Genomic DNA, 133494 nt, shown 5'->3' with positions numbered 1-133494 from the left:
GCGCCTTCAGACGGTAACTGGGAGAGAGGGTGGCAGGGGAGAAGGGATCCTCATTTTCCTAACACCTAGGCTTTCAGGTATGTGATGTCACCCAGTCCTCACGACCAGCAGGGCAGCAAGGTTTATGGTTCCATTCCGAGAGGTCAGGTGACTGGCCCAATATCACACAGCCAGCAGTGGCACTAGTCAAGCCTGGAAGCAGTGTCTTTTGATCCCTGACCAGAGCTTTCACTTCCTGCATAGATCACCATGCTAGGCAGTGGGGGCACCCAGGGATGACTGAGACATAGTCCCTGCCCCTCAGGAGCTCACAGCCTAATTACTAAGAAGGGCGCAGTACGGTTAAGTCTACCAGGGAAGCAGCACAACATAGTGATTAAATGCAAGGCTTCCAGAATTGGGTAGTCTTGGTTTAAATTCTGCTCCACTAGCAGAGCCAAGTAGCTCTGGAACCACAGGCAAGACACTGAACCTCTCTAGGTCTCAGTTTACCATTTTTAAAACACCTATTTTACAGAGCTGCTTTGAAGACTGAATGAGATATTGCATGTAAATCCCTCAGCCTGGTGCAGGCACGCTGTAAAAACCCAGCTGTTATCATACTCCAGGGTGGATTATCACAACTGTTAAAAGAAAGGCTTGAGGCAGCCCAAAGGTGGGAGGAGAGAGACCTAACATCCATGTTTGGTGCCAGGCCCTGTGGGAACAAGCAATTCTTCAAGGCTGCAGAAGGGGAGAGGCAGGGGGGTGGGGGGCCTGTGGAGAAAGGGTTTCAGGTTGGGGAGTGCAGATGGGACCAGAAGACCTGAAGGTAAGAGGGCAGGTTTTTAATAACAGTATAGTTGCTAAGTCTGTAAAATGCTGAGGAATTCACAGGATCCTTTCCCGTATCTCATCTCAAATCCTCCTCCAAACAACTCAGCAATCCCATTTTGCAGCTGGGGACACTGAGGCTCCCGGAGGTCACAAGTAAGAGGTTGAGCCTGGGCACACACTGGGCCTTTTGTTTCCAAAGCTGGTTTCCCCTGCTCCAAGGCTCATGGAGAGTAGCTTCTGGGTTAGCGGCATGGTGTGACAGAGCGGGGGGCTTCCCAGCAGCAGCGTGTGCCTGAGCGCAGCCCCACCACCAGGATAAAGGCAGGGAAATGTAGAAACATTCTCCCTTGTTCTCTTCAGAAAGAGAAGAAGAATGGAATTGGGCCAAGGTGAAGAGGGAGTCAGGCTTTTAAAACATACTTACAGGAATTTTGCTACCGGCCATGTGCAGGGCATGATGCAAGGCTCTTTGAGAGATCCAAATAGCAGACCCCATTCTCAAGGTGTGTCTTTGCCTTTTACATACACAAATGCCTTTTACTTACCGAGCAGTGGGCAGCTTGCTTAATCTGCAAAGTGCTTCTCCTTGGTAGGTACTACCATTCAGTCCATTGTTATAGAGGAGTTAATGGGGGCTCAGAAAAGGCCCAGAGAGGTTAGGTAAATTGCTCAGAATCACGCTGGTAGGAAGGGATTCAAGCATGTCCCCACAACCACTATGCCCTCAGCAGCAGGCAGCATGAGGCTGTGCAGTGCTGGCTGTGAGCACCCGGCAAAAACAGAGCAGGAGCCCAAGCAAAGATGAGGCCATTGTGGAGGGAGTTCATGGGGCAAGCTTCCCAGGGACGGGGACAGGGGTGCACGCTAGGCTTCCAAGGATGAATGTGCTGGGGTGTGGGGAGGGAAGGGGAAAAGGAAGGGACTTTCTAAAAGGAGAAAGGTAAAAGTAAAGGTCCAGAGCTGAGGCTGTTCATAGTAAATAGTGGAAAATGAGCCCTCCTTGGGGTCAAGCCTTCTCTGCCCCTCCATTTTCCCATCTGTAAAATGAGAATAGTAAAATTACCCAGCTCATGAGATGGCTGAGAATCAAAGAAGATCATAATTGTGAAAATACTTTGTTGAAGAGCAGACTATGTTATGAATCTGACAGTCATTTCCATTAAAATATTATATCGACAGGCATGAACGTTGCCTTCATGTTTGTGGACATAATGGGGTACACAGAATACACGGAGTGTGAGCAGGAAAGGATAGTGCAAGTACAGAAAGAGAAAGAGGGATACTCCAGACACTGGGCTGCAACCCTGGGACCCAACCCCCCCCCCAACAGCTCAGGACATCCTCCAGCCTCTGGCACACAGCCTTCATGTCAGAGCCCAGGGGACCCTACATGGGAAACAGGGCCGATCACGCCGCTTTGAATGTCTGCTCCATCGCTTCTGAGGCACCTCACTCCTTATCATAAAGTGAGGATAACGACAGCCAGCTTGCAGAGTTGTCATGAGGGTTACGTGGGTGGCGTGGCGTGCACCACTCATGTGGTGGCAGCTCAGTATGCTGTGAGTTTCCCAGGTCTAATTCTGCCTCCCAAAGCTGATAGGAAAGTGTCAGGACAAGAAGCCAAGGGACTGGGACTTAGGCTCCAGAAGGCACATCTTTCCAAGGACAGGCTGCACAGGCACTCTGGAGATGCCCACCTCTCCCCCACGGCACCCAGTTCAATCGTTCCACTCCAACCCACGGTCCTGGCTGGGTGCCTGCCCGCAGCAACTCACAGCCCCCCCAACAGGCCACTGGGTGTGTCTGCTGCCACCTGCAGGCCCCATGTGGCACTGCTCCCTCCTGCCCAGCCTTGAGAGGGGCACTCCCAGCCTTCCTCTCCTTAGAGGGGAAGTCAGTGCTGTTTCCTCCTCTGTCTCCTGGCCTGCTGGAGCTCCTTGAAGGCAGTGATGATCTTTATATCTCTAGTATCCAGCACGGTGCAGGCACAGAGTAGGGGTTCAACCAGTGATTACGGAATGAGTGAACGAACAGATGGCCTTGCAGTGATACGGATCAAAATTAGACAACAGGAGGAGTGAGTTGAGGGTTATTTAATACCAGCATAAGTGACCATGGAGCTTTGTAAATTCTCCTTTAGAGGCCTAAGGGCTCAAGAGTGATTCTAAGGTGCCTGGGCTAAGGTTAGGGGTAGTTGTATCAGAAGCTTCCGGAACTCTACTATTATTATGGGGCAGGACAGAGCCCTTCTACTTTTTCTTACTCCGTCATGGGCCAGGATCTTCCTCAAGAAAATGCCCTCCATCTGGGAAAGCCTGAAGGAGAGAGGCGTGGATGTGGCCAGGCTGGGCGCTGAGTGGAGCCAGCTCACCAAGACACACTCCTTTGGCAACCGCACCTCCCCTGTGGTGCTCACCAACTACCTGGATGTGAGTGCCCAGCTGGGTCCCTTGGCCCCCACCACCTGCCCTCTCCTTTTTCTCTTGGGCCTAAGGCTTTCTTTGCCCTTTTTGAGCACCTCACAAAATTCCCATTTCACAGCAGGAAAGCCTGAGGCACAGAAGGCAGGAAGGAGCCCAGAGGCAGGGTCAGGTTTGGAACTCAGGAATCCAGGCTCTGGGCCCCAAGCCCAGGTGTCAGGGGTGGGCAGGAGGGCTGTATGACCTCAGATGCAGGTTTCTGTGACCAGGCTCAGTGCAGCTTGACTACTTACTGCATCAGTGGTTCCTTAAGGCTTGGGGCACCTTCCTGCTTCATCTGCAGTACTTTTATTTTGCCCTCTTGTCTCACCAAGCCTCCCACTTCCTGGGAAGTCATAAGACAGTGCTAAGCCTCCCACCCCATCCCTGCTGGAAAATGGAAGCCCAGAGAGGCTGCATGATCTGCCTCATCTGGCCCCAAGTGCCAAAGGGGGTATCAGGAAAGACCCCAAGGCCCAAGGCTCCCCGAGCCCCTCAAGACACCTCTTTCGTTTCATCCCTGCAGACCCAGTACTATGGTGAGATCGGCATTGGCACCCCACCACAGACCTTCAAAGTCATCTTTGACACGGGCTCAGCCAACCTCTGGGTGCCCTCCACAAAGTGCAGCCCTCTCTACATGGCCTGTGGTGAGACCCGGGACCTGGGGTGCCTCCTCAAAGCCCCTGCCCTGTCATGCTTGGGCAGCCCCACCTCACACCCAGTTAAATCCCTCCTGCTACCACTTGAGCTGCTTCCTCTCCATCTCTGCTCCCACTGCCTCTGAGAAGAGAGAAGAAAATGTCCTCCATTTTTCTTATATGGCCACCAAGGTAAAAAAAAAAAAAAAAAAAAAAGCAGGCTCCAGGAGCCCCCAGCCCACCCACAAAGCCATTTCTCACTCCTCCTGAGACTGGGAGAGGACTGAATTCTCAGACCTATCCCAGGCTCCTGGGCTCTGCTGTCCTTACCCTCAGTGAACTTACTGAATGCTTACTGTGACCAGAATCTTCTCCCCACCCTAGTGTTAGCAATTACTTTAAAATACTTCATTTGAGACAAAATTCTCAGAGACATGAGCACATTACAGGGGCCCAAGGTACACAGTCCTTGATGGATGAAACACATTTTCCACGCCTCCAAGCTCAGGACCACCCTGTCTCTGCACTCAGGCCTCAACACATGGGCCATACCCAGCGCCTGCCCCCCAGCCCCCTGCCTGGGCCTCCCCTGGCCCTGAGCCTATGTCTCCCTGCCAGAGATTCACAGCCTCTACGACTCCTCGGAATCCTCCAGCTATGTGGAGAATGGGACGGAATTCACCATCCACTATGGATCTGGGAAGGTCAAAGGCTTCCTGAGCCAGGACCTGGTGACTGTAAGTGAGGCCATCCCAGGTCATCTGACCTCCTGCCCTTCTTGTCCCTAGACGTCTCCTGCCACCCTAGGGCCTGTGGTTGGGGAAGGTGCAGGCCAGTCCACCTTGGAGCCCGGGGAGCTGAAGAGCACCCTCCTCTGCTACTTCCCTCCAGAGCTGCAAAGCACCTGGGGCAGAGCAGACCTGAGCTCCTGGCTCAACCTGGGTAATCTGTGGAGGCCTTTCCATCTAATGCACTCATAGGGTTTGTCCTGAGCCCCACAGCCTGCAGTCAAGTAACCTGCCCGAGGTCACCCAGCTCTGACTGGGCTCTTAACTAGATCCTAGACTGAAATCCAGAGTCAGAGTGGGGGTCAGGGGTCAGAAGTATTGTCATGCTTATGGTCAGCGTCACTTTTGGAGTCAGGCTTAGGTTTTCAGGTCATAGTTGAGTTCAGAGTTTGGGATTAAGGTCAGTCCTGGTTTTCATTGTCACTTGGCCTGTGTCTTGACCCTCCTCCATCTCTGGGTTTCTCCAGCTACTGCTCTGACAGAATTAGGGGAAGGGTACATATGGAACTGAGAGGAAATCAGTGTGAGCCCTTACTCCCCCTTGTCCGTGAAATTAGGGAAAAAGGATCATGAAGGGCAGGCCTGGCTGTGCTGGAGAAATCCTCGGCCCATCATGGGGGTAGGGGACCAAAACCCAGTCCTGCCGATGGGAAAGCTGGGCCACTGGGGAGCTCCTGGCATCTTCTCTTCTACTACTATTGCTTGGCAATACCACCTTCTCAGCCTCTGCCCCTCCAGTCCCTCTGGGATCTGCCACCTACATGTTTATTAGGACAGGTGATATGCATGTGGTGTTGATGAAATGGTCTTACCCCAGATTGTCACACCCTGGGGCCTGGGTGTGCCCAGGAGCCCCAGTGTGGAAGCCTAGACCAGACCCTGGCCAGGGTACAGGCCGTGGGCTTGGTCTCCTCTGGTCCTTCCTCCAACAGGTGGGTGGAATCACAGTCACACAGACGTTTGGAGAGGTCACGGAGCTGCCCCTGATACCTTTCATGCTGGCCAAGTTTGATGGTGTTCTGGGCATGGGCTTCCCTGCACAGGCCATTGAGGGGGTCACCCCCGTCTTTGACCACATCCTCTCCCAAAGGGTGCTGAAGGAGGATGTCTTCTCTGTCTACTACAGCAGGTAGGCCTGGACTCCAGGGGCAGAGGTGGGGAGAGGGAAGGAGGCAGGAGAGCTGGGAGAGTAGGAAGAGAGTTCTGGGCCAGGATTTTGATGTATTCAGGATCAGGTGGTATTCAATCCATATCTAGAGCTATACCATCCAATATGGAAGCCAATGCTTAAATTAAAATTAATTAAAATTAGGCATTCAAATCCTTAGTCACACTACATATTTCAAGTACTCAGCAGCCACAGTGACTAGTGGCTACCACTTTGGATAGTACAGGTGTAGCACATTTCCATCTTTGTGGAAAGTTCTTTTACTTTCTGTTCAGTTCAGCACTGCTCTAGAACAAGAGGAGAATGCAGGGCGGGGGTGATGGGAAGTAAGGCATTGCCGTGACTGGTGGACCTCCCTGGCTTCTCTCACATAGACAACTGACTTCATTCATTCATAAATCCCTTCATTTATCTGCTCATTCACTGATTCAACAAATATTGGGCACTGATATGACAAACATTGTGCGAGGCTCTGGGGGTACAGCCATGAACACAGTGTACAAGACAGAGTCCCTGCCCTCACAGAGCTTACAGTCCGGCAGGGAAGACAAGATACATTACAACGTGATGGGCAACAACAGGGGACGTGAGGCTGAAACCCCATGCTTTCAACTCTAGGCTGAGCTTATGTGCAGTTCAGCCAATCTTGGGGAAGCTGCTATCAGCTGTTGAGCAGAAATGTGATCTGCTCTCAGCTGTTGGGTATGAGCTGGAGACAAGAGATCATAAGGGTGAGAACAGGAGGCCAGTCGCAGCGAGGACAGAGGGGAGGGTCAGTGTCCAGAGAAATCACAGAGATGAAATGAAAAGGAGTGTCTGGTTTGATGAGAGAAAGGGAGGGATTGAGAAAAGGCCACCAATTGGCTGTGAGGGGCAGTCTTGGGAAGAGGTGTTTTAGAGGCCAGGCAAGGGCAGATGGCAAGCAGTGAAGAGGTGGACGTGTGTCAGGAAGGCAAAGGCAGATGTAGGCTGCCCTGAGAAATTTGTCAGGGGAGGGAATGCCGGGTGGGGTGCAGACAGAGATGCACAGAGAAGCAGGGAAAAGAAAGGTGGGTGTTTTTAAATGCTGGAGGATGCCTGAGTATGCTTGCAGGTGGAGGAAGAAGCCAGTGGAAAGTGAGAGGTTGAAAATGTGGGAAAAAAGAGGAGATAACTGAGGGTATAGGAGCCTGGAGGCCATGGAAGGGAGTAGGATCCCAGCAAACGGGAGGAAGGCGGGCCTTGTTGAGGAGGGGGCCTGCCTCTTCCTTTACACTGGGATGAGAAGGAGGGAACATCCAGAGAGATCTTGAAGTTTGGGGAGAGAGGCAGAGACAAACTGTGCGAGCACATATGCATATGTACTGGATTTATAAAAATGCAATTAATTGCACTTGCACCAATAATGTGCAACCTACACGCTGTGCACCCATGTGCATGCACACTTGCCTTCTACTATGAATGCTGGAAAATCCCCTCTCTCTCTCTCTCTTTGTCTCTCTGTCTCTGTCTCTCTCTCTCACACACACACATAGAGGAAACCAGCCCTAAGGTAGGCCCTCAGCTTTGGGAGGCATCATGCCACCTGGAGGAGAGGAAAGCAAGGGGCATCAGCTTCGGACTGGGCACCAGGAGCCCTGGCTCCAGTCCCCCACTCAGGCAAGTGACTTCACCTCCTGGTGACTCCATTGCCTGTAGGGTAAAAAGAGTGCGTAATACCCACCCTGCCAAACAACAGGCTGGCGGGGCTCACCTGAAACAAAGTCTTCCTTTCTGCTGTGTCTCTTTCTCTGCAGAAATTCCAAGTAAGGAGGCGGAAACCCCCCCACTTGGCCCTGACCCTCCAGAGCACTTGGCCCAGAATCACACATGCCACCTGCCCAAAACTCACCTCAGCAGACCCAGGCTCTGCTGGAGGCCCAAGCTCTCCGCTCCACCTTCCCGCTCTCCTCATGTCCCTGCCCACCCCCACCCGACAGCTCCCAGAGGCCCATCCCACGTCCCATGCACCTGCGCAGCACACAGCTACCCGAACCCAAGTGAGGGTGGGGCTGATTTGTGTCTTGTTTGCATTCTACTCACTGTCCGTGTGCCTTTTCCTTCTCTGTGACCTCTCTGGGGGTGCTTTATTGGGCGCAGCCGGACCATCCTGGAACCACCTCTGACTGGGCTTGGGGAGGGGCAAGAAAGGTGGAGAAGCGGCATGCTCTGCAGCTCCCTAGCCTTGCCGTCCGCCCCGCCTTCCTCTGCCCCACCCTGCACCTGTGTCCAACTTCCCTTGTTGCTGGGGTTACTGAGTCTAGAGGTTGTGGGTCTCCAAGAGCCTCTGATCTTCTCTCTAGGAATTCCCATTTGCTGGGGGGAGAGATCGTGCTGGGAGGCAGCGACCCCCAGTATTACCAAGAGAATTTCCACTACGTGAGCGTCAGCAAGACTGGCTCCTGGCAGATCAGAATGAAAGGGTCAGGAATCCTCAACCCTCCTCACTCTCTAAAAATGCTGCTGCTGCTGTGGGTGGGGTCTGGAAAGGGCAGGGTTACCATCCTGCTCTCTCTCCTAATGCAGCCGTTTCTTAAGGTCTGGCCAACACTTGCTCTCTGCCTGCTTTGTCCAGGGATGGGGAACACTGAGATATAGGGTTCAGAGGGGAGGGGGCCTACTGAGAGGAAGCGGAGGGTCACTAAGCCACATGCCGAGGGAGGGGGCAGCACCTTTCTTCTTCCAGCTCACGCATTACCCCTCCTTCACTGCATCACTGGACCACCAGCACTCCCACCCATCGTCTGCCCTCACTCAGGAAAGCCATGCAGCCTGGTGGTGCCCCATCAGCCTGCTGTCCATCTGTCTGTCTGACTGTGTGGCCTCCCCCAGGGTGTCTGTGAGGTCGACCACTTTGCTCTGTGAGGAGGGCTGCATGGTAGTGGTGGATACCGGTGCATCTTACATTTCGGGTCCCACCAGCTCCTTAAGGCTGCTCATGGAGACCCTGGGGGCCAAGGAGCTGAGCACAGATGAAGTAAGGAGCTGGCGGGGAGGGTGCTAAGGATGGGGGGAGCACCACCCGGTCCAGGCCCCCAAATGACCCTAGGAAACATTCGGTCCCAAATGAGACCATTTCAGGCCTTCCTCTCCTGCCTCTCACACTCTTCCCATGTGTGGCTTGGTCCCTGGGAGAGGGGATTGGGGACTTGGGGACTGTGCGCAGCCCTGTCCAGGAGAAGGGCCAGGCCACAAGCACAGGGCTGTGTCTGCTGGGGGGGAACTCCCACACTCAAAGGGGCTCCCTTGACCCTCCCCACCGCCAGTATGTCGTGAACTGTAACCAAGTGCCCACACTCCCTGACATCTCCTTCCACCTCGGAGGCAGAGCCTACACGCTCACCAGTGCGGACTATGTATTACAGGTGAGACTCTAGTCTGCCCCTCGGCAACAGGGAGGGAGGGTGGGCAGGGGCCCTCAAAAAGAGACAAGTCATTATGCACAGATTACCTGCTAGACCAGTTGTTCTCAAACTTGGCTGCACATTAGGGTCACCTGGGAGCTTTTAAAAATCCCAGTAATAAGCCACATCCCATACCTATTGATACCTCTGGGGGTGGTACCTGGGCGTCAATATTTTCAAACCTCCCCAGGTGATTCCAACTTGGATCCAAATTTGAGGATCACTGGGCTCATCTCCTGATCTCCATTCTCATCAAATGCCCCCAGTAATGTTATGCTCCTATACTCTTACCTGCTTTTTATATTCAGTGGGTTTAGAGGTGTTAAATACCTTGTCTAGGACCAGAAGCTCTGCCAGACTGTAAGCTCCTGAAGGCAGTGCTGTGCCTGATGCATTGTTAGCAGCATCCAGCTTAGTGACTGCATCTCGGAGGGGTGCGATCCATGATGGTTCAAAGGGCCAGGGTGTGATAGAGGCCCGGTGTGGATGGGGGACTGGTGGGGGGATGTTGCTGAGGATGGCTGCTGGAGTCAGGCAACGTGGTTATCAGCTGGGCAGTGTGGAAACCCTCTTGCTTCCTGCCAGGACCCCTACAATAGTGATGATCTGTGTACACTGGCCCTCCATGGTCTGGACGTCCCACCGCCCACGGGGCCAGTCTGGGTCCTGGGTGCCAGTTTCATCCGCAAGTTCTACACGGAGTTTGATCGGCGTAACAATCGCATTGGCTTTGCCCTGGCCCGCTGAGGCCCTCTGCTGCCCTGCAGGTCCTGCCCTCAGCTCTAGCCCAGAGCTAGAGCACTCTCTGGGACTCTCCTACCCCTGCCTGTGCTTGTGCCCTCACTCAGGGGCATGGAGCACCTCCTGGATGTGCGCCCTGCCCCCAGCACCAGCTCTTCCCTACTTTGAGGACAAACAGAATAAAGACTTCATGTTCACAACCCCACTGTACCTGGGTTCACTAGGGTTTGAAACAGAGGGAAGCACAACCAAGAGATCATGTGCAGACAGGAACATGACAGAATGACAAACTATACGTTCACTCACAAGCACAGGTTCCTGCGTGCAGGGCTGATGCCATCCATCTGACATCAGCGGGGTTCGAGTGGAGTTGAAGGTTTACACAACCTTGGGTGGGAAGTTTGCAGAGAGCCAGCCCCTTGAGGACCAGGGCTAACACTGTCGCAGTGGACTGTGGGCCAGAAAGATGGTCCCAGCTCATGGAAGCCAGCCTCAAGCTCAGGCTCTGCGCTCAGGCACTGCAACCCCCCACCCCACATAGCCATTTACCCATGCAGTCTAAGGCACCAACACCTAAAAACGTGGAACACCAGAGATCCGACCGATGCTCCCTTTTTACATGTGGAGAAACTGAGGCTCAGAGAATGAAAGCATTTGGCCAAGAGTGCTCAGTGAAGTGTGAAAAATCAAGACTAGAAGGCTGCCCGTCTGACTCAGGTCTGGGGGCTTCCCACCTTACCACATACAGTTGTACCTTCACAGGTTCAGAGCTTCACCCACCCTGGTATGGGGCCAGGTGCACAAGCACACAGATGTATGCACTGCTGTCTTCCATCTCACAAGACTTAGGACTCAGGCTGATGTCTTCTCCCACTCTGACCCCTTGGACGATCTGCAGGAGATGTGTAGCTTGGGGAATGAGAGGCAGCATCTACCTGAATGAAGCAACTGACACTGTCCCTCTTCATGGCAGCTGCTCACCCTTCTTTTGACTGAAAAAGGTGAGGCACTGAGTGGCCCACCCAGGCCCCAGCAAAGCTCATACCTCTAGAATTACAGGCTCTTGGAATTGTATAGAACACCAGGGCCTCTCTAGGGCAGCATTCCCACATCTTCCAGCATCCCAGTGCAGAGCCAAGAGCACAATTCTCTGAGTTTTCTTGCCTGCTTAGCTTTATCTCCTCACTGTTTGCAGGAAGGGTTGGAGTCAGTGTCATTTCCAGCTCAACATACTGGGGCTCCATGACCTTAAGTAGGCAGGCCCCCCAATCATCTCCTACCCTGTTCAATAAGACAGCCATATATGGCTATTTACATTAAACATAAAATTAAATTAAATGTCACACTAGCCACATTTCAGTTGCTGGATAGTCACATGTGGCTGGTGGCCACTGCACTGGACAGAACAGATATAGGACATGTCCATCATCGCAGAAGTTCCACTGGTCAGAGCTGGATTCTGGACAGCAGTCAGGACAGGAAGCTTGTGGTTGAGAGGTTCCTGAATAGGTGAAAGGGTCAACCTGGGGAAATAGGCACTTTTCTGGGTGGTGCAGTGAGAGCTCTTCCACACGGCCAGGTGGCTAGTGAGGTCCCCATTGGCACACCCACCCCCAAAATGCATCCCCCAAAGTCCCCTCGCCATCGGAAAAGGCCTTTTCCCACTGAGCCTCTTCCAGGAGTCCAGGGATTGGGGGCAGGAAGCTGGGGGACAGGTGGTCTAGCCTAAGCTGACCTCTTGGGAGCAGCGGAATCTACACACTCCAGGACGCAGTGGGGGACAGGAAGACGCTTCCCCCAGCCCTGCCCCAGGTTACACAGGGAGAGCGGCCCCAGCCGAGGTGGGAAGGAGGAGGCCACTTCGCTGCCACGGAAGCGGGGAGAGTGAACCGGGGTCTACCGGGCCTGAGACCCGGGCGGGCCCACCCGGGTGGGGGCGGGCCCACCCCGGCCCCGACCCGACCCCGCCCCCTGCGTCACGGCCTCTCCGGGGGCGTCACCCCGCCAGGCTCTCCAGGTAACTGTGGCCGCAGCCGCCCGCGGTGGCAGGCAGCGCACCCCCCTACCCCGGCCAGCGGGCCGGGGCGGGGTGGGGTGGGAGCGTTCCCGCGGCCCCCGCCCCGCGGCCCGTGATGTCACAATCGCGGCGGGCCCCGGCGTTCCCGGGTCGGCTTCGGCTTCGGGCGCCCGGCTGCGAGGCGGCGATTGAAGCGGGCCGCTGGCTCCTGAGTCATGGACTTCCCCTGGCCCCTCCTCTACCACTCCCACTCCCGCGCCGGGCCCCCCCGCGGGGGCTAGCGTCCGCGCGGCGGCTCCGAGGGGGTGGGGCTGCAGGGAATGGCTGTACCCCCTTCGGCTCCCCTGCCGTGCTCGCCCTTTTACCTGAGGAGGCAGGCGCCTTGCCCGCAGTGCTCATGGGGCATGGAGGAGAAGGCTGCGGCCGGCGCGGGCTGCCGGGAACCGCCGGGCCCCCCGAGGGCCGCCGCCGTCCCGTGCTTCGGCATATCCGTGGACCAGGACGACATCCTCCCCGGAGCCCTGCGCCTCATCCGGGAGCTGCGGCCGCATTGGAAGCCCCAGCAAGTTCGGACCAAGGTAGCAGAGCGGGCGCGGGGCAGGGGATGGGGCCCCGCCGGGGCTGGAACGGGGATGCGTGGACGTGTGTTCGTGCATCCTTCCGGGTGTCGGTCCCAGGGGTGCGCGGCTGCTGCCCAGAAGAGGGTTGAAATGGTGGTTTGCGTATGTATTTCTTTCTCCATCTATTTTGGTCCCTAAGCAAAGCTAGGCTCCCGCCTCCCTCGGCCCTCCACACACACCCCTCCTCCTGGGGCTCTCGGGCACGCGGGAGATCCACCTGCCCACTGTCAGCACGTTGTGCGTGCGGGCCCCACCCCCCTGTCGCTGTGCGCCGGTGCCCCTCGCTGCCCAGAAGCAAGTAGCCATCCGGCTCTGAAACCTGCGGAGGCAGGAACTTTTAAGGGCACCCCCCACACTCACACACCCCATAGTGGGAGCAAAGCCTCCGGGCTCCGAGCTGTTACTGCTGGTCCCAGGAGCCACCCTGAGGAATTCCAGCTAGCCCCGAGCCCTGAGCTGCGTGGAAAGCCTCACCATCGCCCCTAGCTCTGCCTCAGCTCCCCCTACACAGGGCACCTCCTCGCTCTGCTGGGCACATTGGCAGGGACACAGACGTGGGCAGAGGCTCCCCCTGAGGAGCCTCAGGCCGACTTCCCAGCAGACCTGCCTCCTCTGTAAAGAGTCTTCAGCTGTCCCATTCCCTCTGGGAGCTGCCTGTGGAGGATGCTGCCCTGAGTGGGCACCTGCAGCTTGTGCTGGAGTGGTAGGGACTCCATGCTGGTGGGCCTTCTGGGTGGGGAAAGGTGAGGTTCAGGACTATGTGTGAAGGTTGACAGACCCCTTTTGGGGGAGGGGTGAGTGGGTAACATTTTCAAAATAAAAGACAACTTTGGTGTAAAACCGTCAGGGCATCAAGCAGGCCTGAGATTAATTCCAGCACTGGCCTAATATGCTGTCTTCCAGTCCCTCCCCTCTCTGGGCCTCAGTTTCCCCACCTTTTATTACTTCGAGTGTCCCTAAGGCCCCTTGCAGCTCTTTCACTGTGCCCCATAAATTCCATGGTTCATTCCACCTTGTCGCCCTACCCAGAGAACCTGCCCAGGATCTACTGTCTCTGACTCTTCTGGCCCTAAGGAGCTCTGACCACCTGGCCCTGGGGTGGGTGCCAACCTCAGTACCCTCCTGTACCTCTGCCGCTGCATGGGGCAAGAGGGACAGCAAGGAGCCCTCTGCCTGGCAGGTGGTGAGAGGCAAGTTGGGTCAGGCTGTACCCGTCCTAGGTGACTCCCCTCCCTCTGCCACATCCTGGTCCATGGAGGTTTCTTTCAGGGCCCGATGGGAGAGTGAAAAGTGGGGGGGAGGGGTAAGTGGTGTGAAAATTCCTCCACCGCCAAATCCCATCCACTAGAGGCAGACCCAGGAGAAGCATGCCTGGGCTGAACCCAAGCTGCCATTTTTTTCTTGAACTCTCTGGTCTACCTCAAGCATTGGGAGAGGGTGGAGGGTTCGGAGCGGTGCTGAGCTCTTTAGTAAGTGAGAGGGCTAAAGGACTGGGGTTCTATGTGATTGTGCTCAGCATTCAAACGAGCACCCTGTGCTGGAGCTGGGTCACCACGGGGCAAGAGCAGAGTCCCTGCCCCACACATCCCTGCGCTGCCCTCTCCCCCATGCCAGCGCTTCACTGATGGCATTACCAACAAGCTGGTGGCCTGCTACGTGGAGGAAGACATGCAGGACTGTGTGCTGGTCCGGGTGTACGGGGAGCGGACGGAGCTGCTGGTGGACCGGGAGAATGAGGTCAGGAACTTCCAGCTGCTGCGAGCACATGGCTGTGCCCCCAAACTCTACTGCACCTTCCAGAATGGGCTGTGCTACGAGTACATGAGGGGCATGGCCCTGGGGCCAGAGCACATCCGTGAGCCCCGGCTCTTCAGGTGAGGAGGGTGCCCAGTGTATCATTCACCTCCATGATTCCACAGGCCTTGGGCTTTGAAATCGTTGGCCAGCTTCCCTGGTGGAGTGGCGTCCATGAAAGAGACTCTTAAGATCTGTGAACTCCCTGAAATGGCATGAAAAATGTGTGTGTGTTTATGTGCCTTGCTCTGCAGAAAGGAGCTATAGTTTTGTGTAGATTTTCAGTCGGGTCTGCTAAAAGGATGTGTTCTTGGGGAGGCAAGTGAGAATTTTGGTGAACATGGGACCAAAGGGGCATCTGCTTCCTGGCCCATGCCTCAGTCCTCCACCCATCCCAAGTCTGACCTGGAAACATATCGGAGCCTTGTAAGTGAAATCCCCAGAGTGCTCAGGGTTTCCTGTGCCTCCCCTCCTGCCGAGGGCTCAGGCATTCCTGGAAAATGGGCCTTATCCAGGGTGAGTGTGGTTGTACCAACCCAGAGAGATGCATCCGCACCCCAGCCTGAGCTCCTTCTGGGCTTCCTGACAAGGTAGGAGCCCAGGTTTGGGGAACCACTGAGGCTTCCTTCCAGAGGCTCACAAGGACCCATGGCCCCCAGGGAGCTGCTCCTATTAAACGCCTGGATGTGTAGGACCCAGGAACTGGACTTAACCTTTAAGCCCTGTGGATGCCACTGCTGGGGGTCTGGAAGGGGGAGAACCAAAGAAGAGCCCATATTATGCTCTCCTCTGACCATGCTGAGCAGGGATGTCAGGCAGGATCCTTCTTCCTCCCCACAATGCCACGCCCATGTGCAGGGCCCTCAGACTGTAGTGAGGCTTGAGGCAAACCGAAATTTACCCCTGACACTGGGAACAACAGCATGGGGGTCTGCTTGAGGCCCTTGGGATCTGTCCTGTCCCACCTAAGGGGAAGGGGCCTTTCAAATCTTGAAGGGAAACAGGAAAGCCCACGCAGGGAGTAGACCACGAAGCTTCTTAGCTGTCACCTGCTACCCAGCTGACCTCAAGCTAGTGCGCCTGGCCCTATTTGCAGTGAACCCCTAGCAGGCCCTCTAGGGACTTAGAAGAAGGAAATCTGAGAGCACTGCCTCTCGGGCTGGTTGAGCCTCAGGATATTCATGTGGGGTTGTATGTTGTAGCTGTAGGTGTGTGTATCTGGGGTGGGGGTGGGACATGCAGCCCTGTGCGAGGGTCTTAGGCTCCAGGTGGTAGTTCAGAATGCACCCAGCTAGAGATGTGAGGTCAGAGCGGGCCGGGGGAACTCTGTCCTGACTTCTCCCACAGTACCCCTCCCAGCTCTCCCTCAGTCTCGTGCAAAAAAGCTCAGATATTGTCAGGTCCGCACCACTCCCAGTCTCCCGCCACCTCTGGGAATCTGATGCTGACACTCAGTCTTTCATGGAAACAATTACCATTGTCGGGAAGATTGAAGATGGATTTAGGTTTGATAATAAGAAGAACTTTACATTTGGGGGAGAGCCAGAAATTGGGATAAGTATGGGAGGTAGACCCTTCCTTGATGGTTTTCCCAGGATAGACCATTATCCTTCTGGGATGAAGGTGGATCTCTGAGGGAAAGGCGGGGAGGACGAGGCCTCAGGAGCCACCTCCCCAGCTTCCCCTGAACCTCACCTCCCGACCTCCGCCTCCTGCCGAGGCTTTGCAGCATAAAAACGCTGACTGTTGAGGTTACTTTCATTGCTATTCCAGACAACAGCCCTATTGATATTCAAGGAAACACTCTGTTTAGGCTCTTTTCGGAATCTTCCTTTGGGTAGGGGAACCCCGGGTGTCAGGGGCTGCTCCTCTGCCTTGCCCAAGCCCTGGCGGGCTCCCTCCTGCCCCAGGGCCTCTCGCCTCTGAAAGCACAGCCTTCATCTCTCACCCACTCGGTCGCTGCCACGCCCCCTGCCCCCTCCACTCTTTAGGAGGTGGGAGCCTTGGGGGCTTCTGGAGGAGCCCCTAGTCTGCCCTGCTGTCCTGTTGGGCGATGGCTGTCCCTTCCAAGGACCTGGCCAGGGGAGGGGGTGTCCCTGGAACAGCTGGGTAACAAGGTTTCAGACAGCCAATGCCTTTGTTGTCTTTCCCAGTGATTATTATTCGAGCAACAGGCAGAGGCGAAGGAAGCTTGAATGCTGGAGGCTTGGCAGCTGAGTGGGGGGTGGGGCTCCAGAAGGGAGAGCAGGCAGAGGACTGGGGGAGCCCAGCTGGGACACAGGGCCTCAGACGCTGGGGTCCTTATCAAGGCCTTCCCTCTCTGCCCGGTCAGTCCTGTATCCACCCCCGCCCTCTCCCAGCAACCTTCCCCAGCTCTGCTTTCTCCTCTCCCCACCGCCCCCTCCTTCTCTCCGGGGACCTTGGATAATGTCCACAGGAGAACTTGAAAATAGAACGCTGGTTTGTTTTGCGTCCTTGGCACCCAGCCGCCAGCATCAACTCCCTGCCGCAGAGGAAGGGGCTGCCCTGGGCCAGGCTGCTTCCCTCCCCACCTTGGCCAGGCTGATAAGAGACAAGCGTTTCTTCCCTGCGTGGCATTACCACCCCCTGATTCCTTGGTGCCCTGCGTTTACCTCCCCCTGAGGGCGTGGGTCTGAGTCCAAGGGGGCGGGGCGGGGGTGGGGGGGTGGGAGGGGTCCCGCCCCCTCCCCAGGTGACCCCTCTGTCCTCAGGGGTTGCTGTAGGCACTCAACCTTGGGGTGGGGCAGGGTCACTGACGTGTGGCCAACGGCCCACTGCTTTGCCCTTTCAGTCCCTGAAGCTCCCCCGGCTCTGGTTCTGGAAGGGGAGCTGCTGAGCTGAAGGCCTTATCTCATTTTCACGCCTTCTGCTGAGACCTTGCTTCTGCAGGACCAAGAGCTCCTAAGAGATTTGTAATAGTCCTACACTTGGCCCCAGTGGACCTTGTAGGGCCATTTCTTTATGCTCAGGAGTGGCTGAGCTGGGGAGGGCCTGTCCCACACTCATACTCTACTCTTCCTGTTTTCTGCTGTAGGCTAATTGCCTTAGAAATGGCAAAGATTCACACCATCCACGCCAACAGCAGCCTGCCCAAGCCCATCCTCTGGCACAAGATGCACAATTACTTCACCCTTGTGAAGAACGAGATCAACCCCAGGTACAAAGATCTGAGAGGGTTCAAGGCTACCGCTGTCTCTGCTGCCTTAATATGACCTCCCTTCCCCAGCCCGCCCCGACAGAAGGTTTAGTGGCTTCAGTCCTGATTCCTGAGCCTCTGTCTCCAAGCAGAGTTGGGCTAATTGACGAAATCTCAGGAACTTGTTTCTGCAGTTTTATACCTATGTGCTTATTTCTCCCTCAGTTTTCTGGTTGTGGCGGGAACTAGGGTCAGCCTCTCCCCATTTCACTTGAAGGATACTGAACTCAGAGACTTAAGCTTTGCCCAGTGTCACAGGACTAGTCAGAGGCAGGGCTTCTGTTTCCACACAGGGCCCTTTCTACCTGAGCTGGCTTCTGAGCAATGAGAAGGGAGGGACCGGCCTTCTTGAAAATGGGGTGGGGCTGAGTTCAGAGTCAGTCAGAAGAACTCAGCTCATCAGCTGACAAGCCCTTGGACTTCAAGATTCCTGCTACTTGCCTGGGCACCTCGTGTCCCCACATGGCTCTGGGGCCCCGGTTCCTCACCTTGTTCAAACTGACAGCTCGCTGCTTTCTCACCGCTCTTCCCGGGGAGGGGCGCACTCTACCCATCCTGACATTGCCTTTCCCCAGGTAAGACGCAGTTCCCTGGACCTATCCTTATGCTCTCACCAGCACCCTGAGAGTCCTCTGGCCTTCAGATGCCTGACTCCCCAGCATAGCCTTGAGTGCTGAGAAAAGGATGGTGGCATGGAGAAAAGATTGAGGTCATCATCCCTGCCCCCCCAAAAAAGGCCATAGTGGGTCTCTGATCCCTCCATGATCCCCACTGGGGCTGAACATCACTCTTCTCCAAATGTTCGTGGGAGCAGGGCACAGAAGAGGTTTGGAGGAAGGGTATCGCCTCCTCCCTCTAAGATGGTAATAATTAACCATAGCGATCGTGTGTCTCTGTCACATGCATGCACACATGACTTTATCTAGATCCTCCCTCTCAGAGATTATTAAGCACCGCTTTGGGACTACTTGTCTAGGACGGCCTATGTTCAGACCTTCTATGTCAAATGGCTCTGGGACAAGGACTGCTTTCCCCCTTAGGACTAGAACAGCACATGGAGAGCAAGACCCTCTGATCATCCAGCCCACCACTTTCGTTTGACAGATGGAAAAACGGAGGCCCAGAGGAAAGATGGGACTTGCCCAAGGTTCTACCGAACCGTGGCAAATCAAGGACTAGAGTCCAGGCCTGATGCTCGGGCATGACCCTTGTTCCTGCAGCTTCTTTTGACTGTACTGTCACTGTGTAACCTCGGGGGACGTGACCTTGTTGGGAGGGGAGTGTGCCCTGAGGAAGAGCTGGCCAACTTCCTTTTCTCTTGTCTCACCTTTGACCTAAGGCAAATCAATTTGCTTAAATTGAGCCTCTTGAGGGAATGATGCCTGCCCTAAACTGTCTAACCTGCCGCAAGCAGGGCAGCGATGAGCCATCACTCGGATGGGGTGAAGCACTTGAGCTCCAGTCGTTGCCTAATAACCCTGATTTAGTCAGTCCTTCCATCTGTGTAAATAGGACCTAGCTATGCAGTGTGTGTGATGTATGCAGGGGCGGGGGCACCAGGGAAAGTCTTCTTGGCAGAGGTAGTATGGCAGAGATGAAAAGGGAAGCCTCCGGCTGGAGGAGACAGCATGAGCACAGCTTGCTTGTGGATGCTGAGTAGATGAGGGCCTGGCTGGAGCAGATCTTCAGGAGGGATTGGGGATGGGTCGTGGGAGATGGGGCTGCAGAGGTGAGTTGGAGCTAGACTGTGAGGGGCCCTCAGTGCCAGGTTAAGGAGCCCAGATTAATTTATCAGGCACTGGAGAGTCAATGTGAGGGTGTTGGAGCTAGGGGTTCATTGTAAATGACAGATTTGGGTGGGAGTTGGGGGCTTCGAGGCAGGGAGGCCAGCTGGGGGAGTCTTGTAATTCAGGGTTCCCAAATTGGAGCATGAGATTCCCCTGGGTGCTTTGTTAAGTACAGATTCCGAGCCTAACCCTGGAGATTGATTGGGAGGTCTTGCATTAGACCCTAGGGATCTGCATTTTGACTGGCTCCCCAGGTGATTCTGAGGCAGGTGATCAAGGAACCATGCTCTGAGGAACATTGCCCTAGGGAAGCTTCATGGAGGGATGGAGAATAGGGGGATGAGTCAGACCTTGTGGAAACAGATTTGATAGTCTTGGTGTTGGGTGGGACATGGAGGAACCCAGCGTGGCTGGGGAAGGTGGGGTTGATAACTGCTTAAGGGGCATGAAGAGGAGCTTCGGATGGGCTGATTGGTATGAGGGCAGAGGTGATGAGTCAGTAAGTTTGAACACTTAGCAAGTCCTTTCCCTGTGGGGAGAAGGTACTTCCTCCCGCTCCCCCGCCCAGATCCTGAAGGCCGAGTGGACACTTTCCAGGCAGCAGTCCCTTCAGGGGAACCCCCAGGCTTCCCTGAGGAGGGCCCCCAGCCCCTTCACCCCCTCCTACTCCTCTGAGGGACAGAGCTGTTCTGCCTGGGATGTGGAAGTTTCTGTGATGCAGTGATGGGTACTTTTCTGCCATCCCCACAGCCTTGCGAGAGTCGAGTGATGTCAGGGCTGAAGGTAGCAAAGCTGGTGACGTTTCAAGTGCTGGGGAGGGAAGCTGGGCTGCACAGGGAGGTAGAAGGCCTGGACTGTTCCCACAGTAACCAGCTGTGTGGCCTTGGGGTGGGTAGGGTAGGGGTCAGACAGAGGTCAGGGCCTGGGCAGCAGGCATCTTGGATGTCAAAGACATGTTTTTCAGGCTAAGACCTGGGCAAACCAAAGGAAGCCTCCTAATTCTTATCTTTGGATGGTCTCAGTCCAAGGGGGGGAAAAAGAATCTTAAAGGAAAAGGTAGCTTCTTAAGAAAAGCCCAGATTAAAATGTATCTTATGCAGACCTGTCAACACAGATAAATTCCAGTGAGGGTGAGGGGAGGCCTCCCCCATCCCACCCCTAATAGACCCCTAGACTCAGAGTGGCCTGTGCAGAGCCCCTGAGGGGCACTGAGGCCCCCTCAGTTCAGAGGCTCAGCTTGATCTTGGATCCTTGGATAGGCTGAGGACCGCTTTCCTTAGGTGAGGGAGTAGGGTGTCCAGCTGTGTGAGACGCATCTGGAGGCGGGAGGAAGTCTCTGCCCTCCCCTGCGCCTCAGATTCCCCGTGGGGTTAGACGGGAGACCTAAGATCCTCTTTAGCGTTGACCTTCTCAGAGCCTGGAGGGAGCCTGCTGCTCACCCTTTTCCAGGGGAACATGGGGATGCCTTAGTCGCTGACTACTCTTCCCTGTATTCTGGCTTCTGGGCTGGGTGAGGGGCAATGGGGCGTCCTGGGGGAGGGTCAGAGAAGACGTGTCTCATTCACATCCTCCCGCGTGTAGCCTCACTGCCCTGGACAAGAAAGCAAACAGGAGTCATGTGAATGGAGATAAAACCCTGGAAGCACCAATAGGTGGAGGGGAGGAGGCTAGGGTTTTAAGGGCTCTGCTAACTATTTGGTTTTTCAGTATACACAGAACTGTGTGCTTCCTGGGAGCAAAGTTCAGAGCCTCGGAGCACAGTGCACCCCCACCAACTTCCCCATGACCTCTGAGAACAGCATTGACTGACCTGTTCATTCATTCCTCAACATGTACTTTTAGCAGAAATGCCTGCCGTGGGCCACAGGATGGGGTGGGCTGAGGGACAGGTGGCCTTCATGCATCTTTGTTCCTACACAAGCAGGGGGCCGGGGCAGGGAAACACACCCATAGCTCAAGGGGGAAGAGGTGAGTTATTGAGCCGCAACAGAGCAAGTGCTTTTCAATTGAAAGGCCCTAGTATCCCCTTGACCTTGTAGGAGTGGGCCCAAGAAGCAATTTTTTTTGCTTTCTTCTGTAGACCTGAGTGGTCTCGCTGTGCGATGGGAAGCTAGTCTAGATGATCTCTAGTCCTTTCCAACCATGACGCCAGCCACCAGAGCAGGAGGGAGACTCACAGGAACGTCTCTCTGTCTCCTCAAGAGGGTGCCAGTGCTGCCGCCACTCCCAGGGCACTGTCTGGCTCACGGGCCCAGCCGCTCCGTGGCATGTGGGATCTTCCCGGTCTGGGGCACGAACCCGTGTCCCCTGCATCGGCAGGCGGACTCTCAACCACTGCGCCACCAGGGAAGCCCTATGCCCATGTTTTAATCAGCTTCTTAGAATAACCACAGGAAGTCAGAAGGACAAGAAAGGTTAGTGCCATTTTACAAGTGACAAAAGTGAGGGTCTGAAAGGTCAGCCATTTGTCCAAGGTCCCTCTGTAATAAGAGGTAGTGATGGGGCCAGAGCCCAGGGCTTTTGAGGCCAAGCATGTGCCTGTCTGCTATCAGCCCTCCCTCCACCGGCCACCTTTCTTGCCACTGTCCAGCCTTTCTGCAGATGTCCCTAAGGTCGAGGTGTTGGAACAGGAGCTGGCGTGGCTGAAGGAGCACCTGCCTCAGCTGGAATCCCCTGTGGTGTTTTGCCACAATGATCTGCTCTGCAAGAACATCATCTACGACAGCACCAAAGGTATAGCTTCCCTGGCCCTGGCCAGGCAGCAGCAGGGCTCAGGCTGCTTGATCAGCTGGCGTTGGGGTCTACTCCTCAGGCTGGTACTTGGACAAGCAAAGTGAGACCTTCTGGTGTAGGTCTCAAGTTAATCTGTAGGAGAGAAATGAAAAAGAAACAAATTCCTACTTAGAAAAATCTTTGCCAAGAAAGAGCTCAGAATCGTGGTTTGTGGAGCCATTCCCTTGATAACAAGGACGTCTTGGCTGCCCTGAGCCTTCCCTGTGTTCCTGATGATAGCTTCACCCCCATGGAGTACTTGCTTTTATTTTCTGGTCCTCAGCTATGCTGAGGACAGATGTCTTTAGTTGGGGAGAGTCTGAGGACCCAGCTGTGTGAGAGGGACAGCTGGAGCTGGGGAAAGGGCAGACAGACAGATGGAAAGATGGAAGGAAGCAACTTAGAAGAAAGTTGCCACTGAGAAGTTGGGTGAGGCTGGGTTGCTGCAGAGGCCAGTGAGAGTCAGTGGGTGCATTCCTGAGGTCTGTGAAATCTTGACCAAGCCCTATATCCAGATCTGGGGCCAACCCTCACTGCCTTTCCTCTACCTCACAGGTCATGTACGGTTCATTGACTATGAATATGCCGGCTATAACTACCAAGCTTTTGACATTGGCAACCATTTCAATGAGTTTGCAGGTGAGAGGGGCATTACTCTTTGGCCCGTATCCTCCTTGTGATGGAGGGCCAGGTCCAGGGGAAGTGTTGGAGGGGGTTCTGTGCATGGGGAATGGAGGCTGGACAGCCCTGTCCTCAAGATATCACAGCTTGAGGGAGGGGCCAGGCACAGCCTGCCTTGAGAAAGCTCCAGGTCTCATGGGCAGGGGTGGGGTGGGGGGCGGTGCAGGGCAGACCCACATACACAGAGCAAGCCCCTGCTAGCCTATATGGCACTTTGGTACAAATTAGGAAAATGTGCCCTCTGTAGGATCCCTGAGGACATTCAGCTTGGCATGTGAATTCTAAAGAGACCCCTTCCTTCCTCTGGGCAGACACAGCCCACGCCAGCTGGCCCAGCTCAGCTTGATGTCAGCCTCCACTCACCCCCTGTCCAAGCTCCTTTATGCCCAGTCAACCCGTGCAGTCATAAATAGGGGCCCTGCAGGCAGATAAGGGGCAGAACAAGCTGCAAGTAGCTATTTGCCTGGTGACCTGATGAGATTAATCATGGTGGAACTAGTTAAAAGTGTGTACTTTGCAACTTGACTCCCCTACTTCACATCCTGGCTTTATTGCTTACTAGCTGCATGACACTTGGGGCAGGTTACTCACCTTCTCTGTGCCTCTGTAAAATGGAGATGATAATAGTGCCTACTTCACAGTATTGATATGCAGTACACACACCAGTGTGGCACATACTAAGCTCCATGTTGGTATTTGCTGCTGATGTCAGGCAGGGTAGCTTTTCTGCCTCCGAGGGAGGCTGGAGCGGCCATGGAAGAGGTTGGATTTGGGGTGTGTCCTGAAAGAGGTTGGATTTGGAGTGTGTCCTGGTGTAGGCCGTCCTTCCATAAAGGTAGGTGTGTACAATAGAATCATTTGTGTAAAGGAAGCAGGGCAGGTTTTTCCAGCTCGAGGGTTTAATTGTTAAACAATTCGATGGGGCTAAAGAGGCAACTGGTGGATGGAGGTGGACACTGGGGCTGGAGGGACATCCCCAGGCTAGCAGTGCGGGGTGCTCAGCGTGATGTGGCTAGTCCCTATGGCTTAGGATAGGTGAGGCACGCCCAGGCCAACTGTAGAGCTGGCACCTGGGCCAGCCTGAGGCACTCCCCAGGCCAATACAGGCCAATCCTGCCCCTTCTGGAACCCCAGGTGACCAGGGCTGTCAAGCACTGCTTGTACCTGAAGGTATGACTCCCCAGGGTGGCCACCAGCTAGCTGCATCTAGGCACCCAAGGGACAGATGGGGCTTCAGCTGGGCAGAGCAGCTGAGCTGTGGGGTGTGGCCTGGAGCAGAGGCTGGCACCCGCACGGCACGGGGCCTGTGACTGCTCAGCTGACAGACCCACTGGCCTTTCCAAAAGGGATAATTTTTAAGCATTTTAAGTCCTTCTCACCCAGCGCTTGGAGCAAAGTCCAGCTGGAATTTCTCCAAGGGGGCAGATTGCATCCTGCTTCCAAGTTGAGAATGAAGGAGGAGGAACCTAGCGTGGGGGAAGGAGGAGGGCAGTAGAGGAGAGAGGCATCTCCTGTGTTCTCAGGAGCAGGGTGACCCAGTGCTGGGAGCTAAGAACCAGCCTCTAACTGGCTGTGTGACCTTGAACAGCTTTCTTCTACCTGGGCCTTAGTGTCTACATCTGTGCCAGGACCTTCTTCCCCAGCCATACTCTTGGGGGCCCAGAAGACTGAGTGTGTTTCTCCAGGGTTATAAGGGAAGCTTGGGAAAGATAGGAAGAAAAGAAGAGGGAGGAAGAGACCAGACAAGGTGGCCCAGTCCTGGTCCTGTCTTTAATAAACTGTTTCTTTCTGTACCAGCTCTGAATCTAGGCTCTCTGCCATCATGCCCAAGACGTGGCTGGTGCGTACTGGGCTGGCAGTTTGAGGACTCAAGGAAGGGTGGGACTAGAAGGAGTCCAGGCCATTTAGCTTAGGGGTTCCAAGCCTGGCTGTGTTTCCGAATCATCTGGAGAGTTGGACATGGGTGGGTGCCTGGCAATCTGTATTTTCGCGAAGCACTCCAGGCGATGTTTTTAGGTTAACCAGCTCAACACTGGTTCAGGAAGCCGTATTTGAGGTGCATTACGTCCAGCCCTTGCTTTACAAATGAGATTTTGGCCAGTGAAAGGAAAGGGCTTGCCCGAAGTTAACTGGAGGTTAGCATCAGATCTAAGACAACTAGGCTCCTGATTCAGGGCTTTGACCCAGCGCCTCCAGTGTGCCGTGGTTTTGTGAAGGGCTCAGGGATACAGTGGTGCTGTCTTAGGGGGTCCCCATCACTTCCAGGACTGTGCCTTGCCCCTCAACGAGTCTGCCTCTCTCTGTGCTTTCCTCCAGCTCAGCCCACTGAAAGCACTGCCCCCAGCTGGGATGGGGGTCGACCCTCCACACATTAGAGTTTGGTGGTCAAAGAAGCTGCATTCTTTGCACAGCCCCACAGGACACTGGAGATGGAGGTTTTGAGGGGATCAGGGAACACCTACTGAGCTGGAGGAGACCCCCAGGTGGGCCCGTCTCCCAGCAACTTCTGTGCGGCTGCCTCCCCATCAGGTGTGAATGAGGTCGATTACTGCTGGTACCCAGCGCGGGAGACCCAGCTGCAGTGGCTGCGCTACTACCTGCAGGCACAGAAGGGGATGGCTGTGACCCCCAGGGAGGTGGAGAGGCTCTATGTGCAAGTCAACAAGTTTGCCCTGGTGAGTGCTTGTGACTGGAAGGGGTGGGGGAAGGAGAGCTGGGAGGAGGGACTCAGGGCCCACCCCCAGCTCCTACCTTCTCACAGCCTTGTGGTGGAGGAGGAAGCAGAGCCCAGGGTCAGGGGTGAGGTCCTGGGGGAGTCCCATCATATGCTCCTGAACCCCAGCCTAGAGGGGGGTTCTGGGAAGAGCCATCTTGGGCATCCTCTTAATACTGACACCCTATTCCCTGCTTTCCTCCCATTCCATCAAGTCCAGGTTCTCTCCTTCCTAGAGAACTACTTCCAAGAAAGAGCCCAGCTTCCTATTTTAGCAATTCTCTCATTTGGACAAGTTCTTTCTAGTGTCTAACCTTAGCCTTTCATGCCACAGTTAAATATATCCCTTAAGTTTTGTGGGGTTTTTTTTTTTGTCTTTGGAGAAGATAGAGAATGTCAGTTCTAATCCTCCTTGTTGACTGTCTCCACTGACTCACTCAGAACTCTATGTAAGCCTTTCCCATCAGGCTCTTTCTTCTCAAATTACCGAGCTGTCCGTTCTCGATTTTGAGTGCTCATTATCCAAGGTACGTGGTTCATGCCAGGTCTCCACTGGAATGCACCAAGGGGATTGCTAACTAGTCTTACTAATGTCAGCAAGAAGACAAGTCAGCTGCCCTGAATTTCACAATATATCAGAGAACTTAAATAAAATCTTTAATTACCTGTATTTTAAATTGCCTATTCTATTTTCCTCATTGGTGTAAAACTGATTCTTATCAGGTTCTTCCTTTTTTAAAAAAAATTTATTGAAGTATAGTTGATTTACAATGTTATGTTAATTTCTGCTGTACAACCAAGTGATTCTTTTTCAGGTTCTTCCTCTTAACTGTTCCACCTATGCCTTCATCTTGCTAAATTTTTAGTAACCACTCCCATTTGCTAATTGATCTCTGCCCCTTTTAAGTCGTGAAAAGGGAATCAAATGGGGGGAGGTACTATAGAGCCGACTCTAGAGTGAGCAGGACTTGGGGTGAGGCAGGAGAGCCACAGAAGTGGGGGCCCTGGCCTGGGGTCGCTGGAGCAGCAGGAACCACGGCACTCTAGTTTCTTGAGCCTAGGGTGGCCTGGGCCCCGGGGGGGTTCTGGGGAGGCAGTTGAACCCTTGGTCAGCAGCCCGGCTCATGTCTACACTCACTGTCTAACCTCACCCACCTTGTGATAGAAGAGAGGGTAAGGGGTGAAAGAAGTCACTTTAGAGGTCTTCCAGCGACTGGACCTCTGATGCCCATGTGGCCAGGGCACTGCAGATGGGGTGCCACCCCCTCCACTGGCAACCAGGCCTGAGCTCTGCCTTAGGGATTTCTCTTGTCCTGGATACCTTGGGCTTGAAGATTCTCCTGGGTAGGGGAGCGGCCAGGGCTGGAGTTCAGGTCTGCCTTAGGCTGGGGAACAAGCTGAAAGTCTGCTTAAGCCTGAGGGCAGTAGAACCTATTCTGCTTGCCTTTTTTCTAGGAGTGGAGTCCCCAAATACCATCCAGTGACTTGACCTCTGGAATATCCCCCACCTGTGCTGGGGAGACCCCACTGTGTCTCTGCCAGTGTCTTAGTTCTGTGTCTTCTACAGTGCCTGTGTCCCTCCAGCTATGGGGGTCCATGACAGGTTTGGGGGGCTCACTACACTGATCTTCTCTGATGTGTTTTCAGGCGTCTCACTTCTTCTGGGCACTCTGGGCCCTCATCCAGAGCCAGTTCTCCACCATCGACTTTAATTTCCTCAGGTGAGTGCAGGGAGCAAGTTGAAAGTCAGTGGGGGTGGGGGGCATGGAGGAAAGCAAGAGCCTTGAGCCCAGTACGTGGGGGTAAAGGACACCCCAAACAGAATGTCCAGGTCCATTCCTCTTCTCTGCTCACCATCCCCATTCCAGCCAGCCCAGACGAGGCGGGTCGCTGCTCCAGGGATGCTTGGGGAAGCACGTGTGCCCAGAATCCCTCTCTGGAAGTGGTCGGAAGCCCTTGCGCCCTGCCTCCTGGTTCCTCTTTCCCTATAATAGCCTGCCGTCTGCGTCACTGCCCGGCTCTTCTGCCGGTGCTCTTCCCCACAGAGCCCGGTGCTGAAGGGAATGGCTGGAAATTAGTCTGAAAGACCCTGAGTCCAAACCTCGTTTTGTAGCAGAGGGACCAGAGTTCCAGAGGGGTGGATGACTGGCTGAGGTCCCTTGGTGGTTTAGCTGACTATGCTGCTTCCCTGCATGGGGTATCAGACCCAACTGCTCCTTTAGTGGCCCCTAGTGATATACTAGGGGCTGTATCGAGACTGTACTTGAGTATTGACTACTTAGGCGGCCCTGTCGTGCGAGATACACATGTCGCTAAAACCAGGAATCATTTTGTCTTCCATTCTGGTCCAGTCTCTTTGTCTTTGTCCTGCCCACCCACCCTCAGCTGAAAAGGAATCACTATGCTGGCTTTAAAGTGTTCACAAAAATTAGAGAAATGCAAGTCCAACCCACAATCGCATCTGCCTCACCCCCATTAGGATGGCTACTTTTGAATAAACAAAATAACAAGCGTTGGTGAGGAGGTGGAGAAATGGGAACCCTTGCGCACTGCTGTTGGGAATGTGAAATGGTGTAACTTCTGTGGGAAACAATACGGTGCTTCCTCAAAGAGTTAACATAGAATGACTGTATCATCCAGCAATCTCACTGCTGGGTATATACCCAAAAGAATTGAAAGCAGGGTCTCAAGTTGGTTGTGCAATGGAATTTGCACAACCATATTCATAGTAGCATTATTCACAGTAGCCAAGAGGTGGAGGCAACCCAAGTGTTCATTGATGGGTGAATGGATAAACAAAATGTGGTCTATACACACAAGGGAATGTTATTCCTTTGAAAAGGAAGGAAATTATGTCACATGCTACAACACGGATGAACCTTAAGGACATTGCACTGAGTGAAATAAGCCAGTCACAAAAAGACAAATACTATATGATCCCACTTAGATAAGGTAACTAAAGTAGTCAAATCCATAGAAACAGAAAGTAGGATAATGGGTGCTGGGGGCTGGGCAGTTGCTGTGTGGGGGAGATAAGAGTCCAGTTGTACAGAATGAAAACGTCCTGGAGATCTGTTGCTCAACAAGGTGAACGTACTGACCACACTGAGCTGTAAAGACTCAACAAACAAACCGATATGTTTGGGGAGGGGTTGCTCCAGTCTAATCTAAGAAGAAAAATAAAATTATAGTTGAAGTGAAAACAAAATAAAACAAAAAACCCCAGCCTGGGCTAGGGTCCATTTGCCCAGACCTAGATGGGCTGAGCTGGTGAGACTCATGGTGTGAGTGCCCCCAGCAGGGCTCACCTGGCTACCCTTCTCACCCCCATTTCCCTTCCCTGTCTTCTGGCAGGTATGCAGTGATCCGATTCAACCAGTATTTCAAGGTGAAGCCTCAAGTGTCGGCCTTGGAGATGCCAAAGTGACCAGCGTTCCCATCCCTCCCCTCCCATCTGCCTGGCCAGACCTGTTCTCCAGGGCTCCATTCTGCTCTGGGGTCTTCACCTTTGGACAAGGTGGGCGAGGGGACAGGTGGGTGTCCCAGGAGAAGGCTCTGCCCCTGTCGCCAGCCCCCAGTGATGCTTCTGGTGACCATTCTTGTTTGGAGGGGCTGATAGGCCCCAGCTCTGGGGGTCCTCTTCACCTTGCCAGACTGGGTGGGGGGGAGTGCCTGCAGCCAGCCAGGGCTCAGACCACAACCACCCTGGAAAGGCCGGCATTTCCAGCCCCGGGCCATCCTGGCATCTGGGCTGCCTTAGGTGTGTCTTTGACCTTCCTGGCTTGGGGAAGGGGGAAGGTGGGAGGGCTCCTTTCTACCTCCAGGGCCCTGAGCCTCCAACCTATCTACCCCTGCATGCCCCATGTGGGAGGTGCTGAGCCCAAACCAGCATCCTGCCAACTCTGACAGATGGATGTACATATCTTGGGGGGGTGGGGCCTAGAATTGGGTTTGATGGCTCCCCCAGCAGCCGCCTCATCTGAGATTACTCCCTTTCTCCAAACCATATCCAATCAAATAACCCCTTCCCAAACCTCAGCCTGAGGACATGTGCTCTCCTCCAGTGCCCTTTCTGCTCCAGGCTTGTGTTCTGTACCTCTGCCGCCTGCTGGGAGGGAAGGCAAGGGAATGGGCCACCAAAGCCTGGCTCTGCTTCATGCTGTGGCTTGGCCAGAGGGGACAGAGCCAGGAGTGGGGTGGCTGGACAATAGCCAGCAGCCTCTTGCCTTGTTCCCTCCCTTGCCCTCCAGGCCCTCACTTCCAAGGAACAGTCTCTCCATGTCCACCTTCTGAAGTTGACCCACGGTCTCCACACTGGGGAATGACTAGTGAGAGTCTAAGGGCAGGGGCCAGGGACCGCCGGGGCTTGCCCAGCCTGCAGGAGCCTGGGTGGGGTCGGTCGTGAAGGTGCTGAAGGAGCTGTTGCCTCGACTCTCAATGGCCTCCACCTCCTTTCTGCCCTCACAGCCTCTCAGGCCTTTCTGGCTCTGGCCTATAAAATTATTCATTTGTAGGGCTTCCCTGGTGGCGCAGTGGTTGAGAGTCCGCCTGCCGATGCAGGGGACACGGGTTCGTGCCCCGGTCCGGGAAGATCCCACATGCCGCGGAGCGGCTGGGCCCGTGAGCCATGGCTGCCGAGCCTCCGTGTCCGGAGCCTGTGCTCCGCAACGGGAGAGGCCACAACAGTGAGAGGCCCACATACCGAAAAAAAAAAAAAAAAAAAATTATTCATTTGTAAATCATCATGGTTTTCTGCATTAAAACGGCCATTTATGGACCACTCTGTGTCTGAGTGCCACTGGTAGGATTTGACTCAGATGGTGTGACTAGTTCTCCTGCGGTGGTGGGGGGGGGGTGGCAGGGTGCTCCAGTCCCCCCTCTCTGGGGTCCCTTTGGGCTGCACACTTTGCACCACACCCTCCATCTATCTGGCTCACAAGGCCTGGGGTCCTGATTTGGGGTAGACCTGGGCAGAGCTGGTGGTCTCACAGCTCCTCTGCTTCTGACCATCTTGCTAGAATGTGTTGACCCTGAGAGGGCACAGCTTCGACGGAACTAGACGGTGGATTCCAAGAACTTGGCCTATCCAGGTGATGGACCAGTAAGACTCCAAATGGAAGTGCTCAGGACTTCTTCCTTGGTCCTCTGGCCCCAAGCGGTTAAGGGAGTCGAGCGGGAGGTTGCTGTGCCTGGGAGCAGGCAAGGGTGATTTCTGGACCCAATATGTCACTTTCTCAGAAAGCCAGAGGGAGGGAGAACGGAGGCTCAGAGGTGAGTGGGGCACCCTCCCAGCTTCCCAGGCTGCACTCCCAGGGCCCCCAGAAGGCGCCTGTTACCCTTAGTGGTAGCAACCGCAACAGCAGCAGCTGCCTTCCAGGTGGACTCTGCCTGTTTGGCTTTTGCCTGCAGAAGTACCAGGGTGCCATGGCAACCACTGGAGCTGAGCTGGCACTGGCAGTTGGGGCCTTGTTCAAGGTCATGGTGATCCAGGGTGGCCAGGCCCCTGATGGGTAGCAGTATCACATCTAGGAAGGGTGCTAGTGGAGGACATGGGTGAAAGATCTGCCCCGGCATAGGGAGGGTGCCAGGGCTGGGCAGGTGGGGCCTCTGAAGGTCATTGTGGGGTCACGTGGTCATGGGCACCACCTTCCTGAGGACTGTATGGCAGTGCCCACCCTCCTTGTTCCTCTCAGATTCACCTCTGGAGCTGAGGGCAGAAAACCACTGTGAAGGCAGCTTCGTTTCCAGCCTCCTGGGGCCTTAATGTCACAGCACTGAGATGGTGGTACAGCGGTGAGCAGGGAATGGCGGGGACAGGGCCCCCCAGGTATCATCTTGGGCCCCTATGGCCCGGCCACCACCAGCACCAAAGGCATTAACCTGCAGGCACCATCCCACTACCGCCTTTGAGAAAGTATCCTCATTCCTCCAGTTCTCCAGGGGAGTGGGCAGGTGGGGGCAGGGGTGGGGGCAGGGGAGTTTAGGCACACCCCTCCCGCACAAAGCCTGGAGGCCCACCGTCTCGCCTTTCACTGCCACCCCGCACTAACCAGCCCCCCTGCCCACCGGGCTCAGCACCAGGCCTTGGAGACTCCGAGGGTGGCCTTGGCTCCACTCCCTCAGGCCACTTCTTGACACTTAGCAGGCTCTCCGGGCAAAGCACTCCTGGACTCTTCATCTCTGCTGGGCTCTTACCCCTAACCTCCGGAGAGGCACAGAGAGGGCAGAGAACAAGCTCGTGCCCCACCCTTCCCAGTAATGGTAATGTCCAGGACGCTCTGTTCCTGGCCTTTTAACCCATCTGACCCCATCCCACCTCTCCGGGGCCCAGGGGGGTGGGGCTCCAGGGCACCAACCACAGGTTCCCGGGCAGAGCTTTTCCCACCCTAGGAGGGTGCAGGGCACGTGACTCTCTCTCAGCAGCTGGAAGCGGAGGACAGGACAAGGGTTGCTGGAGGGAGTAGGGGGTGGGCAGTAGTGGCCTCAGGCTCTCCTGAGGCCACAGAGGACCTGGGAATAGGGAAGTGAGGGGAACTCAGGACTGGCAGGAGGTGAGGGCGAGCCTGGCCAGGAGTGTCCTGACCAGACCGCCCAGATTTGGTTTGGAACATAGTGAGAGGGGGTGGTGGGGACTGGAGGGTGGCGGAGATGGACAGGGAAGTTGAAATGAGCAACTCTCCCCTGTGGCCACTAGGGGGCAGGCGCCACAGTCAGCCAAGCTCCTCTTCCCAAAGAGCATCTTCATCTTTTCCTCAAGGAGCCCAAGAGGCTGGGCTCTGCTGCTTGCCACTGCCCTGCCGGTGACCTGGGGTGGGGAGGGCAAAGAGAAGGAGACTCAAAGCTCTGGGAGGCTGGGCTGGGAGAAACCAGCAAAGGCTAGCAGCCAGGATCCTCCCTAGATCAGAAGATCAGGACCCCAATTCTTGGGGGTGTCTTTGCTCCCAAGTTTGTGGCCCGGGAGTCAACCATACCTACCTTCTCTCACCACTACCCTCTCCAATTTAAAAATCCATTTCCAGCATTCAAGAGCCTCTGCTTGAATCCTTCTGTGTTGGGAAGCTCACTACCGCTTTTGACCATCTTTGTCAAAAAGTTTATGTTAAGCCAAAAATGTTGACCCTTGCGACTTTCATCAAAAGGCCAAGTGCTAGTGCTACCTCATGAGCTACATCAAATATCTATGTGTTGCCCACCTGACAGCTTTGAAGAAAGCAATCTTGTCCTTTCTGCCCTACCCTAGTCTCCTCTTTTCTGGACTCAACATCCCTGGCCCTCTCAACCATTCCTTGAAGGACGTGTCCATCCACTAGGCTCCCTCCAGTCCTCTGTACAGGATGCCTGCCTCTGGGCCCCTCCAGTGTGAGAATCGCCTTTTCTATTGAGGGGCCTGGGACTGGCATGACACACCTGAGGCCAGGACTGTGTGGTGTACACTGGCCCATCACCTTGCTTGTTGTTAACACATGCTTCTGTTAATCCAACCCAAGTCCAACTCTTTGACACGGTACTGTTCAGCTTTGTTGCCCCTACTCCATATTGATGGGGTTAATTTTTCAGCTACAAGAGCTGGTCTTTTTATCAACTCTTGTTACATTTCGAGTTTCGGTCACCCAGCTCTTTTAGGTCTACGGGACTGTTATTTCTCTTAGTGGGACACGTAGGTCTTTGAAATCTCATTTCAAAGTGTAAGGTCACAGAGCCCTGAAGTACGTAAGTAGAGACCCTGCTTCATTAATCAGTATCCTGGGGGGCTTATAAGTGGGCTTGTGGTGCCCATGTGAGCCCTTTTCTGGAATGAGGGTCCACAGCTTTCATTAGATTTTCAAAGGGCTCCTTCTCCAAAAGAAGATAAGAGCCATGGCTAAGGCATAACCTCCTTGTTTTCAGATGAGGACAATGAGGCCCAAAGGGGAGACTTGACACACACACACACACCCCCGCCCAACACACACACACACAAGGCCATGTGGCTAGTTCTGGAGAGAACCTGAGCTTCCCGACTCTTATTACAGTGCTCTTAACCACTGCCTCCTTTCTTAGGACCTGGGTGGGCGCTTTGTGGTGAGGTCTGCTCACCTCCTTGAAGCAGGGGCAGGGTCTTACTCGATCGTGGGCTCTGGGGGTGGCGTCTGGCCTGGGCCTCCCTTGCCTAGGATGTTTCCTCCCTGGCTCCATGCCTGAAGTTCCATGGAGCTGCCACCGGGGGCAGTGGTGCCCGGGCTGCTGGCACATTTAGGAATTCTGGACTTGGGCCAGCCTCACCACCCCATCCCGTCCCGTCCCGTCCCGTCCCAGCAAAGGCCAGATTCTGAAATGGTCTGTCTTTATTATGTCAACAGAAAACAAAAAAATTCCCCCAAGTGTAAATAGGAGAAATGTGCTGGTTAAGTTACTAATCATTATCTTATTATTAACAAAATAAAGCACTATCTATGTTTACAGTCATAAAAAAAAGAAACAGCCTGGAGAGAAGTTGGGTTCGGGGAAGTAGAAGGGGAGAAGATGGGGGAACGGACACAGACTCCACATCTGTCCCTGTAGGATTTGGGGTTCCCTTCCCACCTTGCCCCAGGGCTGTTCTGGATCTTTGGAGTCAGGTGCCAACGGGATTTGATTTTCCTAGGGAAAGACCTTGTGAAAGGGATCCGGAGCTGAGGCAAATTACGGGTATAGAGTGGGGGAGGGAAGAGGAGCGGGCAGGTGTAGGGGCAGAGCTGGGTGGGAGAGGATGAAGCCTTCCAAGGACAGGGTGGGGGTGGGGAGCTCCCATCCCCTACTCAGGACAGAGGAGTGGAGACCAGCTGCACAAGAGCCCCCTCTCCAGGGCTTCTGTCACTTACAGAAGGGGGCACCATCAGTCCTCCTGACCCCACTCCTGGCACTCAGGTTGGGACCAGGGGCTGGGGCACCATGACAGAGCCCCTTGGAGGCTGAGCACATTCCCATGCTGCTGGGAGCTAAAAATGGCTCCATGGGAACTGACATGCAGAGTCAGGGAGGGAGTGAAGGGGCAGGCAGGGGAGGTCAGGATGGCTGGGGAGCCCAGGGCAGACCAGGGGCTTACAGAGACCCAGCAGGCGTTAAAGGGGCAAGGGCAGACACGGAGGAAGGGAGAGACACAAAAAAAGGCCCTGCAGAGAAACAAGGACAGAGAAATGCACCAAGGACACACAGAACCTGAGACACCCAGACTGACAAAGAGGTAGCAATTTGGGGACAAAGAGAAGCACAGAAAGAGCCCCCCGGAGAAGCAAGAATGGCATCAAGAGACACACCCACAGGAACTCAGCGACAGTGCCTGGCACTCAATAAATACCTTGTGCAATGAAAGAACAGATGAAAACATGTGCACGTGCGCACATGGGTACACATACACACACACACACACACACACACACACCAGCCAGAGGCACGAAAGGCTTGGCAAAAGATAGAGACATGGAGGAGAGCCAGACCTCTTTGCACAAAGTACAAAGCGATCCTCATGGTAGAGGAGCGATCTGGGGTACTGTGGTGGGGCGGTGCGTGTTGGTCCCATGGTGGCTGGTCCAGCCAGGACAAGAATGGAAACAAAGCATGTGGCCCTAGGGGAACAGGTCTGTAGCTGCCATACCCCTGGGATGGGCAGACCTGCAGGAGGGGAGGGTCATACAGTGTCCCCTGGCCACGAGCCCCAAGGGCCACCACGGAGCTCAGCCAGCCCAGCCCATCACCACCACGCAGGACCCACTCAGGCCATCATCAGCTCCTCAGGTGTGCCCACAGGTGTGGTGGGGAGGGGGCATCTCCCATCGTGAATGTATCTACAAGTGCACAGCTGTGCCCATCTCCCAGGCATGCCCAAGTCCAAGTACCAACGTAGTCCAGGTGGGGTTGCTGTGCCTGCTGGCGTGGGGCCTGGTCGTCCCCAGGGAGGAGGGCCAGGCCCACGTAGCTGGGATCAGTCTGTGAGTACCACCAGCTCCCCGTCGCTCTTCTCCTCGGCCTCTGAGTCCTCATCCTCGCTGTACCGGTACATCTCGCCATCAGCCACCGAGTGCCTGTCCTCTGTGCCCTCGCCCTCCTCCCTGAGGCTGCAGGTATTGACGATGACAGGCATGTTTGGGTCCAGGCTGCGGGGCACATAGTGCTCCACCAGGGGCTGGGCCAGGGGCACGCCTGCCACCCGAGGGTACAGGACATCTGAGGGGCTCATCTGCACCTGGCTGGCCTGCGGGCTGCGGGCCAGAAGAAAGGCATGGTTACAGATGCACCCGCACTTCACCCCCGACCCTGCTCTCCTCCGGTCCTCCGCGGGGCGTGCCCTCCAAGCTCCCACCCTTTTGGCTCCAAGACACATACACCCTGCTCCCTGGCTGCTTTCTGATGGCAAATTCACTGTCAGCTACAAACCCCCACACACATGCAGCCCCCGGGCCACGGGTCCAGACATTCCCAGAGGATCGTGTGTAAATCCAGTTTGGGGAAATTGTATATTTCATATGCCCCAGGGAGCTTCCTATTTAAAGAAATCCACTAGCATGCTTGTTTTGGTCAACTCCGGAATCCTCTGTATGATTATTAGTACCTTGATTTTTAGTACCCCTGAATTTTTATTGAGTTTGTCAAGGGGACCCACAGATACATTTCTCCAGATACCCACTAGTCCCCAGTCAGTCACAAATCTATATCTTGAGCCACCAGGGACTCGCCATAGTCACAGTCACCACTACAGTCACACACACATAATGCCCACACAAATGTATGCACACACATGCGTGCACACACACAGCTCCCCTGGAATCCCACACTAAGGCCACACGCTATCCCCTGCCACTCACAAGAGCTGCGCACACACACACACACACACACACACACACACACAGTCTCAGGCGCTGAGGAGGGCTGCTCACGGGGTCGTGTAGCTCTGGCGGGCATCCTGGCGCCGGGTCCTCATCAGAGCCTTGTACTCGCCCACCCGCAGCCGCTTGCCCTCCACGATGCAGGTGCGCTTGGGCCGTGGCTTGTACTTGTAGTCAGGGTACTTCTCCAGGTGCTGCCGGCTCAGCCTCGCCTGCTCCTCGTAGTAAGGCTGCTTCTCCTGGTTGGTCATGGACTTCCAGCGGGAGCCTGGCCCAGCCCCCAGGGGCAGGCAGTCAGCTGGGCTCTGCTGACACCCCCAGCCCCCTGCAGATCCTGGAGGCCCCGAGAAGGTTTTGGTCCCCAGATACATGTGCAAGCACCTATACACAGCAAGGGTCTGGCCCAGTGTGGGTGCTCCATGGATACTGAGCAAATGAATGAGGTTGGCATGTATAAGGATATCCAGTTGCTAGCTTAAGACACAGCACCCACCCACATACCAAACTACCCAGCGACTCTGGGAGGCCTCTGGTCTGCATGTTTTGCATAAACAAAAGAGTAGCCACCCAGGCCCCCAACAATCCCCAGAGGCTCCCTGCTGAGGACAAAATACCTGGTGTCTCAGTTGACAAGAGACCTGAACTGGAGGAGCTGAGGTTTGGAAACAATTGCCCTCTTCTAGCTCCACCTGCCCTGCCCCACATTTCTCCTTGGCCTCCAAAGAGGACATATAATTTCAAAAACCTTTCTACTGATAGCCCAAGAATACCAGTCTCTCCTGTCTCCTGCCAGAGCCAGCTCCAAGGGTCTGGGCAAACAGGGGAACAGGTTAGGGAGAGATGGGGTGGGAGAGCTAAAGAATGTACACACACTCTCTCTCCCGCCTGAGTTCTTGCGGTGCAGGTGCTAGCAGAAGAGCCCTACAATGGTACCAGACTCCAGGACCCAGCAGTCCCACATCCTGCCTGCCTCCCACGCACCATCAGACTCCACTGGAGTTCACCACGGCGTGGACCATCACCCAGAAAGCCCCAGTTAGACCCAGCTGACTCCTGCAACTAGATCCTGCTGGACTATGGCTCCTGGAGCCCCTAGAGCCCCCCGAGACCCCACCCCGCCCACTGGCCCTTACCAAGGATCTTGCTGATGCTGGAATTGTGCATGTCTGGGAAGGCCTGGAGGATCTTCCTCCTCTCATCCTTGGCCCACACCATGAAGGCGTTCATGGGCCTCTTGATGTGGCTGCTGTTCCGGGACTCAGGGAAGTGGCGGGAGCCTGGGGAGCAGGGGAAGAGTCAGCCAGGCAGGGCAGCCAGTGTGGGGTAAGGAAGAGTCCTCCAGGGCTGGAGGAAAAAAACATCCCCTACTTGACCACCAGAGGGCGCCGGGAGGCTCCCACAGGGCCAGGGATGGCCAGGAATAAGACCAGCAGGGGCCCAGAGACAGGCAAGGGACAGATACATTAAGGGGACTCCACAGACAGACTAAGGGAGAGAAGGGACTGGAGACAGACACAACCTGACCCACCCTGGCCCTGGTGGGAAGCAGAGGTGGGCCCTCCTGCCCATCAGCCCAGTACCCAGAGCCCTCACCGTCCACATCACAGCCCAGCATGGCTTCTTCCAGTGGGTGCACACAGCTCTCCTCCAGCCGCTCCTTGGCTGGGGATGTGTCCAGGCTAATGAGGTCCTAGGTAGACAGGGCAACTTGTACATCAGCCCCCTCTGCAGCACCCCACTGCCCTCCCCTGCTCTTCCCTTTGGTAGCCTCAGACACTGTGTCTTCCAACCCCTGCCCACCCAGGTGCAGGGTAGTGGGAGCCCATACCTTACGGAAGGAGGTGTTGGGGGGACTTTCTAAGGCTCCACTGTGACCGTGCAGCAGCTGTCTGGCATCCTGGATGGCTTTGGTGACAGCATCTCCTTCACCAAGGAAGCCTACGGGGCGGGGGAGGGAAAGGAGGGGCTCCTGAGGGAGGTACACCCACTTCATGTCTTGCCATCCTGGGGCGGTGCTCCCTCTTCCCCTCTGTTGCACTGCACATCCTCAAGGGGGCGCCATTTACACTGGAGTCCTGGTGACGGTAGACTGGAAATGAGAATGGCCTGAATCCCTGATTCAGCGTGCCCCACCAGACACAGTGGGGAGAGCAGGAAGGGGCTCTTCTTCCAGGACACTGAGTGCTGAAACTAAAAGGGGCCAAAGAGAGCAAGTCTAACCCCTTGTTTTATAAAAACTGTAACCCACAGAGGGGAAGGGACACGCTCAGGGTCATATCCTACCCTCTTAGCTCTCTCCTAGAAGAGGGCTGAAGGGAAAGGTGTAGGGGGGGCTTACCCAAAGGCAGGCTGGGGGGGCTGGCCTGCAGGTCCCGTGTGGGGGCCCCATGGCTGGGAGGATGGGGTCCACAGTTGCTCATCTTCAGGCTCGGGGAGCTGGAGGCATTAGGCAGCTCGGGGGCCTTGGGCTTGGCCGTGAGGTTTAGGGGTTGGGAGGGCTCCTGAGGGAGACCCAGAGGGTTAGAGACACCAAAGGACACCTCCACGGAGGGACTGGGGGGACACAGGGTGACAGAGGGACAGAGGAGACAAGCATACCCAGAAGAGACAAGGAGACAGGAAAGGAAGATAGAAGAAGCAGGAGAACAAGAACAAAGGACCCCATGGTCCCCTAGGCGGGCAGCCAGCCACCACAGGTGAGGGCGGGAGCCCCCGGCCAGTGGGTGGGGGCAGTACCTGTAGGGCGTGGTGGGCAGACAAGGCCCCAGGTCTCTTCACCACTGGGGCGGCGGGGCTGTGCAGCAGCTGCAGCGGATACTCCACTACGGAAAAGGCGGCAAGGAGAAAAGTCCTGGATGAGCACAGAACAGCAGACGCCCTGCTTGACAAGGTCCCGGCAGCACAGAGTGGGCAGAGGCTCGGAGCTGGCCCAGCTTGCTTCCAACCACTGCCCTCCCAACCCCAAAGCACTGCTGAGGACCTCCTGTGCCCTCGTCCCCCGCTGCCCGGCACACTGATCGGCATCTTCACCCTGTTCCCGCCCTTCCCAACCCACTGACCGCAGAGTTCCCACCCGATGGTGAAACGAGATCAGGTACACCATCTACTCTTTCTACAGGTACTTGTGTTTTGTACCTACTACATGCAGGGTACAAAAGCAGCTGCCTGATTTGTAGCCGGCCTCATGTGCATTATCTCAACGTAATCCCTAGTATGTAGCATATAATAGGTACTCAATACATCATCCTATTTTATGGATAATGAAGACTGGGAGAAGTTACATGGGTGCCCATTTAGTTAATAAATGGGAGCACTGAGACCTGAGATCTGAACTCTGAACCCAGCCGCATCCTCCAGACCTTTCCCCCCTACATGCACTCTCTCTCTGCTACCTAGCTGGTTTCATTCTCCCTCAAGGAGGACCAGCATCCCTGACTTGACAATTGAGGTGGAGAGATAAGCCACGTAGACAAACCACTGACCACATGGCTGGCGGTGATATGGGCTGCATGGGTGGCATGCCAGGGAACTCTGTTCAGCTGGGGTGACTGGAGCAGGCTTCCTGGGGGGAGGGGAGGCGTGAGCGGGCGTGGCAGGCGGGCAGGTGGGAAAGCGGGAGGTGGGAAATGAGGCTGGCACTCGATGGGCAAGCAGGGCTCGGGGCCTGTGAAGGCTAAGACCGGGAGTTTGGACCCTATGCTATAGGCACCCGGGCACCACCTAAGGCTTGTGACCTGGGAGAGGTGTTACTCATACTCAGCCGGGCGGGGGTGGGGTGGGGGGGGGTTAGCCGGGGAGGAGGTGGTGGCGCATCTGGCAGCCACAGGCTTCCTGCTTACTAGGATTCAGGAGCAAACAAAGCAGGGGACAGCCTAGCCAGTCCAGGTCTTCCACAACTTTATTTCCTGCCCCCCCTTGTCCAGCAAGGGTGTGGCCCCTCCCCACAACTAGGCCCCTGCCCTCCTCACCCCTGCAGCTTGGCTCTATGGACACCTGTAGGTGCAATGGTTTTGTGCAACCTGTCCTCCCCCTTCACCCCTCCCCATTCCCAGTCCCCACTCCTTCACCCCAAATTAGAAACTGCCTTCAAAGTAGGGCCTGACTTTCTCAGTCCTTTGTTTTCCCTTCCCCCACCCAGGAGTCAGTGGTGCTGGCCCATGAACTGTGCCCAAGGCCCAAAGCCCTTGCTGGTGGACCCATAGGAACTCACCCGGCTAGATTTCCCCTGCCTTCTCTCTCACATGGAACAGGGAGCATTGATCAAAGGGAGCTGACTTAAAACCCTTTCCCCTCCTGGATCACTTATGGGCAGCATCTCTGCCCTGTTCCCCAGGACCTCTCATAAGGAATCAATGATCGTAGCCTAATAATTCCATCTCTGCCTCCATCCCACGGTCACTGCCCTAGTCCAGGCTGTCATCCTCCATCTCTAGAATCCCCTCAGCAGCCCCTACCCCGTCTTACCTCCAGTTGGTACCCCTCTGTTCCCCACCACCCACAGCCAGTGTGACAACACATCCTCTGCTGAAATGTTCCCGTGCATCCCACATTCTACAAAATAAATCCCAAAGTCCGTGCTCAGCCCCGACTGCCCTCCCCAGGCATATCCCACTAGTTGCCATGTGCTCCCCTCAACTCCAACACCCCCTTGGGCTTTCTGCCTCAGGATCCAGGCCCCTTCCCTCCACCCTCAGCTCCCAGCTTCACCCTCACAAGTCTACTCCCCCAGCACCCAAGCGAGCACCACCTCCTTAAGAAGCCTTCCCAGATTCCCCGGCTGTTGGTATCCTTCTGTCTCCCTCCCCAGACCGTAAATTCCTTGAGCTCAAAGTCCACATTTTATCACCCTCGTGGCTGCCCAACAACCAGTCAGCACCTGACGCTTGTTGCTGCTCAATCTGTGGTCACTGAGTCTCAGTGACAGGGCAGAAGGCAGCAGTGCCACGGTCAGGGCAGAGCACGAGCATGAATTTGGGAGATGGATAAATCTCAGTTAACATTCCAAACATTAATATTCTGGTACAGGAAATGTCCCAGAACTGGGGGACTAGACCTAGATAGGCAACATCCTCTTATGTCTGGAAAACACTTTATGGTTTTCAATGTGCTATTTCTTTTCATTCTCCCAGTGAAATTCAGAAAGAAGGGATTATTCTTTGACTAGACAGATCCCAAAGTGAGGCCCAGAAAGGCCACACTGCACATTAATGGATGAGAGTGGCTCCTGGGCTCCTTCCCTGACCTCAGGTCAACCCTCCCCTCCCACACTCACCTGGCTTGCAGGGAATGGGCTGAATGGGCAAAGCCAGCTGGGACTCGGGGGTGACAGGCAGAGGTTGGTGGCTTGGGGGGAAGGCTGGAATCATGACGTAAGGCATGTTGATCTGCTGAGGGCAAAGAAACCCTGTGTGAGTCCCTGGGGGGCCCAACCAGCTACTCAGCTGTGGTCATCCCTGGACACAGAGGGTGGACCCGGGGATGAGAGACGCAGGTCTGGGGCAGGGACAGTTTTCAAAAGGATCCAGCTGACCCTATGCCCCCTCTGTGGGCCTCTGTCTTCCTGCCCTCAGGTCCCAGCTGGGAGGAAGGTATTCTGGGCCCTGCCCTTGAAACAGGGGACAAAAACAGGAGGGGGCTACAGCAGAAATGAGCCCCCCTCCTTAGGGTCATGCCTGCGTGGTTCTGCTCAGTCCACACTCCCTGCCTTTCCCTGTCTCCAGTACCTCTCCACACTGGTGTCAATCCCTCAAGCCCCTGCTCCCCCAGAGCCCAGCCCTCCCCCTCCTTTACCTGGATCCCAGCACCCAGCCCTCCCCTCTTTTTACCTGGATCTGCTGTTGAAGGAGGTTGATCTTGTGCTGCTGCTGAATCAGCTGTTGCTGCTGCTTAGCGATCTGGCAGAAGGAAAGAGTAGGTGATGGGAACACGTACCTTGGGCCCCAGGATCCCACCTCCCACAAGCCTTTGTGGCCCCATCCACACCCTGCCTCCCATGCCTAGCGCAAGGACATGGAGGACAGCTGGACAGGGCAAGAAGCCGAACAGCCAACCCTCAGGATTTATTCTCCTTTTATGGAGAGCTCACCCCTTCCTCAGAGACCAGAGATGGAGGTTAGGCAGGAAGCAGCCAGCTGCTTTCACTCAGAGCCCCGCAGCGCTGCTCCATGCCCTGGCCCCTCACAAGGGCTGATGAACCGCCAGAGGTGGGAATGCCCAGCCCCTGCCACGGCCCCCTCCCCGCCTGCCCCCAGGCCTCAGCCTGCACCAGCTAGGCCTACCCCCACCATGCTCCTCTCTATGCCCTGACAGACCCCCGTCCCTGGAAAGAAAGCCAGACACCAAGCAGGGCCTACCTGCTCCTGCTGCTGCCGGGCCAGCTCCATCTGCTGCTGTTGCTTCTCAAAGAGCATAGCGGCCATGTTCTTCTGCTCTGAGTGGGCCGTCAGGAGCTGGTCCCGCAGGGTGGACAGTTGATGGATCATGACCAGCAGCTGGAGCTCCTTCTCTGCCAGGCTCTCCTGGGTCCCTGCTCCACAGTGAAGCAACCACCACTGAGAATTTTTGTTTGTTCATCTGTTACCAGTCCATCCATATGACACTGAACAATTGCTATGCCCCAGGCCCCTGTCAGGGGCTGGACCACAGAGCTGATTGAGATGCAGTCCTTGCCCTGGAGGGGGGGCTCCTCATCTTGTCACCTGACAGCTAGCTGCTCTAGAAGGTCCCCACCATCAGTCATTGATTCCAGGCCCTGGAAATGCTGATGGTGGGGCATCTCAGACCTGGCCCACCTCTGGGATGTCCTCAAGTGCCCAGAGCCACTGGGTCAGGGTGGATAACGAACCCACAGGAGGGCCCAGAGTGACACGCTTAGGCTTTGGAGCAAGACAGATCTGGGTTCAAATTCCCCTTTTAACTCATCCCTCCTGGGAGCTGCTGGGCAAGCTACCAACTTCTCTGCACTTTAGTTTTTTGAATCTATAAATGAGCACAATGATCGACACTTCACAGGGTTGCTGTGAGGGTTAAAGGTATTGAATGTCAAGCTTAGCCCCGGACCTGGCACATGGTCCTCAACTAGCAATGTCAGTGCTTCCTTGTCTCTAATCCAGTTCATGTCAGATGCAGCAGTTACTCCTAAGTGCCAGGATGCAGACCATTTGCATCAGAATTACTCGGGGAGCCTTTGAAAAATACAGATGCCCAGGCCCCCATCCTCTGGGGTTCTCATTCAGTAGGCGGGGGTGGAACCTGGGGATCTGCAGTGTTTTAAAGATTCCTCTGGGAATGAGATTAACCACACTGGGAAACTTAGCACCCTGATGAACCGAGGCAACACTTTAATTCACTTAGGGAGGTCCTGGTGGCCTAGAATTAACTTCCAGCAGTGAAAGGGAATGTAAGGCTCATTTTATAGTGAGATCTGAGAAGTGGCTAAGACATCCCCAAGGTCTCAAGGGTCCCAGGGGATTTGATTCCCACCAGGCCTCTGCTGCACGGGAATAAGCCTAGCGCTTGGACCCCCCGGCTGAGGGATGGTGCAGACCCCTAGGGCCAGGCAGGAGCCAGAGTGGCACAGGCCAGGTGTGAAGGCACCAAGCGCCCCAGAAATTGCCCTACAGGCCTAGGCTGCAGGGCCAGGCCTGGAGAAGGGAAAGGGGTTCAGACATCTGTCCCCTGCCCACCCATATGGGCCTTCACCTTTGACATCTTTGGTTTCCACACAGCTCCTTCCCAGAAACCTCTCCTTCCAGTCGCTGGACAGCAGCTTCTCGATGGCCGGCACGACTGGAAGATACCAAAGGGCTAAGGAGTAACTGTCCTAACACCTCCCCACCCAGGCCCCCGTCTCTAACTAGGGCAGACGTCTTACCTTCTTTTAAATTTCGGTTGAAGTCCAGCTTCTCCTGGCTTCCAGAAGCAGCCTCGGAGCCTCCTGGTCTCTTGGGTTCTGGGGACCCATTGCTTTCCAGGGAGCTGCTGTCCTGTAAGACACACTGAATGTCACTGTCACCCCCAAGGGAATGGGGGCAGACTGCAGTGTGGGGGGCTGAGCGCCCCGGGGATGTGTATCCTAGGGGAGCTCCAGAATCTACCCAGCCCCACCCTCCAGTAGGGCCCTCCCTTCCCACCTTCCCGACCTTTGCTCTGACTTGGCTTGATAGATTTGGTGAAAAGAACACAAGGTTTCAAGACAAGAGACCTGGGCTCAGTGATTCACAAGGTGCTTGAGCCCACACGAGTCCCTGAACTTCTCTGAACCTGACCTCCCTCTTCCGAAAATGGAAATACTAATATGTCCCTGCTATAGGACTTAAGAGGCCAAAAGCCAGCTATTAAGTATTACTCCCTTGTATGCACCTACCACTGCAGCCCGGCAGGTTACTCTCAAGGCCCCCACCCCACCCTCTTTAAGATGTTGTCCCCTCTCTCCTCGTCTCATCTGAGTCCTCTCCGTTCTTTAAGACCCAGCTTAAAGCCCTACTTATCCAGGAAGTCCTCCTCGATCACCACCCCTACCCCTGAGCCCCCTTTCACATACTCCTCCTGGCTGGACCCCTCCTCAGAGCCCTGAAACTCTCACTTGCACTCATTTGGCTTTTGATTAGGTATTCCCTTTTTACATCTCTTGCGTGGAATCCTGGAATTTTTAAGAGCTGCAAGGATCTTCACCACTCATGTAGTTCAGCTCCTTCATTTTAAGGATGAGGAACTGTATTGTCTTTAATAGCAATTTAACTCTGGTTTGGTTAACAAGGCTGCTTTTCTCGAATCATATGAAAACGCTAGATTATCTTTAAGCCAGCCTGTGAGCGTGTGTATCCCATTTCTCAACTAGCCTTCAAGGGTAAGGTGTGAGCAGTTCATATCAGGTGACCGAGGGCAGAAGTGAGCCCATGTCCTGCTCAGACAGGTAGCCTGACCCACTCACCCACCTAAGTCTTGCCCCAGAGGAGAACGCTCCTGCCCGCCCCTCTGCCCAGCTAGGCTGGTGGGTGCCCGCTCCACCCACAAGGGGGAAGGGCACAGGCGTAGGAGCTACAGAGGCGGGGTGGGGACACTGACCCAGGAGCCCCTAGGAGAGTGCTGGGCACCTGGGCTGGAGCTTGAGGGTCAGCACCATCCTGGGGGGCCCGGGCTGGCTCTCCGGGCCGGGGTTCAGCTGCGGTGGCCAAGCCCTGGGGGGCGTCGTGGCAGGGCTCCTTCTTCCCCTCTGACTTGACAGTACAGTTCACCATGGTGCCAACGTCATCCAGGACCAGCTGGGCAGAGCCGGGGCTCCTCATGGACATCCTGAGGGAGGAGGGGCAGGGGGAGGGGGCGGGTCCTGAACCCCGAGGCAGTGACTGTTCCCCCGGGCCCAAACAGGTACACTCATGCAAAAGGCAAGCTTCCATTTGGAGCTCACTGTGACAAACTCGAAAAGATTCCTGTCTCCCCCCCACCCACCTTTCTTTTTTTTTTGAACAGAAAGGTCTAGAGAAGACTGGGCCAACATTTGGCATTGCCCTGCCTGTTGCAGTGTTGGAACTAGTGGGCTGATGGGTCTCCCTGAGAAGCCTAGAGACTGTTACCTGGCTCCTTCTGAGCCCGATAAAGCCAAGATCATATATACAGTACGTGTCTGTGTATGTTTGTGTATGTACGTATTTGTAATTAGTTACCAAAATTTAAAAATCAAGAGATATCCCATAAAAATCGGGATCTGAACTTCTCTTGAAGTTGGTCTGTGGCAATAACTGGCTGGAATTGAGCAGCAGTTACTCTCTATGAACAAGCCACTTCGCCTGACTCTCCACCACTCCCTCCTACTCCCCAAAAGGGAAACCAACTATCAACTACCCTATACACTTACTCTTTGTTTTCTTTAGAGTAGAGGCAAGATAAAAGTGAACTATTTGGAACAGTTTTTTATACCCGTGTATCTATCTACCAAAAGTGAGGAATGAAGTAAGCTGAGAGATGAGTAGCTCTCAGAAAAATATTTTCTTATATTAGAGTCTCTCAATTAGAGTCTGGCCCCCGTGGGCCTCTGCAGCCCCTGGTGTAACATACGCAGAAACTGCATCCCCTGCCTCCTGTTGCTGACTCCCCACTGCGTGGGATCACTACTACGTAGGTGAGCAGGATCCTGGGAGTAGTTTTCAGTGGTTATGCCAAGCTCAAGGCCAGAGTAGCAGTTGCCCAGAGCTCACTTGCTCACCCTCCAAAGTGACCGAGACAAGACAGGTGGGGACACACAGCAGGTTCCATCCAAGTAGGCATGGGTCTTGCCTCAGCTACTTCACTAGCTGCTCAGTGACCTTGGGCAAGTTACTTAACCTTTCCACACCTGTTTCCTCATTTGTAAAATGGGTGGTGTGAGGGCTATGAATTGATATTTACAAGGTGTTTAGAATAATGCTTTGTATTAGTAAGCACCGAAGTAGCCTTTGTTAAAGCACTGCAGGGTGGAATGCAGCACAAGGACAACAGCCTCAGCATAGCTGGGGAGGTGGGTGTGGGAGGCTTGTTTGAAAGACAAAGTCATGGGTCACCTGCAAATCAGAAATTCTGTGGGTGAGGAGGGCATGGATCTGTTTTCACAAGCCCTCCAGGTGATTCTGATACATACTAGTTTGAAAGCACTGTTAAATAAACAATTTTTAAAACTTTGCTTACATGGGCATTAAATTTTTAGGAGGGGAGTGTAAGGCAAAAATTATATATAGTAAGACATCCCTTAAATTCAACTGCAGGTGCAGTATAATATTTGTATATTACATCAACTCTGTATAATAAAATGTTTCTTGTATTATGAATGATGCAATGTGCCGTGTACAATAGATGTATACACTGTGTACAATACATGTACAGTGTTTTACATGAAATAACTGAATGTGTTGGATTTGATGCCATCCTACAGATCAGACGAGACTAAACTCTCCTGCCACTTTCAAAGGGCAGGGTGCCCGGGGGGCTGGCGTGGGACCCAGGACAGGGCACTGCAGGATGAGGAGAGGAGGCATACGTCAGCCCAGGAGAAGACACCCCAGCCCAGGAGAAGACACCCCAGCCCAGCTCACCCTGAGGCTTTATGGTGCAGCTCTGGGTCCCCTCCCACCACCCAGGGACCCGGAGAGCGGCCAGGAAGCAGGCGCTCGGCCCATCCGGGCACAGGGAGGGGCGCAGAGCCAGGCCCCGAGCAGGGGGGCTGGGCGTGGGGGAGGGGAAGTCGGGGAGTGGTATTATCCTGAAGCTGAGGGCAGCAATTACATAACAAACAAACCCGGGGCTCAAGCTGTGAATTAATCAAACCGCTGAAAATAAAACCTTCCTCTCAGGAACTTCAGACAAAAGAAATGAAAACAACCAGGCTGGCTGGAAAATAAAAGACAGCAGCGCTGAAATGGGGACAAAAGGAAACCAGACAATAGGGTGTTGGACAAAGGCAATAAAGCCAAAGGAAGTGTGACAGGCGAACAATGCGGGCCTGTGGGCTTCTGATCCCCGGCCGCCTCCGCGCCGCGGGCCCACACCCACCGCGCCACTGCGCCCGCCAAGCCGCCGGGTGGCCTCCTCGCTCGGGACTGGGGTCCCGAGGGCTTTCTCCTCCCGGCGGTCCCAACTTCATGGCCTTCCAGCGCCTACCTCAAAGCCTTTCTTCCCACTGCAGCCCGGAGGCAGCCGCAGGGCGCACAGTTACGGGAGCGTCGGACACCGGGCTGGGCCCCCAGCGCCAGCCGCCCACCCAGAGCTGCGGACCCGCTGTGCATCCCCCCAGCGGGCCCGCTGTGCATCCCCCCCCCCAGCTGAAGGCGGAGGCAGAGGAGATGATGATCTGCCCTAATGAACTCCAGGACCGCACTGCCCAGTACCGTGGCCACTTGCCACGCGGCTGCTGAGCACCTGTACCAAGGCCGGTCCCAATGCAAACGTGCTAAGTACAAACTACATCCCTACTTTGGAAGGGTTAGTACAAAAACAGAATGTAAAACAGCTCATTAATAACTGGCTGTTGATTACACGTTGAAATTACACTTTGGATACTGTTGGGTTAAATAGAATACATTGTTAAAATTCGCGTTTCACCTGTTTCTTTTTGCACTTCTTATTGTAGCTACGAGAAAACATTAAAAGTATATATGTGAGGACTTCCCTCGCGGTCCAGTGGTTAAAGACTGCCTTCCAGTGCAGGGGGTGCGGGTTCAATCCCTGGTTGGGGAGCTAAGATCCCACATGCCTTGTGGCCAAAAAAACCAAAACATAAAACGGAAGCAATATTGCAACAAATTCAATAAAACTGGTCCACATTAAAAGAAAGTCTTTAAAAAAAAGTATATATGTGGCTCACATTATATTTCTGTTGAGCGTGCTGCACTAAGACATCTCCTCCCTTTGAGCTTGATGGCCTTTTCTACCCACACTTAACCCCCAAGAGTACTTCCACCTGGGTACTGGGATTATCTTTATTAGGGGAGCCTGCCTCCTGGAGCTCCCAACAGCTCACCCTGGCTTCTGGCACAGCACCTGGTAACAAAGAAAATGGCTCCTGGTGACCAGCCAAGGTAGCGTGGAGGTGTCAGTCTGTTCACCAGGGCGTGGTACCCACCAGATAACCCTGCCAGACCCTGCTAGCAGCCCAGACAAGGGCCCTTCATCCCCACAGGCGCCTGGCTCTACTTCAGGCACTGGCACTGGCCCTCCGTTGGTCCCCTCTCTGGACCCATTGGTTTATGGAGAAGCAACAGCCCAGGCTTGATGCAGAGTGCAGGCTTTTGGATTCAACAATCTGGATTCAAATCCATGCTTTGCCACCAGCTGACTTGTGTGACCTTGGGAAGTTAACGCTGAGCCTCCATCTCCTAATCCATATAATGGGTGTAATAATCCATGTCACAGGTGTCCATGAAAATTAAATAATACAGGGTGAGCATCCATTCAGTTGTCATATAGCCCAGGATGCTCCTAGAGCCAGGTGGTTGAGAGAAAAGTCTCTGGGGTCAGATAGATCTGAGTCCATTTGAATCCCAACTCTGATTAACTAATTGCCTTGCAACGGTGGGCACGTGACATAACCTCTCTAAACCCCAGTTTCCTCCTCAGTGAAATGGGAATAAAAACCCCCAATATGAAGGGATGAGCCTTCCATTAACACTCCAGACCCTATGAGATGTGACTGTTTTACATTCTCTTGGCACCCTGAAACTTGGCCTTCAAAGTACTTTTCGCAGTTGGCAATGATACCTTCACATGTTTTATTTCTGACTCGCCCTGTAGCCTGAGAACGCATCCAACTTCACACCGTGGAAAGGTGCTTGTTTTTGCTCTTCATTGTAGCCCCAGAGTCTAGCACAGTGCCTGGAACATACAGGTGCTCAATAAATCCTTGTACAACACTCAGAGAGGTTAATATAGTTCAGCAGCACAGCACAAGGCAGACCTGAATGCTTAATAAGTGACAGCTATTATTACCAACATTATTAGATAGATGTTGCTCTCTGTGGTTTATTTCCCACATCTCCACCTCCCCACACCCAGTTATCCTCAGTTGCATCTTCCTTGCATCTAAGTTCTTCCTATGAGTAGCAAAGCAAGTCCATTTCCTTTTGTTCCTACCTTGGGACAGGTAAGAAACATCTTCCACACCACCTTTTGAACTTAAAGACCCTGTTGGGGAGTCTTCCCTTAAGTCTCTTCCAGAGACTTAAAAAAAAAAAAAAAATTCCCTTCTTACCCTTTCCCTACAAAGCATGTTCCATGCTTCAATCATACACATGGTTTTTCAGGAGGTTTTAAGGTCAGCAGCCACATCCTCCCCTCTCCCCAGACGCCCAGAAGTCAAAGGCTCTTTTTAGTACACAGGAGATGTGAATTACTAGGCTCCACCAGTTCCCACCCAGGTCCTGGTCAGAGGCCACAAGCCCACAGGACTCTCCAGTGGGACTCTCACTTGGCTGGAAGTGCTCCCATGTACCCCATCTCCTCCCTCTCACCCAGCCTTACTCATATTTTATAAATGGAGAAACTGAGGCCCAGAGAGGTCAAGTTCACGTGGCTTGTTTGGGCAGTACCGTTTCAGGAATACAAAGTCAGAAGGCCTTCAACCGGCTAGGACACGGAACAGTATTCCTGCTCTGCCTTCCCTTCCATCTGGGGAACCTAACCCATAGACCCTCTGCTGTCTTCTTCTCCTTGGCCTTACCTCACCTGAGCATCTGTAGGAGGTGAAGGCCCCTAGGGAGAGAGAGCTCTGGCCAGCCTCAACCTGGATGCCGCAGCGTCTTGAGTCTCTGAGCTGCTGTCTGTGAGGCCCTGGGCCCCCAAATCCAGGGCTTAGGACAAGGCATAGAGAGATGCCTGCCCTCCACAGAGGGCCAATGGCTCAAAGCACGGTTCTTATGTGACAAAGCAGACTACAGGTGCTGATCTCCCTTTTTCTCCTCCCCACAACCAACCCTCTCCCAGCCCCTCTGACCCCCACCCACCCCAGGCGCACACACACCAAGCCTCTTTCTCCCCCAGACAAATCACCAGCCACTTCCTCTCCCAATCAGCCAACAACAGCTCAGCTGGACTGGAATCAAAGGACTTCTTACTCTCAGACCTTTCTCTCTCCACAACGACAGTCCTTTCCCCCCAGAAATATCTAGATACAGATAAAGATAGAGATAAATTCTAGTCATCGGAGCATGACAGGTGACTCAGACCCAGGGGTACAGGAAGACAGTCTGAACGGACAGGCAGACCCTCCCAGGAGGGCCAATGACAACACTTCTCCACCGGGCATACACCTAACCTCTCTACTGAGACTCCCACTCCCAAGCTGACCCTGAGTAGGTGGTGCCGAGGGGCACTGCCAGGGAGAGAACCATGTGGCAGAGAAGGGCAGGGCCTGAGTCCCAGGGGAATGTCACTTCCTTTCAAAGCCCCAGAGGGTTGAGAGCCTCAGGCAGCCCTAAACAATAGCCCGAGGCGTGGGTGCCCAGAACGGTGCCCCGGTGCCACATCCTGCCATTCTTCTCCCAGGCCGCACCCTGCCACCCTTCCTGGCTACGCCCGATCCTATCTCTGCTGTTTACTCAGAGCTGAGAGCTGGGCTGGCTGCAGGCTTGGAACAAAGCTTTCCTGAGAGGCCCCCTCACCCTCTCCGGCCTCTGTGGGCCCTTGGGGTATCAGATCCATGGCGTGGCCCAGCCTGGTCTAGCCCTGCTCAGGCGGAGGCCACAGCCAACACCCCCCGTTCCTGGGCTGTTTCTGGGCTGATCAAGCGGATAAGACCAGCCAGACTGAGGCTTGCTGAACCCCCAAGAGCTCCTGTCCTCCCGGTCAACAAGAGGAGGCAGCCTCCCCCGCACCTCTGGCCCAGAAGCCCAGCTCCAGACAAGAGCCTTGGAAGCTGCCAAGATTCAGCTGACCCCAGCCCAAGGGCACGAAGGACTGAAGAAGCCGAGGAGAAACTAGCTGTGCTGTTCCCATTCACAGCCCCATCTGAGTCTTCTCTTCCTGGAGAGTCCAGGAAGAGACAGAGAGGGCAGCGTGGAAGGACTGCTGAGGTTCCCAGCAGGATGGGTGCCTGCCCCACGGGCCTGAGTAAAATTGAGGAGGTAAACTGTGTCTCCAGGATTCCCTGCTCTGGGGGTCCTCCTGCCTTCAGGACCTGATGCTGTCTCCAGCCCCTCCCAAGCCCCATCAGCAGCCCACCCACAATGCTAGGAAGCAGCCGCAGGGCTAGCCTTACCTCCCAGTGGCCAGGTCCTAGCCTATGTCCTGGATTCGGGAGTGTCTGGCCTTTTACACGAGCAGTGCCCAGCCCAGAGCAGGCACACAGCAGAAATGGTGCAGCTGAGGCCGACTGGCCTCGTCAAAGGCCTCCCTTCTGGGATAGCCCGGAACATTAACCAAAGGGAAAGGAGGTAAAAGAGCATGCAATGACAGAACACCCACTTGGCTGAGAGCACTGGGTGAGGGGCTCGCCACTCATTTTTCCGACCCAACCAAGGCCCAGTGGAGCCGTCTGAACTCAGGCCTCACTGATGCCCAAACCCATGTCTTTTCATCTGTCGGCTGGTGCCCTGGCTGCTCTTCCTCTACCCCAGATAACAGGATCCGGTCTAACAAAGATAGGTTTGCCACTGTCTTTGGTGCTTACAGGATTCTAGTTGTTTTTGACTTGAGTCATGGCCAAGGAAGAATTAATCGAAAGAAACCAAGGCCACTTTGGAAACTCAGGGGAAAGATTCAACCTCTGAAAACCTTAGTTTCTTCATTGTAAAATGGAAATTCCAATACCTACTTTGTGATTAGAAGGTAATCACAAGCTTAGAGAATCTGGTACAGAATATATGTTCAGGGAAGGAGAGAGGAAGAGAGACCTAAAGCAAGGAGGCTGTCTTTCCCTCCCTACCCCCAGAGCACCCAGAGTGAGACACCGTATCCCTGCATGTCCCTGGCTTTCCAGAGGCTGGCAGGTATGTGTGACCCTCTGGCATTGCTGGGAGGCAACCTGATATGGCTAAAAGAAATGGGCTTTATTGTCACCCAGACCTGTGTTTGAAGCCTGGCTCCACCATATACTACTGTGTGACTATGGGGAAGTTTCAGTTTCTCCATCACTAAAATGGAACAAATAATAACTATCTCGTAGAATTATTGAGAAGACTGAATGTGATGTTTGTAAAAAACAAAAAAAAAGTTTGCTCACTGAACCCTCTCATTCACCTTTTGGGGAAGCCTCCCCCACCCCTGCAAGCCAAACACGCAGAAGACCCACACCCAAAGGACAACTGGGAGTGTCTTCTTCCATCTCCACCTGTCCCCTGTAGGTCCCCCTCTCGTTGGCGCTGTTTCACTACCTACTTAGGTTGTCTGCATGTTCTGTCGGTGTCCCCAACCACCCTGAAATCTCCCCTGGCCGGTGCCTACGCTGAGCCAGACACCCAGGCCACAAGGACCTGAATTTGCCCAGGAAACCCGCATCCTCCGTGTCACGGCCTACCTGACCAACCCCCCGTGCCTTCCCTTCCCGACGGCACTGAAGTTCTGCAGACCCTCACAAGCTCCCTCATCTCCTCCAGAGCCGGAGCTAGAGGGTAAAGTGTTGTTCCATTAACCCCTGCCATCCCCTGCCAACCCTAGGAGGGGACAGGAAGGTGGAGACTAGAAGAATGACTGCAGAGGGGGAAAAGGACAAGCGGGAATGGCCTGTGAACACCAGGCTGAACAAAGTCTCCTCTTTGCAGACATCCCTTTTGTTGGGGCTGGTGTGGGCCAGGCAGCATTTGGCTTCTGCTTGGTGACAAGTCCAAGCCATGTGGACTAGGCTCTCAGGGTCTATGGTGACATGGAGGCTCTGGAGACATGCACAGTCAGTCCAAACCCCAGCAGCCCTCTAACTAGTGGCATGGATAGGCCGACTTCTTCAACTCTCCAAACCTACTACTTTCTTTATAAATGGGATCAGTAATAGATACCCACTAGTGTGGTTGTGAGGAGTAAACAATATAACAGGCAAAGGCCAGTGTCTGAACACAGCCGTGCTAAACAGCTGTAACCGGTATAACCATTGTGATCTGGAGCTGGGGGTGACGGCTGAGAAGTGGAGAGTCAGCCAGTTTCCTCGCTGCTCCAAGAGGGAGCCCAGTGAATACTTGAGACTTAACCTCTACACACCTCAGCTTCTTTATCTGTAAAGGGGACCAACAATAGCTACTTCTCGTGGTTGTTGGAGAGTTTATAAGTATTGGATATAAAATACTAGTGCAATGCCTGGCACAAAGCAGACTGGCACTTAGTTTTGTTATCGTGATCGAATGAATGAGTGATTGTGCTTCCAGGGAACTTCTGCCAGCCAGAGCTCTCTGCCCCAAGCCAGTGAACGTTGTGAAGGCCCTTCTTAAAGGTATTTCAGGGCTTCCCTGGTGGTGCAGTGGTTGAGAGTCCGCCTGCCGATGCAGGGGACACGGGTTCGTGCCCCGGTCCGGGAAGATCCCACATGCCGCAGAGCAGCTAGGCCCGTGAGCCATGGCCACTGAGCCTGTGCGTCCGGAGCCTGCGCTCCGCAAGGGGAGAGGCCACAACAGTGAGAGGCCCGCATAACGCAAAAAAAAAAAAAAAGGTATTTCAAATATCAGCCTCCAGGGCTTCCCTGGTGGCGCAGTGGTTGAGAGTCCGCCTGCCGATGCAGGGCACACGGGTTCGTGCCCCGGTCCAGGAAGATCCCACATACCGCAGAGCAGCTGGGCCCGTGAGCCATGGCCGCTGAGCCTGCGCATCCGGAGCACAGCAACGGGAGAGGCCACAAGAGTGAGAGGCCCGCGTACCGAAAGAAAAAAAAAAAAATCAGCCTCCACACATCTGCGAGCCCACAGCCCCCTCTCAAAGTGGGCACCTTCACACCACATCCTCAGGTCCCTGAGGGCTCAGGAAAAGTATCTGATTCCTTCCCGACTTCTTCTCCCTCTTCCTGCCTCAGCCAGCCACTGCAGGGGCAGGGGAAATGGGGCAGCGATCAAGACAGGTAAGTGGTACAAGAAAGAGGAGTCAATAAATGCCAGTCACCAAGAAAGGCCACCAGGCAAGCAAGTGTTGACAGGACACGGTCTTGACCCAGAAGTTCAGCGTGCAATTATTCAGCAAATACACTTGGCCTCATCTCCTCCCTGGGATATGCCTCCCTAAGGCTCCATAAAAGATACACCTTGAGGGGAGGTCTGGGGGCTTCCAGAGGGGTTTGAGCATCCAGCTCCCCAGCTTGGGCAGACAATGGAGCAACAAGGTGGCTGGCAGCACTGCAGTCATGATGGCCGAGGCCCATGGGTTGAACCGGGCGGGGCCCGTGGGCTGAACTGGGATGCATTAGCCTCACCTTTGGGCACCCTGCTCAGGTCTGCTGCTTCCCCCATAGCCTCCCCTTCCCCCAACCCAGGGTTTCTGCGCGGGATGCCACCTGTGCCTTATGAAAACCTAATCACCACCATCTCCCCCAGGACAAGCTCACTCATAGGAAACCCCAGTTGAGCAGCTCTTGCTCAAGCAGCATTCATTCTTCCAGTGAACAAAGTGTTCCGTTCTGTTTCTCTGCAAAGGCCATGTTTCCTCTCCCATTATCTACCACATCGGCACGCAAGACTGCCACAAAAGATTTCTTTTTTCTTTTTGTTACTTTCATGGTCCCCTTTATTTATGAGTGGTTGTTTTTTCTTGGCTTTGGCTCCTTTTCAAAAGGGCAGGGGAGCAAGGGGAGGAGAACAGTTTCATAGTCTTTGATATCATCTAAAATGCTCATCCAACAATCCCCAAAGCAGCCAGCCTGCACCCCAGTCTGCCTGGGACCCCAACTTCCAGCACCAGCACCTTTTGGAAACTGAGGCAGAAAAGAGCCAGATCTGGCAAAGGGGTGGGATATGGTATGATTCTGGGAGGGATCTTGACATCTGGAGCCCCAAATGGTAATAATAATAAAATAACAATGGTGACATTCAAAGTATTTAACAACTGAATCATGGGCACTAACCAGTGAAATGGGACTCTTGGGACAATCAGATGAGTTGGCAGATGCCAGACACACACCACTGGTTGCCACTCTGGTGTGTACCCCTCTGATCATAGCTAACATTTTCTGAGTATTTACTATGTGCTGAGCACTGTTTGGATCACTTGAATCGATCTTCACCATAACCATCTGAGGTAGATGATATTATGATCTCCATTTTACAGATGGAGAAACCGAGGCGCAGAGGTGATCTGAGCCCGGGCCGTCTAGCGTCAGAATCCACCTCTCAACCAGACATCAGGAATCAGGCACACAATAAGCTAAGGCTACGGATAGGCATTAGCTCTTTTAATACTTTCCCCAGCCTCGTGAAATAGTTACTGTTATCATCTGTTTTACCGATGAGGACACAAAGGCTTAAGGAGGCTAAGCAACTGCCAGTGAGTGGTGGGCAAGACACTGACCCAGAGACTGGCTGTCGAGTCCCTTCTTTCAAGCACTGGATTACACTGGCTTCTCTTCCACTTGTTTGAGGTCCCAAGAGCCATGGAAAATCATCACCTGGAGCCTGATCACCTGCCCCTCAACCCCAACCTCTGCTGGCCCTCTGCTGCTCTCATGATGCGGGGTCAAGGGACCCAAGCAGGTCTTAGCTCAGTTGATGTTAGAAAAGTCAAAGGCAAACGCCACATGCAGACATCAAATGACTCAAAGCCAGGGTCCTAACATAGCATCCTCCAAGTGAGTTCAGGGCAGCACTGGAGGGCGCAGGGCTGCCCCAGTCCCTGAGCTCCCTAAGCTACCACCTCTTCTTTGTTTCCTGGCCATCCTTCCTTGCCCTCTACCTCGACACCTCCACTCCCTCTCCCTTAGCTTCTCACCAACAGCAGCGAGCAGAGCTGTGCACTTCATAGATCTCCCCAGCATATGTGCCTAACTATTGTTGCAGTCATCTTATTTTCCTACCAACTTTTTTCTGACTCTAAAAGGAATGTGTACTCATTGTAGAAAATCTGCAAATTTAGAATAACATAAAGACAAAAAGAAATTAAAGTCACTTTCCATTAATCCAGAGGTGGCAACTGATAACAATTTGGCCTCTCTCCATCAAATATTTTTCCTGTGTGTCGTTTTCTTTTTCATCATTCAGCTCATAAGCAAGCTTTTGTACTATTCCACACACACACACACACACACACACACACACACCCCACACACACACACTTAATAATGTATCAGGGGAGGTTTTCATGTTATTAAAAACTGGAAATTATTTAAAATTCTTTAGGGAATTCCCTGGCGGTCCAGTGGTCAGGACTCCTCGCTCTCACTGCCGAGGGCCCAGGTTGGATCCCTGGTCAGGGAACTAAAATCCCACAAGCCGCACGGCCAAAAAAAAAGAAAAAAGAAGAAAAAGAAAAAAAGAAAGAAAAGAAAATTCTTCATGAAGTCATTTGTAATGGTTGCACATCTCCTTCAGTGGCTGTACCATAATTTACTTTATCCAATGCCCAGGGTTAAAACAATACAACTCTTTCAACCTCGTATTACTGAAACCTCCTCTTCACCCACAAGGTCATCTACCCTCCAGATACTTCTGGTGGGCCTGGGCCATTCTGCTCCTATGACAGATGGGAAGGAAAGGGCCCTGACAATCAGCAGACAGAGCAAGGTAGCAGAAGGACCTCACCTGCCTCTTTTTTTTTTTATTATTTTAAATTTTTAATCGAAGTACAGTTGATTTACAATGTTGTGTTAGTTTCAGGTGTACAGCAAAGTGATTCAGTTATACATATATATACGTTCTTTTTTAGATTCTTTTCCCTTATATGTTATTACAATATATTGAGTATAGTTCTCCGTGCTATACAGTAGGTCCTTGTTGGTTATCTATTTTATATTTAGTAGTGTGTATATGTCAATCCGAACTCCGAATTTATACCCCCTCCCCTCACCTGCCTCCTCTTGATGGGACAAGTATGTAGCAAAAGGAGTACCGGACGGAACATGGAGGCTGTGACAGAGGCCCGGAAGCGTGGGCCCAGGGCCTGACTGCTTCTGCAAGGGGGAGCACACATCTCAGCGTTTCTCGGGGCCTGGCTTCCCCATAAAAAGTTGGAGAACCACAATGAGATGCCACTTCACACCCCTTATGATGGCTATTGTTTTTAAGAAAAGAAAAAGCAAAAAGAAGTGTTGGCAAGGATGCAGACAATTGCTGGTGGGAATGTGAAATGATACAGCTGCTGTGGAAAACAATATGGTGGTTTCTCAAAAACTGAAACATAGGATAACCATATGATCCAGTAATTCCCCTTCTGGGTATGTATACCCAAAGGAGGGAAAGCAGGGCCTTGAAGGGGTGTTGCTCACCCGTGCTCATACAGCATTATTCACAACAGCCAAAAGGTGGAAACAACCCAAGTGCCTGTGGAGGAACGAATGGATAAAATAAAATGTGGTATACATATACAACAGAATATTATCAGCCTTACGGAGGAAGGAAATTCTGGCACATGCTACAATATGGATGAACCTTGAAAACATTACGCTAAGTGAAGTAAGCCTAAGTGAAATAATAAAAAAAACTAATATTTCTTGATTCTGCTTATACGAGGTACTTAATAGTTAAATTTATAGAGACAGAAAGTAAAATAGAGGTTACTAGGGGCTGGGGAGCGGTGCAAAGGGGGAGTTATTGTTTAATGGATACAGAGTTTTAGCTTGGGATGACACAAACTTCTGGAGAAGGACAGTAGAGACAGTTGCACAATGTAAATGTACTTAATGCCCCCAAACTATACAATTAAAACTGATTAAAATGGTAAATTTCATTATTGTATATGCTACCACAAAAAAAAAGATGGAGAACATGAAACTGCTAATAATTTATACCTTCGTGGCACCATTAATCTTGCAGACAGGCAGAGGTGAGAGCGTAACACAGACTCACAGGCTGGGGACTCATGTCCGGCCAGGGGTCAGGGAGCTCGCAGGCTGGAGACTGGCTGCCTTTAGAGAACCCCTTGCTCACAAAGCCATAATTAACGTAACTAATTGAAGTGTCTAAAAAGGCCAGAGCCAGACAGTGCCAGACCCGCCCCACCAGCTAGGCCTTCCTTTCAGGGCCTCCCTCACCTCTAGGAACAATGAAAGGCTTTTACCTGCCGTGCAGAGACAGGTGTATTGAGGATTCCTCAGCAGGGAGGGAAAGGGATCTGGGGGCAGGAAGATGGGGATAGAGGAAGAGATTTCGGTCACTTCCTCTAAGTCAGTTCCTTGGCTTTCCCGGAAATCCTTGCCTCAATTGTCCTTCTTAGGGTGGCAGTTGCAAGGAAAGCGGCCGACGCCTGATTTCCAGAACAGCTCTCTCCCCACCTCCCCACCCCCGACTTGCTGAACAACCCTGGGCAGTTACTCTACAGCTCTGGACCTCCTTGAGGTCTATTTGGGGAGGACAGAGGGACAATAATCCAAACAAAGACTCTAAAGCAGAAGGTCTGAGCTAACAGAGGGGGTGACTGCGGTGGGGCCCCCTGGGGAGAGAAGGAGGGAAAGGAGCAGCCTTCCCAGTTTCCAGAGTCATCCACTTACTGCACAGGTGCTGGTTTCTGTGGGCCACTCGAATCATCCTTTTCCTCTTCAATGAATGACAGGCTGGGACCAAAGTCCCATCCTGCCCTAAGGTTCATTTGATATTTCCGTTTTCTATTACTGGTACCTTTACCGGTAAAAACTATCCCAGTTCGCACTTACCCAAGAACACATCCCAGCGTTTCCAGTATCTAAGAGCTGCCGGTGCTCCAGGGCCTGATTAAGAGTTCAGGCCACGCTGATGGCCTTCTACTGCAAGAGAACCTTAGGGATTTTCTATGGAAACTGAAAAAAGCCACTGGCATCTCTGTCCATCTTTGTCCAAAGAAGAAGAGAGATGAGCGTCCCCTCCCCTGCTCTCGCCTCCCTAGGCCCTCCCTCTGCCCGCACAGGGCCATTAAAGCTGCTCGGCTTCCCTTCCCCCACAGCCTGTCGCCCTGACCCAGGGGGTGAGGGTCAATGATGGGGTCACTGGAGGCGCCCAGCTCAAAACCAGCTCCTTCGCTTAGGAAGGAATTTAACCCTCTCCCCTCCTGGCTCATGACTATCCACCTAGCAGATCTACGGGTATGGAGGGAAAAAGTTATTACAGAGAGGATCACACAGACCCACGTGATAATTCTGAGTGCACAGTGGAAATGAGCCCTGGATTTGGAGGCAGAAGGTCTGAGTTTGAGCCCTAGCTCTGCCACAAAATCAAGGTGCAATCCTGGGCAAGTCTTAATTCTCTGAGCCTCAGTTTTCCTATCTGTAAATTGGGAGTCAAAATACACCCCACCAGATTGCTTGGAGCCTCAGCGTAGTGATTTTCTAAATGTCAAAGCACTTAATACACTTGATGGTTTAGAAAGCCCCATATAAGTATAAGGGATTTGGACGCCTGTAACTCACTGTGGGGCCTGAGACACACCACCCAACCTTGCAAGGTCTCAGTTTTTCCATTTGCACATGGGATGAATTATTACTTCTTCTCTCAGAGATAAAACTTTAAGCTTGGGGTTGGCGGGGGGGGGGGGGGGGTCCAAGGTCTTTGATGTTGCGGAAATATAAGTGCTGCTAAGCCCCTGGTTTCTACCTTCAGGCTGCAGCCCAAATCAGCAGAAAGATCGTGACAGCACCTGCCATTTTTCGAGTGGGCACAACAAGCTAAGCACCTCACAGGTATTTTTGGCAGCAACAAAACCCATTTTATAGTTGAAGCATCTGAAGCTATGGGGTGGAAGCAAAATCCCACTGAAGGTCCACCTGACTCCAAGTCCAAAACCACAGCACAAAGACCTTGGAGAAAAGGCTGCTTCCCCGCAGGCACTCCCAACCCAATTAGCCCTCTCGGCTGTGGGGCTGGGTGCCCCTGGGTGCCGGGGGACAGCCTCCACTTCCTGCCGGGTTCCTGCAGGCAGCTCCCAAGGGCCCAGAGTCCAAAGGTTAGTTAAAGGCTGTCTGTTACTATGAATTATTAAAATTCACCAGCAGCTGGGTTTGGTGAATGTGGTGGTTTCATGCTTCCAAGCGATCCCAACTTATACGTGAATTTCACCAGTTTTGCAAAAATCCATTCTACTTGATGTAGAACTGTCCCCTTAGTGACCGGTTTAAGGAACAACACTGGGCAAAGGACAAAAGGCAGTGCACTCTGAGCCATATCATTTCTTCTATACCTGGCAACACCCTGCCTGCAGCTAGTGTGTGAGAGAGTTCACCCCCTTTTCTGGGCTGCTCCCCAGCGCCAGCAGAGCCGGGCCCACACACTGGGGTCCACGCCCCGGCCCACCTCCATCCCACACCCCCACCCCTGCTCCAAGCTCCTGGAACACTTGGGGCAGCAGCTCATTCCCTCGTTTCTTTGAGTGCATGGGTCACTCCTGTAACAGAATAACCACAGCAATAATTACAGCAGTAAATGCCTGGATAAGACACACACCCCTGTGCCAGACACTGTCTGAACACTTTCCATATAACCCTTTTTATTTAATCCTCTCAGTATCAGGTACGGCTGTCAGCAGCATTTTACAGTTCTGGAAGCTGAAGCACAGGTTAGTTAAGTAACTTGGCCAGGGTCACACAGCACATTTGTGTGCCAAATCTGAAGGAAGAATACAGTGGGAGGCCGAGAGAGGTGTCAGAGCCGACCAAGTCTGTACTCACCACACTCTGGAGAGGTGCTCCTCCCCCTTTCCCAGATCCACAGAGGTCATGCTCATGACCCAAGGGAGGAGCTGCCCCACATCCATACAGGCCCCAGGAGAGCCGCACTGTCCCACCCCAGCACAAGCCCTAACAACCACCACCACAGTGGCCGCGATACTAATACCAGTTCCCACTTACTGGAGTCTCCTATGCTGCAGGCCCCGAACTAAGCACTGTAATATATACATCACTTCACTGAATCCTTTTAACCTTGGGAAGTAGGTATTCATCTTTTCCCACTTTGTAGGTGAAAAAACTAGGCTCTAAGAAAGTTCTCGTATTTGCCAGAAATCTCACAGCTCAGAAGAAGCAGAGCCAGGACTCAAACTGGGATCTGTCTGATTCCACCTTGTACGTAGCCTCCGAAACCAAGCCCATGGAGACAGAAACGTCTCCAGCAGTCCTGGTGCCCAGGCCAACTCAGCCGAAAGGGCTTGTTCCCACAATGCAGCTATTTCCCATGATCCTGTCTCACCTCCCCAGACAGATTACAGCTTCCCTGTGGGCAGGGTCTGGTCTCCTCCCCCCGACACACACACCCAGTGCCTTCACATAATAAGGAATTGGTAGAACTTATTCATCCCTGAACAGCTTATTTGTTAAAACTATGTATCAAACCACTGCCTTTAAAAAAGACATCCAGAGATTCATATTGATCAATCCTGAACAAAATAAGTTTGCTCATTCATCGAGGAATGGCACATCCCAGGAAAGCTGGCCACTCTCACTCACTTGAGCCCCTGTGGGACCAAAGCCGGGGTGAGTGTGGGTCAGGGCAGACCAGGAAAAGGGACCTCCCCTCCGCAGGCTGCCAGGCTTGGCCTCACACCCTGGGAAGTCGCAGCCCTGCAGGGGAAGGGAAGTTGTCTGATTACCAGATGGTTCAGCACGACCCGAAGGCAGCAAAAATGTCTTTGAATGGAAAGAAAAAGCACAGGGTTCTGTTGGAAGTCTGTTGCAGAATAATGAGAGAGACGTTTCAGCCTGAAGGAATGAGCCACCCATTCTGAAAGTTCTCTGAGACACTCTCTGGTTCCTCGCTGTCAACAAAGTCCTAGCTCCTTGGCCTGCATTCAAGGCTCCCTCTGACCTTGGAGGTCTCTTCCTAACTGAACTATAAGCTAATGCCCCCCCCCGCCCCACCGAGGGCTCCTTAGCCTCTCGGCTGGTAGCTTAGTCCCCGTTGTTCCTTACAGCACCTGGCACAGAGGAGCCCTACTAACATTTGTCTTAGCAAGACACAGGGGTTGCTAACGGAGCCCCGAGTCTGGTGCTGGGCCCAGAGTACGTGCTCTATACACACCTAATGAACTTATCCATGCCAGATCAAATCTCAGAGTTCATCCTTTCATGAACCCCTGGCAAGAGCCTTGAGCTGGCCGGGCAAGAGGATGTCAACCCATAGAACAGAGGACAAGGAACCCGTCTCAGGACTGAGTGGCTGTCAGCTGTGTGAGGATAATAATAAGATAATAGTCCAATCCTCACAGCTGGAAACCAGGCCCATTCTCTCACTGCCCAACATCCCTCTCCCCCACTACCCAACGCATTACATTCTCTGCCCTGGCTCTTTCCAGACTCCCACAAAAGCTTCTTATCCTTCCAGAGAGTCTGCCCTTCAACAACCATCCAACGGCACCAAGCTTGGGGACATAGTTGGGATGCGAGAAACAGCCACTTGGCTGGTTCGCTCTCCCCGAAGCAGCCTGGGCTCCTCCCAGCCATGAAGCAGAGGCCCGGGGATCAGGCACCACCGCCCCTAACCCTGAGAAGCCCTCCACCAACCAAAGGTCTCTGCCCTTTGGCACCTTGGCCCCCTGGGGGAACACTGACCCCTTGAAGAATGGCTAACGTAGCTACTTCTAGTCAAAGCCAAACAGTTGGGAGGGGAATGAGGGGAAATCAAGGGAAGAATGAAACCAACTTACGGGAGGAGTGGATGGAGGAAGGGGGCTTGCGTCCAGGAATGGGGACTGGTGATGAGTCCAGGGAAGCGTCGAGGCCAGCCTGGTGGAGGGGGCGCCACGGGTGCTGCTCCTGCCCTCTCCATTGTCTTCCGGGACCCCACACAACAACCTGCACACACAGAGCCCAGGCGCCCGCAGAGCTCTATCTACTGCCCCGATCTCGCAGCCGCGGAGCTAAATTCCACCAGCTCAGCTCTTTTGCAGAGAGGGGGTTGTTTTGCTTGTGCACCATTCTTTCCACGAGGGTGGTCATCTTGCCCACTCCCCCTCTTCTGGGGTCTTCTCCCACACAGCTGCTGTCCTTTTCTCTGTAGGGTTCTTCCCAGGCCCTGCCATCTTGAGAAACTCTATAGTGACTCTGCTCTGAGAGTCACTGCCCTGACCCCATTTCACAGAAAGCAATCTGCAGCCCAAGCCTCAGTGAGCATGATGTGGGAGGGGAGCTCACCCCACTTACTGAAGCCATTTGGGTTCACATGGGGAGGCCATGCCATCCCCACACAGGACTGGGCTCAAACTGGCCCCGTGCTAAAGCTGCCCCGGGTACAGGCCGAGGCACCGAACGGTCAATCATAAAAGTGTTGACCTGGTTGTCTTTCCTGTCCAGCCTCTTGCCATGGCCCTGCGAGTCTCCCCACAACAGTGGAGAACAGTATGTGCTTGGCTGCAGACCTGGTCGTCATAAATTGCTAATAACAGACTCTCAATCTGAAAAACAAAATAATAGAAGGCCTGGCCCTTTCTTTCTGCTCCTCTCATCCCCACCACTATTTCCTGCAAGGCCAAGAAGAGAAAGAAATGCCTCCTTTGGCCACAGTCAGGAGAGAAATCTACTCCTCAGAGGGTCACTTCTCCCCATCAACCTCGTCCTTCACGGGCACAAAAGCTGGGCACCAAGGAGCCTGAACAGGGTATGTCTTTGTTTTCCAAGGTTCCTGCCTGTCTCTAATCTCGATTTATCCTGAGATTTACTGAGCACCTGCTAAATGCCAAACTCTGTGCACCTGCCTGTGAAGGTGCCCTGAGTCACATTCATAGGTGAGGGGGCCGCTGGGGAGCGGCAGGGAGGCCAGGCCTGTGTGTTCAGTGGCGGGGGGCCACCCTCTGTGCTCACCCCAGGGAGGGCGATCAATAGCAGGGCTGACCTAAACCTGACCCTCTGTCTGTGTCGTTTCGCCCCCCCCGCCCCCCCACCCCCATCACCTGCCCTCTGTGAGGAGGATGGGGAGAACAGAATAGAAGTGAGGCCAGACAAGAGTAAAAAGCCAGGAGCAGCCATCTTTGAAAAGAACAATAGTAAAAGGCAAATCCGCCTGGGGATAGATTATAAAATTGTGTTCAGTGTATTCGTCATATGCAAATTACATGTAAACATGTACATGGCCCTTGGAAAAATCCAAGTGTCACTGCTGCTCTTTCTGCCTCTGTCTTACTCAGGTAGTTTCCAGGGCTACCTAGGAAGCTATTTGACCACCTGGCCAGGAGACCCCAGAGGACTGTCCCAGCCCCATCTTCCTGAATCAGCTTCTCTCCCTGACCCCACCTCATCCTAAAGCCACTGGAGAAACGTGAGTACAGAGAAGGAAGAGAAAATGGGGTCATGCCCACGATGGGCACAACCAAGGTAGCAAATGAGGGAGGAGAGGAGGATGGTGGCCTCGCCAAGGCAAACACCCTTCCAGATCTGGACCCGGGATGGGCTCCCTGCAACTGTCAGGAGACGAAACGGACTCCAGGCATTCCTCGATGCCCCTAGCCCGTCCCATCACCAGTTCCTCAAAACCAATGGCAGCATGCCAGGGCAGGAGACCAGGGGACCTTGCAGCAGGATCCTGGAGTGGGTTCCCTCTTGTGCTGCTGCATGGTCAGACATGTCACGTGGATCAGCCTCATCCCTTCAGACCCACAGTCAGCGTGGAACTACGAGGTCCCACCACCCTGTCTCTAAATCTCAATTTCCTCATCCACAAAATGGGGGGCTAGGGGCTTCCCTGGTGGCGCAGTGGTTGAGAGTCCGCCTGCCGATGCAGGGGACGCGGGTTCGTGCCCCGGTCCGGGAAGATCCCACATGCCGCGGAGCGGCTGGGCCCGTGAGCCATGGCCGCTGAGCCTGCGCGTCCGGAGCCTGTGCTCCGCAACGGGAGAGGCCGCCACAGTGAGAGGCCCGCGTACCGCAAAAAAAAAAAAAAAAATGGGGGGCTAGATACTCTCTGCCCTTCCTAACTGACAAGGTTTCATGAGGCACCCCTGAGATGAGCTGCGTGGAGGGAAGCACACCGTGGAGGGCACCACCAGGTACACACGAGGGAGTGTGACTAAGTGTCTGACTCCATATCTGGATTTTGAAACTGCAACAAAAATTACTAGGGTAGCTGTCATCGTCCTCATCTGACTCTATTGCCACAGCAACACAGCATTCTCGTTTTATCCCAGGAGGGGTCCAAATGGTCCTCCCCAAGTTGCGGATGGGAAAAGCAAGATTCTAAGAGGTGAAGTGACAGGCCTGAGGACACACAGTCTAGACCAGGGCCTTGGTTTCCTCTGGTGCCCACTGGCTTCTACTACCCATCGGCCCCTCAAACACCAGCACAGCAGTTGTTAGAGGAAGCCTGGAGGGCTTCACCCCTGTGGGAAAGGCAGGATGTGGAGCCCCACTGCCTGCTGCACAGGGAGCAGCACCTGGACTGGACCGCCGGAGGTCAGCTCCCTCCACTCAGTCCAGCAGGACCAGCTGGTGCCCTGGGAAGGCTGCCAGCTGATCCTTCTGGGTCTTGGGCCTGACTGATGTACCCAGGAAATGGGCAGCCTGGCCCATTACCAGTTTGAAAATCATGGAAGGAAGTAGACAGGCCACTGTTTCCCCCTTACAGATAGAGACCAAGGCCCAGAAAGGTTTATGGCATTGGCAAGACCACACAGAGAGTAACCCTAAGAGCCCCCGTTTACTGGGCAAATGCTATATATCTAGAAAATTCCTCCAATCCCAACCATAACTCTGCCAGAGGGGAGAAGCCATGACCCCAATTTATGCAGCTCAAAGAAATTAGGTAAATGGCCCAATATCAAGATTCAAAATCCAAAAACTTCGAATCCAGAAATTTCTGACTCTAAGACCCCATGGTGTTTTCACCAAACCATCCCGCTTCTCTATAAGTTGAAGAATATTCCAGCGTTACACTGAGTGATTCATAATGTATTGGTGTGGGGAGGAGGAAGAAAGATACTGAGTGACGACCAAAGTTGGCACCTGACCCTGGAACAGACTAGGGATGAGCCCAAACCCCCTGCCGCTCAGGCCCTTTGCAGCCCAGCCCAGTCACTCTCCAGCTGTCGGGCTCACAGACCCTAATGCAGGTGCAAACAGGCGCCTTCACACCTCAGGGCTGCAGCTCACACGGTGCCCATGCCTGGAAGGCCCTTCCTACATTCCTGACCAGAAAACTCCTATACCTCACTCAAAGCCCAGTTCAAATGTTGCCCCTCCTTTATGAATCACTCCCTAATAATCCTAGAAGAGTTGATTGTTCCTCCAGGGCATTCCAGAGCCCTTGGACATCCCTAGTCTCTAGCACTTGACTGGACTGCAATTATTTGTTTACCTGTCTGCTTCCTGCACTCTGGCAAGATTTGAGCCCCTGATACTCTCTCAGGGACAAGGACAATAGCAGAACAATAATGGCCTTCTCTTATGTATCCCTTACTATATACAATAGGCATCTCTTCACACATTTAACCAACATAACAGTCCCATGAGGCAGCGGCTATTATCACCCCTATGTTACAGATGAGGAAACTGAGACACCGAGAGGTTTTAAGTTACTTGCCCAAGACCACACAGGCAGTCTGGCTCCAGTCCGTCTGTCTGTGCGGGTACTATGCTATTCTTCCTTGCCTCCCCATCCCTAGTACAGGGCCTGGCACATGGCAGGTGTTCAGTAAAGGTCTGTTTCGTTAAGGGCTATGGAGGGAAGAGGGTGTTGCTGCACCCCAGCCAACTCCACCCCAAATCCCAGCTGGAATACCTTGGCCCAGGTCTCCCTACTTCTTGCCCCACCTTCCATTACTCCTGACATTTGCTGCTGCTTTTTCTTCTAAAAAGCTCCAGGTCCTTTTCCTGTCTCCCATCCATTTCTTCCTTGGGTGCCCCAGCAGCGGTGAGGGTCTTTCTGTCTTTCCGGTGGGAAACTGAGACCTGCAGAGGCCTCATGGCCAGTGGATTTGTTCAGAGGCACATATCCTGCCTCCAGGGCTCGTGCCTCATAAGGACTGGTTTTACCTCTGCCTCAAGCAAGAAAAAACAAGCACCAAGATGCAGGGGAGTCTGGAGGTCAGCACCTGCCCTTTCCTCATTCCCAGCACCCCCTGGCTGACCTGGCCACTGGTCTCGAGGCTGGGCCTGAGAGGGGGGGAGGGGGCTGCTCCCTGGGGCCGGAGAGGAGGAGACAAGAGGCCCTTTGTTTCCGCAATGCTCCTGAGACACCTGTTCTCCCTCCTGCCTGCCTGCGGCCTCCCTCCCTCCCAGCCAGCCTGTGTGAGGCCTTGTTTATCCTGCCGCCCTGGCAGCCAGACCCAGCCTGCTCCCAGCGTGGGGCTCGGCAGCCCCTGCCAGCACCTGCCTGGTCCTGGAAGCCCCAGAGGCTGCTGGCCAAGCACAATTACCCCGCTGTTGACACAGTTGTTGATTTTCGGGAGGGCAGGGAGGGACAGGAGGGGAGGAGAGAAGCAGCAAAGGCATTTAACGCCAGCCTGGCTAATCTGCAGTTGGTCCTAGCAATCCTGCACCCCATCCCCGCCCCCCGACTCCCACCGCAGCTGCCTGGGAGAGGTTTGGGCTTCCAATCCCTGGGTCACTTGGGCCACACACCACAGGCACCCCCGCACACCCCATGTTTATTAGTGCACCCCAAAACCCATGCTCCCCCATGCTGCCATACACAATTCATAGTCGAACAAGGCTGTCAGGAGCCCTTAGCCACCCTGTCTTTGAGTGCCCACCAATCACCCTCCCCCGCAAAGTCATGATGCCCCAGGGTCCTTGGTGAGGGACAGGACCATTGGATATGCCCTTGGAGACCCAGGTGGGGGCCCTGGAAAACATGGGGGGTACCTGTCCTTACAACCTTCTCTTCTCTCTGACATGCTCTTGACAAGCTATCTCTTCCTCACCCTCCAGGTCATTATGTTTCCTCTTACAGGGAGCCTTTCCTGATGGCCCAAATCCGGTTGTGGGGCCCCTCCCTGATGCTTTGATGCTCCACAGCCCTCCCCCTGCACCTCCCTACCTTCACTTTTGTCAGTGAATATCTAATCTTTATCTTCCTCAAAACTGTGTAAGGGCTGCACTGGTCTCTCTCAGCCCCAGCGTACAGGGCACAGCTTTGAGGAAGGCGCTCCCCTCCTACCTGCTGAGTGAATGGGCAATGGAACAGCCCCCTCGGGCCCAAACACCTACCCCACCTCCACACCCTAGGTTCCCACTTTGACAGTCCCCCCTTGGATTGATAAGGCCTGGTGGCCAGTTAAAAGAGCTTCAAGAATTACCTGTTAACTTGCCACCAGTACATGAATTTAGATTGGTAAATCCGATTAGCCAGTCATCTCTTCAGAGATCAAAGAGCAGGATCTTGAAGGACAAGGGATGAGTGAGTTGGGTGATGGGAGGGGGAGAGAGGAAGGCAGGGACATAGAGAAGACCCAGTGGGTCGCAGGCCAGCAAAGGCGCCTGGGGGAGGGTTACTGTCGGGGGAGGCAGGGCCCTGCCCTCCTCCCCACCTGCCCGCCCCATCTGAGAACTCCTAAACCCAGCCAGCCTTCACTCAGGAGTCAGGAGGTTCGCTGCGCCTGTGGCCAGTTATCCAAACAGGACTCTGACTCCACAAGGAGGGTGGTGGCAGTCAAACGCTCCAGACCCTCTCTAAACTGCCCAACGCACCCATACCCTCGCTCACACCCAAGCCCGCTCCTCAGTTCTGGTTCCCCAAACTCCAGGTCAATCAGCACCTAGAAAGGGGTAACACATAGCCAAAGATCACCTCCAAATTGAGGGTCTCATGCTGAGGCGTATGGACCTAAGGCCAGGCAGAGCTGGTAGAAGAGGAAGGAACTTACTTTGTGAAAACCACAGGGACCTGATGCTCTGAACCAGTTCCAAAAGGGCCAGCATGTACAGCTGTGCAGACTGTGCACTGCACAACTCCAAGAACCTCATTCACCCAGACCTGTATACTTATTCCAACTTGACAGTCACGTTCATCCTTTGACTTCCTCAAGTACCAAAGAGAAAGCTCTTCTGCTACCTACCTCTACCCCAGGCAACATGTGACAGATCCCCTTTCTCTGTTCTCTGCCCTGTTTCCTGGCTCCGGTACCTGTGACAGCTGAGCCCTTCACCCAGACTAAGAGGAGAGGCCTCCCTCTCCCGGCCCCACCAGCCCCAGCTAGAGGACCGCACTGAGTGTCCAGAGCTCTTCCCCGACCCTCTCCACCCTCACCCTGGCTTGGTGGGGGGCGGGGTGACTGCAGTCCCACGCTCACAATGACACAGTGGGAGGAGACTGCATCTCTGTAGAGAGGGAAAGGAGGCTGGAGGGTGATCACCCACTGCCCGCCCTCACCAGGTGGACTGGAATCGAACCCCCAATCTGTGTGAGGCACCAGAGGCTCTGGGAGAACTGAAGCTCAGGGAGGAGGGATGAAAGGAGGCCTCGCTCTGCTCTGCGGGCCTCCTCAGCAGCGCCCCGGCCAGGCTCTCTCTCTCTCTGCCTCCCAGTCCGCTCTCCCGTTGCCTTCCTGACATTGGTCTAATGTCTCCACTGTCCCCTGGGGGCTCTTAGAGGCACAGCCCTGTCCCCTGGGGTCCAGCAGGGGCTGACCAAGGTCTTCAGGGTGTAGGCCCCGCCTGGCCACTTACACACACTTACACGCACATACCCTCCCTCCTCTCCACCGGCCACAGAGAGGAGAGCCGGGCAGCCAGAGAAATGTCAGGGGCTGGAGGAGCCCCTCCCCTCTGCTTTCAACAGCTCCCTGTTCACTCCCCACTCTCCTCTCCCCACTGGCCTCGGACAGCCTGCTTGTACCTGCACACAGGCTTCCTTCCAGTCCCTTCCCAGTAATCTTTTATTTGTCCTTCCCTCCTCACCACCCCCACCCCACCCTTCGAGGGATAAGCCAGGAACCAAAGCCTCACAGGAATGGGTGAATGACTTTAGGCTCCTTCAGAAGTGCTGTGTTTCAGTAGGAGCAAGGTTTCCAGAGCTTCACACCTCACAGTGAGACAGGAAATTCCTCACCCTCCACTCGGGGCTGCAGGGACCTGTCTTGTGTGGCCAGGCAGGGGTTAATTGTTTTGAGTCAGCGTGAGGGCAGCTTAAGCCAAAGCTCACTCCCCTTCCTGCCTCCCCCCAGGTGCCAGAGCCAATGTAGGAGGCCTCTGGGCCCAGTCCCTGGACAGCCCACCCCAGCCCAGAGCCCCCCTCCCAGAGCCCACCTGGGGGATTCATAGGCCTATTCAATGGTCATCCTGAAAGGGTATCAGTCCAGTGTTACAGGCCTTCTTATCATATTCCAACTATTGCCCCTCCTGCCAGGGACCCCTCTTTCTGCAGAATATTCTACTGTTTGGTCAAGCCTTGACTCCCAGTCTTCCAGAGAAGAAACACTGACTACTTTGTCTGTTTCCCTGTCTGGCAATTCTACATATATTTTAAATCCTTTCCATCCTGATTACAAAAGTAATACACATTGTTGTACTACTTTTGGGAACTACAGAAAATAGCAATTAGAAAATATAAGCCGCAATTAAAACAAAACAGAAGTCAACAAAGGGTGGAGGTCTGGGGTAGGCCACCCCCAGCTACTAGAGCTGGGGATGGGTCTGCTTGGCTTGCTACACCCCTTGGACTCTAACTGGCCACCCACCAACGTCTTGGACTTATAAAGAAATCCCCCCACCCTGGCTGCTCCTTCAAATGGCTGGACCTGGGTCGCCGTGGTACCCGCCTCTGTCATCACTCAGCACAGGGCCTGGGATTGGAGCGGGGCACCTCCAGCCCTGCCAAGGAGCAGGACCCAGCCCTGAGGCTCCTACCCGATTTGTGGGGGGAGGGGAAGGGAGGGGAGAGATGGGGACCAAGGCCCTCTGGGAACTAGTTCCCACCCCATCCTGTTCCACAGGCTGCACATTCCATTCTGAGTCAAGCAGGGGGTGGGGACTGGGGGAGGTAAGGCTGAGGGGAGGAGAACAGTCTGGCCTCCTCTGGGGCGAATCCTCCAGGGAGCTCCAGGCCTGGCAGGGATTACAGACCCAAACCACCAGGGGAGAAGGGAGCCTGAGTGTTTCTGCCCCATCTGTGGCCCCTTCCCGTTCCCCTCTCTTCAAGCCAAAACACTGACACTCTACCTCGGACATGTCCCCAGAAGACACAGAGGGACAAGATGGGGAGTAACACTAAACCCTCCCTCCGCCCTGGCCACAATCCCTAGGGCTGCTTATGGGGCTCTGTGCCAAGGCCATTTAAATGCTAAGGCCACTGATGAGGGGAGGGGAGTCTGTTGTGCGTATCAAGAGAACTGAATTCAGATTTGATGGCATGTGTCAGGCTTCCCTGAGTGGCCAAATGAGCCTGGGTAATCATGCTATTTAAGAAAAAAGGTGGCAGCTAGAGATACTGTCCCCACTTCTTCCTTTCTCTCCTCTACCCCCCAACACACCCCTCCCCCCTAAAAACGCTCCCGGCTGGGATCTTCAACCTTTGGGTACAAATCTCAGTCCCTGCTGCTCTCCTATCTTGCCCCCATGTGCACACTCTGAGATGCTGGGCCACATATAGCACATCCTGGGCCATGCCCAGGCCTTGGATTCACCCATTGATGACCTTGGGAGTAGGCAGGGGAAACCCCAGCCACTTCCTCCTCACCTCACAGCCTCTCAGAGTTCTGACCACTGTCACTCTGGACAGAAACCTGCTCCTAGGAGAGCCACAAGGGCCTTCACCATCATAAGGCTTGAGCAGGTCCAGTCTCAGGGGTCTCTGGCTAGACCCATGGATGTAACAGGCACTCGAGCGGAAGTGAATGCCCCATCCACCCAACTCCACCCCTCTCTTAGGAGGGAATTACCATATCACTGCTTCTTAGAGAAAGTATTTGAATTTTTAAAAGGAACAGAGTCACTCCTGATCAGAGAAGCTGGCAGAGGCTGAAGGTGGCCCTGCTGAGCTGGCCTGTAACAAATCTCCTAATTGAGTCTTCCCAAGGAGCTGGAAGGAGGACCAAGGAAGGGGCAGTCACCCAAAGAAGGGGTTCTTTGTCACCCAGCCAAAGAACCCCATCCAGGGCATGCCTTCCTGCTTGGGAGTGGGGAGGAGATATGAAAGTAACCCTCCATGGGTCCTGGTCCCTCGAGTGGTGACAGGCACTGTTACAGCCTTCCTGGCTAACATATCCAGGTTCCAGGAAGAGGACTAGCAAAGGGTGAGGACTGCAGCGAGTTCAGGCAGGAGTGAGCCCTCTTAAGCAAACACAGAGCACAAAAATAATTCCCATTCAAAGCACGATTTACCGTGGGCCTGGCCAGGCCTTCCCAGCACAGAGCCCTTTTCAAACACTCAGCTTCACCCCTGAATAAGGCTGGGGAAGGGGGCGTGTGGGCACAGCTGCATTTGAATTCCACTTTTTCCAGTGGCATCAGCTTCCTGGTGACCTACTCAGGGAGCTGCCCAATAAGGGCCAGTCTCAAAAAGCACCCCCAGAGAAGAGAAAACCTGTGTAGAATCAGGTGTCAGCCCCTCAAGGACAGGAACACCTAGATCCTCTGGAGGAGCAGGCCTCGCTCAAGCAAACACTTGTCTGGCAACAGCAAACCCAGACCCTTACCATTCATGGAGCACTGCTGCGGACTTCATCAGACGTGAGCCTCCCAAATTCTAAGAGATAAGTACTGCTGTTACCCCATTTCATAGATGGGGAAATGGAGGCTCAGAGATGTTATGTGATGAACATCTCTCCTGGCTCTAAATCCTTCGTATTGTATATATCATGTTGCCCTGAATCTGCTAATTATCATAGTAGCAAAATGTTCAGGATGGGGCTCTCCCTATTAGGAGGAGAGATGGAAATAAGGCTGTGGATAAAACTCAAGACATTTCCAAAGCCAAGGCGGCACTGGAAATTGTCTGTCACCATTACTGATCCCAGCATTCCTGACTACAAAATCTGAGCTGGGGGTGGAATGCCCTCTCTAGGCAAGAGCAGTGCATCGTGTTAGGCAACGGTGTGCTAGTGAGACCCATTGGCTCTACCTCTAGAATGATCTCCCATCGGCCCGCCTTATCCGAGTCATCAGCTCAACTCAGAATCAGCCTCCTAGCCAGCCTCTCTTCTTCCATTCCTGCTCCCCTTCAAACTATTCTTTATGTAGTAGCCAAAGCGATGTCTCTTTTTCACATCTTTCCCACTTATAAAAGTAATTCATGACCATTGTAGAAGATTGGAAAAATCAACAGAAGATAAAGGAGAAAATAAAAATCACCCATACGCCCAGTGTCCAGAATTAACCTCTGTAAACACGGAGGCAGCCATCTAGTCTTCCATCTATGTAGGTGCGTGAGGGACGTGCGTGTACGTATCATCATCTTTACAAAATTGGTGCTACAATAGTACCCGTTTTAGATTTTTTAAAACACTTTTTACTATATACATTTTCCAGGCTTGAGCTATTCTTTTTCAACTATGCTTTCTGGTTTGGGTTTTTTTTTTTTGTGGCATAGTTGATACATGCACACGGTACTACATTTGGAAAGGACAAAAGAATCTACATTGAAAACACCATCTTTCCTTCATCTCATCCCTCATCCACCATTCCCCTCCCCTGGGGCAACTCTGATTACCAAATAAGCTGGGTTTTTTTCCTGTGTACCAAATAATCTTTTTTTTTTTTTTTTTTTTTTTTCTGGCTGTGTTGGGTCTCCGTTTCTGTGCGAGGGCTTTCTCCAGTTGCGGAGAGAGGAGGCCACTCTTCATCGCGGTGCGCGGGCCTCTCACTGTCACGGCCTCTCCCGTTGCGGAGCACAGGCTCCAGACGCGCAGGCTCAGCACTTGTGGCTCACGGGCCTTGTTGCTCCGCGGCATGTGGGATCTTCCCAGACCAGGGCTCGAACCCGTGTCCCCTGCATTGGCAGGCAGATTCTCAACCACTGCGCCGCCAGGGAAGCCCCCAAATAATCTTTTAAAATCGTAAAGCAGATCATGTCACTCCCCTCCTTAAAACTCTCCAACGGCTTCCCATGGCCCCGGCCGTAAAAGCCAGGCTCCTAACCAGGTCCCGTGTGACCAGGCTCCGGCCCTCCGGGCTTCTCCAGTCTCCCTCTCCAGCCCCACTGTTACTGCCAACCCTGTTCTGGCTGCAGGGATTTTTCTTTTGCTGTTCCCTCTGCCTGGAATCCCCTTCCTTCAGGTCTTTGTGCAGCTGGCTGCTTCTCATCCTTCAGGCCTGGACTGAGCTAGTCTCTCTCCAGGGCAGGTTTCACTGGCCTCACCATCTAGGATCTGCCCTGCCTGTCCCCACACATACACTGTCTATCGCATCACCGTGTCGTATTTCTGAAAATCACATAGGATCTAATATTGTCTTGCTTACTTCTTTCAAGTTATTTATGGCCGGTCTCCTCCCTCTAGAAAGAAGGCTCTCTGAAGGCAGGCACACTACCCGTCTTGGTCACCCTTGAAGCCCTGCTGCCTAGCACAGGGCCTGGCACACAATAGGAGCTCAACAAATTTCTGTTAAAGGGACGAATGAGGGTGACTGCAATGCTGGTTCTCATCACTGAGAGCCCACCTGTAGGATCTCCAAGCTCCAAGAACCAATCTCCTGGCCATCCTCTCCCATGACTGGGGATGGGCTTAGAGGGTCAGAGAGAAGAGAGAGAGGAGCCCATGGTCCAAGGCAGTGTGGGTGGGCAGCAGCTGCCTGCTCTTCCTCACTGTCACACAGCTTACCCCTTACTTGTGTTGTGCATTTGCAGGGTCCAGGATCAGACAAGGAACTTATGACAAACCCAAATTCCTAGGAAACACTCCAACTGCAAGTGGAAAGTTGAAGGTGAAACTTTTGCCCCTTACTTACCCCAAATCCCACATCCAGTCTGCCCAGGCAGCTGGGATATTCCAGGTTCCCAAGGGAGCCCCGGCAGCAGGCAACACAGATGCCACCTCGGAAGCAGAGCTCCCCCTGGAACAGCCTCAGCCCATCCCACCTGATTCTTCCCCAGGGCCGCAGGCACTGGGGCTCCTCTCTCCATGAATTCACCCAGCCCCAGAGACATAAATGCGCATCCAATCCTGAGCCAGCAGCCCAGGTCAGGACACTCTTGGGGATATGCTTCCTTCCTGGGGCCTGATGTGCACTGAGAACACTACAGTTGGGCCAAGATTTATTTTTAAGAATGAGGAAAAGGAGGGAATAAAATGCCTTTCACAAAAGTTGTAAAGGGAGGGAGGGAGGGAAGAAGAGACGAAGGAGAAAAAGAAAAAAAAAAGATTTCACAAGATGGAACTATACAAGGAGTAGGGAGGTGCTAAAATCAGGAAAGGGTGGGAAGAAGTGTGAGGTTTCTTCCTTCCCAGAAGTGGACAATTATTATAATCGATTAAATGAGCACAACCCCAAAATGCTCTTCTGGGGTCTGTACAAAGCCAGGTAAGTAATAATGGCAATAACAGGTCACATTTCTCCAGCACTTACTATGTGCCAGGTACTGTTGTATGAGCTTCACTTTATTAAGACAACCCCATGAAGTAGGTACTGTTCATATTAAACCCATTTTACAGATGAGCAAGCAGATACAGAGCCGTAAGATTAAACTTCTCAAGGTCATGTCTCCAGTGGCAGTATCTGGGATCCAACGCCAGAGCCCTGTCTCTTAACCCTAAGCTAGGCTTGCAGTGGTCCAACTACCATCCTGGCATTCATACCTTCCAAACCAGTATCCCTTAACTGATCATTAGACGCCAGTTTCAAAGATGTGTGCATAACTCTGACCATGTTGCATAGGGGAAAATCTAGGAAAGTTAAGGGACTCGCCCAAGCTCACACTGTCCATAGACGGGAAATTAGGACCAAAGTATGCTGAACCCCAGCATCTCGAGCGCCACTCCCCAAGGGCGCACAGTAGAAAGCAGGGTCTCTGGAAACTCCGCCCAGAGCCCAGAGCAGCAGCATCTTCTCTGGCTGTCTTTCGCCAGACCCCTTCAAGCGCCAGCGCCAAGGCGCCCTGCCCGGAAATTCCCAGAGTCAAAGCAAACTTCCCAGGAAAACTCCTCGGCTTCCTCCTAGCCCTTGTCACGGAGGCGGCTGCCAAGAGCGCCGCTGGAGTCCTTGCAGCTGCCGTCGGTCCTCCAGGGCTGGAGGCCGCCGCTCGTGCGCTCGGGGTCCTCCCGGAAAGGTCCAGGGCTGAAGTTCAAAATTCACTTCCCGCCCAGGCCCAGCTCGCGGCTCCGCCCGGGACTCTCCGGCAACCCCCACGTCTCTTGCCCTCCCCAGCTCCAGTTAAGTAATGGAGCACCTCCAGACTGGAAGACCAGGCGGGCAGATGGGAGAATCCCGCGGGCGATCCCTGCGCGTCTGGGGACTGGAAGCAGCCGGCGCGCACGTGTGTGTGTACATGTACGTGTGTGTGTGTGTACGTGTACGTGTGTGTGTGTGTGTGTTTACGCACAGAACGCGCGGGGTGGGAAAACAATGGCGAGCCTCTGGGAACAGAGCGACTAGCCCCCCTTCCCACCTCCGTACCTCCCTACCCCCAGGCACATTTGCTTTTGCAGAGAGACAGGGATGAAAAGATTCACCTCCGACATCCAAAGGCAGGAGGTGGAGGGGTGGTAAGAAGAAGGCTAGGGTAGGAGGAGAGAGGGGTTGAAACTGGAGCAGCCGGAGCAGAAAACAAACAGGATGCAGCGCCCGGCTGGTCCGCTGGGAAACGAACCTGGAAGGGTGAGAGGGGCTGCGTGGCTGGCCCCCGGCACCCCACACAACCAGGGCAGGGGTTGATCCGCGCCTCGGTGCGGGCACCGGAGCCCCAAGCCGGATACGCACTGGTCGCCTCGGCTTCCCGCTGGGAAATCCTTGAACTGGGCGCACAGACGGGCTGGTGAGAAAGACCTAGTGCCCCCGGCCGGTGGGCGAGAAGCGGCCGTGGGGGGGGGGGGCACCCCAAGCCCGGCTCCTGTGGTGCGCACACAGACACAGACACCCACGGCCTTACCAGGCTGCCACCCCTCTCCACAAGGACCCGGGTCTGCCCGCGAACAGACGCCACCGCCGGAGTAGTGAGGGGTAGGTGGGGGTCCGTTCCTTTTTGAAAAACTTTGCAAAGGATGGAAACTCGCAGAGAAGAGAGCCGGCGTGTGCCCAGAAACGCGAGGTCGCGAGTGTCAAAACTTCGGAGGGCTGGAGATGGGGGCGCGGCGGCGCGCTCTGGGCACAGAGGGGGCGCACTTACTACTCAGCCGGGCGCTGGGCTCGCGGCTCGCGGCTCCGCGCTCTTGCTACTCCTCCGTCCGGGTCCTCGCGGCTGGCAGCCTGGGCTTCCCGCTCACATTCCCCGGCGACGCTACGAACGGGCGCGCGGGGCTGGGGCAGCTGGGCTGGGAGGAGGCACGCCCCCAGCCGTCGGCCGGAGAGTCGCTCGGGACTCGTGGCGGCCCCGGGTCCGCACCCCACTACTGGCCGCCGTCCGGGGCGGAGAGCTCGGTTCCGGCCGGGCGGCGCCCTCCGCCGAGCCAGGTCGCTCTCTGCACTCTGCCCTCTGCCCTCAGCTCGCGGCCGGTCTCCCTGCCTTCCGCGGTCCTGCTCCCTGACTAGCCGGTTGCTGCGCCGGCCCGCCCGGGTCTCCCGCTCCGCGCTCAGGGCCTCGGCTCGGTCCCAAATCAGGGCCTCGGAGGCTGACCGCTGTGCCCCAGGTTCAGACCCGGACTCGCAGCTCCGGGGCCGGGGTTCCAGAACCCGCACTCATACAGTTAAGTTCCAAGCCGGGACTGGGAGCAGGGCGCTCGTTGCTCGCTGCTGCGAGGCGACTCCACAGCCTCAGAGGAGAAAGAGGGAGGGAGACAGAGAGCTGGCAGGGGGAGGAGAAGGGAGGAGGAGGGAGGAAGGGTGGGGAGATGGAGAAGGAGGGAGGGACGGACGGAGAGTTCCCTCCTCCTCCCTGCAGCCAGGTCCCTCCAGGCATCAACAGCCGGTATCTGTTGGGAAGGAAAGAGCTGAGGTTCCTGGGCGGCGGAGGTGTGTGGAAGTGGAGTGAGGGGATGGAAGGAATAGAAGAAAGAGGTGGATTCTGCCCACTCTCACTGCCCAGGTATGAGGTCGTTATAGAGGATCTTCGCTCCTTAGAGCAAGACCCAAGAAGTTGTCAGTCCAACTCCCAATCTCCTAACCCCTCCAGACAGATAACCTGGATTTAGGGTTTCTTAAAAACCCTGTTTCAGAACGTCCCTTAGGAACCTGATCCCACCTGCAGCTAGACTGCTTCCTGATGTGTCAGACCACTCCCTAGTCCTGTCATTTTGCACTCTCTCAAGTCTTTTATTTTTTTCCCTGACCTGTTCGATATGGCGGGGCGGGGGGTGGGGGGTGATTCCTTTAAATCAATGTATTTATTAAATGGCTATGCCTGGCCCAAATGAGTGCTGGGGACACCAAGATGAATGAGAAATGCCCTGCCCTTTCTGGAAGGAGACAGGTAGTGAACACATGATTGCAGTGAAGTGGAAGAGTGCTGAGATCAGCCAGGCACGTGGGGCATGGAGACCATCACGACCAGCACTAGGGTCTGGGACAGAGATCAGAGTCTTCTTGGGGGAGGTGTCATCTGAACTGCATCTTGGAAAGTAGAGCAGATTAAAGGCGTGGCAACCCTGGATCTGCAAATAACACTGTGCCCACAGTGCAGGTGGCCAGCATCTCAGCAGGTGATGGTCAGCCAGGCTCTAAGACTTTCTGAGGCTTTGGATTTCATCATTCCCCACCACCTTCCTTGGCTAAGTTGTCTTATTCATCTTTTAGGTCTCAGCCCAGATATATACTCTTCCAGAGCCTCTCTTGATGGCCAAATCTGCATCAGGTACCCCACCTATGTATGGGCTCGGGAAGCCCCACAGTCATAGATAGTATATGGTAACTGTTCATTTGTCTGACTCCCCAGTAAGCAGCACAAGGGAAGGGATGTGTCTCTCTGGCTCACTGTTAGATCCCTCGTGTTTAGCCAGGTCTTGGCAAAGAGCAGATCCTTGATAAATATTTGTCGATCAATTGGTTGATTGAAGGGAATCAATCAGTCACTGAGGAATTCTAAGCAGGGCCTCTGATGAGATCAGTCTAACTGAAGGCAGGGAGGTCAGTGACCAGACAATGGCGGTAACCAGGGTAAAAATAATGTGGGCCTGAGCTGGGGGTAAGGAAGATGGAAAGGAGGAAACAGGTGGGGGTAAGGAGACGAGGGAAGTCAACATTAACTCTTCAGAGTCCGGCTTTTGGACAACTGTGGATGAAACCCTTTCAGAAACTATGAAGCCAGGTGCCAGCAAGTCTTTCCTCCTCCCAGCCAGCATACCTGTGTTTTCCATAGGTCAGGCTGTTTTCTCTGGCCCCTGATCAGCTTCAATGGGCAGTCTCATTGTGGATCCCTCCTTGTAGCTATCCTTAGCTGTGGCAAATTGAGACAGGAAGAAAGGAGAGATGGGAAGTGGGCTTTCCTCTCTCCAATATCCCCACCTACTATATCTTACTTCATTGGTGTCCACCCTTCCCAATCACTGCCACTTGAATTGGGATCTTTATAGTACCTGCCTACTGTGTCTTAGGCACAGTACTATTTTCATATATAACATCTATTTGTACCTTATCCCAGCTCTGTGAGGGTGGTATCATTATCCGCATTTAGGTAAGAAAAATGAAGCTCAAAGTCATAGCCAGTAAGTGATGGGAGGAAGTTATTTGACTCTGGAGATTCTAGGTCTTTCTATACTACCGCACTGTTTCCTGGGAACACCAATCAAACTTACACATTTAACCACTCCCTCCTTAAAACACTTCAGGATTCCACACTCTCCTGAATTTCTTCTGACCTCGCTGGTTGCCCTTTCTCAGCCTCCCTTGTTTATATTTATTCCCCCACCGTTGTCTCCAGGTGGGTGTGTCCTGTGGGCTCTCCTGTACCCCATTTTCCTTTCTGTCTACTTTCTCTCCCTGGGTGAAATTTTAACTGTTTCCATAACTTTAAATACAAATGAGGCACTGATGATTCTCCCAATTCTTTATTTAAGTCTCCAGGATTGTCTAATGTACTTTGGACCCATGTATCCAACCATACCCTTGACATTTCTACCCAAGGACTCACAGACATCCTAAACTTAACATGTTCAGAATTGAGCCTATAACCACCCCCCTAAGCCTGTTTATATCCTGCACCATCTTTCCCATCTCAGCAAATCGTACCACCTACCCAGTGGCTTGAGCCTAAAACCTAGGAGTCATCTTTGATTCCTTCTTTCTGTTCTAATCTACTTAGTGAGTGCTGTTGATCTGTCTCCAAAAATATATTCCAATCCATCTACTTCTCTGTCTTCACTGTCCCCACCCTAGCCCAGACCATCATCATCTCTCAGCTAGACTACCACAGCCTTGCTGCTTCTGAGAACTGAGACTACTTGCAGCCACATAATTTAACTAAGGCTGCTTACATTGACGTGACTTTAATATTTGTTCCAGAAATTTCTTGCCCGGGAAGATAAGACTGTAAACCAGTAAATAACTTCATTATTTGCCTCAGGAACTTCCTGAAAATCAATTTATCTGAACAATAGACTGCTCAAACAGCCCCCTTCTCAGGACAATAGTTTGTTTAACATGGCGAACCACTAGCTTATCAAACAATTGTTTATTTTTCAAGACCCTCCCCTTGCTGTGTCCTCCAATCCTGAATGGTAATCTCACAAAATTTGCCCAATCCCCATATTAAAGTATCAGCCTTAAACCAGACCTCAAACCCTATAAATATCTCTTTACCTGGAAAGTGCCTCCCCAAACCCTGCCCTTCCCAGAGTGGCTCCATTTCATTCTCTGCTCTCAACACAAATGTCCTTTCCTTCATCTTTCCTCCTTCCCCACCTACAGTCATCCCCTACCCCCATCTCCCACCTTTATTCTTCTAGGCCCCATTTGCCGCCTTCATATCACTTACAACAATTGATATTTACTCATTTTATCGGTTTTCTGTTTTCTTGTGCTTTTCTGTTTCCACTTTAGATTGTAGGCTCTGTGAGGGAAGAAACTTGTCTGCTCTACTTTCCATTTAATTTCCAGAGCCCATAGGAGATGCTCAAAATATATTTGCTGAAGGAATGACTTTGATTGGCTTCAGTGGGTGTGGTCTCCAATCCACTTCGTGTGGTGGCAAACCTGCTCCTGAGACACTGGTGGGGGCTGCAGTGTCCGGGGTTGCTGAGGTTCTCCACACTGCTTTAACCTCCAAGGTTAGAGACAAAGTGTAAAATGCAAATGCATGTTGGAGAAGTATAAAAGGATTAAATTCACAGAATCTTGTGAATTGCTTTCCTCGCTGTTACAGGAGCAGGGCCTGGGGGAGAAGCTCCAGGAGAGGAAGTGAGCTGAGAGTACATGGAAATCCCTGTCTGGCTGCTTTGCCTGAAGCCCTTCCTGTTTCCCCGCAAGACCACCGGCACCTCCCAAGGGCCATTTTCTCTGTGCAGCCTAGAGGAGGGAGCTTGTAGCTTGGGTCGGGTCAGGGTAGGCCCAGCCCAGCAGAGCTTGTCTGGGCACCAGCTCTTCCTCCTACTGACCGAGGAAGTGCTTTTCTAGATCCCTATAGTCAGACATTTGAGTCAGGAGTGAATCAGGGGTATTCGCTCAGGTGGGCCTCGGCTTTCAGAGAAGGCACTCCCTTCCAGCTGACGCTGGTGGGCCTCTAACTCAGTTTAACCCAAGTTTTTCCAGAGAGTCGTCCTCAGTCTTGATTAGTATGGAAGCTGATCAGGAAGATAACAGGTGGATTCATAGAATGTTTCATTTGCCTATCGGAATCTGAGAATATAAGATCTGGAAGGAATCAGCCTCCCAGAACCATCTCCTCCGGTCCTCTCTTTGTGCACAGAAAGGAGAGGTACCCAGGCTGGTACTTTATACATATGATCTCCTGTTTTTTGTTTTTTTTTTAATTTTTATTTATTTATTTGGCTGCGCCAGGTCTTAGTTGTAGCATGCGGGATCTTCACCGTGGCATGCGGTATCTTCAGTTGTGGTGTGAGAACTCTTAGTTGTGGCATGCATATGGGATCTAGTTTCCTGACCAGGGTTTGAACCTGGGCCCCTGCATCGGAAGCGCGGAGCCTTAGCCAGTGGACCACCAGGGAAGTCTCACGTGATCTCCTTTAATCTCTCAACAACTCTGTGAAGATGGGAACAGTTCCACTTTACAGATAAGGACAATGATACTCAGAGTGAGGAAGGGAAGTTTCCAAGACCACATAATGAAGGGGCAAGAGTTGACATTTGAATCCAAGTTTCTGGCCCTCAAATCCATGCTTTTTCTACTCTACCACCTTGCTTCACTTCTTATGGGGTCCTTAGACTCTGAACCATACAAACTAACACTTGAGTATTATTTAACAGCCTAGATTCTAGCTTAGACCCTAGAAGTAGAAACAGCTCTTTGCTTCTTACGTGACGGTCAGCCTCTTGTCCCCCAAGTGGAGGACTTTCTCCCAAGGAAGGACAGAGGTCTCAACACATACCACCACCACCACCCCCAACACAACTGCATGTGTGCACACACAGGGACCCCACTCAGTGCGTGTGCTCTTGAGTGCGCTAGTGCTGATGACTTGAGTCCTTTACATATACAAACACATGCACACACACACGCACGTGCGTGCTTCTAAAACATCTTTGCTCTATCCTTCACATGTGTAGCTACTATGGGGAATCGAGCAGGGGGAAGAGGGCTGGAGTAGTCATTCTCACCTCCAGAACTAGCACGCATTCTCTCTGTAAATTTAATTACCAGTAGTCCTAAATGCTGGGGATAAAAAGCAGGCCATATGTCTCAATGGTCAACTTGGAATGGGTGCAGTGCAATGACAGCCACCTCCCTCTGAGAGGGCACCTGCCACACACACACACACACACACACACACGCATGCATGCACGCACGCACACACACACATGCACGTACACACAATGGTTGTTTTTTTCTTCTCTCTTTCTATTCTTTCCCATCCCCTCCTTCAGAGGGGGGCCATTGGGCCCCACCTGAAAAGGCAGCTGATTGAGGGACGGAGTGAAAGAGGTAAAGAGGGTGTCCGCTTCCCAGAAGCCTGGGCAAGTTAGAAAATCCTGCTGCAGCCTTCTCCTCTTCACCTCCACCCCACCCCGGGGCTTACACTGCCCCACCCCCACCCCTAACTTTTTTTTTTAACTCTCTTTCCTGTCTTGAGGAGACCTAGATCCTCATCCTGGGAGGGACTGGCAACAATTAACAAAGGCACCATGGAGTAAAGACAATTAACAATCCAGAAAAGAGGGGAAAGAGAGGCTTTGTTCTGGTCTCCATGGCAACGGGGGGGAGGAGGGAGGAGGAGGAGGAGAAGGGCCATCCAGAGAGGCTGATACTTTCACTTTCCTTTCATCCCTCCCCTCTCCCGCCCCCTTGGGTTTCTGCCGGGGAGACTGAGGGGATTTTGAAGAGAACAGGGCTAGGACAGGCCAAGTCTGCAGGCTGCAGATTCGAGGTGGGTGACTGAGGCTCGTGCCCCAGCTGAGGACTCACTGAGGAATCGAGGCCGGAGGGACAGCCTTGGACCTGAAGCAAAGGCGTCCTCCCTTCCTCCTCCTTCTCTGAAGGGTTTATCTTGTGCTAAGAACTGTACCCAAAGTCTCTGTTCCCGACAGCTCGTGGCCAAAAAGAGCTTGGGTGGCTTGTGCTTCCTTCCTCGTCAGAGCACAGTGGGAAGTGGGGCGAGGGGCAGGACTGGCCGCCACAAATTACAGGGCCCACTGCAAAATGACGCGTGGCGTCTTTGTTTCAAAGTATTAAGAATTCAAGATGGCGATAGCAGAGCATTAAATCAAGCACAGGGCATGTATGGCTGCACAGGTTGAAGGCCCTGGAAGCTGGCCCTGTCAGAAGGCAGCCTGGGGGCTGGGCTCTGCCTGCCCGCTCAGTGAATGTGCGTGTTGAGGGGGGAGGGAGAGAACACTTGGGAGCAAGTCTTTCCTTCCTGGATTTCTATTTCCTCATCCATTAACGAGGAGATTGAACTAGCTGATCTGGGCTAGGTCATCTGTGAGTCAGGGCTTCCTCTTCCCCAGGAGAAGGACTTTCCAGGCTTCTCTCCACTGCACACAGTTCTGAGCTCCACCTCAGAGAGAAACCAAGTACAGAACACTCATTCCTAAGAGTGGGGTGTTCCCGTGCCCAGCTCTCCAAGGCTTCCCTGCTTGGAAAAGGTAGAAGACAATGATGTACAAGCACCAAAACCCAGCTGGAGATCATTGCTGTGGGTTTGCAGGGAATTAGAAGGCACCTTCCATATCACAAGGTGTTTGTAGCCAGAGCAGAAGTGTCTTGGCAGGAGAAGCTAGGCACACCAGCCCAGCCTTGTGGGTGGTCCTCTCCGTTAGGCACAGGAGACTGGCTGCCAGGACGTTTCTTGCTCCCAGCAGCCCTAATGTCATGAGACAAAATGGGTCAGGGACTCCAGAGTCTTATCCTTCTCGGGCTCAGCCTTACTGCCCTGTGGGTTCAAGTGAAATGAAGAATATTAATCAGAAATCCAAATCAAGGAGAAAAAAATTCAGCTCCTTCAGAGGCCCCAAACTAGGCAAAAAGTCAAAGATTCTGCTCTCTGCTTTTATCTCTCTGCCTGGAGGGTATCCTCCCAGGAACTCCTTTTAGGGATGCTATTATGGGCCCTTCCCCAGATTCGTATATCCTAGCCTGTAATACTTCAGAATGTGACATATTTGGAGACAGGGTCTTTACAGAGGCAATTAAGTTAAAATGGAGTAATTAGGGTGAGCCCTAATCCAATAGGACTGTTGTCTTTATAAGAAGAGGAAATTTGCATGCAGACACACACAGAGGAAAGACAAGGAGAAGATGGCCACCTCCAAGCCAGGGAGAGAGGGCTGAGACAGATCCTTCCCTTGTGGCCCTCAGAAGGAACCAACTCTGCCAACACCTTGATTGTGGACTTCTAGGCTCCAGAACTGTGAGAAAATAAACTTCTGCTGTTTAAGCCGCCCACTCTGTGGTACTTTGTTAGACCAGCCCTAGCAAGTTACTATGGATGCTTAGGGGTTGGGAGGTCTGCACAACCTTGAGGCTGCCTGGACTCAGAGAATGAGTCTGCATGAAGGGGAAGGCTTTTGCACTTGCACTGCAGCACTATTTTAACTTGAAACAAAACTGATATATTACTCTCTTCCCTCATAGACCAGTCTTTTAAATTTTTTATTTCTTCTGGTATTGGTTTAACACGTTTTATTGTTTTTAATCCCTTTAGTCTTTTATTTTTCTGGTTTTAATGATTTTACTTATCTCAGTCATTTTTAATCTCTGTTTTTTCTTTCTTCTAGATATTTTATACTCTTTTCTTTTATCTCATCTTATCTTCTAGACTTATTGTTATTGAATTATCTTTTTATTTTCCATCTTCTATTTCTAACCTTTGCCTTACTGTGTCTTTGTTCCATCTTTTAATTTGTTTATAGTTTATTTGGTTTGTTTTTAGTTCATATTATCACTTTGCCTGCTGCCTTTTTTTAGAACTGGTCTTACCATCTTTTTATTTCTTCTTAGTTTACTTTATCTTTTTATTGACTGTTGTATTATCTTCCATGTTTTACTGTTTTCGATTCTCTCAGCTTATTAAATGCCGAGGGTGGAAACACAGCCCTCAGGGGAGAGCTGGGAGGCTAACCCAGCCCCCAAGCTGAGGAGGCTGGAGGCTCTACCTCCTTGAGCTGACCCTACCAGCAATTCCCAATAGATGCCCAGTTTGCTCCAAAGCTGGCTCCTCCCATCTATAAGAATTAATCTGTGTAATATAAGAGACCTTGGGAAAAAATTCTCCCCGGAAGATATCAGGTTTGCTTATAGTAATAGCACATTAGAACTGTTGGAAGAGCCTAGCTTTCTCACAGCAGATGCCATCAGACTGCTCCATGTGCACTGCCTCATCTAACACTTAACCATCACTACATGTAAAGAAACCACACTATTTGTAAGGGTGGCTGTGGTGGGTAGGAATTTTGCTTCGGGAAGGAATCCCAGCACAACTCCTCAGGTTTTTAATTTTGACAAGAAACCAAGTTCTCTGGATCCTTGCAACAAAAGTCCTTGGGAAGAGGCACAGTGGAGGGTCTTCTGAAGTCCTTACATCTTAGCTGCCTCTCATTCATTCATGTATTTGATAAATATTGAGACCCTACTATGTGCATGAACTGTGTGCTAGGCAATGATGACAAAGTGAAGAGCAAAAAGAACTAGGCTCCTTGCCGTCATTAAGTTTATAGTCTAATAAAAGTATCTTTTCCTATGACTAATCTGATTTGCCCTGCTTCCATGCAAGATGAAAAGAGGTTATTGTGTCAGAGACTGCTAGTTGTCCCACAAGATGTTTTTCTCTTCTAGAATAATACAAGTTTTTGCTGAGAAACTGACTGCCAATCAAAAGGCTGCATTTCCTAGTCTCCCTTGCAGCTAAACATGGCCATGTGCCTAGGTTCTGCCCTATAGGACCTAAGCAGAAGTGATAATACAACTTCCTGGTGCTGCCCTATAGGACCCACACAAAGTAATACATGCAACTCTCTGGTCATGTCCTTAACAAGAAAGGAAGTAATCTGCCCATTCTTTCTCCTTTATGGTGGCAGGAGCTGTACTAGGTATCTCAGGTCATGAGATGGGGCATTAAAAAAGGAGCCTGGGTCTCTGATACTACAGAGCCCCCATGAAGCTCTGTACAGCTTATTTTTGGAAAATTACAGGAGAGACTAATAAACCGAGACACTGTGACACTGGCCTTTTGTTACAGTAGCTGAATCGGTTCTCTTTAGCATGTAGGTCTCCCCCAAAACTTTCACTTCTTTTGAGGGGAGCCTGGAATCATGTCCTTCTGAGAAGTTTCAGAGAAGAGTTAGATATATCCCTGCTGGGTTGCTCCTGTAGGCAGGAAAGAGAACCTTTCCTTGTCACCAGGGTGCATGAGGGTGGATGAGCTGCCACATTTCATGACTGTACAAGCCTCCTCGCTGTGTTCTGTTTTCTTGAGTCCTGGAAAAGTAAGCTAGGTCTTAGCTCTTGTTCCCACTTTAAAAATCCTTTTCATGAAAAAACTATGCAAACAGAAGAACCTATTCTATTAAAAACTATCTTTCATCAGAGGAATCTACACCAGTGACCATACTGACCCCACCCCTCTACCAGCAATGTGATTCCTCTCCAAATTTTCTACTGTTGGCTTAGAACTCCAAGTTGGCCCTTAAAATGGTTACTTTCATGCTCCCCAGTCACACTTTCAGTTACTTCTTCAGCTGTTAGAGCTCCCTGCCATCAGCCCGGCCCTTTTCCGACAGACAGAGGCTTCTGTGAAAGCCTGCAGATTCTTCCACCACTGAAGCTCAGTAGAATCCTAACACTATGAATTTAGTCTTGCTTCTACTCAATCAGGTGACAGTAACTCCTTGTATTTGTCTGCTCAGGCTACTGTAACAAGATGCTGTAGACTGGGTGGCCTAAACAACAGAAATTCATTCCTCACAATTCTGGAGGCTAGAAGTCCAAGGTCTAGGTGCCAGCCGATTGAATTCCCAATGAGAACTCTCTTCCTGGCTTGTAGGCTGCTGACTTCTCCCTGTATTTGTACTTGGTGAAGAGAGAGAGCTTTCATCTCTCTTCTCTTCCTCTTCTTATAAGAACACTAATTCCCATCATGGAGGCTTACCCTCATGATCTCATCTAGACCTAATTACCTCCCAAAGGTCTCACATCCAAATCACACTGGGGGATTAGAGCTGCAACATGTGTGTTCTGGGGGGACACAAACATTCAGTCCATAATACCCCTCATCCCCACTCCTTTCTGTCTTCAGTTCTTAAGATAAATAAATTGAGTCATAATCCTGTATAATTCTAAACTATCAAAGGATAATAGTTACATCCTTCCAGAAGATTCCTTGAAGTTGCCTCCTAATATCTAAAGTAGTTCCCCCAGCACGGGGCTGGATAGGTTTCTCAGTAAAAACTCCTATTACTTTTTTTTTCCTTCCAGTTTTATTGAGATACAATTGACATACAGCACTTATAAGTTTACAGTGTACAGCATAATGATTTGACTTACATATGCCGTGAAATGATTACCACAAAATGTATTGAACATCCATCATCTCATATAGATACAAAATTAAAGAAACAAAAAAAGTTTTTTTTCTTGTGATGAGAACTCCTAGGATTTACTCTCAAGAATTTCATATATGACATACAGCAGTGTGGGTTGTATTTATCATGCTGTATATTATATCCCTCGTACTTATTTGTCTTATAAGTAGAAGTTCCTACCATTTGACCACTTTCATCCAATTCCCCCTCCAGCCACCCCTGCCTCTGGTAACCACAAATCTGTTCTCTTTTTCTATGAATTTGTTTGCTTTTTAAAAAAATTTTTATTGGAGTATAGTTTATTTACAATGTTGTGTTAGATTCAGGTGTACAGCAAACTGAATCAGTTATACATATACATATACCCATTTCTTTTTTTAGATTCTTTTCCCTTATAGGCCATTGCAGAATATTGAGTTGTGTTCCCTGTGCTATATAGTAGGTTCTTATTAGTTATCTATTTTATATATAGTAGTGTATATAAGTCAATCCAATCTCCCAATTTATCCCTCTGCTCCGGCCTTTTTTTTTTTGCAGTATAATTGACGACCTTCAACACTATGTTAGTTCCTGTAACACAACATAGCATAGTGATTTAGTATTTCTATACATTTCAAAATTATCACCATGATAAGTCTAGTTACAATATGTCACTATAACAAAGGTAATACATAGTTATGTACTATATTCCCCACACTGTACATAGCAATATATATATATATGATTATTTTAAGTTGCTGATCTCTTAAATTCAAACACACTTTAACAACCCTCCATTTTTATTCCTCCCACCCCCATCACATTTAATGTTTTTGACATCATATTTTACATCTTTTTGTTTTGTGTATCCCCTAACTACTTCTTGTGGATATAGCTGATTTTACTGTTTTTGTCTTTTAATCTTCCTACTAGCTTTATACATGGCTGACTTATACTACCTTTACTGTATATTAGCCTTTACCAATGAGATTGTTCCATTTGTAATTTTCATGTTTCTCATGGCCTTTTCTTTTTTGGTTAGAGAGGTCCCTTTAACATTTCTTGTGAAGCTGATTTGGTGGTGCTGAACTCTTTTAGCTTTTGCTTGTCTGTAAAACTTCTGATTTCTCCATCAAATCTGAATGAAAGTCCTGCCTGGTAGACCATTCTTGGTTGTAGGTTTTTCCCTTTCGTCACTTTAAATATATCCTACCACTCCCTTCTGACCTGCAGAGTTTCTGCTGAAAAGTCACCTGATAGTTTCCCTTGTATGTAACTTGTTGCTTTTCTCTTGCCACTTTTAATATTCTCTCTTTATCTTTAATTTTTTTTTCATTTTTAATTACAGTGTGTCTTGATGTGGTCCTCTTTGGGCTGACCCTATTTGGGAAACTCTGTGCTTCCTGGACCTGGATGTTTCATTTCCCAGATTAGGGAAGTTTTCAGCTATTATGTCTTCAGATATGCTCTCTGTCCCTTTCTTTCTCTCTTCTCCTTCTGGGACCTCTGTAATGTGAATATTAGTGTGCATGATATTGTCCCAGAGGTCTCTTAAACCGTCCTCATTTCTTTTTATTCCTTTTTTTCATTTTCCTGTTCAGCTTCAGTGATTTCCACTTACTGTGACTTCCAGCTTGCTGATCTGTTCCTCTGTATCATTTAATCTACTGTTGATTACTTCTAGTGTATTTTAAATTTCAGTTATTGTATTCTTCATCTCTGTTTGGTTCTTTTTTTATATTTTCTAACTCAGTTAAAAACTTCTAACTTCTCACTCTGTTTATCCATTCTTTTCCCAAGTTCTTTGAACATCTTTGCAGTCATTACCTCAAACTCTCTATTGAGTAGATTGCCTATTTCCACTTCACTTAGTTCTTCTTCTGGGGTTTTACCTTGTTCTTTAATTTGGAAGATATTCCTGTCACCTCATTTTGCCTAATTTGCTATTTTTATTTCTATGTAACTGGTAGGTTGGTTACATTTCCCAACCTTGGAGAAATGGCCTTTTGAAGATCCTATACGCTCCAGCAGTGCTCTCCCTTGTGATCATCAGAGCTATATGTTCTAGGGGTGCCCTATATTTGGGCTGCATAGGTCCTCCTCTGGTGGCAGGCTGACTACTGTGGGCAGTCTGGTAGGCATGGCTGGCCCCTGGTCTGGTTGGTTGCCAGGGCTGAGTCACAAGGGTGCTGGCTGCAGGGCCCTGAAGGATCTTGGGGCTAATGCTGGCCCACTGGTGGGTAGAGCTGGGTTCTGCAGTGGGTGGTTGTGAGTCTGAGGGTCCCAGATCTGGTGTCAACCCGCTGGTGGGAAGGGCCAGTTCCTGACATGGCTGGCTGCAGGGTCTGGGGTGTTGGCCTGCTGGTGAGTGGGGCTGGATCCTGGGACAGCTGGCTGAGGGGTCCAAGGTGTCTTGGAGCTGGTATGGGCCTACTGGTGGGTGGGGCTGGGGCCCAGGGGGTCCTGGAGTTGGTGCTATCTTGCTTGTGGGTGGGCTGTGTCCTGGTTTGGGAGGCTGCAAGGCTATGGTAATCCTAGGGCTGGTTTCTGCTGTTGGCAGGTGGGGCCAGGGTCCGTGGGATCCCAGGGCTGGTGCCTGCCCATAAATGAGTGAGGCCAGGTCCTGGGGCTAGTGCTGGCCCACTGGTGGGCAGAGCTGTGTCCTGGCTGCAGGACCCTACGGGTCCCAGGGCTAGTGCCAGTGAACTGGTGTGTGGTGCTGGGTCCTGGGCCCTCTGTTGCACAGGCCCAGGTTCCAGGGCCGCTATGGGCTCAAGGAGTCTTAAGGCAGCAGGCCTGCTAGTGGGTGGGGCTGAGACTCTGCCCAGCTAGTTACATGGCCTAAGGCATCCCGGTACTGGGTCCCACGGGCTGATGGGTAGGTTTGGGTCCCAGCCCTAATAGGCTAGAAGGAGGACTCCAAAGTGGCACTTACCAGCGCCAGGGTCCTCATGGTAGAACAAACTCCCCAAAATGGCTACTGCCAGTGTCTTTGTCCTCAGGTTGAGCTCCAGTTTCTTCCTGCCTCTCCGGGAGGCTCTCCAAGATCAGCAGGTGGGTCTCACCCAGGTTCCTTTCAAATTACTGCTCTGCCCTGGGTCTCAGAGCATGTGAGATTTTGTGTGTGCTCTTTAACAGTGGAGTTTCTATTTCCCACGGCCCCCTGGCTCTCCCCCGAAATGAGTCCTATTGGCCTTCAGTGCCATACATTCTGGAGGCTTGTCTTCCTGGTGCAGGACTCCCAGCCTGGTGAGCCTGCTGTGGGGCTCTGATCACTCACTCCTCAGGGAGAACATCTGCAATTGTGATTATCCTCCTGTTTGTGAGTTGACCACCTGGGGGTATGGGTCTTGACTATACCACATCTCTACCCTACTTACCCATCTTGTTGTGGTTCCTTCTTTATATCTTTAGTTGCAGAAGTTGTTTTCTGGTAGTCTTCCAGTCTTTCTCATCAATAGCTGCTCAGTAAATAAGTGTAATTTTGGTGTGCCTGTGGGAGGAGGTGAGCTCAGGGTCTTCCTGCTCCTCTGTCTTGGCCCTAAACTCCTATTACTTTTTATTTTAGGATATAACTAGATCTATGAACTAATTTCATTTCTAAGAATTAGGGCCTTTTTTGCAGTTCTATGTGGAAAATGAGGCAAAGGTGAATTGGCCGTTTCAATCTCAATGTCACTAAGCTTCTAGATTCTTAAAATTGTAGTCAGTCTGTGAGGATATCTGTGGTAGTAAGTCTCCAAGATGGATTCCCAGTGATGCCCATCTCTAGGTGTGCATGCTCTTGCCCTGCTGTAATCCCTTTCCACTGAATGTGAGCTGGGCTTAGTGACTCATTTGTGATGAACAGAATAAGGTAGAAGTGACAATATGTGATTTGGAGACCAGGTCATAAAAAGCAGATTGGCATTTGGATCATTCACTCTGAGAGAAGTCACCTGCCATGTCAAACAGCCTTGTGGAAAGGCCCATGTGGTAAGGAACTCAGGCCTCCTGCCCTCAGCCATGTGAGTGAGCTTGGAAGCAGACACTCCAGCCCCAGTCAAGTCTTCAGAGACTACAGCCCTGGCTGATAACTTCGCAAGAGACCTCCTAAGAGAATCTGAGCCAGAATCACTCAGCTAAGCACACCTGGATTCCTGAACCTCAGAAACTGTGTGAGATAATAGTGTTTATTATTTTGAGATGCAAAGTTTGGGGGTAATTTTTTATGCAGCAATAGGTAGGGAGATAATAGATAAGGTGTCAGTATCAGTAAGATAACTCCATAGCTTCGACATATATTTACCACCTATGGATGGGATCAGCCATCTGCAAAAAAGAAAATCAATATGTAAACAGGAATCTGAGAGAATATTTATTCTCTGGAAAGCATGATTTAATCATCTGCATAATTTGTATTCTCCCAAACCTCATATCATGATGCTGGACACAAAATTAGCTAATTGATTAATTGATGACTGCTTATTGAGATTTGCATTGCTTTCTATTTGCCTTGTATAAAACAAATAGTTTGTAGATTCGCAAAGCTCTTTCTGGAGTGAAGAAGAGTTATTTTGAGTGGTGAATCCATTTAAAATGTCTTATCTGAAGTCTTTACTGACCACCCTTATCTTCACACCAGCCATCCATGGCACCCTGAAAACACCTCTGATATGGCACTTGGCACTGCATTGTAACTGTCTGATTACTTGCTCTCTCCATCATTAGGCTGGGAGATTTTTCAAGGCAGAGACTGTGACTTATTCAACTTTGTTCTTAGAACAGAGCAGTCTCTGACCCATAGTACAAGATCAACAAATATGTCTTACATGAATGAATAAGAATATATTAATGAAGGAAGGAATAAATAAATGAATAAATGAGTTGGCCTTGGAAAAAAACCTAAGTGGCCTGAGGAAAATTCCTTCCCCCTCAGATTTCTGTTCACCTATAAAATGAACGGATTGGACAAGTTTATGACTAAGACCCCTTTCCATTCAGACCTTCCATGATTTATGATTGAAGATGGGAGTGGGAACCTATGCCTTCTATGACCTTCAAAAATCAATGTTGGGAAGAAAATAATAAAGATAAGAGTGGAAATCAGTGAAATAGGAAACAGACCAACAATGAAGAAAATCAATGAAAGTAAAGGCTGGTTCTTTGAAAAGATCAGTAAAATCGATAAACTTCTAGCTAGACTGATCAACAACAAAAGAGAAGAGCCACAAATTACCAACATCAGGATGAAAAGGAGGGAGCATCACTTCAAATCCTGTAGACATTAAAAGGATAAGAAGGGAGTATTGTTCACAACTTTTTAGAATAAATTTGGCAACTTACATGAAATGAACAAATTTCTTTTTTTTTTTCTTTTCTTTTTTTTTTTTTTTTTTTTTTGCGGTACGCGGGCCTCTCTCACTGTTGTGGCCTCTCCCTTTGCGGAGCACAGGCTCCGGACGTGCAGGCTCAGCGGCCACGGCTCATGGGCCTAGCCGCTCTGCAGCATGTGGGATCTTCCCGAACCGGGGCACGAACCTGTGTCTCCTGCATCGGCAGGCGGACTCTCAACCACTGCGCCACCAGGGAAGCCCCAAATTTCTTGAAATATACATTAGAAAAACTGGCCCAAGAAGAAATAGAATATCTGAATAGCCTTCTATCTATTAAAGACTTGAGTTCATAATTGTTTGAAAAACTTGCAAAACTTTATCAATGATTTGAGGATGAAATAATACTAATAATACATTAATTGTTTCAGAAAGCAGAGGAAGAAGGAACATTTCCCAGCTCATATTATGAGTCCAGCATTACACTGATGCCACGACCAAAGACATTACAAGGAAAGAAAACTACAGAGTAATATCCCTTGAACATAGACACAAAGCCTTAACAAAATTTTTGCAAATAGGGCTTCCCTGGTGGCTCAGTGGTTAAGAATCTGCCTGCCAAAGTAGGGGACATGGGTTTGAGCCCTGGTCCGGGAAGGTGCCACATGCTGTGGAGCAACTAAGCCCATGCGCCACAGCTACTGAGCCTGCGCTCTAGAGCCCACGAGCCACAACTACTGAGCCTGCGTGCCACAACTACTAACACCTGCATGCCTAGAGCCCAAGCTCTGCAACAAGAGAAGCCACCGCAATGAGAAGGTGGCGCACCGCAGCAAAGAGTGGCCCCCATACAGTGCAACTAGAGAAAGCCTGCGTGCAGCAATGAAGACCCAACGCGGCCAAAAATAAATAAATAAAGAAAGAATTTTAATTACCTTTAAAAAAAAATGAGATATGCAATGTTCATGGATGGAAGACTTAATATTGTTAAAATGTTAATGCTCCCAAAACTGACCTATAGATTCAATGCATTCCCAATCATAATCACTGCTATGGACTGAATTTGTGTCTCCCCTTCTCCAAATTCACATGTTGAAATCCTAATCCCAATGATTGCATTAGGTGTGAGGCCTTTGAGTGATGATTAGGTCATGAGGGTAGAGCCCTCACAAAAGGAATTAGTGCCCTTATAAAAAGTCCCCAGAGAGAAACCTTACCCCTTCTGCTGTGTCAGGACACAGTAAAAAAAGATGGCCATCTATGAACCAGGAAGCAGGCTCTCACCAGACACTGAATCTGCTAGTCCCTTGATCTTGGACTGCCCAGCTTCCAGAACTGAGAAATAAATTTCTGTTGTTTAAGCCTACGGTAAGTCTATGGTATTCTGTTTTAGCAGCCCCAGGGACTAAGATAATCACCCAGTAATTTTTGCAGAAATTGACAAGCTTATTCTAAAATTTACATGGAAATTCAAAGGACCTAGAACATCCAAAACTATCTTGAAAAAGAAGAGCAAAGTAGGACTTGACTTCAACACATACTCTAAAGCTATAGTAATGGAGTCAGTGTGGTGTTGGTGTAAGGATGGGCAGTGAAACAGACCAGAGAGTCCATAAATAGACCTACACATGTTTTGTCAATTGATTTTGACAAGGGTGCCACAGTAATAAATGAATTTATTTATTTATTTTCCCATGACTTTTTTTTTTTAATATGATGCTAAGCCTACTTTTTGAATTATTTATTTATTTATTTATTTATTTGGTTGTGTCAGGCCTTAGTTGCAGCAGGTGGGCTCCTTAGTTGCAGCATGCAGGCTCCTTGGTGCCACAGTAATTTAAAGAGGAAAGGATATCTTTTCAACAAATGAAGCTAGAAAAACTGCATAGTCTTATGGAAAAAAATACACCTTGACCACAACCTGATAACATATACAAAAATAAACTAGAAATGGATCATAGACCTAAACATAAAAGCAAAAATAATAAAATTCTAAAAGAAAACATAGGAGAAAATCTTTATTACCTTGGAGTTATTAAAGATTTCTAAGGACACCAAAAAAGAAACAATAAATTTGACTCCATTGAAATTGGAGACTTCTACTCTTCAAAGGACACTTTGGGAAAACAATAAAGGAAGTCACAGGCCACAGCCTGGGAAAAAGTATTTACAATACATGTATCTGACAAAGGACTTGTGTTCAGAATATATAAAGAACTCTTATGTTTCAATAATAAGGCAAACAACCCAATTTTTAAAAAATGGACAAAATACTTGAACAATAACTTCACTGAAGAAAATCTGTGAATGGCCAATAAGGCATATTCAACATCTTTAGTTATCAAGGAAATGCAAATGAAAACTGCAACGAGATTTTATTACACTCCTATTGGAATGGCTAAAAGAAAAAAGATGGACAATGCAAAGTGTGAGCAAGGACGCAGAGCAACTAGAACATTCATATATTGTTGATGGGTGCATAAAATGCACCACTTTGGAAAAGATTTTGATGATTTCTTATAAAATTAGCATACACTTAGCATATGACCCCAAAATTCCCCTACTAGATATATACCCAAGAGAAATGAAAATATATACCCACAAAGACTTTTTTTTTTAATTTTTAATTTTGCAAGACTTTTTAAAAGTATAAATTTATTTATTTATTTTTGGCTGTGTTGGGTCTTTGTTGCTGTGCATGGGCTTTCTCTAGTTGTGCAAGCAGGGACTACTCTTTGTTGCGGTGCACGGGCTTCACACTGTGGTGGCTTCTCTTGTTGCAGAGCACGGACTCTAGGCACTCAGTCTTCAGTAGTTGTGGCTCGCGGGCTCTAGAGTGCAGGCTCAGTAGTTGTGGCACACAGGCTTAGTTGTTCTGCGGCATGTGAGATCTTCCCGGACCAGGGCTCGAGCCCGTGTCCCCTGCATTGGCAGGCAGATTCTTAACCACTGCACCACCAGGGAAACCCCACAAAGACTTTCATACTAATGTTGAAGGAAGTTTTATTCATAACAGCCCCAAACTGGAAATAATCCAGGTGTCCACGAACAAGTATAAAGAAAGAAATTGTGGTGAAGTCACACAATAGAATACTACTCAGCAATGAAAAGAAAAACTACAGGTTCATGCAACAACTGGGGGAAGCCAGACACAAGTGTCCGTGCTCCATGGTTCCATTTATATGAAAATCTTGAATTTGCAAAGCTAGTCTATGGTGACAGATAACAGATAAGTGGTTGCCTGGGGCCAGTGGTTGGAGGGAACATTTTGGGGACAATGGAAATGTTCTATATCTTGATTGTGGTGGTGGTTACATAGGTTTAAAAATTTGTCAAAACGTATCGAACTATACATCTAAAAATGGTATGTTTTACTTTAAGTAAATTACACCTCAATAAAGTTAATTTAAAAAGGAAAAAAGGCAACGTTGGCCACATCCTACATTGCAGGAGTAGAGTTTGAGGTTGGTTTCAGTCTCTATCTTCCCATCTCCCTTCAGCATCCCCCTTTTCCAACATCTTTACCCCAAAGCCATTCCACAGCAGGGCCTCCTTTCTCTGGGAAAGGTCTCTTTCCCATCATGTCCTCCCCACCTGCCACCCCCAGCCAGGCCTTTCTTCACCAGCCTCCACAATCCAGAACCTCCTGTACCCCTGACCAGCTGGCTTTAAGGATAAGCCTTCTGTGTTTTCCCAGGTAAGGGCTTGAGGTCAAAGCTGACCAGTCTTAGCAAACTGTGTTCAGCTGATGCAGAGTTGGCCCTCGACTAAACACATCAGCCTCACCAGCTTTCACTGGGTCTTGGCAAGGGTGAGAGACTGCACATAGACTCTCTGGCACCTCCGCCTCCAGACCTCCACACTTATCCTGTGGACCACAGGCCCAGGCTCTCTGGCCTGTACATGAAGTTCCTGGCCTAGGCTTCTTGGTCTCTTCTCCACCGGAGTCTCATCCTCTTTTCGGATCCTAGCTCCTTCTGTCCCAGGTCCTCTCCTGCCCCTAAGACATCATTTCACCTAGGAAATCCCAAATAGAACTGTTTAAAAGAAAGAAATCCAGATTGGCAGTGATTGTGGCTTGGGGCCCCACTGATGACCCATTAGAATCCCTTGAGAAAGAACAGCCTGAGCTGGCCAGTGTTCCTCCCCACCAGGCGAATGACTCTTTGCAAGGCTGGATGACCTTGTTGCTCACATTATTCACGGACCCTGCCACCACTCACCCCTCCCTCCCCCGGGGAGATATATATATACAAACCATTTGGAGACAAAGGAAACAATCCTAGCTAAGCATATAAAAAGGGTGCCAAGAGGGCTGAGAGGCTTGATTAGGGCTCCTGTCCTGCATTTGTTTCTAGAGTCTTCTTTGCACCCCTGTTCCAGGAAGAGGCTAAAGCGTGGAATCCAGGTGGGCAATGAGGACCAGAAACTGGGGGGGTTTGAGCAACAGCATCCTTAGGGGAGCTATGGTTCTTTGGCCCCAGCCGCTTGTCTTCCTCCTACTTTTGGACAGAAAAGAGGATGCAATTACCCTGGTCATGGGAATGGCTGGACCCTTCCGACTTGAAGACAATGACTTGGCCAGAGCACGTGGGCGAGCCCAGGCGACTGGCTCAGGTCTGCGTCTTCCTGGGAGGAAGTGAGGCATTGTTTCGGGGGCTGTGTGGGCCCGCTGGAACTCTGCACAATGCAGGGATCAGTGGGTGCCAGGTCCAGCCCACCATCGGGAACTTGTTTATTGCTTTAATGACCCCACAGTGGATCCACCTGGAAACAGACCTGCTAATGAGCGGAGACAGAGCTGGCACAGCCCCAAGGGAAGCCTGTCGGGCCAGCTCCCCTGGAGGAGCTAAGGGTGTGTGGTCTGAGACTGGGAGAGCTGGGAAGTAGAGACCTCTGTTCTGTCTGGGAGAACCACAGGGAGATCTCATGCTTCTCCATCCCCATCCGCCTCCTGCTATGGGGTCATGAGAAGGCAGAGTGGGGGAAGGGGCTTTGAGGTTGAGAATGGGAGGCATAACTGGGCTTCCCATCCTAGCCTCTGCTCCAAACTGCTGGTGGCCTTGACCAAGCTAAGCTTTCTGGACCTCAGTGTGTCCAACTTTCAGGAAGGGATACCAAAATCATTCCTGCTGTGTCTCTACTTTCCCAGGGTGTTGGGAGGATAAGGTAAGATCAGACACAGCAACTGCTTTGAACTCCTTGGAAGAAAAAAACTTTTAGACATCAAGGCTTTATACTGTTTGCTTCTTTGCACTGCGGCTGGAACCTGGGAGCTTGGGGAGATGTACAGTCTGGGACCCAGTTTTCCTAGACTGTTTGTCAGACACCTGCCAGAGACTGAGACAAAACGTAAAAACTGCCCCTGCATCAAGGACATCTGGGAGTCAAGGGTGGGCATCATAGGAGGGGGCAATGGTGTGCTGGAGCCAGCCTGTGCTGGAGCCAGCCTATGCCGGATCACAAGAGCCAAGTGTTCAATGTTCAGGAGTGTTAAATCCAATGGTAGCTTGCAATCAGCTGCCATAGGGGTTTTAAAACTGCAGAAATCAGAAATCTCTACAGAGCAGGACTTTTTTTTTTTTGAGAGCTGGTTTTTCAGACAGGGTCTGCAGAAGGCTCACTCAGTGCTATTCTGACCCCACTGCACTCCCCATCCAGGTCTCACTGAGCAGGTGTGGCTTATTTGCCCTCTGGACAGAGGCCCCTGGGGATTGGAGGCCTGAGCACTTAATGGCCCCCATCCAGGCAGTAGTGGGGCAGGAGTGGCCAGTGAGATGTAGGTTACTGGACTCAGTGCTGGAGCTAGGAGAAGAGTTGTCTCTTCTATACCACACTGAGCTCTGAGGGATGGGAGCCAAACACAAAAACTCCAGCTGGGTGCTGAAGACCACTTCTGCTCTGGTGTTTCTTTGGCCTGGTTCAAACTTAACAAGGATTGGGGATGGGGTTGGGAGACCACATGAGTTGAACATATCAGGCATCTATGAGGACAATGATAGGAGGATAACTCAGAGATCTCATTCATTATTTGAGGAATTGTTTGTTTGCTTGAGTTTTGGGGGTTTGTTTTTAAAGTAAGAAGTTTCTTTATAAACTGAAAATGGGTGATGGTCATAGATCATCTGACATAGCAGGCAGTGGGGGATAAAATTATGACTCTGAAGGAGGAAGCTGCCAACGACCTGAGATGGGGCAAAGGGACCGCTCTGGTCCTGGAAGCCAGGATACCCTGGCTCTACGTCTGGCAAATCCCTCTCTCTCTGTGGGCCTCCACTTTCTCATCTCTCCTCTGCAGTACATCTTTCACAGGTAAATGCATGTACTCCAGAGTCCAGGAGGTCCTGGGCTTAAATCTTGCCTCTTATTAGCTGTGTGACCTAGGGAAGGTTGACGTCTCTGATCCCATCAGAGTTACCCAGAGTTACTGGGAGAATTAAGTAGGATAATTCATGTGAACTCTTGCACAGACCCTGGCACACTACGGGTGTGCAGTAATGAATGGCAGCAGTGGTCAGTCCTTCATTCTGAGGCGTTAGTGCTCTCTAAAGCAAGAGGACGTGGGATGAGGGTGGGGGGCCCAGGAAGGGCCTGCCACTTAAAAGAAGTAGGATACGGTGGTGCAGTGGTTATGAATCCACCTGCCAATGCAGGGGACATGGGTTCCAGCCCTGGTCCGGGAAGATCTCACATGTCGTGGAACAACTAAGCCTGTGCGCCACAACTACTGAGCCTGCTCTCTAGAGCCCGCAAGCCACAACTACTGAAGCCTGCGAGCCACAACTACTGAAGCCCGTGCACCTAGAGCCCGAGGTCTGCAAGAAGAGAAGCCACCGCAATGAGAAGCCCATGCACCCCAACGAAGAGTGGCCCCCACTCGCTGCAACTAGAGAAAGCCTGCGCGCAGCAATGAAGACCCAGTGCAGCCAAAAATAAGTAAATTAAATAAATAAATTTAAAAAAAAAAAGAAGTCGGAGACTTTGAATCCCCTGTCAGGTAAAGCTCTGCATCTCCAGGTGATCTTACCAGGGGATTTCAACCCAGCAAAGTGAAAGTCACAGCCTCCCAGAGGAGACCCCCATATTGTCACAAGGAAACCACATAAATGATCTGAGGTGGAGATGCAGGGCACTAGGGTTCTGGTTTTGACTTGGGCAAGTCACTTAGTTGCTCTTGTTCCCAGTTCTCTCTTTTAGGACATGGAGCTCCTCTTTGCCTGCCTCATAGCCCCAAACAAATGAGGTCATGCTGATGAGCAGAATGAAATCAGTTAAAAATATTTTAGAGTACTCTATGCAGTGTATTATTATCACAAATAATAATATAATTAATCTCCATGGCCCAGGACAGCCCTTGGAGATTTATCTGTGGGTAGAAGAATTTTTCTCTTTCCGTTCTTTTCCAGGGAGGTTATTTTTCCAGTAGTAGCCTCCTCGCCTCGGGTTCAGAGAGGAGCTGAGTGTCCAGTGGAGTCCATGGTCCTGCCTTCCACCCTCCCACTCGTCCCTCCACTGGGAAATCTAGATATATTTTTAGGGAAACTCATTCCTCCCGCCCTGGTTTCCTTTCTAGGGCATGCCTGGGAAAGCTCTCTGAACTTGGGCTCAGAGGCTGCTGCAGGGATGTGCTTGAACAGTTCTCTCTGACCCTTGGGCTTTGGTCCCCAGGAGGACTGAACAGGGGAGGAGGCCCAGGGCCAGAAAGACAAAAGGTGTGGCAGAGACAAGGAGAGTGAGAAATGCAGTAAAGTCTGGGATGGGGGGCGGGGACACAACTGCTGAGGCCCCCAAGGAGAGAAAATGAGTAAACAGGCCAGCCACTGTCCCTGGTTTCTCATTGGAGGCTGACGGCAGGGCTCCAGGCCCAAGGCAGGTCAGCTTCAGCTCGGCAGAGCTGGAGGTGGGGCAGGCGGGTGACACAAACTCCTCTGGGAGTGAGCTAAATAATCTTCAGCTGCAACAATAAAGATCAGTTATGACCTAATCGCCCAGCCCATTTCAAAGGCCCAGGGGGTGGGTCTCTTCCTCCTGTCCTTCCAGGTTTAATTATCTGAAGAGTCTTTGGACTTTGAGAGACTCAAAAGACAAAGAAGATCTGCAAATAATTAAGCCAGGGAATCGTCTTCACGAAAGAGGTGTCTGTGGGTATAGGGCGGGGGTTGGGGGGAGTCAGGGGAGACAGAGGGCGTGGCAGGTCCCCCTTGGTGCTTCTGTGTGGGTTGGGTGAGGGTTGGGGACCAAGACTAGAGAAGAGGTAGAGAGGCAGCTGAGGCCGACAAAAGCTCCAGGGCCGGGAAGAAAACAAGAGTGAGCCCTGAGGGTCCTCATTCTCTGCCCAATAAGGCAGGTACCTGGGGAAAGCTGTCCTCTGTGGAGCCCTCTTACCGAGGCGTTCTTTGTGCTGTTAATGGCTCCTTTTCAAATACTACAGTTGTTGGCAGTATCCTCGAAGGGACTGAAAGAACTCAAAACAACACTAAACGTCAGCTTAATTATTGCACTCACCATTGCAGTCCACGCAGACACAGAGTCCAGGAAAGTATCTGCAGTCATCTCCTACTCACCCGGCTTGTCACCACTGCAGTAGTCTCTCTCTCTCTGACACCATCCCGGCAAAGTTCTCATGTTCAGCAAAGTCTCTTGCCTCCACTTGGCGATAGGCCTGGTACGGTCTCACCCAACTTGCCCAGATCCACGTTCTGCATGACATACATCACTAAAATATATCACAGCAGTGGCAGAGATCAATTTCACAAATGATTGAAACCTGTGAAGGAAGCATGGCACACAGGTTACACACTCCTGCTAGGATTTGGGCTGGGCCCACTGGTTTTCCTTAGAGGAGTTTTGGGATTGCAATTCATTTGGCCTGGTCCTTTGTTTCTAATAGAGGTGCCCATAAGGACACTAATGGGATTTCTATATCTCCTCCACCATGTTTGCCCTTGGATTCCCGAGTAACCCCTTTAGAATCACAGCCTTTTAGCATCTGAAGGAACAGTAAAGGTCCCCAAGTCCATTTTACAGATGGGGAAACTGAGTGTTCTTTCCCAACCCAAAACTGGCTGTCTGGACTCTCATTTGCTTTCTAAATGACTTTTCAGTGTTTTTTGCTAGTTAGGTATATCTTTATTATGATAGCTTTACATGTGCCCCTATATCACATGGCTTATTCACACGACGATGGAGGCTCACCCTGGATTAAACTGTATCCCCAGACAGCCCACTGGGGACTCACAACACAAGTTGCCTGTGAGCATGAGACCCATCCCGTACTCAAGCATTGGGACTCTACCATGTTTTAAAATTACCTTGGTATATTTATATATGAGAGTTCTTTTCTATTTTAAAAATGCTTTCCCATTGTGCTTTGGCTCACTGGGGCAATGTTGTTCTCCTGGTTGTGCCAATAGGCTTTTCAATCAAAAACAAGAAAAAAAAAAATCCACATTTTTCTATTTCTTTATATAGCTCTGCTTTTTCAGGAAAATAAATATTTGTTGAATTGAGAAAAATGTTTTTGTACCTTGTGTGTTTTGCTGTTATTGTTGTTAAATAAGTGCTTTCGGTGACAGGGCTTTTGTTCTGAGAAAGGGCTTTTTATGTTGGGGTTGGGAGGAATGTTGTGCATCCATGGGGCTGTTAGGAGTTTCAAAGTGGGAGAGTCTTAAATCATCCAAGCCAGCAGTGGCTCTTCTTCTCCCCCACTTTGTTTCTGTCTAATTCATACCTTCCTTCCTATCACCAATGCCATCACCCCCCCAACTTAGCTTTCCAACCATTATGTGGTAGGAGAGCAGGGAAGATGGTAGTGCAGTCTGTTAGTCTACTGAAGTCCCAGGACAACTGGAAGCTCCACAGAACCCATCCAATCCAGAGTTGGGGGATAGGTGAAGCAGCAACATCCCACCTTGGGGTTTGAGTGCCTGGCCACCAAGGTCACTCCTTTGCCCACCCCCAGGGATACTTCCAATGCCCACAATTCACCTGGCTCTCTCAAGGATCTTTTCACACAGTGAGTTTCACTTAGGTGGAGCGAGGCCCTAGGAGCAAGGACACGGTGTGGGTACATGCCAATGCCAGCCACCTCTCACAGGGCTTTTCCCTCTCTTGTGATTCATCTCTCCACTTGTCAAACGCTTGCTGAGTACTGCCACAGGCTCAGCACTCTGCTGGGTCTCTGGCGATGCAATGGTGAAGGAGACACAGCCCAGGCCCTTTAGAGTTCAGCCTCTGGCAGGGCACGGACACTGAGACATTTGATCACACCTTATGGATGGTAAATATTAGGGTGGGAAAGCTCTGGATGATATGGGGGCAAGCAGGAGGGACACCTGACTCAGGAGGCTGAACTTTCTTAAAAGATGTGTAGGTTTTCGTCAATTGAAGAAGAAGGGAGAAAGCATTCTAGGAGAAAGAACAATGTGTGAAACAGAATGACTGAAAAGAAATGTCAAGTAGTTCAGTTCGGTCAAACAGGAGGGATGGCTGTAGGAAAGTGCTGGCAGGAAATGAGAGCTGGTTGGGCTCATTTATTTATACCAAGCACTGTTTTGAGACTAGCTCCCTGCTCTCATGGGGCTTCTATTCTAGCGAGGGAGACTAAAAACCAAGCAAACAAACATATCAGAGTTATAAGTGGCAAGCAGAGAATCACTGCAGGAAGGCACGTGGGTGAGTAACAGAGGCAATACTTTGGGTTGGGCAGCCAGAAGAACCTTTCTGGAGAGAACTGAATAAGAAAGTTGGCCATGTGAAAATAAGGCATCCCGGCAGTGGAAACAGCTACAAATGAGGCCCCAGTCAACAGAGATGTTTGAGGACATTTGAACAGTGGAATCGGTTTAAATGATCCCCTCACTCCTACTTCTCTAGCTCCTTGAAATAGTTATTGCTGCATAACAAATTACCCCAAAATTTAGTGACATAAAGCAATGAACATATTATCTCACATAGTTTCTTAGGATCAGGATTCTAGAAGCAGCTTAGCTGGGTGTTTCTGGCTCAGGGTCTCTCTTCCTTACCCTGTGGGCCTCTGCATAGGGCTACTCACAACATGGTAACTTGCTTTGCCCAGAGTGAGTAATCTGAGACAGAGACAGAGAGAAAGATAGCACACCCAAAACAATGGCCACAGTTTTTGATAAGCTATCTCAGAAGTGGCATTCCATCACTTTTGCCATATGCTATTGGTGCAGTGTTCAAGGGACTACACAAAGCTGTGACTATCAGGAAACCGGGATCACTGGGGGCCATTGTGGAGGCTGGCTACCTCTGCCTTCTGGCTCCTGGTGTTCAAATACCCTCCACGTGCAAAATACACTCACACACCCTCCCCCAAGAGCCAGAAGTCTTGCCCCATTATAGCATCAGCTGTATTTCATCATCTAAATCAAGTCCAGGTGCAGATAAGGCTCCTCTGGTGCAGTTCCTTCAGTACGTGAAAGGTTCCTCTTGACCAGTTAAACAAAGAGATGAGTTATCTGACCACCGCCCCCACTACACACCCAATATACACTTTGGGAAAGGCATAAAATAGCTATTCAAAAGGGGGGAAAGTGGTCCATAGCAATTCTGAAATCCTGCCAGGCAGATGGAATAATTCTTCATGGCTCTTGGCTTTCCCCTCTGAGTTCTTGGTTCTGACCTCTGTGTCATCCTTCATTTTTCATGAAAGCTAACATGTGTTTGCAGCTGAGTAGTTTCCTAGCTTGCTTCCTACCAGTTGAATTTTGGGAGTCAAAAGGGCTCTTTTCATCTTGTGTTGTCTCTGTAGTATATGAAAATACTTAGGGGGAAAAAAAAAAGAGAGCCCAGAGCCTAAACTACAAAAAAAGCTCAGTAAATGGTAGAGATTATTATTAAAGGGAAGAGTCTAGGTGAGTGTGATAGGCAGTATAATGACCCCCTAAAGATGTTCACATTCTAATCCCTGGACACTATGAAAATGTTACTTAAGTGGCAAAACGGACTTTGAAGATATAATTAAATTAAGGATTTTGAGATGGAGAGATAATCTTGGATTATTCAGGTGGGTCCAATGTAATCCAGAGAATTCTTCTAAGTGAAAGAGTGAAGCCAGACTTTTGGAGAAGGAGATGTGAGGACAGATACAGAGGGTAAGGCGATACAATTCCTGGCATTGAAGATGGAAAAGGACCACAAGCAAAAGAATGCAGATGGTCTCTAGACGCTGGAAAAAAAATAAGGAAATGCGTTTTCCCCTAGAGCCTCCAGAAGGAATGCAGCCCTGCCAACACCTTGATTTTAGCCCAGTGAGAGCCATTTTGGATTTCTGATCTCCAGAACTGTAAGATAATAAATGTACTATGTTATAAGCCACTAGGTTTGTGGTAATCTGTTATAGCAGCAACAGGAAATTAATTTAGTGGATATTGGTGCCATTAAGACATGAAGGGGTAGGAGAAGATTTGGGGACAAGAAAAATTTATGTTTTGGATATATTAAGTTTCTACAGCCCAGGTGCAGATGTGCAAGAAATAGCTGGGCATTTGAGGCTAGAGCTTAGGAGGACATCTGGGCTGGGGAAAGAGACCCAGGGTTTCAGGAGATTTAGAAGCCATAAAAATGAATAAAGGATGAGAGTGAGAAGAATAGAGGATGGAGGATACTTGGAGGGCAGGCCAAGAAGGAAAAGCAGAGGAACCTTTGAAGGAGAGAGAAGGAAACATTAGTAAGGATTAACTAGAAGATTAACATCCCCTTACAAAGGTGGCAGAGTGATAACACAGTGAAGACTCTTGTTTCACTGCTTATCCCTGGGTTTGCTCTTTATTTTCTGCATTGCCTGGATCACCAGCGTTTGTCTGGAAACCCTCATGAGATGGGGCTCAGTGCTCAGAGGATGCCCAGGAGGAGGGCTGAGGGAACGGCAGACAAAAGCTGCCTCCACAACAGCTACAGCGTCAACCTGGCCATGACGCCCAGGACCTGGCTCACCTCTCAGGAGCACACGTGGGATCCTCAGGGAACAGAGGGGCAAAAGGACAATCAGGGTAAAGCTGTCTCTTTCACTTCTTTGGCATTCAGCTCAGGGGCCTAGATTTATCCTGCACTGAGTGAACAATATAGGGCCCTTCACCTGGGGGTTGATGAGGCAAATGTGGGGCCCCTGAGCAGGGCTAGGAGGTCCAGGTCATGCTGGAAAGAGATCCTTCAGTATATTTCCCTTCCTAGATGGAGGGCTGTGCTGACTCATCTCCCCTGTTCAACTGTAAAGTCTGAGGGGCTCCTTTAAGCCTCCTTCCTTTGAAAACATCCATAAACAAGTTTATCACTTAGGAATGCTTTTCAATAACAAGAAACAGAAAAGCTAACTTATAAGGGCTTAAACAAATTGGGATTTATTTTGCTTACTGGAGGTTGTCAGTAGCTGGCATGGGTTTAGAGCACTATAATATTAGGGTTAACATCTTGTATTTTTCTTGGCCTTTTTCTCAGAGTCACAATATGTTTGCTGTAGCTCCAGGTATCATATCCCCCATTCAAGGTGGGAAGCAGAGGGAAAGAATGGTGCCAGATACACCTATCCCATTTATTAAAAAACAAGGGTTTCCCAAAACACAGACAGGTTTTTGCTTATGTCTAATGGGCCAGGACACTGTCAAAAGTCACCTACAGCTACGGAAGATAAAAAGATGGTTTTCGTTTTTCAACCTCTAGAGTGGAGACTGGCTGGGGAAAGGAGGTTTTGAATGGGTGTGGGATAAGCCAGTCTATAGCTAAAGGGATGCTTGTTGACTCAAATTCCCTCTATTTAAAGGAGGTATTTTGTTCCATTCGAGGGCAGCTGGGGTATAAGGGACCTCTTGCCCTGTCAGGGTCCCCTCACCCACCAACCACAACAGGCAGACCCTAGATGATCTATCCAAGCACCTGGCACCATGGGCTACAGCCCACTAACATCTCCCCCTCTGGGGGCTCCTTGTCGCATAGAGCCACACCATTGCAGGAGAAGAAGATGAAGTCTGTGTTAACTTCCAAGTAACGAAACGTAGGGTTATTTTTTTGTTTTGTTTTGTTTTGTTTTGTTTTACCATGCGACACATGGCATGAGGGATCTTAGTTCCCTGACCAGGGATTGAACCCGTGCCCCCTGCAGTGGAAGGGTAGAGTCTTAAACACTGGACTGCCAGGGAAGTTCCAGGGCTGCTTTTTGAGGTGAAAGATACATATTCAGTTAACTCAGAGAGGAAGTAATCAAATCGGTTGTCTGGGATGGCCACTAGTTCTCATCTTTCAACCAGCCGTTAGGCCTTGATGAGGCAGCTGGTATCCAGGTCCGGGGGTACATCAGGGCCTCGTTCCAGCCAGCTCTGCCCACTTTCCTCTCTCCTCATCTCTGGCTCTGCCGCCACCTTGTCCCACCTGCTAGCTACACCTTAGTTTGAACCGCCCTCTCATTCATCTCTCTCACGTGCAGATGGAGTACGTCTGAAACTGACAGTGTTGACACCCACCTCCTTCCGGCTCACCCACTTACTGTGCAGCCCACTGCGGTGGGCTGGCAGGGAGACCCAGCATCCTAACCACAGTCCGGTGCTGGGCGTACACACGCTACTGGGAACATTCTCCAGAGCAATGCAACGCTGTGAGATGTGGTGGGAGAGTATGGAGGGGAAGGTTCTGCCCACTCCCGCTGGGAGAGGGTTAGGCTTTGGGAAAAACCCAGATGGACCTTCAAGTATAACTCACACTTGGTGCTCAGTGGGCTGTCTGCCCACATGAACAAGAAGATAGGCACCCACCCATTCTCAAGCATGCCTGGGGGCCTCCTGCTTGAGTAGGTAAGTTACTGCTTCTGCTGAGCTAAAGGGAGCCCCTTGGCATGTGCTTCCGGATCTGGACCTTCAAGGTGATAGCACACAGCCTGCCTGGAGGGTGGAGCCAGGGCAGGAGCTTCGTCTAACCGAGGACATTGTATCTCCTGAGATTAATGGACAAGCACTCACCTCAACCCCATTTCCTGAATCCAAACAGCCTGAGAAAGGAGTGGGGAGGGGTACAGGGCAGGGGCAGTCTGATACAGAAAGAATTTCAAAAGGTCTGGTTTAGACTCTCTGCTGTGCTCGTGAGGGTGTGGACAAAGGAAAGGGGCCCTTTTATAAGCTGTTGGTAGGAATATAAATTGGCCTAGAGGTTTTGAGGGCACAATTTGACGTTACCTACCAAATTTTAAATGGACATGTGCATATGCCACAGATGTATTTCCATATATATGTTAGCAAAGTTACTCTGAGTCTGAAGCCAGGATGTGGGGTAGTTGGGGGACACACAGTTTTTAGTTTCATACCCTTGTGTATTTGCATTTCTTGATAATGAGCACGTACTACCTTTCTAATTTTAAACATAGTAAGTGTTACCATCATCCCCCTAGTTCAGAGGTATTGTCAGTATAGGTATTATTATCACCCTCGGGAGGAATTCTGGCCTGAGGGCGCCTGAATTCCACAGGTAGAAGTTTTTAAGAGTCAGGAGGGGCTACTGGGGACAAGATGCATCTGGTAAGAGGAACTGGGGGTCCAATCAGAGAGGGCAGAGCATCCAGCCTTCTTTGCTTGGGTTGCCGCATAGCTCTCCTCTGAGGCCTGGGCCCCCAGCACTCAGTTTATTAAGCTGAAGAAATAGAAAACAAAGAGAAAAGAAAATATTACAGCAGTTCATTAAAAAAATTAAGTACTTTAAAAGAAATAAAAAGATTATTAAAATGATGTAAAAAGCAGTGTGCAACTAAATAATGAAATGAACTAAAAATAACCCCCAACTCAGCCCACAGCTCTCCAGTGGCCATCTGACCTGAGGCTGATGGCCTCTAGGCCCATGGAGCCCCCATTGTCCCAACAGCACTGCCCAGAGGATGGGCTGAGGATGTGGGTCTTCCCTCTACTGCTCTGTCCTGTGTGAGGACACAGGCAGCTAGCTCCCTAACTGCTCACAGCTGAGCTGGAATCTGGTGGGCCCGTCCAGACAAAACCTGCATGAAGGCTTGGGACCCTTAGAGGGGCAGTGGGATGAGGAGAAACGCACAATATGAGCAGGGACATTCTCTGAGTGCCCCCAGCCCCATTCTCAGCCCCTTCCCTGCTCCCCAGGCCTGCCTTCTCCTTCCTGGAGTGGGAGGACATCTTCTCCTTGGAGCCCCAAAGCACTCTCAGGCCCACTTTTCCCAGGTCTCCCTCTTGGGATCTGCCGCTTCCTGGGGTAACTGACAGAATGTGCACCCCTTTGGGACAAAAGAGCTAGTCTAGGACTTGGCCTAGCTCTGAGGAAAGGGTTTAACCAGCCTCTCTCCCCATGTCATACATTCCCCAGAGTCGGGTTCCTCAGTCTGGCGTAACCCCATGAGAAGACTTCAACATTCCCCCCTGGTGGCTCTAAGGTTATTTCAGTCTGGCTGTCCAAGGGCATCTGTGCCAGATGGGGAGAATATAATGCCCAGCCCTCCTTCTGGCAGCTTCTTCTCTGTGCCCCATGTAGCAATAGCTAGAAAGGGACACATCTTCACTCATCTCTGATTTACAGGAACAACGCTTTCCACAGCCCTGTGGAAAAGAAACGCCGGCAACTCGGGGAGAGATTAAACACATATTGCTGCATCCGCAGCACGTGAAAGGATGATAAGTACCTGTATGTGGGGACGGTGAAGGGTATCTATGCCAGCTTATTGAAGCCCAGGGTCTGGTGTCCTAGAACAAAGATATATCTGCCCAGAAATAAATCCCCACCACTTAGAACAGCTTCTTGCTTTGAGACCAGGTGTTTTCCAAGGCTTCAAAAGTGCTAGGACCAATTCTTGGTTAAGGCTTGAGTTCAAATTTTGAGGGCTCCCCACCCCTTAGAAATCTCCTCAGGAAAAGAAATTTTCCTGAGTACAGAGCAATCTGGCTTCAAGGGACAGGATAAATTATCACTGTTTGCTCTTCCAAACCCCAGGGGTCTTTTCCCCATCACTAAAAAAATAGCACAATAACAATAAAAATGAGAAGATGAGATAAAAGAATGTAATATAAAAGTATGAAGGACAAAACAGAGATGAGGAATAATCAAGATAAGTAAAACAGACCTAGAGGACTAACAGATTAAAAAGTCAGGGCTTCCCTCGTGGCGCAGTGGTTGAGAGTCCGCCTGCCGATGCAGGGGACGCGGGTTCGTGCCCCAGTCCGGGAGGATCCCACATACTGCGGAGTGGCTGGGCCCGTGAACCATGGCCGCTGAGCCTGCCCGTCCGGAGCCTGTGCTCCACAACGGGAGAGGCCACAACAGTGAGAGGCCCGCGTACCGAAAAAAAAAGTTAAAAGAAAAATATGAGCTTTAAAATTGCACACAAAATATAACCAACTATTTACAAGATGAGGCGCTTTCATAAAAACAAAGAAGGTTCACAATGTTTGAACAGACCAAGGCAGTCAGAGATGTATGCTGCCAGCAGGACTCTTCCCCTCCTCCCCACACAGTGTCGGGGCTTGAACCCCATTTAGCCAAACCTGACAACCCTTCTAAATTACATCTTACTGCTTAAACATCACTGGACCTTTGTCCTGACTCTTGCTGATATCTGTAGGGTGGTATCTTATTTCTTTTTCTGCCAGGGTTTCCCAAAGCAAATTTTACTGGGGACTAGTAAAGTATAGGTTCACAATGACCAGTTCTCAATTCTGAAATTCAAAAAGCCCTGAAAACCAAGAAGGTTGTCATCTCTTATTTGGAGGCATAACCTGATCTGGCTGGAACTCATTTGTTGGCATAACCCAACCTGAACTGAAGTGAAGCTATTTCTAGGAGGAATATTCATGTATTTCCTTGCAGAAGCATTGATGTGTTTGATTACAGGGGACTATTACAGACCCTGCATGGAGAGTTGTATAACAATGGACGTATGCACTTTATGGTCTTTCTAAAATTCTGAAGCACATCTGACCCCAAGGTTTCAGGTAAGAGATTGTGGACCAGAATTAAAATCCTCTACCAGAGGATAGGAGAATGGATATGTAAACTGTGGTGTATTTACACACTGGAATATTATACAGCAATGACAATGGCTTATCTACACTACATGCAATATCATGTTGAGAGAATGAAGCCAGACACGAAAGCATACCTGTTGGAAAACTCAAGACTTGCTTTTCTTTGTTCATCTCTTAAATTATATCTCTATCTCTGTCTCTACATCTATATATCTATATCATCTATATCTATATTGTTCAAACACAAGAAGCATAATCAGGTAGGATATCTTTCAGCAAATACAGGCCAGGACCCTGATTACCTCTTCCCCCTCAGAGCCTCGGCTTACCTCCATGGAGGATGCACTGCGACGTCCCCCCCCCCACCCGTGCTTTCAGCCCTGTCACCAGTGCTGTGCTCCCTCCCTTTCTGCCTTCCTCTCTTAGCCTTTGTCTCCCGCCCCTCTTTGCTTTCCCCCCTCTTTGCTTTCCCCGGGGCGCGGAGTGGCTCATGGGATGGTGGCAATCTTGTCTTTTCATGCTTTTGTCCCAACTCCATTCGAGGTCCCTCCCCACCCTCTTCCCTGGCTATTCACATAGGTGTTTTATCTTCCTTCATTCCCTCTCCTCCTTGGCTTGACGGGGCTGCTGATCCCCATGCAGCCTGTTCTCTTCCTGTCCTTGTGTCTCCACTGTCTGATCCTTGGGATCGGCTGGTTTTAGGCTTTTGTTTGGGCCGCAGGGCTTTCTCTCTGCCTCTGCCTCTCTCTCCCACCACCCTCCCTTCCTTCCCCACTCATCTCGATGTCCTTTGTGGGATGTGCACTTTTATCTTCCTTTGATTTGCTCTCTCCTCTTTGTAGAGGGAGAATGAAAGTCTCGGCTAATTGTAGCAGGAGGGCAGTGACGCCCTGTTCCCCTTCCCAGCATCTTCCCCACCAGGCTGAGCAGGAAGAGAAATGAGGGCAATTCAGACTCCCACCAGCTCTCCAGTCAGCTCCAGATTTCTCTCCCCCATGGGCTTTTCTTCCCAGTTTTCTAAGGGGAGATGAGGAGTCCTGGAGCTCCTCACCACCACCTCCACTAAGTCTCCCTGGACCCACTACTCACTCATTTATGTATTCACTGCACACCGGTATGTGCCAGCCATCCTGCAAGGTGCTGGGCACAGAGTGGTAAACAAGACAGATGTGCAGTCTCTTGAGTTCACAAGTCATAGCAGTAAAGTGGGTCGGGGGTGTGATAGGGAAATTACAGTAATGTCTCCAACAGAGGATCTAAACACATGATGGGGGCAGGAACCATCACTAAGGAAGTGATGTCTAAGCTGGGAACTGACTTGGATGATTTAGGTGAGAGAGCGGAAGAAAACAGGTCCTAAATAGAGACATCATTCAGTCTAATGGGGAGAGAGCATGATGATATAAATTTATTATATAAATTTATGGGGCATTAAACTGCTGAGGGGCTGGAGATAGCATCTTATAAGGAGCTTGGAGTTTATCCTAAGGATGCAGAGAAGTCATGGAAGTGTTTGGAATGAGGATGTGGACAGATGATATCTGCGTTTGGGGTGGTGTGGAGAATAGACTGGAGTACAGCGAGGCTGGAGGCAGGAATAGGATGTGTATTCATTTCCTACCGCTGTTGTAAAAAATTACCACAAATCTGGTGGCTTAAAGCAACATGACTCTATTATCTTACAGCTCTGGAGGTCAGAAGTCCAAAGTCAGACTCACTGGGGCTAAAGCTAAGATGTTGGCAGGGATGGCTCCATCTGGAGGTTCGAGTAGAAAATCCGTTTCCTTTTCTTTTTCAGCTTCCAGAGGCTACCTGCATTCTTTGGGTTGTGGCCCCTTCTTCCATATTCAGAGGGTATCATGCCAATCTCTGCTTCCATTGTCACATCTTTTCTCCCTGTCTGACCTTCCTGCCTCTCTCTTATATGGACCCTTGTGAATACTTTGGGGCCATTCAGATAATCCAGGATAATCTTCCCATCTCAAGATCCTAATTTAGTCACATTTGCCAAGTCCCTTTTGCCATGTAAGGTGGCACATTCACAGGTTCTGGGGATTAGGACATGGACATCTTTGGGGGCCTTTGTTCTGCCTACCACAGGAGGTTATCGTGGAATTTCAGGCAGGACATAATGATAGCTTAAACTGAGTAGTAGCAATGGAGATGGAGCCAAGAAGACAGATTTGAGACAACTTTAGGAAGTATACTAATTGTTGACTAATTGGATGTGGGAGATGAGGGAGGATGAGCAGGGATCACTTCCAACTTTCAGACTCCAGGAACTGACCAGATAGGGATATCTGTCATTTACAAGATAGAGAACACAAGAGAAAAGCCAGGTGTGGGGATGAAAACAACAGGGTGAGATGAGTTGAAGCTACCCCTGAGACATCTAAGAAGAAACAGCAAGAGGGCAGGTGGGCATGTATTTGAAGTCCAGGAGAAGGGTCTGAAGAGGGCAATATAAGTTAGAGTGGGGTGACCCTACTCTGGTAGAGTAGACCCGAGAAACCCAGCATTCAAGGAACAGGAATAATACACGGAACCATAGAAGGACATTGAGAGTGAGCAGCCAGAGACATAGGGAGACAACCAGGAGAGTTGTCTTGCTGCAGAAGACAAGTATGACAGTTTTAAAACATGTCCACAAATTCTTTGATACTGTAAGGAATCAGAATACGTCACCCCAAAATATGCCACTTTGGCATAAAGATTATGCTGAGCTAAAGACAACTGAGAAACAGCAAACACCAAAAAAACAAACAAAAAAAGCTCTCTGTCCTCCCCCACTATTTGCCTAAAAGCAGGCTTCAACCCTTAATTACTGGAGACTCTTATCAGCCCAGAGAGGGCACTGAGAGGACTCTATATAACAAACCTCACTAAAATAACACTTTCTTCCATGAATTTTCTGCATATGTTTATCTTCCCACAGTTTGCCATTCTTGGAATGTTGAAACCCTTTTCCTTTGTCTTGTCACTTCTCTACAAATTTATTGTTTTTTTTGTTAAAACAAAAAACAAGCCCAAGTTCTAACCACCCCTTTGAGTTACTCATCACTGTCTTTCCTGCATGTAGGAGCTCTGCAAACATGAATAAACTCTTTCTCTTTTGTCTTTTGTCAGTCTAATTTTCAGGGCCCCAGGCAATCAACCTAAGAGGGTAAAGGAAGAAAGTTTTTTCCTCCCTTATTATACTCCTCCCTTTAAAAGGTGGAGTTTAGGGCTTCCCTGGTGGCGCAGTGGTTGAGAATCTGCCTGCCAATGCAGGGGACACGGGTTTGAGCCCTGGTCTGGGAAGATCCCACATGCCGCGGGGCAACTGGGCCCGTGAGCCACAATTACTGAGCCTGCACGTCTGGAGCCTGTGCTCCCCAACAAGAAAGGGCGCGATAGTGGGAGGCCCGCGCACCGCGATGAAGAGTGGCCCCCGCTTGCCACAACTAGAGAAAGCCCTCGCACAGAAACAAAGACCCAACACAGCCATAAATAAATAAATAAATAAAATTAAAAAAAAAAAAAAAAAAAAAAAAAAAAAAAGGTGGAGTTTAGGAACTTCCCTGGCTGTCCAGTGGTTGGGACTCCATGCTTCCATTGCAGGGGGTGCAAGTTTGATCCCTGGTCGGGGAACTAAGATCCCCATCCCACATGCCGAACCCCGCATGCTGTGCAGTGCGGCCAAAAATAAATAAATAAAAATTTAAAAATAAAAGGTGGAGTTTAATCCTTATACCCTTGGGTGTGGGCTGGACTTATTGACTCACTTCTAAGCAATAGAATAAAGTGGAAGTGACAGTGTGTGAATTTGGAGGTGAGGTCATCAAAGGACTACAGATTCCTCCTTCCTTTCTTTCTGGGGGAAGTTATGCCATGTTGTAAGGACACAGAAACAGCTTATGGAGACATCCACATGATGAAGGACTGAGGCTTCCAGCTGAGAACCAGAGAGGAACGGGGGTCTCCTACCAAAAGCCAAGTGTATGAGCCATCTTGGTGGATCCCCAGCCCTAGCCAAGCCTTCAGATGATTGCAGCCTTGGCCAACATCCCAACCATAACTACATGAGAGACTTTGAACAAAACCACCCAGCTAAGATGCTCTGGAATTCCTGACTTACAGAAAGCATGAAATAATAAATATATGTTGTTTTAGGTAACTAAAGTTTTGGAGTAATTTGTTACATGACAACAGATAACTAATACAATAAGGAAATAAGTGTTTCAAGGGAAGAATGATCAAACATGTTCATGCAGTTAAGAAGTCAAGCAGAAATCAGTAAGTTGTACCCATATTTACCTTCTGGTAGGTACTAAGTTCCAGAGTTGAGGAAAGCTAACTAAGCATTTGTAGGAGTCCCTTTGTTCCCAAACTCAGGTTCAGCCACTCGCTGCTCCAAAGCCAATACTTGAGAGACAAGTGTTGGTTGGAAGGAAAGGTTGCTTAATTCAGGAGGTCAGCAACCTGGAGAGAAGGAGGACTTGTGTCCAAGAACGAACTCTGAAGATTCTGCTTGACCATGAGAGTTTTTAAAGGGAGAAAGGAAAAGTTGACCACAGTTAATCATTTGAGGTGGGGGTCAGAGTCTTCATTATCTTCCACTGTGGGCAGACTATCTTCCGATTGATGGTAAGGTAACAGGGTGGGGTTCCAGGAATCTTGCACTCATTAAAAACTCAAAGATAGGGGCTTCCCTGGCGGCGCAGTGGTTAAGAATCCGCCTGCCAATGCAGGAGACACGGGGTTCCAGCCCTGGTCCTGGAAGATCCCACATACCACAGAGCAACTAATCCCGTGCGCCACAACTACTGAGCCTGTGCTCTAGAGCCTGCGAACCACAACTACTGAAGCCCATGCGCCTAGAGCCCATGCTCTGCAACAAGAGAAGCCACCACAATGAGAAGCCCATGCACCACAACAAACAGAAACCCCCGCTCACCGCAACTAGAGAAAGCCTGCACAGCAACGAAGACCCAACACATCCAAAAATAATAAATAAATAAAATAAATAAATTTAAAAATAAAAAGCATCACAGAACTCTATGCCTAATAGACTTATCCTTTCTCATTTGCATACTTTTTGACATAGATTAGCCAGTTTGGTGAAAGAATTAAGCCCTAATGCTCTAGGCACCCACTGTGTGCAATGAATTAATTTCTCTCCTTTGCATTTAAATGGTACTAGTTGTGTACCATCCTTGGGAGAATTGAGAAAATCATTACTCAATTTTCTGTGTTTTGGAGTTTAGACAAGGAACCCTGGTTGAGAAAGACACTCACATAGGTATGTTGGATTTTATGGTTGCTTCAGCTTGAATAATTCTGGTTGACTTAGAAAGCATAAGATTGCTAACTAAGTTTTTGAATGTGTCACTGCTCCATATTTAGACCCATTTACCATGGGATCCTTACTTCTTTTTTTTTTTTTTTTTTTTTTTTTGCGGTACACGGGCCCCTCACTGTTGTGGCCTCTCCCGCTGCGGAGCACAGGCTCCGGACGCACAGGCTCAGCGGCCATGGCTCACGGGCCTAGTCGCTCCGCGGCATGTGGGATCTTCCCGGACCGGGACACGAACCCGTGTCCCCTGCATCGGCAGGCGGACTCTCAACCACTGCGCCACCAGGGAAGCCCCTTACTTCTTTGTTTCTTACATTTTGTTTACTTCCATCATTTTTGCTTTTAAAACTTATTTGGTCCTTTTAATCATTTGGTCTTTAACTTGGACTGATTTGCCACAGTTTAGTTGTTTTGAATGTGTTTTGTCTTTTCTTACTATTTTATACCTCTTTCTTTTATTTCACTTAAACTTTTCTCAATTCCATTTTTTGTTTCTCTTTATCACTTTTACCTTTATGGTTACCCTACTTTAACCTTGTCTTTTACTACAGTTTTAATTTTTCATTTATTTCTATCTTTTTTTCTTTATCTCATTATTAATTGCTTTTATTTTTTAGATTTTATTTATTTATTTATTTTGCCCATACCATGTGACATGTGGGATTTAGCTCCCCGAGCAGGGTTTGAACCCGTGCCCCCTGCTTTGGGAGCACAGAGGCTTAACCACTGGACTGCCAGGGAAGTATCTTAATTGCTTTTTTTAAAGTAACTTCTTTTCTGTTAGTTATTAAATGGGAGTTATAAACACAGTTCTAAGGTGAGCTGTGTTACACATGACCCACACCATAAGCTAAGGAGGCTGGAGGGTTTTCTCCCTCTAGTTTACCCTTCCAGCTCCCTTTAATGGGCCCAACATTCCCTTCCTGATTCAAAAATCTTTAACCTCATTGATATAAGACACCCACCAGCCAGAAGTTCTCCCAAGATCAAGTGTAGTAGGCAGAATTCTGAGATGGTCCCTAAGATTCCCATCCCCCAGAGTATATGTCCTGTATGATCCCCTGCCCTTGAGTGTGATGGGACCTGTGAGTAGGATGGATTTCACTTCCAAGATTAGCTTATGTTATATGACAAAGATGAAGGGAATTTTGCAGATGTAATTAAGGTCCCAGATTTGTTGACTTTGAGTTAATCAAAAGGGAGCTTATCCTGGATGGGCCTGACTTAATTATGTAAGCTCTTAAAAGAGACAAGGTCCGCCTTAAAAGTCAGAGATTAAAAAAAAAAAAAAGTCAGAGATTTGAAGTATGAAAGAGATTCTTCTGCTGGCCTTGAAGAGGTAGGCTGCCATGTTTAAATACCCTCTGGTCTATAATGGCAAAGGACTTGTGAGTAACCTCCAGTTGCTGAGAGCAGTTTCCGGCTAACAGCTAGCAAGAATATGGGGATCTCAATTACACAACTGCAAGGAAATGAACTCTGCAGACAACGTGAGGGAGCTTGGAACTGGACCTTCCCATAGCTGAGCCTCCAGATGAGGACAAGCCAGCTGACACTTTGGTTTAAGCCTGTGACACTATGAGCAGAGGACCCAGCTAAATCATGCCAGACTCCTGACCCACAGAAACTATGAGATGACAACTGGGTGTTGTTTTAAGCCACTAAACTTATAGTAACTTGATCCACATCAATTAAAACTAATACAACATATGATGTCATACTGATAACTCTTTTGAACTGCTGAAATGGAGCAGTTTGTTCATAATTTACTGTCAAGTTTCTCTCTAAGGAGGTACAGCTTACAACCTCCATTTTCTAAACCATTTGGACATTAGACAAACCCTTTACACACATCACCACATATCAGGAAGGGGAGCTAAGTAAGAAGTTCCTTTTGGGGAAGCATCCTCAACATAAAAGTGGTTAAAGTTACAAATAAACAAAAAACATGGGGTCTTGAGTCTTCCAATAAGACTCCTTGGAAGGAAGTAAGATAGAAGAACCCAGACTTGGTGTCACAATTATATTTTCCCAAAATGGGCAAAACAATACTGCCCACCCCATGTGATCATCTTATAAAGCAACTTTGACACTTCTCCCATTGAAGAGTAATTTCCATGTCCTCTTCATCTGACACTAGTCAGTCTTGTGACAGAAGTAGAACTCTGACTTCCAAGGTGAAATCTCCATCACATTCATCCTAGAAATTTTCAGCCACTGTGTAAACAGTCTGGCCACCAAGCTGGAAGCAACCTGAAATCAGCCCAAGCAAGGAGGCCACATGGAAAGACCCTGTGACTCCATGAAGAGACAGATGCCTTGCCAGCCCCAAACTCTTAGATCTCCGCTCTTTCAGCTCTAGCCAGTTGACTGCAACCATGTAAGACTTGATCCCCAGCCACCACTGCCCAGCCAACCCCTACTCAAATTCCTGACCCACAGAAATCATGAGAGATAGTAAAAGAATTGCTGTGGTTTTTAAGTCATTAAATTTTAGGATGATTTGTTATGTAGCAACAGATAAGCAGAACATTTGAGTCTGAAATCTTTCCTTTGGCTAGCCTGCCCCTTGCATGGTTCTTAGTCTTGATTGGCCTCCCTTCTACTCTTACATACTCAAGACTTTACCCCCATAATCTTCCTGAGCAGGATTATGAACAGTCCTCTTGTTGTGTAAATTGCCTCAATCCCCTTCCTTTGTTTTGAGATTTAGGCAAATTTGACTAATGTTGGCATTATCCTCAATGGCTCTTCTAGTTCTGAATCACTTGTGCTTTTACTGGGTTAACTGAGAGACGAGAAGACCACATATAAAAGTTATGCTAGAAACAGGAGACAAGACGTATGAAACATGACACTGACCTCAAGGAATTTACAATCTATTTAGTGTTTTTAAAAAGTCAAACAATGATGAACACTCTGTTCAGAAAACTTCAGTGACTCCATGTTGGCTCTAGGTAGAATGATCATTTCATTTATTGCCCAAATCAATAGTTTTGAAAGTGAAAGGGGGCACTATTACTAGCCGCCTTGGGAAACCAGGCATAAACTAGGAGGATTCTGGGAAACCAGCACATGTGTTCCTCACAGCCATGGGAACATCCTGAAGGAGAGCCATGACACCTCTTATTCACTGTCATGCTCAGCCAAACCACAGCTTCATTTAAACCCAACTCACCTACCTCTCTGTACCTACTCCCATGCAGCTGAGCATGGCTGGGAACAACACACAGATATACTGCCTGGTCTGCTTTAAATTCAGGACCATTCATCTCATGTGACCCTTAATGCTGCACGGCAATCATGCCATATTCCCCACTCTTCTGGACAACACTTCCACATCCCCTCCTCTGTCCTCCAAAATGCTAACACCTCCTCCTTCATCCTTACTCTGACTTAAAGGCCTTACCCCCACCTACCCACCTCCATGCTCCTGTGCCTCTGTGCTCTGCCTTCCTCCGCTGTTGTGTATACATTGTCTACCCTCCTTGATGAGGACAACCCCTCCATTCATAGGCTAGATTCTATCTACTCTCACCCACTCAAGATTTTGCCCCCATAGTTCTCCTCTCTGTCTCTCCTGTTCCCTTAGTGTTTCCCTGTCGTTGTTTCCTCAGCCCACAAATGTGCTGTTATATCTCTCATCTTTAAAAAACCCTCTCTTGGGCTTCCCTGGTGGCGCAGTGGTTGAGAGTCCGCCTGCCGATGCAGGGGACACGGGTTCGTGCCCCGGTCCGGGAAGATCCCACATGCCATGGAGTGGCTGGGCCCGTGAGCCATGGTCGCTGAGCCTGCGCGTCCGGAACCTGTGCTCCGCAATGGGAGAGGCCACAACAGTGAGAGGCCCGCGTACCGCAAAAAAAATAAAATAAAATAAAAGTTAAAAAACCCTCTCTTGATCCATTTTCCCCTTCAGTTATGACCCTAATTCCCTTCCTCCCTTCATACAAAATTATTTGAAAGAACATTTAGTCTCCAATTTCTCTTCTTTTATTCTATCTTTAACCCACTTCAAAAAGGATTTTGCTTCCACCATTCCACCAGAAGTGCTCCAGTCATGGTAGCTAATGCCCTCTACATGCTACATCCAGTGGTCATGTCTTATCCTTTCAGCAGCATTTGACAAAGGGGATCTCTCTAATTCTTCCTTGAAAGATCTCTTCATTTGACTTATAGGACACTACACTCACCTGGCTTGATTCCTACCTTTCTGGCCACCCTTTCACAGTCCTCTTTGCTGATTCCCCACAACCCCCACCTGCCCATCCTAAAGGTTGGAGTGCCCCAAGGCTTAGTCCTTGGGACTCACAGCTTTTTGGCTGCACTCACTCCTTGGGGGATTTTATCCAACCTCAGAGCTTTAAGCTCTGTCTATATCTGATGGTTCCCCAACTTCCATCTCTAACCTGAACCTCTTTCCAGAGCTCCAGTCTTGATTATCCAGTTGTTTACTCTACATCTCCACTTGGATGTCTAACAGGTACTTCCAATTTAACATGTCCAAAAATAAATGCCTGCTGTTTACCCTAACCCTGCTCCTTCTTCAGCCTTACCAAGAACCCAAGATAAATGGCAACTCCATTTTTTCAGTTACTTGACAAAAAGTGTGGTGTCATCTTTGATTTTTCTTCTGCTCATATTCCGTAGCCAACCCATCAGCAAATTCTGTCTGTTCTACCTTCAGCATGTTTAGAAGGTAGAAGGCAGCATGTTCTAATACCTTCAGAATTAGACCGCCATCATCTCTCAACCTCCTAACTTGTCTTCTTGTTCCTGCCTTGCTTCCCTTTGGTCTATTCTTAACACAGCAAACAGATACATTTTGTTAAGTCCTAAGTCAGATCCTGTCACTTCTTGACTCAGAACTTGTGTCTCACTGAGGGTAAAGATGAAAGCATCCCTCTCCCCATCACCTTTTTGACATATTCTGTTCCTCTCCCTCTCATTCACTCTATGCTAGCCCACTGCATCCTGCTGTCCTTCAACACACCAGGCATGTATATTTGCTCATGCTGTTCCATCTACATAGAATGGCCTTTCCCTAAACATCCTAATGGCCACCTCCTGCACTTCCCTCAAAAGTAATCCAAAGGTCATTTTAGATGAACTTTCTTGGTCACTGTGGTAGCCAGCCTCCAAAATGGCCCCCAGTGACTCGCACATCTCAATATTCATACTTTTATGTTGTGCTTTTGTCCCTTCCCACATTGTACCAGGGTTGGTTTGTGTGATGGAAGAAGTGATGATACGCCACTTGAGATTACGTTATAAAAGCCTGCAGCTTCCGTCTTGAGCATGTGATCTCTCTCTCTTTCTTGAATCATTCTTTCTGGGGAAAGCAAGCTGCTGTGTCATGAGCAGTCCTATGGAGTCCTATAACTGAGGCCTCTTGCCGGTAGCCATGTGAGTTGAGCATGGAAGCTTACAGGCAATACCTTGAATGCAATTTCATGAGAGATCCTGAGCCAGAACCACTCCTGTTAAGTCATTCTTGTCTTCCTAACGTTAGAAGCTGTGTGAGATAGTAAATGTTTATTGTCTTCAGCTGTTACGTTTTGGAATAATTTGTTATATAGCAATAAATAATATAGACACCATATCCAAACCCATCCCCTGACACATATTGACTTTTCTGCTTTATTTTTTTCTTCTTAGCATTGATTACTGTCCAACATACTATGTATTTTATTTATTTATCTTGTTCTTGTCTTCCTCCTTAACTAGGATGTAAACTCCTGGAGGGCAGGTATTTTTGTCTATTTTGCTCACTGCCATGTCCCCAGCACTTAGAACAGAGTCTGACAGATAGCACTCAACAAATATTTGTCAAATAAATGCATAAATGAATGAATGAATCTGATTTCAGCCTCCTGTTTGAAAATTCTCCTACATAGATTGTTACCAATCCTAATCTTACTCACAGTTCTCCAAGAATCACTTTCATTCCAAAACCTGTGCAGTCATTTCTGCTATAACATAATATATGTGCTCCTAAAAATCACCTCATTATGCAAAAGCCGTGCAATAAAAACCACAGGGCTTATGGGGAAAATAGGATTAGCAGTCACAAAACTTAAGCAAACTTTAACTTTCTCAGTAACAGCAACAAAAAAGACAAGAACCTAATAAAAGGGTAGCACAATTTATACATATTAAGTCGTTAAGAAATACATGAATACTACAATAAATAGGGCACCATACCTTGAAACAGACCTGAATTTTGCATATGGAAGTGGGTGTTGGAAGGGGTGTAGCTTATGAGTTACTGTGAGTGGTGGAAGGGGGTTATCTGAAACTGGAAAGAAAGTTATAACACACTCTGTGAGCTTAGGTAGGTGGTAGAAATCTGAGGGGTGTGTTTGTGTATATTTTGTACCAAGCATTCCTACCCTGCTTGGTGCAGTTAAGAGCATTTTTGTCCATTCACTTAGTGTTTTTCAGGGCAAGATGGAGCATAAGCAAATCCAAGATTTGCATTATGCTCAAATTGCTCCCTAATATATGAATCAGGTTGGAACAAATTCATGTTTTCAAAATAAGCCTTACAGCAGAACAGACTGTATCTTTGTTTATGTGATTTCCTAAGGCCATAATAGTCTTCTTTGCCTGGCGAATTCCACCTTTACTTCAAGGTTTATTTCCCATTGCCTCTTTCATTACCAAATAGACTTTATCTTCTTTGAACATTCTTATGCTTCCCTCTCACTTTTATTTTATTGTCATCTTGAAATCTCATATCAGTTCATTCTACATGTGATTATGTCTATCTCTGTAACTAGCTATAAACTACGTAAGGGCGGGGGTAGCCTCCAACTCATAACATCTCTTTTCTCATCTTCCAGTATTCATCCTAGGACTGTTTCTTGCATACAATGGCTGTTGAAAATTATTTGCTGATTTGATTTTTATCCTGAGGCAGGACTAGATGAGGGCTCTCATCTCATAGCTCAATTCGCCTTCCAGCAGGGTCACCCAAGAAGAAAACTCAGACCAGGAATGAGGACGAGAAACCAAAACCTCAGAGTAAAGATGAATGCGATGCTAAGTAGGTAATGAGTCCCAAGAAAGGAGCAGTGTTCAGTGACCACAGTCTGGCTGGCTGAATCAGGGATTTAATTCTAGAATTTAATTCTGTTTTGAACAGAATTTTGAAGAAAGGATCATTTTGACTCAGAATTGAAAACTTCTTACCTAGAAGGAATATAGTCCTTAGTATTAGACACCTAGTCCACCAACACAGCCTAAATTAATACCTCCTGAAAAGTGAAGGGTGGGCTGACATTATACTTCTCTCCAAAGACAGCAGGCAGAGCCACAAAATAGGTGATAAGAGCAATCTAGGCACCAAAGGTTATGGTTTGGGGAAGCTAGTGGGTGACTTTAGTGCTTCACTGATGGGGCCTTGACTTGAGAAGCAAAAATGGGTCAGGCCACATCACTGCTCACTCTGGGAGGCATCATTTAGATGGTAGTCTCTGTGAATCTCCTGTGAGCCCACTTGAAATGAATCTTTAAAAGGGAGACTGACAACCTCCCTGCTTCCAGGTGTGCATCAGGTGTGGGGGCCGGAGGAGTTGCAGATAGTATATAATGCTAGAACTAGCTCTAGAAGTCTAATTAGGGTCTACGGCAAAACAAACAAACAAATGAACAAACAAAACCCTGCATTATTAACTCAAAAATAAGAGCTCAAGTTTACATGTGCCTTACGTATTCATCAGCAGAAGCTGAAATCCCTTCTTCACTTTCCACAACTCAGAAGGCTTTTTCTTTCTTTCTTTTTATTTTTTGTAGGTTTACCCTCCCATCATCTCCCTAAAGACCCCAGAGGCCCTTGCACTTCCTTAATGTAGGAGCGGAAAAACTGTTTTCCCTCTACCCATTTTATTTATTTATTTACAACTTTATTGGAGTATAATTGCTTCACAATGGTGTGTTAGTTTCTGCTTTATAACAAAGTGAATCAGTTATACATATACATCTGTTCCCATATCCCTTCCCTCTAGTGTCTCCCTCCCTCCCACCCTCCCTATCCCACCCCTCCAGGCGGTCACAAAGCATGGAGCTGATCTCCCTGTGCTATGCGGCTGATTCCCACTAGCTATCTACCTTACGTTTGGTAGTGTATATATGTCCATGCCTCTCTCTCTCGCTTTGTCACAGCTTACCCTTCCCCCTCCCCATATCCTCAAGTCCATTCTCAAGTCTACCCATTTTAGGTTCACTGCCTGGGGCCCTATAATTAGACTGATAAAAGACAGATTAACAAAACAAATAAGTTTATTAACATGTGCTTGGTACATACACATTGGAGCTCTTAATGATGAATAACTCAAAGAGGTGGTTAATACTTGGGCTTATATAGCATCTTAACAATAACTTTTTGGAGAAGTGACAAGACAAAGGAGAAGGGCTTTGAGCTTCTAAGGCAGCAATTGGTGGCAACGTAAATATATGGAATAACTAATGCATGATAGGGGTTGTTTCAGTACGTTTTGTGATGTAGATCCCTCTGGTGCTACCTCTGGGCTGATAAGTGTCTAGAGTTGTGATTTACCTCTGCCCTTCTTGGTAGAACAGGGAGTGGGGACACCTTTCCAAATTTATGTCCTGCTTTTAGGCAAATAAGGGGAGGGCAGAGAGCTTTTCTTATGTCTGCTTCTTCTCAATTGCCTTCAGTTCAAAATAATCCTTATGCCAATATGGCATATTTGCGGGCAGCATATTCTGCTACCCTTCATTAACACTCTGTGAGTAGGCTCCCTACTTCCCCATCCTAGGTCATCCCTGCAGTAACTTTATTTTTTTAAGATTTTTTTTTTTTAATGTGGATCATTTGTTAAAGTCTTGAATTTGTTACAATATTGCTTCTGTTTTATGTTTTGGTTTTTTGTCCCTGAGGCATGTGGGATCTTAACTCCCTGACCAGGGATGGAACCTGCACCCCCTGCACTGGAAGGCGAAGTTTTAAACACTGAACTGCCAGGGAAGTCCCGCCTGAGTAACTTAATTTCCACTTTGTTGAACTTCTTTGGGGACTCTGAGCCATCGCCTAGCACTAGCTGCCTTGATCATACAGGATTGTTCTCAGACTCTGGAAGATGAGGTCATCCTTTGTCCCCACACTCTGTACATTTTGGCCAGGGGACCTTCCCATATACCAGAGGTAGCTGGTCTGGGATGATCGGATCATATCAGAAGACACACGTCAACATGCAGAAGGAATGACAGAGCACCTGAGGCTCTCATCTCAGTCCTGTCTGATGGCTGTGCTGTGTGGATTAGAAGAGCTAGGACACAGCTGCTGTTGCGGTTGCTGCCATTTGCTGAGTGTTGGAAAAAAAAAATGATTATGCCTCTATTCCTTTCCTCTGTTGCTGAGAATTCAGAACTAATTATAAATATGCTCAATGGTAGTTCATCCCAAACCTTAATATTTTTTCTCTTCTCTGCCCTCCCCTAATCTGGGGAGTGGGGGCGGAGGATATCTGAGATAAATGGCCTGGAGAAGTCAAGAGGAAACTTCTGAAAAGCTGATTTTCCAGTTTGGCTGGCCAGTAGATTGCCAACCCCAGCCACTCTCCCCTCCTCCCAACACTTGACTCCCCGTAGATCAGAAATTACACTGTTATTCATTTCATTGAAGGGAATTGACGGGTTTGGTGGAGTAAGACCGTCAAATAAACTCTCTGCAATGGTTTATAATTTGTTTAGATTGGTTGAGTACATAGGAGTCATGATGATCTTTATAGAAGATGATGAAATTTAATATACTAGGATTAAAACAACCACATAAATAATGCTTTTTATAAGTAGACACCAACAAAGGTGTTTTTTTTTTTTTCTAACCAATGGGAGAAAAAACTTAATTGTAATTGTGAAAATTTGACTCATTCCTTTGTAACTTTCTGCAAATTGGGAAGATAGCACCATTGTCTGAACAACAGCAGCAAAATCTTTCAGTCTAAGTGAAGAGTTTTTTTTTTTTTTTTTTTTTTAAGTAAAGAGTTTTGAATAAGGATAATCATAATGGTTTTGAGTGCCCACTCCTGCCCAGGAATTGCTTTGAGTTGTCGGGCATGCAGCAGCCCCAAACAGCTCACTTTGCTGTTGTCCTGTTTGCACCGAGGACATCAGAGGAAACGGGGAGATGTTACCATCTCGCTTTGAAGGAATGATGAGATTCTGTGTGTCCTCTACTGTGAGGCCCTTCTAGAGCCCTTCAGTCCACCCTGTGCAGGCCTAGAGACCTCTCCTTTCTCCCATCACTAGCGATTGCATTAATCAAGTCGGGCTGCCATAACAAAAGCCTGGGTGGCTTAGACAGAAATATATTTTCTCACAGTTCTGAAAGCTGAGAAGTCCCAGATCAAGGTCCAGCAGGGTCAGTTTCTGATAAAGCCTCTCTCCCTGGCTTGTAGATGACTGCCTTCTCACTGTGTCTTCACAGGGTGGGGAGAGAGAACAAGTTCTCTGGTGTCTCCTCTTACATAAACTTATCAGGGTCCCACCCTTATGATCTCATTTAACCTTAATTACTTCATTACTCCAAACACTGTGAGTTAGGGCTTCGACATATGATTTGGGGGAGACACAATTCGACCCATAGCATTTCACTCTTGGCCCCCCAGATTCATGTCTTATTGCCTGCAAAATACATTTACTCCATCCCAACAGCCCCCAAAGTCTTAACTCATTCCAGTATCAACCCCGAAGTTTAAAGTCTCAGCTAAATATCATCTAAAGCAGGTATGCATGACCCTTGAGGGGTATATTCATCCTAAGGCAAAATTCTTCTCCAGCTGTGATCTTGTGAAACCAGACAAGTTATGCACTTCCAAAATATGCACTTCAATACAATGGTGGGCAGGCGTAAGATAGACATTCCCATTCCAAATAGGAGAAACCCAAAAGAAGAAATTGTTGATGGGTCCCAAGCAAGTATAAACCTAGCAAGGTCAATTTCTTTAGCTCTTAAGTTTTGAGAATAATCCACTTTGGCTCAATGCTCTGCCTGCTAGACCCACTGAGGTGGCTGTCCTGCCTTCAGGACCCACTGGAGCAGTGGTCCCACCTCCACAGCTCTGCTACTGGGGATCCTGTCCCCAAGGCTCTTGGCAGCCCCACCCTCGAGGCTTCAGTCAGAGGCTGTCTGGCCTGTTGAAACCAAGACAATGGCCCCACCATTTGAAACCAAGGAGGCAGCCCTGAAGATCTTTGAATTACCTGAGCAGTCATTCTTCCCTAAATAGGAGACATTTACAGCCTAACAGCTCTATGGTCCTGTTCTTAGAACCTAAAAAATCCAGCAGCCTTCCTTCATTTTGTCTCATTTTCTCCGTCCCCTTTAGTTCACATTGGCAGTGTCTTTGCTGGTATAATCACATCTGTATTCCTGGCTTCTACTGAGATGGCTAAGTCCGTGAGTTGTGCCCAGGATCTCTTTATCAAATGGTTGTTCACACACCCTTGGTGTTCTCTTCACAAGCTTTCTCATTTTTTTTTACAATATGAATAGGCTGATAATTTTCCAAATCTTCAAGTTCTGGTTCCTTTTTGCTTAATAATTCCTCCTTCAATTCATCTCTCTCCTTTTACATTTTACTATGAGTCAGGAGGAACCAAGCCACTCCTTGAATACCTTGCTTGAAAATCTCCTCAGTTAAAATCCAATTTTATAGCTCATAAGTTCTACCTTCCACAAAACACCAGAACATAAGTTTAGCCAAGCTCTTTGCCACGTTATAACAAGGATAACCTTTCCCCTAGTTTCCAATAACATGTTCCTCATTTCCATCTGAAATCTCACCAGAACCTCCCTTAAGTTCCAATCCAAGTCCAAAGGCCTGAGAACCAGGAGAGTTGATGGTGTAAGTTTCAGTCCAAAAGCTGGCAGAGTTGAGACCCAAGAAGAGCTGATGTTTCCGTTCAAGTCCAAAGACAGGAGAAGACCAGTGTCCCAGCTCAAGGCTGTCAGGCAAAAGGAGTTTCCTCTTATTCAACTTTTTTGTTCTATTCAGGTTTTCAATTGATTGGATGAGGTCCACTCACATTAGGAAGGGCAATCTGCTTTACTTAGTCTATCAATTCAAATGTTAATCGCATCCAGAAACACCCTCACAGACACAACCAGAATAATGTTTGACCAAATGTCTGGGTACCCATGTCCCAGTCAAGTTGGTCCATAAAATTACCTACTACCTGGATCACCCAGGGAGGTCATAATAGACTTTTTAAACCTTTCCCTTAACAAGCTTTGACTGAGTATACGCTAGGTACAAGGTCCCATTCCTAAGACTCTTGGAATGCAAATTTAATTCTGTTCAATCTGACTTGATTCCAACTGTGGACTAGATTGTTACCACAGATGGTAAGTTCATCTCTACAGAGGTCTTCCTGTAGATGCCGACTGGATGGCATGGTGTAGCTCACAGTTTCAGTGATTGTAGGCTATGGATGGCAATATTGCCATTAAATGGGCAGCAGTTGTGAGGAGGCAAGGAAGGAGAAGCTGTGCTAGATCAGTGCTTCTCTAGGAGTATATGAAGTACTTGGGTAGCTCATCAAAATGCAGACCCTGATTCAGCAGTTCTGAGGTAGAGCTTGAGATTCTGCATTTCTAATAAACTCCCAGGTGATGCTAGTGCTGCCGGTCTAGGGATCACACTTTGAATAGCAAGGTACTAGATGAGCTTTAAGGTCCCTTCTGATTCTCAAAATTTGGTCCAATTCAGCAAGTGTTCATCAAGAACTTATTGTGTGCCATGATGCTATGAGGTAGCCAATAGAGGTATAAAATTTGTTTCCTGCCTTCAAAGTGCTAACTTATATTGAGAAATCTGAACAAATAGCCACAGTCTCACAAATTAAGTGATGGCTCAAACTTCTGGGTCCACCTCTGAGTGTCTGGACTCCTAGGAAGGCATTCTACCTGAAGTTTTTATATCAATGCCTTCCCAAGAAGTTTCATTTCAATTTTTTTTGAGGAAGCCAGGAATCTGAAATGTAGTAGTTTAGCCACCTAGAAAACTAACCCGAAACAGATGAATAAGAATAAGAACAAGAAGAAAATCAGTTCAATGAAAAAGTGCAGTGTTCTTTCTAATCCCACAAGGTCAGTTGTACTGGGTTACATCCCTGAGAAAACTAAGAGTACACAGCCTTATGCACAAGGGAGCTCTGGGAAAGGACACCTCTGACCCAATAATCTAGGGTCAGAGTTCCCCTAAGAAGGAATAGGGGAGATACTTAGCAGGGAATGGCTAACACCGTGGATTGGGGTCATGTGAGCTTAGATGGGAATAGTCATAGGGCCTCCAGAACGGCCAGTGCTATCAAACAGTCTTTCAAGCTAAGGACCTTGATCCCTTAGGTTCAACTTGGAGTGGCAAAGGTGGGGGAGGGAGGAGTTGAGAGGTACTCAAAAAACTGGTAACTATAAACAAAGATGGGAGAATGCAATGGCTATGAGGGGTGGGGCAGGGAACACTTGCTGGCCCAGAGGAGGAAAGCAGCAGAAGGACCAGGTGAGACCCCTTGGCTATGAAATGAATAGATGGCCACAACAAGGAAAACACTTGCTGAGTTGTCCTTTTTACAGTGAATAGCTCAGGCTGGTCTTGTGATTGTTGGTGAAAGCAGAATCCACTTCCCCAGTCCTCCCCACACACCCCAGTTCTCCAGTCCCTACTTGCCCAGCCCTAATCTCCACTCTTTTCCTTCCATGGTGGCCCTGGTAAGGTTGAGGGCAACTGGAAAGCCTGATAGAGACCTTCCCACCCCCCACACTGCCCTTTGGTCCTATACACACACACACAAACACACACATGTACACAACCCCCCCCTAACCAGGCCAGTGGCTTGAGCTCAGAATGTCTGAGCTGGTGGGGGTTGGAATAGGGGAAAGGGGGAGGGAAGGAAAAGGAGAATCAAACAGAAACCTTCTCATCTTTCTATCAGCAGCCATGCAAGGAATATTGTTCAGCATGGCACAAAAGCGGCACTGAAAATAGCTGCAGCCAGAGAAGGGCTGCCAACCACTGCCTGAGATAACGTCTACTTGGAGACACTGGTGTCTTTGTGGTGCTGTCAGTGTCCCTATTGTTCCTGAGCCTATTGCCTGGGGAATATTGTTCCCGGCTTTTGTCTCCCCCGGTTCACGGTTCACTTTTGTTTGCCTTTACTTACCATTTCATTCCTTGCTTCCTTTGTGCTCTCCCATTCCCTCCTTTGTCTCTCCCTCTCTAAGCCTGCCTGTGGTGTGGATTCGTGCCCAAGGAGACAATAGGCCCAACAGCTCCCAACCTATGGCCCCACACTGAACCACACACCCCATAGTATAGATGGTTCCATTCTAGCTCTCCCTCTCCCAAGTGGCACCCAAGATGTCCCAAAGGTGGGAGGGCCTTGAGGGAGGGTGGGGTCCAAGCTACCCATTCCCCTCCTGGTAGCAGTGAGGAAAGGTCAGTGGGGTATTTGATTCCAGGAGGAAATCTGAAATGCCTAAAGTGGGTCCCTGTCTCCTTCTGGATCTCTCTCCCTTTTCCCTTTTTTTAAAAATAGGTTTTGGGTCCAGTCAGAGTAATAAGGACATGCTCACACTCCACCTCCCCCAAGCCCTCTCCCAAGTGCCCAGCATGCACGTCTCTGACCAGGGCGCTCACTTTTCTTCCCCCTCCCTCTCAGCCTCGTGGATCAAAGTGACCTCTGTTTATTTGCACATTCAAATCCAGACTGCCTCCAGTAACCCGATCCAGTCAGGCGCCAGGATGGTGCAGGAAAAGCCCCGCCTGCACCCCTCCCCCCACCTAACAGCCCTTTTGGCAGAACTGGGTAAGGAAGGGGACGGGGTCTCCTAGGGTCAGAGTTGGGAGTGCAAGAGAGGCTGGCAGTGAGACAGAACTGCCAATTCCTTTAGAATGGCCTCTGGTCCTCTCACTTCAATGACAGGGGAAACTAAGGCATCAAAAGAGACTTAGAAAATACAGAACTCAGGTCCTGAGTTTGCCTGCCAACCCCCAGCATGCTCAGGTTGTCCAACTGCAGCCCTGCAGAGAGCCTCTTTCTCAGTTCCAGCTAAGAGGGGACAGGCCCCCGGCTGTACTTAAGGGGCTGGCATTGACTTCAGTCATCAAAAGCTGTTGATAGAAAGTGCTTTTTGTCTACCTCCCCCAACTTCCTGCCTCTATACAGAAGAGGACAGTGATTGGAGAGTTGAGGAAGCTTTTACTTTGGGGGAAGGCTGGGAGCAGGGACATAGCCTGAAGCCAGAGAGGAGCCTCTACTCTCTCATTGTTCTAGTTCCAAGGACAATGGGAATAGTCTCCAGAGAGTCATTGTTTCAAAAGCTGGAAATTGGGTAGGGGATTTCCGGAAAGTTTGAATGGAAGCCAAGCTTGGCTGAGAGGAGACAGGAGGAGGAGGAGGAAGGGGAAAAGGAAGATAAGGGGGCAGTCTGGGGTTAGTCGAAAATACTACTGGACCCTGAGGACAAATTTGCCCTCCTGATTTCACTACTTTCAATCCAAGACTGCTCTTTTTTGTTCTGATTCTTGCCCTGCCTTTCTCTCCATTCCCTTTCTCCAGCCAAAATTATCTCTAAATTCTTAATACTCTTAAGCATAAGGAGAAGCAAAAATAATTTCCCATTCCTTAAGGGAAAGAATTGAGTCTGTTCCACCATTGTAAGCTAAGGTACACTGTAGAGCAACCAAAAGTGATGGCATACAGGCA

General features: G+C 50.5%; 3 protein-coding genes across 9 annotated transcripts in view; 2 read left to right on the top strand and 1 right to left on the bottom strand.

Moving 5' to 3' along the window:
- The window catches only part of REN (renin), a gene marked incomplete at both ends in the record, with an annotated part of 10108 nt that extends 67 nt beyond the window's left edge, over positions 1-10041 (top strand). The window contains 9 exons of the mRNA XM_081224925.1: positions 1-13; positions 3095-3245; positions 3802-3925; positions 4535-4653; positions 5637-5833; positions 8194-8313; positions 8723-8867; positions 9157-9255; positions 9880-10041. The exon at positions 1-13 is cut by the window's left edge and continues 67 nt beyond it. Coding sequence (XP_081081051.1) covers positions 1-13; positions 3095-3245; positions 3802-3925; positions 4535-4653; positions 5637-5833; positions 8194-8313; positions 8723-8867; positions 9157-9255; positions 9880-10041 — 1130 coding nt within the window. The remainder of the gene's footprint in view (positions 14-3094; positions 3246-3801; positions 3926-4534; positions 4654-5636; positions 5834-8193; positions 8314-8722; positions 8868-9156; positions 9256-9879) is intronic.
- A 2121-nt stretch (positions 10042-12162) lies between these two features.
- Positions 12163-30483, top strand: ETNK2 (ethanolamine kinase 2). Of its 2 annotated transcripts, XM_081224823.1 has the most exons (8): positions 12170-12630; positions 14287-14546; positions 17522-17644; positions 22061-22203; positions 22798-22881; positions 25453-25598; positions 27284-27357; positions 28991-30483. In XM_081224823.1, the coding sequence occupies exons 1-8, from the start codon at positions 12373-12375 to the stop codon at positions 29061-29063; spliced, it is 1161 nt and encodes a 386-aa protein (XP_081080949.1). In that variant the 5' UTR covers positions 12170-12372; the 3' UTR covers positions 29064-30483. The 2 variants fall into 2 exon arrangements, with proteins under 2 accessions (XP_081080950.1, XP_081080949.1); XM_081224824.1 differs by lacking the exon at positions 17522-17644 and having other exon boundaries at positions 12163-12630.
- A 3439-nt stretch (positions 30484-33922) lies between these two features.
- SOX13 (SRY-box transcription factor 13) lies at positions 33923-78791 on the bottom strand. 6 transcript variants are annotated; one of them, XM_081225101.1, is made up of 14 exons: positions 78198-78791; positions 45573-45771; positions 44351-44462; positions 44179-44265; positions 42831-43003; positions 42303-42371; positions 41750-41864; positions 39214-39299; positions 38816-38978; positions 38306-38415; positions 38071-38167; positions 37611-37754; positions 36529-36811; positions 33923-35853 (listed from the first exon to the last, which is right to left on the bottom strand). In XM_081225101.1, exons 2-14 carry the CDS (start codon positions 45768-45770, stop codon positions 35577-35579), a joined length of 1914 nt encoding a protein of 637 aa, XP_081081227.1. In that variant the 5' UTR covers position 45771; positions 78198-78791; the 3' UTR covers positions 33923-35576. The 6 variants fall into 6 exon arrangements, with proteins under 6 accessions (XP_081081227.1, XP_081081225.1, XP_081081226.1 ...); XM_081225099.1 differs by lacking the exon at positions 78198-78791 and adding an exon at positions 75824-75871; XM_081225100.1 differs by lacking the exon at positions 78198-78791 and adding an exon at positions 75824-75871 and having other exon boundaries at positions 41750-41861.
- Between the last annotated feature and the right edge of the window lie 54703 nt (positions 78792-133494).

The sequence above is a fragment of the Mesoplodon bidens genome, assembly GCF_964165515.1.
Source record: "Mesoplodon bidens genome assembly, chromosome: 2".
NCBI classification, from domain to species: Eukaryota; Metazoa; Chordata; class Mammalia; order Artiodactyla; family Ziphiidae; genus Mesoplodon; species Mesoplodon bidens.
This window is presented reverse-complemented; position numbering and strand designations above follow the sequence as displayed.

Bases quoted from the DNA above. Each gene is read 5' to 3' on its own strand.
- SOX13 (XM_081225099.1), bottom strand. The intron at 38,168-38,305 runs GTATGGGCTCCC...CTGTCTACCTAG, and splicing joins CCAACACCTCCTTCCGTAAG to GACCTCATTAGCCTGGACAC. The intron at 37,755-38,070 runs GTGAGGGCTCTG...CCTGCTCCCCAG, and splicing joins GCTGGGCTGTGATGTGGACG to GCTCCCGCCACTTCCCTGAG.
- ETNK2 (XM_081224823.1), top strand. From the start codon at position 12,373: ATGGCTGTACCCCCTTCGGCTCCCCTGCCGTGCTCGCCCTTTTACCTG. The intron at 25,599-27,283 runs GTGAGTGCTTGT...ATGTGTTTTCAG, and splicing joins AAGTCAACAAGTTTGCCCTG to GCGTCTCACTTCTTCTGGGC. The intron at 27,358-28,990 runs GTGAGTGCAGGG...GTCTTCTGGCAG, and splicing joins ATCGACTTTAATTTCCTCAG to GTATGCAGTGATCCGATTCA.